Below are 144179 nucleotides of genomic sequence, written 5' to 3' on the forward strand. Positions count from 1 at the left end.
AGTCATCTCTCCAGCCCTGTATTACACACACACACACACACACACACATATGTGTGTGTGTGTGTATAATTTTATTTTTATTTATTTGAGAGAGGAAGATAGAGAATAGGCACACCAGGGCATGCATATAGATCTACATGAAAACTTCTAATCAACTGCAATTTATATCTTCATAAAGATGCTGGGACTGGAGAGATGGCTCAGCAGTTAAAGGCCCTTGCTTGCAAAGTCTAGCAGCCTGTGTTCAATTCCCCAGCACCCACATAAAGCCAGATGCATAAAGTGGTGCATGAATCTGGAATTCATTTGTGGTGACAAAAAGCCCTTGTGTGTGTGGTCTCTCTCTCCCTCTATTTTCCCTTCTCTGCTCGCAAATAGATAAGTAAAAAAAAAATTGTTTTGTTTTGTTCGAGGCAGTGTCTCAGTCTAGCCCAGGCTGACCTGTAATTCACTATGTAGTCTCAGGGGGACCTCGAACTCTCACAGTGATCCTCCTACCTCTGCCTCCCGAGTGCTGGGATTAAAGGCTTGCATCACCATATCCAGCTCAAATAAAAATATTTTAAAAGGTGTTAAATTCTACAAAACTGTTATCAGATCAAAGCATTTCTATTTGTAGTTATAACACTTCTCATGTTTCTTTACTATTAATTTATCTTCTGTTGAAGTAATTGGTCATCTCAATAGCCATTAATCCTTATGCTTCTGTGTTTGGTATCATTAAAAAAAAGAAAAAAGAATTAGGCCCAGTGTGGTGGTGCACACCTTTAATCCCAGTAGTTGGGAGGCAGATTTAGGAAGATCACCATGAGTTCAAGGACACTTTGAAACTACAGAGTGAATTCTAGGTCAGCCTGAGCTAGAGTGAGACCCTACCTTAAAAAGCAATAATAAAAAAATAAAATAATGAGTAATGATTTAAGTTAAATCCACGCATCTAATGTAAACAATTCAAGCTCTTAAAAAGCTTATGCTTGGTGCACTAGCTGAGAAGAAAATGAAATGAAGCTACTTTTAGGGCTGGAGGGATGGTTTAGCGGTTAAGGAGTTTGCCTGCAAAGCCAAAGGACCCAGGTCTGATTCCCCAGGACCCACGTTAGCCAGATGCACAAGGGGGCGCAGGCATCTAGAGTTCGTTAGCAGTGGTTGGAAGCCCTGGTGCACCCATTCTCATTCTCACTCTCTCTCTCTCCCCCTCTTTCTCTGTCAAATAAATAAATAAAACTAAAATATTAAAAAAAACTAATTTTGGATGCCGGTCGTGGTGGCACACGCCTTTAATCCCAGCACTTGGGAGGCAGAGGTAGGAGGATCACAGTTCGAGGCAACCCTGAGGCTACGTAGTGAGTTCCAGGTCAGCCTGAGCTACAGTGAGACCCTACCTAAAAAAAAAAAAAAAAAAAAAACAACCTAATTTTGTTACTACAAATAAAAGCCACCGAAAACTGATGTATAAAATAGTGAAAGCCAGTTTTATGGAGGCTGCTGAAACTATTCCAAAGTAGTAATATAAACAGCATGCATTAAAGCAACTCAAATATTGATGTGTATATTTATCATCTGGAGAAGTATTAAAATGTGACTTTCAATTCAGTGGTTACACCATGAGTTCCATGCATTTCTAACAAGCTGCTAGTAGTGTGCGTACAGGTAGGTTATCCAGGGCCTCCAATTTCCGTAGCAAGGAAGGACCTAGAGTGTTTACTCTGAGTAACATACAAAATGTTTTAATTTGGTCTCTCTCAAATCAAATAAATAATATAAATAATAAATAATATAATATAAATACTTTATAATCCTTGAAATCTCTACTGAACATTTACAGTGGCATCAACATCATGAGGGAACTTGTTGTAAACTAAGATGGGGTAGCAGACATCACACCTGCAATGCCAGCATTACAAAGGTCAAGGCAGGAGTATCACAAGTTCCAAGCCAGCCTGGGCTACACAATGAAACCCTATGTTCAAAAGTAAATACATAAACCCAAACCAAGAATGCAAACCCTTTGGCAACACTCCAGGATTACTGAAAAAGATGCTATTCTATACATTTTGCTCAGAGTTTGGGGACAAATCTGTGAATCTCCTTGCATTTAAGACACTCAATAGCATAAAGTGGTTGTACTGCTAAAACAGTAAATACCAGTAATAATGTAATACAAAAAAAAAGTCACTCGAGGTGACACCTAACAACAGAGGATTTCCTAGAAAAGATAAGCCGTGTTTCACAGGGAATTATCCATCTGAAGATGGTGGTATGTGCAGTTAGTCCTCCCCATCCACAAATTCAGTAGAGCCATAAGATTCAGAAAAAGAGCAAGTCTGTACTGAACAAGTACAAACCTTTTCCTGTCATTCAATACCACCTATTTACATGGCATTTACATTGAATTATGTAATAGAAGTAATAGGGATGATTTAAAATAGTCTATGTGCTGATGTGAGTTGGTTACATTCACTCACCATCTGAAATAAAGAAGTTGGTCTAAGCCAGCCAACTCTAAGGTCTCAAAGACTAGGCAAGCACTCTACCACTGAACACTGCCAGTCCACTTCAAAACGTTTTTAACATTGCGTGCAATGCCTTATTCCCTTGTTTAACTGTCCAGCTGGATCACTAAAGTACAGAATGTACCGAGATCTGTCCTATCTCTGGAGTAAGGTAAATTGCCAGGTGTTCAACACCATGCCCATCAGATCGCATCTTATCTCCTCCTCTCAATCCTGCGTCACACATGCCTGTTGGCAGCAATTAGCAGCGAAAACAAGACTGAAACACTCTGGATGGATTCGGTACCACTTCACTCTACGTACCGCGGTTTTCTTGTAGCTAGTCTTGCTATGGCACTCCAGCAAACCCTTGTTTTGGAGCTTGGAGGTAAGCATTAGGCTTTGGGGAAGTTTGTCTCTCCGGGCTTCCGTAGGCGTTCCGTCCCCGGCCCCGCCCCTAGCAACGCTCTAGCTTGTGTTAACAACCGGCGTGGCATGCTCACGCCGCTCTGGTCCGCGGGTGGGCTGCGCCCGCGTAATGCCCTCTGCGTCGCCGCTGCCCAGGTCACCGTCACACCCTCGGGGCCTTTCGGCTACTCGAGCGGCTCTCGGGCTGCGCTCTGGGCACCCTGTAAGAGCCCAAGAGCCCCATGGCCGCCGCAGCCACGGCCACCGCCGACGCCCCGGGAGCGGGCGGCGGGAGCAAGCCCTGCAGTCCCAGCCATATCCCGGTGATCGGGGTGGTGACCCAGGACGAGGAGATGCAGGTAAGGCACGGCGTCTGTACTTGGGGAGGCGGGAGAGGGGCCGATGCTGCCGGGGCCGGGGCGAGGCTTCGGGGAGCGGGAGGGAAGTGAGGAGCTGTGTGGAGACCTGGGAGGTTCGGCGAGCAGAGCGGGGCCTCGGGGATCTGCGCTGCTGCGGGGCCCGGCTGAGGCTGCGGTCTGTCTGGGGACGCCCGCTGCGTGGGGCTCCAGGGACGTCCACCAAAGGGAATGCTTGGCTCTTCTTTGCGGTGAAGTTTGATTTCATAGATCATTTTATTTGCGCAGGGATTTTTATCTGTAGACACCTGTTGTATAGGAATGTTCTCGGCATAGACGTAAATTCTTCCAGGTATAAAGCCTTACACTCCAAGCTGGGCGTGGTGGCACACGCCTTTTAATCCCAGCATTTGGGAGCTTGGGTAGGAGATCGCTGTGAGTTCAAGGCCACCCTGAGACTACATAGTGAATTCCAGGTCAGCCTGGGCTAGAGTGAGACCCTACCTCGAAAAACAAAAATAAATAAATAAATTAAATAAAACTTTACACTCCAAGGGACTAACATTCTGTTGAAATTAGAAAGTGGTGGTGATAGGTCGGAGGGAATTGGGAGAGAAAACTGATTTTATTTTGCAATTTATAATTGATTTGGGGTTTGCTTCCATTATGGGTGCAAAACTAAGTCTTTCAAAGCTGGTTTGAGAAATTGCATATGGAAACCCTCCATGGATTTCCATTCGTTTTAAGTGGAATCCTTTCCTGCCCCACGCTAATGGTGCAGGGACACTCTGGGAATTTCTGTTGAGGCTTTGCAAATCTCAAATTGCGTCAGGAACTTTGGCTCCTGCGTTCATATCCCAGAGCCACTGGGAGTTCCTGAGGAGTGGCCTGTTGACTGGAGACCTCTTCTGTTGGGGATAGGGCTGAATTCTCCAAGGACAGCCACACATTTATGCAGTAGCCAGCTGAGCAACAACACTTTAGCAGGACTTGTAGATGTCAGAGGAATTTTTAATTGGTTTTGTGCAGGTATTCCAATCCAGGTGGGGGGAACTTTACAACCACAGCTAGTCACTCCCAAGAACATAAGGAAGTTCAGCTCTACTGCTGTACTCTTAGGCACAGGGCAAAACTGAGAAGCAGGTAAGTTTGGTGACTAAATAACTTCCTTTCTTCTTTTATTGGCCCAAAGATTATAGGAGGCAGGCAGACAGATTTAAGAGAGAGAGATTAAAGGTGTGTGCCACCATGCCCAATAGTTTTTCTGTTTGTTTTGTTTTGTTTTTTGAATATTTTTAAATGCATGCTTTAGTTATACCTTGAGTAACATTCCATTTTCCGAACTTTCCATAAAAATAACTTGTAAAAGGTAAAACTTACTTTAAATACTAAGCCACCACACATCATATTTGCTAGATGTTAGCTCTTTCTGACCTTAAAATGGAATTATTTAAAATACAGATTATAATTTTCAAGTGAATAGTAAATAGGGAAAACAATAGTTTTGGAATCTGGAATTTTGAATTGTATTTTTGTCTGAATTTGTATTCTGCTCCATGTTGTGATTTTCATAGAATGATATTCTACCTGAACATGCTAACTTCTATTTTTCTCTGCAAGAATTTTGATTATGCTTGCGATAATTATTCAAAAGTCTTCTAAGAAGACTTACCATGTTTTCAGGTATCACATATTATAAGGGCCCCATAAATCGTTACTTTTGTGGTTATTACTGATAGCTGTAATCACGAGATTTTCTTTTCTTTTCTTTTTTTTGAGGTAGGGTCTTATTCTGTGCCAGGCTGACCTAAAATTCACTATGTAGTCATAGGGTGGCCTCAAACTCATGGCGATCCTCTACCTCAGCCTCCCAAGTGCTGGGATTAAAGGTGTGCGCCAGCATGCCTGGCTACATTTTTATTATTATTAAATTCCAATGATACTTACAGGACAAGCCAAACCTTTTCTTGTGTGTAGTACTAGGGGAAGCCAAGTAGCCTGAGCTCTCAGATTGTTTTTGTAACATTAGTCCCAATTCTTATTGGCTCTGGCTGTCTATCAGAAGGTAGGGATGTTTAAGGAGAGCTCTTGTCCCCTAGGAGAGACAGCTTGACTGTGTGGAAATCATGACTTTCTAATTGGCTACCTTTTGTTTGGTTCGTATCTACATTAATGTTCCCCTCATTCTTTAAAGTATTTTTATTTATTTATTTATTTATTTGAGAGTGACAGACAGAGACAGAAAGAGGCAGATAGAGACAGAGAATGGGCACGCCAGGGCCTCTAGCCACTGCAAACAAACTCCAGACGCGTGCGCCCCCTTGTGCATCTGGCTAACGTGGGTCCTGAGGAATTGAGCCTTGAACCGGGGTCCTTAGGCTTCTCAGGCAAGCGCTTAACCGCTAAGCCAGCTCTCCAGCTCTCCAGCCCCCCCCTCATTCTTTAAAACATCACTAAGCCCTTTAGAGCAGAGCTTCTCAAACAACTTGTGTGAAGTACCTGAGGATCTTCTTACCATGCAGATTCTGATTCTGCAGGCCTAAGATGGACCTGTGAGCTCCACCTTTCTAATTGCAGGTTTCCAGCTGATGCTCTTGCTGCTGACTTGAGGAACTCAGTTCCCAAGCTGAGTAGCAATGCTTAAGGTATGTGCAATTCTCCAGAACTTTGTAACTAATTCCTAAAAAGCTTGGAGAAAATAGTTTCAAATTGCACAACACAACAAAACAGCTCGAAACTTCCCTTCACTAGACCAGATAAACAGTGAAGAGTAAGAGGAACCAAATGGGGCCTTAAAAGAACTACTTGCTCTCTCCTCTCTCATCACACTGCTTGGATCAATCTTGGATTAGTCAGTCTCAAGGCAACCCTTGGGTTCATATCACCTCTTCTCTGACCAGTTTGTTTTCTTTAGACACCACTTCACACTGTCATCCTCTTTCCTCCCTCAGAGCTCCATGCTCTGTTCCCTTTTAGCATTCCATTATTTACCACATCTAATAAAATTGCCTTGATGATTATGTAACCTTCTCTAGGCTTATTGTATAAAATCACCCTGTACTAGGTTAATGTTCCCCAAACCTAACTGAAAAAACTGGTTATAGCTGGTCCATATTGTAGACTTGATCAGTCATAATAACTGGTATGGGAGTCTGGGGCTCTTCCTCAATTGATTTGTAGCACCATAATCATAGAACGTCTGTGCTAACCATTAAGTGCTCTGTTCTACTTCTCCACCTCATTTTCAGATATTTCCAGTGCATGATCTGTACTTTATCTCCAATATATGCTCTGTCTAGTGTCACCACTTTAAAGGCACTGAAATCTCTCTATCACATCTTCCAAGGCTCAGGGTTCATTGTAGAACAGGTGGCAGAAAGAATGTAAGAGCCAAAGGAAGGGTAGGACTCCTTACAACCTGCTCCTCCAGACACAAAAAGGCCTGAATAGGGCTGGAGAGATGGCTTAGTGGTTAAGCGCTTGCCTGTGAAGCAAAGCCTAAGGACCCCAGTTCAAGGCTCGATTCCCTAGGACCCATGTTAGCCAGATGTACAAGGAGGTGCATGCATCTGGAGTTCCTTTGCAGTGGCTGGAAGCCCTGGCGCATCCATTCTCTCTCTGTCTCTCTATCTGCCTCTTACTCTCTTTCTCTGTCACCCTCAAATAAATAAAAATGAACAAAAAATTTTAAAAAATGGCCTGAATATGTATGACCTCACAGTGCCTAACACTACCTACAGAAGACCATCATAATAGGAGAAAAAGATCATGACATCAAAATAAAAGAGAGATTGATTGAGAGGGGGAGGTGACATGATAGAGAGTGGAGTTTCAAAGTGGAGGGAGGGAGGGAGCGATTTACTATGGGTATTGTCTACAACTGTGGAAGCTATCAATAAAAAAATAAATACAAAAAAGAAATATTATTGTTGTGTTTTTTAAAGATTTTAAAGAATTTATTTATTTGAGAGCAGATGATAGAGCGAATAGGCACACCAGGGCCTCTAGCCACTGCAAACGAACCCCAGACTCATGTGCCCCCTGTGCATCTGGCTTACTAGGGTACTGGGGAATCCAACCTGGATCCTTAGTCTTCACAGACCAACACCTTAACCACTAAGCCATCTCTCCAGCCCATGTTGTTTGTTTTTGTTTTTTTCTTTTTCTTCGTGTTGTTCTTTTTACCTGCAGAATTTCTCAGTGTAGTACTAAGCACATAGGAGGTGATATGAAACACTTTGGATGAGTGCCTGCTCTTCTCTTTTGAATTTCCCTGAGTCTTTTTTTTTTTTTTTTTTTTTTTTGGTTTTTCGAGGTAGGTTCTCACTCTGGTCTAGGCTGACCTAGAATTCACTATGGAGTCTCAGAGTGGCTTTGAACTCACGGTGATCCTCCTACCTCTGCCTCCCTAGTGCTGGGATTAAAGGTGTGCACCACCACGCCCGGTGACCCTGAGTCTTAATCTACCTTCAGATCCAGCCTTTCCTCTAGCAGGAAGGACTTCACATTTATTTTTGCACTCACAGATGTGCCTTTGAATGGATATAGTTCTAGGTCTGAACACACAACTTCTAACCAAATTGTAGCTTGTTTTAGGTTGTCATTGTTTCATTTGTAATAATGTGTTTTCTCCCACTATATGTGTTTCTTAAGAATAGAAAATAGACCTTGCAGTGCCTGACACTACCTACACAAGACTATCATAATAGGAGGAAAAGATCATGACATCAAAAATAAAAGAGAGGGCTGGAGAGATGGCTTAGCAGTTAAGGCATTTGCCTGGAAAGCCAAAGGACCCCAGTTTGATTCCCCAGGGCCCATGTAAGCCAGATGTACAAGAGGGTGTATGTGTCTGGAGTTCATTTGCAGTGGCTGGAGGCTATGGCATGCCCATTATCTCTTCCTCTCTCTCTCTGTGAAACTTTCTTTTTTTTTTTTTTCTCAATTTTTATTAACATTTTCCATGATTATAAAAAAAAATCCCATGGTAATATCCTCCCTCCCTCCCCCACTTTCCCCTGTGAAATTCCATTCTCCATTATATTCCCTCCCTATCTCAATCAGTCTCTCTTTTAATTTGATGTCATGATCTTTTCCTCCTCTTATGGTCTTGTGTAGGTAGTGTCAGGCACTATGAGGTCATGGATATCTAGGCCATTTTATGTCTGGAGGGAGCATGTTGTAAGGAGTCCTACCCTTCCTTTGGTTCTTATTTTCTTTCCGCCACCTCTTCTGCATTAGACCCTGAGCCTTGGAAGGTGTAATTGAGATGTTACTCAGTACTCCAGTCACTTCTTTCCAGCACTATGATACCTTCTGAGTCATCCCAAGGTCACTACCATCTGGAAAGAGAAGATTCTCTATCCAAAGTGAGAGTAGCATTAATATAAGGGTATAAATATTAAGAGAAGTACTTACTGGGCAGTTTGATATGCATAGTATATACATTTTTCCAGTCATCAGCAGATGTTACACCCCTAGGGCTCATGACTATCCCTGTTTTAAGTTTTCAGTGTCAGGGATGTGTTCCCCTCCATGAAGCAGGCCTCCATTTCCAATTGGAGGGCAGTTGGTTTCCACCATGACAGACCTGCCACTATTGCACCCGTTAGCTCATTTGGCCTGGCTGGCCAATTATAAGGCTTGCAGTGTCTACTGTTGAGTATCTTCACTGGTGGTATCTCTTTCTCCCATTGAACTGTGTGCAGAATGGCTTCTTCCAGCTTTCTGTCAGCTGGTCTATATGGAGGAGGTTATCAGCTTAGCTCTAGCAGGATTTCTCAGTGGCCTTGCAGCCCAAGTATGTGGAGTCTTCAGCAATAGGGTCTTACCATCTATTCCTGGTGGGAAAGCAAGGGCCTTGTCAATGGCCTATTATGTTTTGGGGGCATCAGGGACCTCTTTGGCCAACAACTCACTGGAGGTATCCCATCCCTTGTGCCATTTTCTTTCTCTCAAATAAATTAAAAAATAATAATAAAAGAGAGACTGATTGAGAAGGGGAGGGAATATGATGGAGAGTGGGAAGGGAATTACCATGGTTTATTGTCTATAATTATGGAAATTGTCAATAAAAAATTTAAAAACTGCATAAAACATACAGAATCACACAAAGAAATCATAGGAAATAGGGGACTGGAGAGATGGCTCAGCAGTTAAGGCACTTGCCTGCAGAGCATAATGACCTAGGGTTTTTTTTTTCTCAGTACCCACATAAAGCTAGATGCACAAAGTGGCGCCTGCATTTGAAGTTCATTTGCAGCAATTGGAAGCCCTGACACACCCATTCTCTCTTTCTTTCTGCCTGTCTCTCTTCTCTCTGTTTCTGTCTGCTTGCAAATACACAAATACAATAAAATAATTTCTTTTTTGGTTTTTTGAGGTAGGGTTTCACTCTAGCTCAGGCTGACCTGGAATTCACTATGCAGTCTCAGGGTGGCCTTGAACTCTCAGCAATCCACCTACATCTGCTTTCTGAGCCCTGGGATTAAAGGCATGTGCCACCACACCTGGCTTAAAATATTTTTAAAAGAATAGGAAGTAGGGGGCTGGAGAGATTATTTAGTGGTTAAGCACTTGCCTCTGAAGCCTAAGGACCCTGGTTCAAGGCTCAATTCCCCAGGACCCACGTAAGCACAAGGTGTCGCATACATCTGGAGTTCGTTTGCAATGCTAGAGGCCCATTCTCTCCCTATCTGCCTCTTTCTCTCTCTGTCTATTGCTCTCAAATAAGTAAATAAAAATAAACAAAAAAATTCTCAAAGAATAGGAAATAGGCAGGGGATTATCGTATATTTATATTTATGAAAGTTGTTAAAAAAAAGAATGGGCAATTCATCTTAATAGTTTCATGTTCTTCCCAGAATTCCTTTATCCTGAATTTACAATAGAAATTTAAGTCCTAGTTTATAAACTCTTCCATGTTCCAAAATTCCTGTCTTGTTCTGTCCTGTCTTGTCTTCAAGCTTTGCCAAGTTCCCCAGCCCCTGGGACTTTGCTATATCTACTGCTTGGACATTTTTCCCTTGATTACCACAGGTTATTCCCTCACCTCTTATGAGACTTTGCTGATATGCTGCCATCTGAGTCCTTCACTAACTACTTGATGTGAAATTTTACTCTTTCAGTATCTTAGCACTTTGTACCCATTTAGTTTACCCGAGACCATTGTCACTATACTATACAACTTATTGACTTTTTTTTTTTTTATTTCCCCAGAGCATACAGATCTAAACAGTAGGTTTTGTGGGTTTCACTGCCATATCAGTACCAAGAACAATGCCTAGTATAATGTAGGCACTTTAAGTTCATGATTTAGAAACCTTTGCCCAGGTTTCATTTGGAATCTAGATGTTCATGCCCCTGCTACCATAACAAGGAAATGAATCCAGCACATCACTGCTAGAAAACTTACCCATAGCTCCAATACAAGCTCTTCCCCAGCATTGACTGTCTCATGAAATGGCAAGACCATTCATAAAATTGCTCAACCAATAAGGCGCTTGCCTGCAAAGCCTAAGGACCCAGATTTGATTCCCCAGTACCCACATAAGCCAGATCAGGATGGCACATGTGTCTGGAGTTCGTTTGCAGTGTCTAGAGGCCCTGATGCGTCCATTGTCTCTCTTTGCCTCCCCCCTTTCTGTCAAATAAATAAATAATTTTTGAATTGCTCAACCAAGAAAGTCACCTTTGCCTTTCTTCTGTTTCCCCCTGCATCCAATCACTTATTCCATTCTGTTGATTCAACCTCCTTGATGTTTAACTCTAGTCACTAGTCTGTATCAGTTGCTGAAGTTACAGATAGATGGCTTTCCTACCTTGAGAGAAAGTGTGTGTGCATGTGTGTGTGTGTGTGTGTGTTGGTGGTGGTAGTAGTTTCCATGGGGATCCCCAAGGATTAAGCAGAGGCTAGGCATCCAACTGGATTGAACTGGGAAGCAGAGTTACATATTTTATGTTGGCTATTTCTGTTTGTCTTTCTCTGACTGATACTGGGTTGAAATCAAAAGTTACAAAAAATGGAGAAGCTGGCAGTCAATGACTGTCTTGATTTTTCTGAGTCAATTACTGAGAAGGTGTGGCTTGCTGTTTTAGGTTGCTACAAAGTTCTTAGGTTCAGACTGAGTTCCCTTGTCATGTATAGTCTGGCCAATGTTTGTTAATATATTTAGTCTCTGGAATCATTCCTGATCATCCTGACATCTTTAGAATAACATACAAGGCTTTTGATAGTTGCCTATGAGAAGGGCAATGTGCTCATCATACCTAGCACACTTCCTGAAGCGGAAATTGCTAATAAATACTTATGGAAGACTAAGGAAGGTAGGTGAACAGGAAAAAAAAAAAAACTTTGAAAATGAACCATTCAGCTAAGACACAGAACAACATGCAGTGATGGTGCAGGACAAATCCAGTGGGGATCTTTGCTACTCTCTGCTTCTTATAAAAAGCTATGCCTGCCCACTTGAAGAGAAATAATACATATAGCTATTATTTAAAAAAAAAAAAAACCTGCAGCAGCTTTTCATTCAAATGTCATTATCTAACCCTCAAAGCAAATATTTAAGATAATCAAAACATTAACACACGTACTACCTATAAATATATCTCCGTCTATAAAGTCTAAGAACACAGAAGAAAAAGAAAATAAAACTGGGTAGGTGTATATGGCATTGTCCAAATGTTCAGAAGCAAAATGCTTGTTGCAGTCCGGTTCGCATTGCTGGTAGAAATCACCTAACCAAGAGCAGCTTCTGGGAAAAAGAGTTTTATTTTGGCTTACAGGCTCGAGGGGAAGCTTCACGATGGCAGGGGAAAACAATGGCATGAGCAGAAGGTGGACATCACCCCCTGGCCAACATAGGATGGACCACAGCAACAGGAGAGTGTGCCAAACACTAGCAAGGGAAAACTGGCTATAAAGCCCATAAGCCTGCCCCCAACAATACACTCCCTCCAGGAGGCATTACTTCCCAAATATCCATCAGCTGGGAACCTAGCATTCAGAACACCTAAGTTTATGGGGGACACCTGAATCAAACCACCACATTCCTCCCCTGGCCCCCGTAAGCTGATATCCATACATGATATAAAATACAATGCATTCAGTCTGACTTTAAAAGTCCCCATAGTTTTTATCAATTCCAATGATGTTCATACATCCCCAGAGTTCAAGATCTTTTAACTGAACCATAGTACCAAAAAATAACCTCAAAAAACCCATAATGGCACAGAATAAATATTCACACTGCACTAGATGGCATTGGGCATAGCATAAAAACATTCAACCAATACAAGATTTAAAACAACCAGGGCAAATATCAAACTCTGTAGCTTCAAGTCCAGCAACTCCAGCCAGTGACAAATCTTCAAGTCCGATAATTCTAACCAGCAACAAGTCTCTGGCATTCCAATTCCGCCCCTCCAGCTAGGCTACTCACAGTCCTGGGAAACTTCATCGGGGCCGGCAGCACCTTGGCAGCCATCTCATGGTCCCGGCATCTCCACTGGGTCTCCATTGCAAGCCACGGTTCATCCTCATGGCCCCATGGGATCTCTATGCAGGCAACCAGCAAACCTGCTTCACACTGCCCATGGCCATTTCCAAAACACAAGACCGTGTTGCAAACTCAATGACCCTCTTTCCAGCATTTTTATACTCCACGATAACAGGCAGGGTGCCAATTTGTTAATCCAGGGGGGATTAAAGTAGACTTTGCAGAACAGGACTTCTTGAGCACTCAGGCCCCTTCAAAAGAGTCTACATTCTTCTTGTTGCCCCAGTGCAGGTCAGCTAGCCCAGTCTCATAGGTTGTAATCTCTCAGTTGCAGCTGAACGGGCAACAGTTCACCCAAAGATTTTTCTTTCTGTGCCATATCCCTCTACTCACGCCAGTTCATTTCTACACAAAGCAACCCTGCACAACTTCTTTTCAGGACATGAGCATAAGAGCAAGCTTCTCACACAAACTGCTAGCCCGGTTCAAGCAAAGCTCTTTCTCACTCTCATAAGCCAAACCTCACAGTCCATAGTTCTTATTGCATTCAGGTCTTGCAGCTCAGACCAGAATAGTCCATCAAGCTGTACTTACAGCACTACAAGGCATCTCTTAGGCCAAGGTTTCAAATCCTCCCATAGTCCTCTTGAAAATCAGCTCCAAAAGGCCAAAGCCACACAGCCAGGTGTCTAGCAGCAATCCCATTCCTTGGTACCACTTTACTGTTGCAGTCAGGTTTGCATTGCTGTTAGAAATCACCCAACCAAGAGCAGCTTCTGGGAAAAAGAGATTTATTTTGGCTTACAGGCTCAAGGGGAAGCTCTGCGATGGCAGGGGAAAACGATGGCACGAGCAGAGGGTGGACATCACCCCCTGGCCAACAGAAGATGGACCATAGCAACAGGAGGGTGTGTCAAACACTGGCATGGGGAAACTGGCTATAAAGCCCATAAGCCCACCCCCAACAATACACTTCCTCCAGGAGGCATTAATTCCCAAATATCCATCAGCTGGGGAGCTAGCATTCAGAACACCTAAGTTTATGGGGGACAACTGAATCAAACCACCACAATGCTGTTTACCAAACTTTTTGCTAATGGCAAATTTATAATTTTGTTCTTTTTTTCTTAATTTTTATTTATTTGACAGAGAAAGAGAGGGAGAGACAAAGGGAGAATAGGTATGCCAGGGCCTCCAGCCACTGCAAACAAACTCCAGACATGTGCACCCCCTTGTGCATCTGGCTAATGTGGGTCCTAGGGAATCAAACCTGGGTCCCTTGGCTTTGCAGGCAAACTGCATTAACCACTAAGCCATCCCTCCAGCCCTGTTCTTTTGGTGTTTCTTCTTTTTAAATGTGCATTTCTTTAATTTTTTTTTTTTTTTTTTTTTTTTTTTTTTTTTGCTTTTTTGAGGTAGGGTCTCAGTCTAGCCCAGGCTGACCTGGAATTCACTATGGTGTCTCAGGGTGGCCTTGAACTCACAGCGATCCTCCTACCTCTGCCTTCCAAGTGCTGGGATTAAAGGCGTGCGCCACCACGCCCGGCGCATTTCTTTAATTTTAAAAAATATACACAGGAGGAATCATGTGTTTTACATAGGAACACACACATTAACAAAGCATTTCTTATAGTTTTCCAAAATTCTATTATATCAGTCCAAAATTTATAAATTAAATATATCAGAACTTTTTAAGTTAAAATGAAGTTCCTGAAACTACTGGGTATGCTAGACTTTTTCCAAATTCAAATGAACAGAGTGTGAGTATGATTTAGTAAATACAGTTTACTGTTAGCTTCACTGCCTGTAATTCTAGAAGATGCAACTTTATTGTGACTTGCAAACAGGATGCATCTCTTAAAAAACTGATAGAAAACTTCCATACATATAGCTCTATCTGATAGATAACAGTGCAACACTATTCATAATTATAGAAATACTACAGAACCCAAGAGCATGGGGTCTTTTGGTTTTTCAAGGTAGGATCGCACTCTAGCCCAGGCTGACCTGGAATTCACTCTATAGTCTCAGGCTGGCCTCAAACGCACAGTGATACTTCTACCTCAGCCTCCCAAGTGCTGGTAGTTAAGGCATGCACCACTACATCTGGCTGAATTTATAATCTGACAGTAACATTTAATAGTTGGCAACTGAAATACTAAGTGAAAATATATATTTTTTGTTGTTGTTTATCAAAGGCAGGGTTTCACTGTAGCCCAGGCTGACCTAGAACTCCTGGCAATCCTCTACTATGTCAGCCTCCCCAGTGTTGGGATTTAAGGTGTGTGTCACAGCACCTGACTCAATGAATGTAAATGCTTAGCAAACCATTTTTATTACTATTTTAAGATCGTTTTTAGTAAATAACCTCATTCAGATACTGTGCTGATTTGATTCGGGTGTCCCCTATAAACTTAGGTGTTCTGAATGCTAGGTTACCAGCTGATGGAGATTTGAGAATTAACACCTCTTGGAGGTAGTGTATTGTTGGGGGTAAGCTAATGGGTATTATAGCTAGTTTCCCCTTGACAGTGTTTGGCATACTGTCCTGTTCCTGTTGTCCACTGTCTGTACTAAGTTTGGCATCAATAGTTGTCAGGCACTGCAAGGCAGTCCACCTTATAGGGAGTGATGTCCAGCCCTCTGCTCATGCCATCAATTTCCCCTGCCATCATGGAGCTTCCCCTCAAGTCTATAAGCCAAAATAAATCCTTTTATCCACAAAGGCTTCTCTTGGTCAGATAATTTCTGCCAGCAATGCAAACCTGGCTTCAAGAGTAATGTTGGTGCCAAGGAGTGGTGACAATCTCTGCTAGACACCTGACTGTGTGGCTTTGGCTCTTTGGAGCTGATTTTCAAAAGGAATGTGAAAGGATTTGAAACCTTGGCTTAAGAGATGCCTTACAGTTTGATGGACTATTCTGGTCAGAGTTGAAAGACCTGAATGTAGTACGAACTATGGACTGTGAGGTTTGGCTTATGAGGGTGAGAAAGAGCTTTGTCTGAACTGGGCTAGAAGCAGTTTGTTTGTGAGGCTTACTGTTAGGGCCATATCCTGAAAATTTGTGCAGGGTTGCATTGTGTAGAAATGGACTGCTATGAGCAGAGGGATAGGGCACAGAAAGAAATCTTTAGGCTGAAACTGCTGCCCATTCAGCTGCAATTGAAAAATTATCTTTGAGATTGGGCCAGCTGACCTGCATTGGGGCAACAGGAAGAATGCAGACTCTTTTGAAGGGGCTTGAATGCTCAAGGGGTGTCCTGTTCTTCAAAGTCTACTTTATTTCCCCCTGGATTAACAAATTGGCACTCTACCTGGTATTACGGAGTATAAAAAATGCAGGAAAGAGAGGGTCATTGAGTTTGCATGCAGTCTTGTGTTTTGGAAATGGCCATGGGCAAGTTGAAGCAGGTTTGCTGGATGCCTGCATAGAGACCCAATGGAGCTGTAAGGATGAACCATGGGTTGCAGTGGAGACTCAGTGGAGAGGCTGGGACCTCGAGATGACTGCAAAGGAAAGCTGCCAGCCCCAGATGAAGTTTTCCAGGACTGTGAGTAGCCTACCTGGAGGTGTGGAATTGGAACTCCAGAGAACTGTTGCTGATTAGAATTATCTGACTTGGAGACTTGTTGGACTTGGAGCTTGATGTTTGCCCTGGTTGTTTTAAATCTTGTATTGGTTGAATATTTCTGTGCTATACCCAGTGCCCTCTTTTGCAATGTGAATGTTTATTCTGTGCCATAATGTTTTTTTTTTTTAATTTTTATTAACATTTTCCATGATTATAAAATATATCCCATGGTAATTCCCTCCCTCCCCACCCCCACACTTTCCCGTTTGAAATTCCATTCTCAATCATATTACCTCCCCATTACAATCATTGTAATTACATATATACAATATCAACCTATTAAGTATCCTCCTCCCTTCCTTTCTCCACCCTTTATGTCTCCTTTTCAACTTACTGGCCTCTGCTACTAAGTATTTTCATTCTCACGCAGAAGCCCAGTCATCTGTAGCTAGGATCCCCATATGAGAGAGAACATGTGGCGCTTGGCTTTCTGGGCCTGGATTACCTGACTTAGTGTAATACTTTCCAGGTCCATCCATTTTTCTGCAAATTTCATAACTTCATTTTTCTTTACCGCTGAGTAGAACTCCATTGTATAAATGTACCACATCTTCATTATCCACTCATCTGTTGAGGGACATCTAGGCTGGTTCCATTTCCCAGCTATTATAAATTGAGCAGCAATAAACATGGTTGAGCATGTACTTCTAAGGAAATGAGATGAGTCCTTTGGATATATGCCTAGGAGTGCTATAGCTGGGTCATATGGTAGATCAATCTCTAGCTGTTTTAGGAACCTCCACACTGTTTTCCACAATGGCTGGACCAGATTGCATTCCCACCAGCAGTGCAGAAGGGTTCCTTTTTTTCCACATCCCCGCCAACATTTATGATCATTTGTTTTCATGATGGTGGCCAATCTGACAGGAGTGAGATGGAATCTCAATGTAGTTTTAATCTGTATTTCCCTGATGACTAGTGACGTAGAACATTTTTTTAGGTGCTTATATGCCATTCGTATTTCTTCCTTTGAGAACTCTCTATTTAGCTCCTTAGCCCATTTTTTGATTGGCTTGTTTGATTCCTTATTAGTTAACTTTTTGAGTTCTTTGTATATCCTAGATATTAATCCTCTATCAGATATATAGCTGGCGAAGATTTTTTCCCATTCTGTAGGTTGCCTCTTTGCTTTTTTCACTGTGTCCTTTGCGGTGCAAAATCTTTGTAATTTCATTAGGTCCCAGTGGTTAATCTGTGGTTTTATTGCCTGAGCAATTGGGGTTGTATTCAGAAAGTCTTTGCCAAGACCAATATGTTGAAGGGTTTCCCCTACTTTTTCCTCTAGCAGTTTCAAAGTTTCCGGTCTGATGTTAAGGTCTTTAATCCATTTGGACTTAATTCTTGTGCATGGCGAGAGAGAAGAATCTATTTTCATCCTTCTGCAGATATTTATCCAGTTTTCAAAACACCATTTGCTGAAGAGGCTGTCTCTTCTCCAATGAGTATTTTTGGCATTTTTATCGAATATCAGGTGGCTATAGCTACTTGGGCTTACATCTGGGTCCTCTATTCTGTTCAACTGATCTACATGTCTGTTTTTGTGCCAGTACCATGCTGTTTTTGTTACTATGGCTCTGTAGTATAGGTTAAAATCAGGTATGGTGATACCACCATCCTCTTTTTTGTTGCTCAGTATTATTTTAGATATTCGAGGTTTTTTGTGATTCCAAATGAATTTTTGGATTGTTTTTTCTATTTCCATGAAGAAAGCCTTTGGAATTTTGATAGGGATTGCATTAAATGTGTAGATTGCTTTTGGTAAGATTGCCATTTTCACGATATTGATTCTTCCAATCCAGGAACAAGGGATGTTTCTCCACTTTCTAGTGTCTTCTGCAATTTCTCGCTTGAGTGTTTTAAAGTTCTCATTGTATAGATTCTTTACTTCCTTGGTTAGGTTTATTCCAAGGTATTTTATTTTTTTTGATGCAATTGTGAATGGGAGTGATTCTCTGATTTCATCCTCTGTGTGTTTGTTGTTAGCATATATGAAGGCTACTGATTTCTGTGTATTTATTTTGTATCCTGCTACATTGCTGTAGGTTTTGATCAGCTCTAACAGCTTGCTAGTAGAGTCTTTGGGGTCCTTTATGTATAGAATCATGTCATCTGCAAATAATGATAACTTGATTTCTTCCTTTCCAATTTGTATCCCTTTTATGTGTGTCTCTTGCCTTATTGCTATGGCTAAGACTTCCAAAACTATATTAAATAGAAGTGGAGACAGGGACACCCTTGTCTTGTTCCTGATTTTAGTGGAAAAGCTTCCAGTTTTTCCCCATTTAGTAATATGTTGGCTGTAGGCTTGTCATAAATAGCCTTTATTATATTGAGATATGTTCCTTCTATTCCCAGTCTCTGTAGGACTTTTATCATGAAGGGATGTTGGATTTTGTCAAATGCTTTCTCTGCATCTAATGAGATGATCATGTGATTTTTGTCCTTCAACCCATTTATGTAATGTATTACATTTATAGATTTGCGTATGTTGAACCATCCCTGCATCTCTGGGATAAAGCCTACTTGGTCCGGGTGAATGATCTTTTTGATATACTCTTGTATTCTGTTTGCCAATATTTTGTTGAGAATTTTTGCATCTATGTTCATGAGGGAGATTGGTCTGTAATTTTCTTTTTTTGTTCTATCTTTGCCTGGTTTTGGTATCAGGGTGATGCTGGCCTCATAGAAGGAGTTTGGTAGAATTCCTTCTTTTTCTATTTCCTGGAAAAGCTTGAGAAGCAATGGTGTTAGCTCTTCCTTAAAAGTCTGGTAAAATTCAGCAGTGAATCCATCCGGGCCTGGGCTTTTTTTAGTTGGGAGATTATTGATAACTGCTCGGATCTCCATGTTTGTTATAGGTCTATTTAAGTGATTAATCTCATTTTGATTTAATTTAGGTAGGTCATATAGATCAAGGAAATCATCCATTTCTTTCAGATTTTCATACTTTGTGGAGTATATGCTTTTATAGTATGTCCCTATGATTTTTTGAATTTCTCTGGAATCTGTTGTGATGTTACCTTGTTCATCTCTGATTTTATTAATTTGTGTCTCTTCTCTCTTTCTTTTGGTCAGATTTGCTAAGGGTTTATCAATCTTGTTTATCCTTTCAAAGAACCAACTCTTTGTTTCATTAATTCTTTGGATTGTTCTTTTTGTTTCTATTTCATTAATTTCTGCCCTAATCTTTATTATTTCTTCCCGTCTACTACTTTTTGGTTTGCCTTGTTCTTCTTTTTCCAAGGCTTTAAGGCGAAGCATTAGGTCGTTTACTTGCGACCTTTCTAATTTCTTAATATAGGCACTTAAGGCTATAAATTTACCTCTTAGAACTGCCTTCATTGTGTCCCAGAGATTTTGGTATGTTGTGTTCTCATTATCATTTGACTCTATAAATTTTTTGATTTCCTTTTTGATTTCTTCATTGACCCACTCATCATTTAGTAGTGTATTGTTTAGTTTCCATGATTTTGTGTATGCTCTATAGCCTTTCTTGCTACTGATTTGTAGTTTAATTCCATTGTGGTCAGATAGAATGCAAGGAATTATTACAATTTTCTTGGATTTGTTAAGATTTGCTTTGTGTCCTAATAGATGGTCTATTTTAGAGAATGTTCCATGTGCTGCTGAAAAGAATGTATATTCTGCAGCCTTTGGATGAAATGTCCTGTATATATCTGTTAGGTCCATTCCTTCTATGACCTCATTTAGTCCAGATGCCTCTCTGTTTATTCTTTCCCTGGATGACCTGTCAATTGATGAGAGTGGGGTGTTAAAGTCACCCACCACCACTGTGTTTGGTGTTATCTGTGACCTTAGTTCTAATAGTGTTTGTTTGACGAATTTGGGAGCCCCCATGTTAGGTGCATATATGTTTAGGATTGTAATGTCCTCCTGTTGGAGTGTGCCCTTAATCAATATAAAGTGACCTTCCTTATCTTTCTTGACTAACGTCGGACTAAAGTCTACCCTGTCTGATATTAGGATAGCAACCCCTGCTTGTTTTCTAGGCCCATTTGCTTGAAACACTGTCTTCCAACCTTTCACCCTAAGATAATGTCTATCCTTTGTAGAAAGGTGAGTTTCTTGGAGACAACAAATTGTAGGATCCTGCTTTTTAACCCAGTCTGCAAATCTATGTCTTTTCGTTGGGGCATTGAGACTGTTGATATTAAGAGATATTATTGAAAGGTGTGTATTTATGTTTGCCATTTGTGTGTGTGTGTGTGTGTGTGTGTTACTTGTTCTACCTGTGCTCTCTTCTGTTAACTGGTATTTGAGTCTAGCTGGTTTTTTCTAGGTTCCTTATATGTGTGCTTTTCCTTTTGTTCAGCATGGAGGATTCTATCAAGTATTTTCTGTAGAGCTGGTTTTGTCTTCAAATACTCCTTTAACCTGCTTTTGTCATGGAATGTCTTTATTTCTCCATCTATTTGAATGGATAACTTTGCAGGATAAAGTAACCTTGGTTGACAGTTGTTATCTTTCAGAACTTGGAATATATCACTCCAAGCCCTTCTGGCTTTAAAAGTTTGTGTTGAATAATCTGCTGTAATCCTGATGGGCTTGCTTTTGTAGGTAACTTGATTTTTCTCTCTAACTGCTTTCAATATTTTTTCTTTGGTTTGTGTGTTTGGAAGTTTGAGTATAATGTGGCGAGGAGAGGTTCTTTCTGGGTTTTGTCTGGCTGGGGTTCTAAAGGCTTCCTGTATCTGTATTGGCACCTCTTTCCCAATTTGGGGGAAAATTTCCTCTTTGATTTTGTTGAAGATGCCTACTATGCCTCTGGAGTGGAGTTCTTCTCCTTCTACTATGCCCTGAATTCTTATATTGGATCTTTTCATAGTGTCCCGAATATCTTGAAATTCCCACTCATACTTTTCTATAAGTTTGTCTTTCTCTTTGTTGGACTGCATTAGGTCTGCCACCTGATCTTCTAGCTTAGATATTCTGTCCTCTCCCTCATCCATTCTACTGGTGAGATTTTCTACAGAGTTTTTTATTTCATTAACTGTGTTCTTCATTGCTAGTAATTCTGACTGGTTTTTCTTTATTATTTCTATTTCCCTATTTATGTCTTGTTTTGCCTTCTTTATTTCATTAAATTGGTGTCCTGCCTCTTCTTTGATTCCTTTGATTTCCTCTTTGATTTCCTCTTTGATTTCTTCTTTGATTGTTTTCATGTGTTCTTTGACCTCTTTGAACATATTTATAATTATTCTTTTGAACTCTTTCTCAGGCATTTCCTCTAACTCTTTCTCACTGGAGGACATTTCTGATGCATTAATACTTTTAGGTGGATTTATATCGTCTTGCTTTTTAGTGTTTCTTGTGTTATAATGTATATATTTTTGCATCTTGGATTAAGTTAATGCTTGGATTTTCTAGCTAGCTGTGTATTCTTAGCTGTATCAATTGATTTGATGTAATATATTTTCAGGGTAGGACCTTAAGGTATTAAGTGTGGCTCTTAAGACTCTCAGAGTATCTACAAAGATGTTCTTAGGGGTTGAGTTTCCCTGCTATAGGAGTATTCAAGCAGGCTGAGTGGAATAAAATACTGGTAGATTCTAAAATTTAACTAAACACTGTACACATTCAATCAAAAACAGCCCCGAGTATGTATGCAAGAGTAGTTAGTATAATGACCAGATCCTCTATCAACAAAGAGGTTTAGATTTCTGGTCTGTTGAGGTATCCAAGTCAGCTTGTGACCAAGTGAGTCCCTTCCCTGGTGCAATCCCAGTTACCTTGGGTGATTTTGGTCTCAGTCAAGTTGCTGCCTGGGTCGTCGGGCTGCTGTTCTGATTTCTGGAGCTGGGCACTTGCTTTTCCTATGGGGCAAACCGAGCCGCTGCTGCTGCCTCTGCTGCTGTTGTAGCTGCCACCACCGGAGCCACCACCGCTGCTGAAGCTGCCGCTGCCGTGTCCACCGCTGCTGCTCACCCCGAAGCCGCTGCTGCGGGATCTGCTGCTGCTGCCGCTCCTGGGTCCGCTGCTGCTGGGGCCGCTGGTACCGGTGCTGGAGCCGCTGAAGTTGCTGCCGAACTCTGCTCCTGCTTGGGTCCTGCTGTCGGCCCAAGTTGGCGTGGCCGGTCCCGGGCCGCTGCTGTGTTCGCTGGAGCTGGGTTCAGGCGGTGGGGGAGGGGAGGGAGCCGCGGCTGCTCTGGTTGTATCGCTGTTCCACGTGTGCTTCTACCTCGGGGTCTGCTCCTCTCTCTGTTGCTCACTGCCGCTCTCCCCTCACGTTTCCCGAGTTGCGGAGAGCGCGGTGTGAGGGGAAAATCCTGCACCTGGCTTGTCCTGCGGCTCCAGCCGAGAGTCCGGCGGCTTTCTGCCGCGCCGCGGTTGTGGCGGTTGGCCACGCTGCCCCGGAGCCGCTGTTCCCGCCTGTGCAGGCTCTGGATGCTCTATAACTCTTCTACTTCTCCGCTGCCCCCTCAATTTCCTATACACCTCACTTTTTAGTAAAAGTGTGTATTTTGCTGAGTTTTTTTGGTCTTTTTCCCCCCTAAGCTGCTTTGGCGTGGTACCTACGCTGCCATCTTAACCGGAAGTCCCTATAATGGGTTTTTTGAGGGTTTTTTTTTTTTTTTTTTTTTTTGGTATTATGGCTAGTTAAAAGATCTCAGACTAGGGGCTGGAGAGATGGCTTAGCAGTTAAGCACTTGTCAGGGAAGCCTAAGGACCCCGGTTCGAGGCTTGATTCCCCATGACCCATGTTAGCCAGATGCACAAGGGGGTGCATGCATCTGGACTTCAATTTCTGTGGCTGGAGGCCCTGTGTGCCCATTCTCTCTCTCTCTCTCTGTTGCTCTCAAATAAATAAATAAAAAATAAAACAAAAATTTTTTTAAAGATCTCAGACTATTGGAATGTTTAAACATTATTAGGATTTATAAAAATTATGGGCTCTTTTAAAGTTGAACTGAATGCATTACATTTCATATCATGATGGTTATCAGGTTATGGGGGTTGGGGGTGGAATGTGGTGGTTTGATACAGATGTCCCCTATAAGCTTACGTGTTCTGAATGCTAGGATCCTAGCTGATGGATATTTGAGAATTAATGCCTCTTAGAAGTAGTGTATTATTCGGGGGTCAGCTTATGGGTATTATAACCAGTTTCCGCTTGCCAGTGTTTAGCACACTGTCCTGTTCCTGTTGTCCACCTTATGTTTTCCAGGGGGTGATGTTTACCCTCTGCTCATGCCATCATTTCCCCCTGCCGTCATGGTATTCCCCTCTTGTCTATAAGCCAAAATAAGCCCCTTTTTCCCCCAAAAGCTGTTCTTGGTCTGGTGATTTCTGCCAGCAATGCAAACCTGACTGCAACACAAATACTTATTCTGCAGACACATAATACTTAATTAAAAATTATTTCTGAGTGACTGGAAAGATTGCTTAGTGGTTAAGGCATTTGCCTGCAAAACCAAATGACCTGAGTTTGAGTCCCTAGTAGCCACGTAAAGCCACATGCACAAAGTGGTGCATGCATCTGGAGTCTATTTGCAGCAGCTGGAGACCCTGGTGTGCCCATTCTCCCTGTCTGTCCTCTCTGCTTGCAAATAAATAATAAAGGCTAATAATGAAAATTGTTTCTGAAAGAAATGTTTGGTGATGTGAATATATGTTTTTTTTTTTGTTTGTTTTTTGTTTTGTTTTGGTTTTTCGAGGTAGGGTCTCACTCTAGCCCAGGCTGACCTGAAATTCCCTCAGTAGTCTCAGAGTGGCCTTGAACTCACAGCAATCCTACCTTTGCCTCCCAAGTGCTGGGATTAAAGGCGTGTACCACCACACCCAGCTATGATTATGAGTTTTTGAAAAATTCAGTTATTTTTGTTTCCAAAGGAAAATATCATTAAAAGAAGGCTCTTGATATTAGTTATTAATTCCTATGCCATAGAATACTAAGAGTTGTATATTTTTAGGGTGCCTTCAAGTCTATGGACCTTAACCATATCATCAAACTCCTTGAAGAGACTGATAAGGTAAGTAACCTTTGAAAGGAAGTGACTCTGCTGCCTCTCTTGCAGACTCTACTTCCCTGAATGACAAAATGTATTCCCCAAAATGCAAGTCTTCCTTCTTCCTTTTGTTGAGAACTTTTCAAACAGTATATATTTCATAATGAAGGAATTTAAATTTAGTTTGACTCTTTAATCAGGTTGGGAGATGGGCAGTTCCATGGTGGCTATAATCAAAAGGATCCGTAAAAGTAGAGAAAGCTCATTTGTTCAGTGTGAAGTGCTTGTTACCAACTAAGGCTGGAGAGGGAGGTAGTAGGAAAAGAGCAGAACACACATCACTATATATGGTTTTCTTTTTCAGTTGGCATGTTAGTCTTGAAATTACATTTCTATATAGGGGTTTGTTTTTATTGTTACCTTTATCATATGCTGTATGTACTGAGTAAAGCAAGCATTTAGTTAACCCAATACAAAACAAACCAAGTCAGAATGACAAATTTGACTCTCAACACAGCACTCTTTAGCTGTATATTTTATATAAATTACTTAAATTATTTCAGCTTGTGTTTCCTACTCTGGAAAAGAAGGATAATAATGCTCTGGTAATAGAATATTTTTGAAGATTAACAAAATGATACATATAGTACTTCTATGAAACATGCACTTATATGCAGTACTTCTGTGATACATAGTACAGAAAAATGTTTAACATACTTCAACTGATATTAATACTATTCTGGAAACAATTACTGCTCTTATATTAACCTGATTTTGTTTTATAACATCATAATAGAACTTAAATGGTAGTTTATTTGTACCATCACTATTTCAGGAACTTTTTATAATGCTTATTTTATAGTAATTTAAGAATTACTTAGTAGTTTTAATAGGCCTACTTTCCTTAAACATTGAAGAAATTTTAAGAAATCCTAACAAATAATAGCACAAATGAACTAAAATAGACCATTTGTTTTAGGATGATTTAGGAGAAAAACAACTTAAACTTGTCAAGAAACTGGTACAGTGTTATCAAAATGGATTTGTATCCTTTGCATATATTTACATAATGTATTTGTATATTCATCTAATTTATCTTGAAACTTTAGAAAATGATCTAATTTCCTATTGCTGCTATAACAAATAATTATGAACTTAGTGACTTAAAACAATTTAAATTTATTATATAATAGTTTGAGAGCTCAGACGCCCAAAGGATTGGGTCCTTCAGAAGATTCTAGGGGAGAATCTATTTCCTTGGCTTTCCTACCCACTAGAGGGTTCCTGTATAACTTGGCGCATGAATTTCTTTCCCACAGTGGCATCACTCTCACCTCTGCCTTTCATAGCATCTTTACCCCCTGTCTCTGACTTTCTCCTGCTTCCTGCTTTCTGCTTTCCTCTCTGAGATCCCAGTGAATACAACAGACCCTATCTAGTGTAATTTTTCCATGTAAGATCCTTAATTACATTTGAAAAGTTCCTCTATTATTTTAGATAGCATGCTTATAGGTCCCTGAGATTCAAACATGAATATCTTTTTAGAGGCTTTTAGAACTATTTTTTTGTGGATAGTATCAGTTATTATAAATTCAGAAAGATATGAATATAGTTAGGATGGCCAAATCAAAGTTTACATGGGTAGTTGTACCTTGACAAGCTTCTTACATTTTCCTTCCTTATAAAATAGGGATGTTCCCACCTCATGAGGGTGTTATGATCAGATGAGATAATTCCATGTAGTGTGTAATAATCTGAGCATTATATAAAACATGGTCTAAACTGAATATATCACCTATATTAGAATAGGTGAAAATAAGTGTACCTCAAACCTCAGGAGTCCAGGATTCAATCAAGAACTATATAAGTCAAAGCTTTGGCTGGGGAGATGGCTCAACAGTACATGCTTGCAAAGCCTGCTGGCCTGGCTTCAATTCCCAATACCCACATAAAGCCATATGCACAAAATGGCGTATGCATCACAAGTAGCTAGAAGTCGTGGCACACCTATCCTCTCTCTCTCTTTCTCTTTTTCTCTCTCTCTCTCCCCCCTTGCAAATAAATGAATAAATAAGTAAATAAAATAATTGTTTCTTTTGGTTGGGGTTTCAAGGTAGGGTCTCGCTCTAGCCCAGGGTGACCTGGAATTCACTATGTAGTCTCAGGGTGGCCTTGAACTCACAGCGATCCTCCTACCTCTGCCTCCTGAGTGCTGGGATTAAAGGTGTGTGCCACCGCGCCTGGCCATAATAAAACTTTTGTAAACACAAACAACCATCAGCAAAAACTAGTTCTTGCTGGGCATTGTTAGTGCCATCACGCCTAGCCATAATAAAACTTTTATAAACACAAACAACCATCAGCAAAAACTAGTTCTTGCTGGGCATTGTTGGTGCATGCCTTTAATCCCAGCACTCAGGAGGCTGAAGTAGGAGGATCACTGTGAGTTCAAGGCCACCCTGAGACTACATAGTGAATTCCAGGTCAGCCTGGTGCAAGACCCTACCTTGAAAAACAAAACAAAAAGAAAAAAAAAGAAAAAAGTTTTATTATGTAGTTATTAGATTGTTACAAATGTTATTAAATGTCACCTCTCAAACCACATGTGGTGTCTCATTCCTGTAATACCAGAACTCAGGAGATGGAGGCCGAAGGATCAGGAGTTCAAGGCCAGCCTCTCTATATAACAAGTTCAAGGATGGCTTGGGCTGCATGAAACCCTAATTCAAAAAGAAGACATCAGCTTATTGTGGTGGCACACGCCTTTAATCCCAGCACTCTGGAGGCAGAGGTAGGAGGATTGCTGTGAGTTCAAGGCCAGTCTGAGACTACGTAGTGAATTCCAGATCAGCTGGAACTAGAGTGAGACCCTGCCTCGAAACCAAAAAATAAAAAATAAAAGGAGGAGGAGAAGGTGTAAGAGGAGATAGAAATAGAAATCAGGAGCTGTAGAGATGGGTTAGTCATCAAAGTTAAGGGTACTTGCTTGCAAAGCCTTCCAGACCAGGTTCAGTTCCCTCATGTCTAGGTAACCACCAATGCACAAAGTAGAGCATGCATCTGGAATTTGTTTGCATTGGCAAGAGGACCTGATGTTCCCATTCTCTCTCTCTCTCTCTCTCTCTCTCTCTCTCTCTCTCTCTGTCTGCTTAAAAATAAATGAAAATATTTTTAAAAAAGAAATCCACTCTCACTTTCTATACTTATCTTTTCATAGACTGATAACATATAATTCAAAATAAATGGTGGCCCACAGACCCTACTTTGAGTAGAACTGACATTGCTGATAGTTGTCTGACTTTGTCTAAAGATGTAGCTCTAATACTGGCTTGTCTCAGTTCAAATGTCTTGCCACTTCCATGAAGATAAATGTAGTATATAATTTATCTAGATCTTTTCTCTTTTCTTTTTTTCTTAAAGAGGCAGAGAAAGAGAGAGAATGGGCAGGCCAGGGCCTTCAGCCACTGCAAACAAACTCCAAATACATTTGCCACCTTGTGCATCTGGTTTATGTAGGTCGCGGGGAATCAAACCTGGGTCCTTTGGCTTTACAGGCAAGCTCCTTAATTGCTAATCCATCTCTCCAGCCCTAGACCTTTCCATTCTTTAAAAAAATTTTTTTTTATTGACAACTTCCAAAATTGTAAACAATATTCCATGGTAATTCCCTCCCTACCCCTACTTTCCCCTTCGAAACTCCACTTTCCATCATATCCCCTCCCCTTCTCAATCAATCTCTCTTTTATTTTGATGTCATGATCTTTTCCTATGATTATGATGGTCTTGTGTAGGTAATGTCGGGCACTGTGAGGTCATGGATATCCAGGCCATTTTGGGTCTGGAGGAGCATGTTGTAAGGAGTCCCTCTTCCTCAATGGACCCTGAGCCTGGGAAGATATGATAGAGATATTTCAGTGCTGAGCACTCCTCTGTCACTTCTCAGCACCATGGTGCCCAAGGTCATCCCAAGGTCACTGTCATCTGAAAAAAGAAGCTTCTCTAACCAAAAGTGAGAGTAGCATTAATATAAAGGTATGAACATTAAGAGAAGTGCTTACTGAGCAGTTTGGTGAGCATAATATATACATTTAGCCAGATACTAGCAGACATTACTCCTCTAGGACTGATGACAACCCCTGTTGGAGGTTTACAGTATCAGGGATGTATTCCCTCCCATGGAGTGGGCCTCCAGTCAAATTAGAGGGCAGTTGGTTTTCCCCATAACAGATGTGCCACTATTGTACTAGTTAGCTCATTTGGCCTGGCTGGCCAAATAAAAGGCTTGCAGTGTCCACTGTTGAGTATCTTCATTGGTGATTTCTTTTTCTCCCATTGAACTGCATGCAGTGCGGCTTTTTCCAGCTTACTGTCAGCTCAGCTCCAGCAGGATGTCTCAGTGACCTTGCAGCTCAAGTATGTGGAGTCTTCAGCAATAGGGTCTTACCATCTATTCCTGGTGGAAAACCAAGGGCCTCAGCAATGGCCTGTAATTTTGGGGGGGCATCAGGGACTCCCTGACCAACAACTCACTGGAAGGTATCCTCCTAGATCTTTTCATGGCCTTGTTTTATATGGCTCTGTTGAACCAGACTGAGTGTATGTAGAGGTTAGAGGACACCCTCATATCTTCTTACATCTTACAACTTCTTTTTAAATAAAGTTTATTATTTATTTATTTATTTTGGTTTTTCCAGGTAGAGTCTCACTCTAGCCCAGACTGACCTGGAATTTGCTATGTAGTCTCAGAGTGTCCTTGAGCTCACAGTGATCCTCCTACCTCTGCCTCCCAAGTGCTGGGATTAAAGGAGAGCACCACCTCACCCAGCTAATAAAGTTTATTTTTAATTTTTTTATTTAAGAGCGAGAGAGTCAAAGGCAGATAGAGAGAGAGAGAGTGAATGGGTTCACCAAGGCCTCCAATCACTGCAAATATACGCCACCTTGTGTATCTGGCTTATGTGGGTCCTGGGGAATTGAACCCAGGTCCTTTGGCTTTGCAGGCAAGTGCTTTAACTGCTAAGCCATATCTCCAGCCCTCTTTTTTTTTCTTTTAAAATATTTTATCTATTTATTTATTTGAGAGAGAAATAAGCAGAGAGAGAGAGAGAAAGTTAGGTGCTCTAGGGCCTCCTGCTGATTCAGACAAACTCCATATGCATGTGCCACTTTCTATATCTGGCTTTATGTGGGAACTGGAGATTTTTAACCCAGGCTGTCAGGATTTGTAAGCAAGCACCTTTAACTGCTGAGCCATCTTTCCTGCCCTCAATTTTTTTTTATTAGGTAGAGACTTTGTATGGACACATCTTCAGGGTAGGAGCTTAAGGTCTTAAGTGTGGCTCTTACAACTCTCAGAGTAATTGCAAAAGTGACCATAGGTTATGGGTTTGCCGGCTATGGGAGTATTCTAGTAGGCTAGGTAGAACAAAATACAGGCACATTCTAAAATGTAACTCAACAATATACACATTCAATGAAAGCCAGCACAGAGTATTTATGCAAGAGTAGGTATTAAAACAAATAGATCCTCTAACAAAGTCAAAGTCCCTAAAGACATGTGTTGCACCTTTAATCCTGTTAACTGGGAGGCTGAGATTTCTGGTCTGTAAAGGGTTCTAAGGTCAGCTTGTGAACAAGTGAGACCCTACCCCAGTGAACGACAGAAGAGGAGACAAAGCACGGGAAGCAACACATGACAACCCCAAATATAGCTTATTTAAGAATGGCAAATCCAGCCATCCATGAGATTTAATTTATAATTTATCCTGACATGGAAGGTGCAATAAGCACTTCTGATGCAAACATATATACCAGGCTTTTTTAGCAGGTACTACTGACCTGGTGTAAGCCTAGTTACCTTTTGGGGTGGCTTGGTCTCAGCTATGCTGTGCACCTCTTGGGTCCCTCTTTGCTGGGCTGTGGGCTCAGGTAGGCTGGCTGAGTCAGAGGGCCGCTGCTCTGATAGCCTGTGCTGTGTAGATAAGGACTCCAGTACACTGGTTGCAGGGGGAGGGGAGGGTGTAGCTGTTGGTTGAAGTTGTTCTCCTGGTCCTCCCAATCCTGCTGTCCTTCCCTTCAGGTTTCTTGAGTTTGCAAGGAGGCTGATGTGAGTGGAAAATCCTCTCATCTGGCTTTTCCTGCGGCTCAGGCAGAGCCTGGCAACTGCCTCTGCTGCTAGAGCCACTTCTGCCTGTTTCTGTGGTCTCTAGACACTCTGGATCTCTCATATTTCTCTGCTGTGGTTGATAATTTTTTATATTTTTTATATACCTTCACTTTTTAGTAAAAGAGTGTTTTTCTTGTTTGTTTGTTTTTTGCTTTTTTTTTTTTTTTTTTTTTTTTGCCCCTAAGCTGCTTTCCTATGCCACCATCTTAGCCAGAAGCTCCATGCGTGGACACATCATATGTTAGCAACATCATTTTCCTCCTCCTTGTCCACTCTCCACAGAGGGCCCCCCTTAATGGGATTACTGGTATTAACCATGGAGTTGTGGGTTATGATATGTGAGAGCAGCAATCATTGTGGGGGGGGGTGCAATGTCTCTGTATATTCTCTCCCATCCTATGGCTCTTAAATTCTTTCCACCCCCTCTTCCTCAAAATTTCCTGAGCCTTAGTAAATGTTCTTAAAAGAAAAACTTTCTAAACATTTAATTATTAGAGATGGGGAACAGGAGACAGAGAGAATGGGCATGTCAGGGGCTCTAGCCACTGCAAATGAACTTCAGACACATGTACCACTATGGGTATCTGGCTTATGTGGGAGAATTGAACCTGGGTCCTTTGGCATGCACCTTAACCACTAAGTCATCTCTCCAGCTCATTGGTGGGTGTTCTTTAAGTCTGCATTAGTGTTGAGCTCTCAGCAGCTTCTGGATTTATGCTTTGCTGCATTTTGAGTATTCTCAGTGTCTGTCTCCGTCACCCTGGCCCAGGTTTCCAGGCTCACTATGGGAGCAGCACACTTGTTCATCTTGCCAGTTCCTTTGTGGTTTCATCTAGGCCTTAGCTGCCGCCGTACCAAGGGTGGTTCATCTCCTGTCAGGGAGTCAGCTATACTTGTCTTGTTGGTAGATTTTGGTTGTCCTTGATTCTCACTGCTTTCTGAAAAAGAAAAACCAATTATCCTACAGAGAATGAGATCAGGATAGGTTAAAGGGCATATAAGCATTGTTAATTTAGAGAGATTTTGGTGAGTGTAACCTCACACTTGGACAACAGTTAGTGGGAACTTCTCATTGGACTCCATAATCTTGGTCTCCATAGGATCCTGACTTGATTCCCAGTTCCAGTTATGGGTTCCTTTCCACTGAGCACATCTCATAGCCACTCAGGGAGCCACTGGTTACCCACCTAGGCTGTATGCCACTATTGCACAGGTGTGTACATCTCTTTCCACCTTCTTTTGAGATAGTCTCTTTTACTATTGCTCTTTCCAGATTCTGCTGGCCTGCTGGGATTACAGATACATGGACATGCCAGGGCCTCTAGCCACTGCAAACTAACTCCAGATGCATGTACCACCTTGTGCATCTGGCTTGCATGGGTAGGCAAGTGCCTTAACCATTAAGCCATCTTTTCAGCCCATTAGTTACATTTTAAAATATTTTTATTTATTTGCAAGGGAAGAGTGGGGGAGAGAGAGAAAGAATACGAATGAGAGAGGAAATGGGCGTTCCAGGGCCTTTTGTCTCTGTGAACAAACTCCAGATGCATGTGCTACTTTGTGCATCTTGCTTTACGTGGGTTCTGGGGAACTGAACCTGAGTGGTCAGGCTCTACTAGCAAGCACCTTTACCTGCTGAGCAATCTCTCCAGCCACATATATGTGTGTGTGTGTGTGTGTGTGTGTGTAATATATGTTATATATTCTATAATATAAATATTATATATAAATTTATATTGAATTATATATATATATATTATAATATATATATATTAGTTTATTTATTTGAGAGCAACAGAGAAACAGGCAGAGAGAGAGAGAGAGAATGGGTGCACCAGGGCCTCCAGCCACTGTAAAACGAACTCCAGATGCATGTGCCCCCTTGTGCATCTGTGGGTCCTGGAGAATTGAGCCTTGAACCAAGGTCCCTAGGCTTCACAGGCAAGCGTTTAACCACTAAGCCATCTCTCTAACCCTCCAGCCCTATATTTTTGAATATGTGTTATATTATTTGGCAATCTAATTCTAAAGTTGTGACAAAAGAAAAAAAGATGAGCAAGAGTGTACTGAGACAAAAATGAAATCTAAACATGTAGTTACCAACTGTCCTCTTTAGACTTCAAAATAAGAATAAACTAGTATCTATGGGGGTTTGGTAAGAGTGCTTGCCAGCTATGCATGAAGACCTAAGAGGACCTGAGACCACCCAAGTTTGATTCCCCCAGCACCCACATAAGAAGTTAGGTGCTTGCTCTGCAATGCTATAATGGTTGGGGGAGGGGGCTGTTGCAGTCAGGTTCACATTGCTGGTAGAAATCACCCAACCAAGAGCAGCTTGTTGGAAAAAGAGATTTATTTTGGCTTATCGGCTTGAGGGGAAGCTCCATGATGGCAGGGGAAAATTTTGGCATGAGCAGAGAGTGGACAACACCCACTGGCCAACATAAGGTGTACAATAGCGACAGGAGAGTGTGCCAAACACTGGCATGGGGAAACTGGCTATAATACCCATAAGGCTGCCCCTAGCAATACACTGCCTCCAGGAGGCTTTGATTTCCAATTGCCATCAGTTGGTGCACCTGAAATCCAGAGCACCTAAGTTTATGGGGGACGCCTGAATCAAACCACTACAGGGCCAGAGACTGTACAATCTCTGGGGCTTGATCACTTCAAAAAAAAAAAAAAGCAATAAGCTCTAGATTGAGGGAAAGACTCCATCTCAAGGTAGTACACTGATTAGTGACAGAGGAGGGCACTGTCCTCCATGTATGCACTAAGTATACTCATCTCTACACAAACATCTATACATGACCACCACACATGCACACACCCCAAAATATAGTATCATATTTAACAAAATTAATGCTATTCTATAAACATCCTGAAGAAAAGTGCTATAAGGAACATGTTAATAAATAATTAATGCTAATCTTATTTCTTAACTAAGAATACTAAAGCCCTTACGGGATTTGGCACAGATATTTAAAATTCTAAATCTGTGTGCAGGAAAAATCAAAGATCAGCACCAATTTTTAGAACCTGCTTTGGGCATCCTAAAATTGTGTGGGTAAGTTGTTTTTCTTTATTTTATATTGCTGTGTAGTATATTATGCTTCATTTTTAATTACAAAAATATTAAGCAGTATGGTATAGCAATGAATCAGAGCTCAAAAATGTTGATCACCTGATTGCAGCAATTGATGATTCAAATTTTATTATCATTTGAGATTGATAGCCAGAAAAGATGAAATTGTGCATATATGTAAAATGTTTTCTTGGAATTAGCTGCTATCATGTGAGTTGTAAATATCAGATGAAACTAAGGAACATTATAATTTTTAGAGACCCCTTGCGTAAGCTTAGGAATAATATTTTATTTGGGTCTGGATTTCTTTTTCCTATTCCTTCTTTAGGAAATTTGTTTCTCAAAGATACATTAGGTTCTGTCTGATTTGCCATTTTGAATAAAGAATACAGTATCACTCTGTTTGGTACATATTTGTAAACATAAACAGGGGCAAAAATTAGTATGCCTGTACAGTACTTTGTACAACCATTTTTTTGAAAGTTGAACAGCTCTCTCAATTTATTGTCAGTGAAATGGGTTTATAAGCATCTGAGGGTGTGGGGAAGGACCCTAAGAGGATTGGATGTACCAAGTTCATTTCTGATGTCTAATTAGAATATGGGAACATTCATTCTAACACCTAGGCAATGGCAGGGGAGGGCCAGATAATCTAGGGCCTCAGGGGGATGGGCTATGTGAAGGCTGATAAGGAGTTTCCTAGGCAAATGGCCAAAGGTTACAGAACTATGGGCCGAGCCTAAGTTCTGGTGTGCAGGGCTTGGAGAGGGAGTGGCCTTCTGTAGCCTGGGGGTACTTTGCCATGCCTGGAAGTTTAGGCCCCTTTCCTGAAGGCTCCAGCTTGTACCTGGCAGTGCCCGACAGAAATGAACATATATAATGCATTTGCTGCCACATAGTGGCTAATCTAGATATATGTTAAATTAACCACTTTTAGTTAGTAAACTGTGCTAAACTTCTTAAAGTGAAAATAAACCTTTATGATAATTTTGTCTTCTAAATGTGTCTACCAAATTAGCTTACCTGGAATTCACTATGTAGTCTCAGGGTGGCCTCGAACTCTGCGATCCTCCTACCTCTGTGGCTCCAAATTAGCTTTGTAAATTTATTTATTTATTTATTTATTTGCATGCAGAGAGAACAGGGAGGGAAGGAGAGGGAGAGAATGGGCATGTCAGGGCCTCTAGCCACTGCATGCACCACTTTGTGCATCTGGCTTTATGTGGATATTGGAAATCAAACTGGTCGTTAGGCAGTGCAGGCAAGCACTTCAACCACTGAGCCATCTCTCTAAGCCCAAATTAGCTTCTTAAGTAGCACCATTTCTTTCAATATGTAAGTAATACTATTAATAGGACTATGTATATGTACATGGTGATAACATAGCAAGAATTTAACAGCAATAAAATGTTCCATTTAATTCTTTGATATTTTAATAAAGTAACAAAATCTAATGTATTGAATGCCAATGCCCTGCCTTACTTTTTTTTCTTTATTTTTTTTAATTTTTATTAGCATTTTTCCATGATTATAAAAAAATATCCCATGGTAATTCCCTCCCTCCTCCCCCAACACTTTCCCCTTTGAAATTCCATTCTCCTTCATACCTGCCTTACTTTTAAATCGGGATCATGGGAAATAACTGAATGATGGCTCTGATGCTTTCAGGGAACTAAGTATAGTTCTTTAGATTTATAGGAGACTGTGTATGTGCACTCCTCTCAAATGTCAAGGCTTTTACAGGTTCTAGAGTACTGGGTTCACTATCGTTCTTCCATAGAGCTTTGCCCAGAGTTGGCTCTCTGTGAAAGCCAGAGTCAATATTTCCCTACACAGTATGACAAATCAAGTGAACTGTGTTTCCTCTTCCCTGCATTGTGTAGTTACTCACATATTAATTTTTCTGCATTCTAAATTTCTGTTTATATCTTGCATTTATCTGACCTTATCTTCACTTGATTCACTTGGCAAGAGATTTTTGAGAAACAACAACACTGAAAATAAATTAAGGTCTTCTGTTTTTGCCTCCAGTATGTTCTTCTTATTACATCAGAGGAATATGCTTATTTTATTCATAACCTTTTGGGCTGAAAACCCTTCGGATTATTTGTTTTGTTGGAGTTACCTTTAGTAGAAATAAAAAAATTGAGTAAAATTTTTAGATTTACAAATTTTTAGCCATCTACCAGTCATCTACCAATTAGATGATAACAGATAATTTGCATTATAATTATTATTGGTTTTTTGAGGGTTTTTTTTTTTTTTTAGGTAAAATCTCACTCTAGCCCAGGCTGGCCTCAAACTCACAGCAATCCTTCTACCTATGCCTCCTGAGTGCTGGGCTTAAAGGCATGTACCACCTTGCCTGGTCCTGATAATTAATTTTTTTCAAACAATTCTTTTAAAAAATGGGGTAATGGGGAGAGGGCTTGGAAGGAAATAGCACAAGCATGAAGACCTGAACCAAATCCATAGCACCCACATTAGAAACCAGGTAATTTTTGTGCCTATAGCTCCAGTCCCAAGGAGGCCAGAAATGGAAATCCCTGGGACTCACTGATCAGCCAGTCTGACCAAAAATAGCATCTCCAGGTTCAGTGAGAGACTCCATCTGAAGGGAACAAAGATGAAGGGTGATAGTGGCTTCACGATATGTGCACACACTATATACATACCATACACCAAAAAAATAAATAAATGTAAAATAACCTCTGTGGAATTTGTAAAATTGTTATTTCCATAGCTTGCCCTTGATAGACCTTTAAAATCAAGTTGACCTACGTATTTCATGTCCACATATGAGGGTTCTTAATGCCACTCTTCAACCATTTGGTTAATTTTTATTGAAAGACATGAATTAAAAGCCCCATTTATATGATATGTTATACCTCAAATGACACAGGAAGTACAAAATTTGAATTTATGAAATGCTAAAATGCTATATATCTTGCTCATAAGAAATAACTTTGGTGTTGGAGAGATGGCTCAGCAGTTAAGGTGCTTGTCTGCAAAGCCTAATGACCAGAGTTCAATTCCCCAGTGCCCACATAAAGCCAGATGCACAAAGTGGTGCATGCATCTGGAGTATGTTCACAGCAGCTGGAGGCCCTGGTATGCCCATTGCTTCTGTCCCTTGTTTTTCTCTCTCTGCTTGCAAATAAATAAAGAAAAATATTTTAAAAAATAACTTTTATCTTCCCTTTGAAGCTTAGACTTCAGCTCACAGTTCATGACCTTGTTCTTTCATGACTTGTAAATAAACATTCTCAGGTAACTTTAGTTCTAGTAATTGTGAAATGCAATCCCAATATAATTGACATTTGTTAATTTGAATTCCTTATTGTCCCCAAAGTATTCTGTCCTTTTGTGGATAGATCCTAATCCAGTTACTAAGGAAGGGACAATGACCTTGGAAAGAATAGACTATTATCTGTTAACTCAAGTATCAAAAACTTCAGGAAAGGCCTATAAAGTAATTTTTAAGTTATAGGTAATCAAATAAACTGTGATAGAATTATAGTTGTAATTTATCAGAGAGAGTCATAGTAATTTTATTAACTGTGATACCATATTACTTTCTTAGCTCATGCCTTTTACACCCATCATTATTCCTACAAACCTGTTTTGTTTTCTTTCTGGTTCATTAGTTAAAGGGGTTCTTTTTGCTTGGTTTGTTTTCATAAGAATTCTCCATGGCTAAAGAATAGAATAGTACCCTCATTATATTCTTTAGGGAATTATAAAACTCTCCATTTTATAAATTATGCTTCAAATCAAAGATTTCATTTAAAAATTACTTTGATAAAGGGGAGAGAAAGGAAGGGAGGAGGGTACTTAATAGGTTGGTATTGTATATATGTAAGTAGAATGATTGAGATGGGGAGGTAATATGATGGAGAATGGAATTTCAAAGGGGAAAGTGTGGGGAGTGGGGAGAGCATTACCATGGGATATTTTTTATAATCATGCAAAATGTTAATAAAAATTGTGAAAAGATAAAAAATAAAATAAAATTAAATTAAAAAAATTACTTTGACATTTTTCATTCTTATTGAAGGTTGCCATTTTTGAAAAAGAAAGTATCAGATGAAATAACATATGCTGAAGATACTGCTAATTCCATTGCACTTCTGGGTAAGTTAAGGTTTCCTTAGGTGGAGGTGTATCATGACAGGCCCAATTGAAAAAAAGGAAATGTCTACTGTCACTGTATCATTAGTATTTATTTGACTTGATAATTTGTTTTCTTTTTTTATTAATTAGAAAGTATATGTCTCCTTTCAGTAATCACAAAAAAAGTTCAAGTTTAAACGGGGTGTGGTGGTGCGTGTGCCTTTAATCCCAGCACTTGGGAGGCAGAGGTAGGAGGATCGCCGTGAGTTCAAGGCCACCCTGAGAATACAGAGTGAATTCCAGGTCAGCCTGGTGTAGAGTGAGACCCTACCTCAAAAAAACAAAAACAAATAAATTAATTAATTAAAGGTTCAAGTTTGACCTCTTAACAATGAGTTGCTAAAATTATTGAGCACCTCTTTGTTCATTTTGTGTTCTAAACTTATAAATAAATCATCAAACAATGGAACACTAAGAACCTTAACATAATACACATGAAAATACACAAAGATAATGAACACTGTGGGCTGGCTAGACGGCTCAGCTGTTAAAGGCACTTGCTTGCAAAGCCTGATGGCCTGTGTTCAGTTCCCCAGTACCCACATAAGGGCAGTTGCACAAAGTAGTGCATGCATTTGGAGTTTGCAATGGCTAGAAGCCCTGGTGCAGCTTCTTTTTTCCTCTCTCTCCTCTCTTTCTCTCTGCTTGCAAATGAATTAGTAACAATATTTTTATTAAAAAATAGCGAAAATGTCACACAAGAGAAAGCATCTAGTTATTACTTGATTTTCTAGACAAAGAAATTGATTTCCTAAGAAGAGATCATGTGAAACACTAACTCTTTGAGTCAGCCCCTAGAGCATGACTTGTGTCCAGTACAAATCCTAATTAAATCTATAGTTATTAGTGCAAGGCTTTATTTACAAAGACTTGATTAACCCAATGAACTTAAAATATTTGCTGAAGTTATGTTTCCAGGGCTATTCTGTACACAGAAAGATTTTAGAAAGTAAAAAGCAATGTATTTTTTCTGGAATTCACTCTGTAGCTCCAAGTTGGCCTCCATTTCATAGCAATTCTCCTCTCTCAGCCTCTGGGGAGCTGGCATTAAAAGGCCAGTCTTTATTTGCTTTAGTATGGCATTTTATTTGTAATTCCTTTTTGTTGTTGTTGTTATGAGAAGGGGTCAGGGATAAAGAGAGAGAAGAAGAGGATTGGCACTCCAGGGCCTCCGGCCACTGTAGCCAAACTCCAGACGCATGCACTACCTTGTGCTGTGCAGCCTTGTTCACTGTGTCACCTTATGCATCTGGCCTATGTGGGACCTGGAGAGTCAAACATGGGTCCTTAGGCTAACAAATGCTAAGCCATCTCTTCAGCCCCATTTTTTAAATTTTGTTTTTCATGGTAGAGTCTTGCTATAGCCCAGGCTGACCTGAAGTTTACTGGATAGTCTCAGGTGATCTTGAATTCAAGGTGATCCTCCTATTTCTGCCTCCCTAGTACTAGAATTAAAGGCATATGCTACCACACCTGGCTTGTAATTCTTTTTGTTGTAGTTCTTATTGTTTTGTGTGTTTGTTTGCTTTTATTTTTCAAGGTAGGGTCTCACCTTAGCCCAGGCTGACCTAGAATTCACTATGTATTCTTAGGCTGGCCTTGAACTCAGGCAGTCCTTCTACCACTGCCTCCCAAGTGCTGGGATTAAAGGTATGCACCACCATGCCTGGCTCTGGCTTGTAATTCTTGTATTATACTTTTATGGCTAAGTTTAGTAGTTTTCACCTGTAGATGCTTTGGGAAGAACGACCTAAATTTCAGCTACAGGGAGTAAATGAGTTTCATGGAGATCAGGTTAAACATGAGGAGTTAAAGAAGAACTTAAGCAGGTACAGAAATAATGGGAGATTTTAATTGACACCAATGGATATTTTTTCCTAGTGGATATTTTACATGGGAAGCCTTCCTAAAAGGGGACATGGTAATATTAACTGATGAAAAGTAGAGGTTTTGATGGTAACATTATTTTTAAAATATCTTTTATTTATTTGCAAGCAGAGAGAGAGAAATGGGGTGTCAGGACCTCTTGCCACTGCAAATGAACTCCAAATGTATGTACCACTTTGTGGATATTGAGGAATTGAACCTGGGCTGTCAGGCTTTGCAAGAGTTTTTTAAAATTTTTTTGTTCATTTTTAAACATTCCTGCTGGGTGTGGTGGCACATGCCTTTAATCCCAGCATTCTTTTTTTTAAAATATTTAATTTATTTATTTGAAAGCGACAGAGACAGAGAGAAAGACAGATAGAGGGAGAGAGAGAGACAATGGGCGCGCCAGGGCTTCCAGCCTCTGCAAACGAACTCCAGACACGTGCGCCCCCTTGTGCATCTGGCTAACGTGGGACCTGGGGAACCGAGCCTCGAACTGGGGTCCTTAGGCTTCACAGGCGAGCGCTTAACCGCTAAGCCATCTCTCCAGCCCTTTGTTCATTTTTATTTACTTATTTGAGAGCAACAGACAGAGAGAGAAAGAGAGAGAATGGGCACGCCTCCAGCCACTGCAAACGAACTCCAGATGCATGCGCCTCCTTGTGCATCTGGCTAACATGGATCCTGGGGAATTAAGCCTTGATCCAGGGTCCTTAAGTCTTCAAAGGCAAGTGCTTAACTGCTAAGCCATCTCTCCAGCCCTTTTATTATTATTATTAATTTAATTTTTTTAAGGTAGAGTCTCACTCTAGCACAGGCTGACCAGGAATTCACTATGTAACCTCAGGGTGGTCTCAAACTCACAGTGATCCTCCTACCTGTGCCTTCCAAGTGATGGGATTAAAAGCATGTGCCACCATGCCCAACTGCAAGCAAGTGTTTTTAAATGTAGAGCCATCTTTCCAGTCCCCAGTAACATTAGTTTTTAAATGTCTCTGTTACTCTGTTATTCTAAAGTGTTGCCTCCAACAGTTTAGGCCTTTGTGTGATAATGCATGAGCATTAGGTATTCTTTGCTTAGTGACAGTCTTGCAGGCAGAGCACATTATCACACACTGAGGTCAAATGAACTCTTTGCTCACCATGAGTTTTCTGCACTAGTTATTTACTGTAGTTACAGTTCTGCTGTTCCCTCACCATTTTTACATTGCTGGAAACATGTGCTAAAAACTAAAGTAATTGCACACAGTGTGAAGGGTTGACTGGAAGTTCTTCATGACCATCACCAATAACTCCCAGTTTATGACATAGAGTGTTTCGGACTCAGAAGAGTTCTGAAAGTTAATAAGGACAGAAATTGATATTTTGTCCCAAGATGATAAAATAGGAAGCTGTGAGAAATTATCTAAATTTATGACAACTAAAAGAATAAAGAAATAAATGAAAAACCAGGGCTGGAGAGATGGCTTAGCGGTTAAGCACTTGCCTGTGAAGCCTAAGGACCCCAGTTCGAGGCTCGGTTCCCCAGGTCCCACGTTAGCCAGATGCACAAGGGGGCGCACGCGTCTGGAGTTCGTTTGCAGAGGCTGGAAGCCCTGGCGTGCCCATTCTCTTTCTCTTCCTCTATCTGTCTTTCTCTCTGTGTCTGTTGCTCTCAAATAAATAAATAAATAAATAAAAATTTAAAAAAAAAAAAGAAAAACCCTAGAAGTTCTCAGAGACCTTATGCTTGGCTGGTTTTGTTGGAAAAGCTTAGCTGTTCCTATTGCTTTCCTAACCTAAATAGTGATTTTTTTTTTTTTTAACTCTGAAAGAAGGGCCAAACATGAAATATAAGGGAATAATCTTGAGTATTTTAAAGTGCTATCTTTTGTTAACAGATTGTACTTAAGCAAGGATGAGGTTTTTGTTTGGGCCCCTCCTTCTGCCCCTTTGCTTTATTGCCCTCTGACCACATCTAGAGATGGGCATTACCCAGGCCCATACTGAAAGGGATCCTTTATTCTTTCATGTTCTGGGAATCCAACCAGGTCTGGTTTAATCCTAAAATGGATTCTCCTGACTTCAGTCTTCCATAAGCACCCAGACAGTATGAATATTGCAGAGTCCCACAGATTATATTCAGAATCCTTTAAGGAACATTGTTAATGGACTTCAAAGGAGTAAATGCAATCTGTTTTGACTTACTAAATCCGCAAAGCTAATTCAGAAGTAGTATAGATATGACGGAAAAGGAGCTCTGCTTTAGTCTTCAACTCCACTTAGATAAGCTAAATATAAAATTACTACCTGTAGGGCAGACTGCTAAAAATCCTCTCTTCTGGTTTGCCAGCAAATTGAAGAGCAGAGCTTACCTGGAACTTCAAGGAAAGGGATATGTTATTAAAGACAACACATTGCTGACTTAAGTCAGGAAGAAAAGTACTAACCTACATCTTGACAAAATTGTAAAGAGCCCAGGTAGCATTTACTATATGCTAGGTACTGTTCTACACCCTTTAATCATGTTAACTCATTTAATCTTCACAATAATCTTTTAAATTTTTTTTAAAACTGTGTTCTTTTAATTTTTATTCATTTATTTGAGAGAGGCATGGAAGGGGAGAAAGAGAATGAGAATGGGTGCACCAGGTCCTCCAGCCACTGCACACAAACTCCAGACACATGCACCACCTTGTGCATCTGGCTTACATGGGATCTGGGGAATTGAACCTGGGACCTTTGGCTTTTCAGGAAAGCACCTTAACCACGAAGCCATCTCTCAAGCCCCACAATAATCTTAAAAGTAATAACTACTATACCTGTTTTATCCATGAAAAACTAAGACACAAGTTTACACAGATAGGAAGTAGTAGAGGCAGAATTTAATCTAAGACAATCTAGCTCCAGCATACATGTTACTAATCATCAGTCCATTCTTCCTATAAAGGGTAGACTGAGTTGATTGAGATACCAAATGTGAGGATAGATTCAAGGTGTTATGTGTATATGCATGTGTGCTTGCAGTTGTAGTTTTATACTACATCACACATGTTAGTCAACAATGGACCACATCTAAGGTGATGATTCCAGGACTGGGGAGATAGCTCAGTGGATAAAGTGCCTGCCATGCAAGCAGATATATCCTCAAATCCACTCAAAGCTGGCTGCATTGTAGGTTTTATAGTGTCAGTCATGCCTACTGGCGAGATGGAAAGCAGTGTCAAGAGAATCTGCATAAATTTTGGGGGTGGCGGGCAGCTAGCATGGTGAATGCGGCAGTTAACAGTGTGAGACCCGGCCTTCAACAAGGTGGATGATGAGGAACAACTGAAAGCTGACCTTACTCAATTCATATGACATTCCAATTATGTGAAAGTATACACATACAATTATGTACATTGCACAATAATTTTTAGTTAGAATAAGTGACTGAATTACTAGTTTATGTGTTTTATCATTTAGATGTAGTCTATTTTTAAGTTAACCTTAAGACAGCAACCTCCTACATCTCATGCTCATCATGTATCTTGATTGCCTCTCTTGTGTTTAATGTAACCCTGTGCTTGTGTAAGCACACTCTGTGATGTTCATACAATACAGTTGCCTAGCTATGAATTTCTCAGAGCACACTGCCATTATAAAGTGATGCATAACTATGAAAGTGTAAATATGTGTGTATAAATATGTGTTTGAATATCTAATGAGATTGTTTTAATAGTTATTGTAATATCAATATTATAAACTTAAATTTTCAAATAAACTTATAATAGTGCCATTATCTTGTATTCATTTATTCTTCTGACAGGTGAATTAATGAAAATACCAAGTTCTGAGTTAAGGATACAAGTTTGTAAGTGTATTGTTGACTTTTATCATGCAGAACCACTAAAGAAACATATCCCAGGTAAATATTTCAATAGCTTTCAGTAGTGTCTTCAAAAGTTCAGAGAAAGGAAACACAGTGGGCTCAAAAATTCAATACAGGCCTAGAGAGATGGCTCAGTGGTTAAGATAGTTACCTACAAAGCCTAATGACCTATGTCTAATTCCCCAGTACCCACATAAATCTAGATGCACAGGGTGGCACATGCATCTGGAGTTCATTTGCAGCATCTGGAGGCCCTGGCACACCCATATTCTCATTCTTTCTCTCTCCTTGCAAATAAATACATATTGGGCTGGAGAGATGGCTTAGCAGTTTAGGTGGTTGCCTGCAAAGCCAAGGGACCTCGGTTCAATTCCCCAGTACCCACGTAAGCCAGATGCACAAGGTGACACATACATTTGGAGTCTGTTTGCAGTGGCTGGAAGCCCTGATGTAACTATTCTGTCTCTCTCCCCCTCTTTCCCTCTCTCAGATAGATAAATAAAAATCAAATATAAAATAAGTAAATAAATATTTAAGAATAAAAATATGCAGTAAGTAACCTTGACTTCTTTAGTCATTTCTAAAAATTATACATGTATATTTTTCATTTTAGGGTTTATATCAGATTTTATCCAAATGCTAAACATTTATTGCCTAGTTTATAAAGTTATAGCCAAATTAGTTTATTGCTACTGAAATTACTTAATAATGTAAATAAAATTATCTTTTACACGTATTTTAAAATTAATCATAATACCTATCCACTCAATTAGTTGTTAAATTCTTCATACTGGTTAAGCATGGTGGTGCATGCCTTTAATCCCAGCACTCAGGAGACTGAAATAGGAGGATTGCTGTGAGTTTGAAACCAACCTGCAACTACAGAGTAAGATACAGATCGGTCTGGATTAAAGTGATACCTTACCTCAAAATAAATAAATAAAAAGCACCAAAAGCTCATACCAATGCTATTCTCCTTCATGCTAGGGCGAGTTTGGTATGTTACAGTTAATGAACCTTAAAACATTAGTAAAAAGATCCACATTGAAATAGATGTTATCAGCCATTAATCCTGTGAGGATACAACATTATTTTAGACATTTTAAATTTCACTTTTGTATAATTTATAATCTAGAAATGGAGAGACTATGTAGATTATATTTAATAATTATATGTTCTTTAAATATGTAGAAATAAGTCTGTGCTAGTTCAGATGTATTTGTGACTAGGGAAGAAAATAAGATCCCTGATATAGAGATATGAATAAGGAGATTATTAAATATAAACTTGGAAATATCAACTAGGTAGACAGGTACAAGTGTTTGATAAATAGTAGACATTGGATACTTAAAAGCAGCAGGGACCAGCAAAACAGGTTTGAAATTACTGAAGCAGTAATAAAAATTAAAGTGGTTGAACTTGCCAGGAATAGGCATGTAAACAGCAAGGACCAAGAAGGACATCCTAAAGTGCCCACATTAAGACTTGGAAAAACCAATTTAAAGAAATTGTCAGCAAAGGGAGGCTCAAATGTGAGGAGAAGGTTTTTCTGCCCTGTTGCTATCAAGATCCCACATGTGCTGCTGAAAGAAAGCCCAGGCTATTCCACCTCTGTCACACTGTCATCCACGCAGGCTGCAGGAGGCACAGGGAGATGCTGGGATATCACAGAAGTTATAAAAGGACAGAAATGAAGAGACTAGAACACTGAAGATAAGTACAGGATACTCTGGGCAAAGCTAAGAAATCAGACAGAGAGACTCTGTGAACATAAACAGTGTAGCCAGTGTGGAGAAGTTTCATCCAGACTTCAGGTTGTGTTCTAAACAACAGTCAGTCCCAAACTTGAACATATTGATACCTCAAATCAAAGACCCTTCTTGTATTTTAGTACTGCTGCATGTTCTAAGTGCCATAGGGAGCTCTTGCTGTAAATGTTTCCAGACAACATAAAGTGTAAATCTGAGGCCTGTATTACCTACTAATTTGTTTTGCCTCTTCCCCTAAGAAAATTCAAAGAAAATCTTTCATTAGAATTTCTAGTGCTAGTGATAATAAGAAAAAGAGCACTTAAGAGATTTAAGAATAGATTGGAGAGAAGAATATAACAGGTGGGAACTATGTGTCTGTGATATACATGTTTAAATGGAAATCTGCACTGGTAGAAATGAAAACCATGTACCTACCTTAAGAACAAGGTTTTAAATTTATTTTAGTGATTTGGTTTTATTTGTGTAATATTCTTTTTTCTTTACAGATTGTTTTTAATTTAAATTCTGGACTTTTTACTTCTCTTAAAATGTATTAGGCACTATATTTTTAGAAATCTTATTTTTTTTTAAATTTATTGACAACTTCCATAATTGCAGACAATAACCCATGGTAATTCCCTCCCCACTTTCCCCTTTGAAACTCCACTGTCCATCATATCCCCTCTCAACCAGTCTCTCTTTTAGTTTGATGTCATCATCGTTTTCTCCTGTTATGATGGTCTTGTGTAGGTAATGTCAGGCACTGTGGGATCATGGATACCCAGGCCATTTTGTGTCTGGAGGAACATGTTGTAAGGAGTCCTCCCCTTCCCTTAGCTCTTACATTCTTTCTGCCACCTCTTTCATAATGGACCCTGAGCCTTGGAAGATGTGATAGAGATAAGAAATCTTATTTTTGGAAAAAAAAAGTTCTTCATAGAGTAAGACCATGTGAAGTCTGTATGTGTGGAGACATGACCCTTGACCTTTCATCCTCCAATGTGTCCCTCAAAGCTACAACTGCTTACACATCAGAACAAATGAGTATCAGAAATATGGATGGAATTTCAAAGGGGAAAGTGTGTGGGGGGAGGGAGGGAATTACCATGGGATATTTTTTTATAATCATGGAAAATGTTAATAAAAATTTAAAAATAAAAAATAAAAATAAATATGGAGAAGTTATGCAAATGTAAGGAACTCAAAGGGCTGCCATCCCTTATGCTTTCATAAGCATGATAGGCCATATACTGGAGAGAAACCTTATATAAATAAGCCTTTATGACTACCAAGCATTCAGAGACACATGCTCATATACAATGGAGAAAGCCCTTATAAGGCATGTGGCAAGGCCTTTGACTATTCTACTTCCTCTGTAATATATGACAAGAATTAGTCTGGGGAGAAAGTCTATGAGTATAAGCAATGTGGGAAAGCCTGCAGTTATTCCAGTTCTCTTCAAATGCATTGAAGAACATTCTGAGAGAAACCTTAGGTTTGTGAGCTCAGTGGTAAAGCCATCACAGCGTGCAGTTACTTTTAAATAATGAAAGAACTCAGACTGGAGAGAACCAGTATGCAAGCAACATGGAAAAACCTTGACTATCAGGTTCCCTTTGTATATATAAAAGGGCTCATAGACTAGTTACATTCTTTCATATGTAAGCAGTGTAGGAAAGCCTATAGTTGTTCTACTTACTACTAAAGACATGTACAGACACACGGGACAGAAAGTCTATGTATGTAAACACTATGGGAAAGCTGTCCCTCAATCCAGTAACTTTCACAACCATAAAACCAACAGTGGGGGGCCCTGAATAACAAATGTTGGAAGTGTTCATTTCACATGACTTAACAGCACCCATTGGAAGGCCATATGACAGTACATGAAAAGCGTGTAGGGAGTACCTCTAGTCATCCTGGTTCAGTATACAGGTAGAATATACTATCGTGAGAAACCTTCAGTTAAAGAGAGAGACAGATGTCTTCATTTGGTCCACAATGCAAGAATACAGTCAACATCAAATCTGTGTATCTGAGGCTGGGAAGATGGCTCAGCAGCTAAAGGAGCTTGCATGCAAAGCCTACCAGCCCAATGTTCAATTTCCCAGTACCCATGTAAACTCAGATTACATAAAGTGACACAAGTTGTCTGGACTTCTTTGTAGCAGAAAGAGGCTCTGACATGCCCATACTCTATCTCTTTCTTTCCTGCCTCTCTGCTTACAAATAAATAATATCCTTTAAAAGAGAACTGTGAATCTGAAAAACACAAGAACATTGTCAGAATATCTATCCTGAAGGAAATGGTTTTTTAAATATATTTATTTATTTATTTAAGAAGAGAGAATGGGCATTTCCGGACCTTTAGCCATTGCACACGAACTCCAGACGTTTGTACCACCTTATACATCTGGTTTACATGGGTACTGGGGAATCAAACCTTGGTCCTTAAGATTTGCAGGCAGGTGCCATAACCACTAAGCCATCTCTCCAGCCCCTGAAGAGAATGTTTAAAAGTATAAGTGTTTTGGGTTTATCTGCAGCAAAACTCCCTAATGACTACCGAGCCATGTGCCAATGAATGATATGCTTGGTACAGAAAGGTGTCTCTGTCAAATGCTGCAGAAGCTCCTGCAGAAACAAGTGGCAAAAACAAGTCAATGTGTTATCTGCAAAGTTGTGGCTAACATCTGACAAATCTACTGACAAAGCAGTCAAAGATTCTTGGGGCTTACTGCCTTTAGGATGTGGAAATGAAGTTTGTAGGCAGACAAGCTAGATGCTCATACAGAGACTATGGGAAGCAAATGTTTCAAGCATGCAAAGATATAATTAAGAACACAAACTTAGAGTTAACCCAGCAAAATGAAGGTACCCCTTAAACAAAGGAAGACAATGGTACATGAGTTAAGATAGAGGAATGTTGGGGCACAGAAGAATGAGGACGTCCTTAATCAAGCCCTAGAAACTAGGGATCATAGATAGCACCCTCCCTGTCACACAGTTGCCTTCAAGTGAAGGGTGTGGCTTAACATCTGGGGTCAGAGCTGGAAAGGCCCTCATATAATAGTATAAAGATAAATCTCCAGAGACAAAAAAAAAAGTCAATGAGCCTACATGTTACCATAGCCTTCTTTAGAAATGTAAACTCTAGAAGAAACACATAGCAAATGTGAAGTACATTTTGGTGATGTACTATTACACAAAAATGTAATGGTTTGGGAAAATACTTTCCAACCTGAAAAAAAAGGTTACAGGGTTGGAGAGATGATTTAGTGGTTAAGCGCTCGCCTGTGAAGCGTAAAGACCCCTGTTCGAGGCTCCATTCCCCAGGACCCACGTTAGCCAGATGCACAAGGGGGTGCACGCGACTGGAGTTTGTTTGCAGCAGCTAGAGGCCCTGGTGTGCCCATTTTCTCTTTCTCTATCTGCCTTTTTCTCGCTCGCTCTCTGTCACTTTCAAATAAATAAATAAAAATTAACAAAAAGATTAAAAAAATGGTTACAGAGTTTAATGGACTGCAGTGAGATATAAAATTATCAATACAGTATACTATAAAATTGTCTACTACAGTTCAGTCAGAGCATTAGAGTTCAAATTATACACATACATTAAACATATCAGTAAGAAACATGTCAAAATATTGTTCTCTGTAAATGATAATGTAGCAGTTTTTATTCCCCTCTTTGTACTTTTCAAATTCATCTTTAAATTAATATATTGAGTAGCTAGTGCATACCATAGATAACCCATCCAGGAATAGACAGGGTTTTGTCTATAACAAATGATCAAATTCAGGAAGTAAAACATATTGGCAAATATCTCAGAACTAAAATAATCTAGTTAAGAGCTGGGGAGATAGTTCAGTTGGTAAAGTGATTGCCATGTAAGCAAGGAGCCCTGAGTTTTAAACCCCAGCACCCATATTATTAAAAATAAAAAGCTTCTCTTCACTAGGAGCAACTCTCCTACCTTCCCCCCTGCCCCCCAAAAATGCACACCGGCTCCAAGTTTGTCTCTGCTCATTCCTTGGTCAGGAGTGCCTCTCAGCTACTGAGTGGACCACTCTGCAGTGATGCTGAACCCACCAGAGACATGGACAAATAAGAGCTTCCACAGTATATCAGTCCCCAGTCCCCTGGCCTCACCTGTCACTAGCTGTAGCTTCCAGACCAGCACCATTTCAAGGGATATTGACACAGCAGCTAAGTTCATTGGAACTGGGGCTGCTACAGTCAGGGTTGATGACTTGGGCTGTGTTTTTGAGCCTCATCATAAGTTATGCCAGGAACCCTCTGAAACAACAGGTCTCCTACGCAACTCTCGGATTTGCCCTCTACAAGGCCATGGGGATGTTTTGCCTGATAATGGTCTATCTAGTCCTCTTCACTGTGTGAAGCAGCCATCTCCACCTCTCCCTCCCATAGCTTTCTTTCATGTCTTGTCTGCCTGATATGACCTTTTTCCTAGGGAAAGTAGTTGGCTTCGGGTTTGGCAAAGTGAAGACAAGTAAATACTAAAGTAATAAGAAAAAAAAAAAAATGCTGGGCATGGTGACATGCTGACTAGCCAGTCTAGGCTACTTGGCAAGACTCAGGCCAATGAGAGACCCTGTCTCAAAAAAGTTGGACATTGCATGAGGAACAATGCCCAAGGGTATTCTCTGGCCTCCACATGTGTGTGCTTGCACACAGACACACAAACATGAATCTGGTTGGTCTCAAAAGCCAGACTGTCAGAGAAATAAATATGTTACATTATTGGGAGAAAATGGCCCTCTCATCTCACTGTGGTATTTTATGTAACCTTATGAGTAGTGTACTTGAGTAGGCACCTGTGAAGTGTACCAAAAGAAGTAATGTTGCTCATAGGACCTAAGAAAGTCTTAGGTATTTTTTTCTTTTTTAATAATTTTAGTTATTTATTTGAAAGAGAAAGGTAAAGAGAGAGTATGGGTACACGAGACCTGTGACTCCTACACAGGAACTCCAAAAGCATGTGCAACTTTGTGTATCTAGTTTTAGGTGAGTTCTGGGTACTCAAACCCAGGGTCATCAGGGTAAGCAAGCACCTTTAACCACTTAGCCATCTTTTTAGCCTAGAAATTTTTGTAAGATACATCATCAAGCATCTCTAAAATATGACTACACTCACAGGCATTCAATCAGTACAGCATTATATCTTTCCTCTCATTTGTTGATGATGCCATTATTATCACTTAAGCACAGAAGTAATGCATCATACTGAATAGTCTACAGGAAGTTATATGTCCTGGAAAACAGGAAATATTGGGTATCTTTTATTTTTGAGGGGGGTGCTTGTTTTGTTTTTATTGTTAGCATATATGAAGGCTACTGATTTCTGTGTATTTATTTTGTATCCTGCTACATTGCTGTAGGTTTTGATCAGCTCTAACAGCTTGCTAGTAGAGTCTTTAGGGTCCTTTATGTATAGAATCATGTCATCTGCAAATAATGATAACTTGATTTCTTCCTTTCCAATTTGTATCCCTTTTATGTGTGTCTCTTGCCTTATTGCTATGGTTAAGACTTCCAAAACTATATTAAATAGAAGTGGGGACAGTGGACACCCTTGTCTTGTTCCTGATTTTAGTGGAAAAGCTTCCAGTTTTTCCCCATTTAGTAATATGTTGGCTGTAGGCTTGTCATAAATAGCCTTTATTATATTGAGATATGTTCCTTCTATTCCCAGTCTCTGTAGGACTTTTATCATGAAGGGATGTTGGATTTTGTCAAATGCTTTCGCTGCATCTAATGAGATGATCATGTGATTTTTGTCCTTCAACCCGTTTATGTAATGTATTACATTTATAGATTTGCGTATGTTGAACCATCCCTGCATCTCTGGGATAAAGCCTACTTGGTCCGGGTGAATGATCTTTTTGATATACTCTTGTATTCTGTTTGCCAATATTTTGTTGAGAATTTTTGCATCTATGTTCATGAGGGAGATTGGTCTGTAATTTTCTTTTTTTGTTCTATCTTTGCCTGGTTTTGGTATCAGGGTGATGCTGGCCTCATAGAAGGAGTTTGGTAGAATTCCTTCTTTTTCTATTTCCTGGAAAAGCTTAAGAAGCAATGGTGTCAGCTCTCCCTTAAAAGTCTGGTAAAATTCAGCAGTGAATCCATCCGGGCCTGGGCTTTTTTTAGTTGGGAGATTATTGATAACTGCTCGGATCTCCATGTTTGTTATAGGTCTATTTAAGTGATTAATCTCATTTTGATTTAATTTAGGTAGGTCATATAGATCAAGGAAATCATCCATTTCTTTCAGATTTTCATACTTTGTGGAGTATATGCTTTTATAGTATGTCCCTATGATTTTTTGAATTTCTCTGGAATCTGTTGTGATGTTACCTTGTTCATCTCTGATTTTATTAATTTGTGTCTCTTCTCTCTTTCTTTTGGTCAGATTTGCTAAGGGTTTATCAATCTTGTTTATCCTTTCAAAGAACCAACTCTTTGTTTCATTAATTCTTTGGATTGTTCTTTTTGTTTCTATTTCATTAATTTCTGCCCTAATCTTTATTATTTCTTCCTGTCTACTAATTTTTGGTTTGCCTTGTTCTTCTTTTTCCAAGGCTTTAAGGCAAAGCATTAGGTCATTTACTTGCGACCTTTCTAATTTCTTAATATAGGCACTTAAGGCTATAAATTTACCTCTTAGAACTGCCTTCATTGTGTCCCAGAGATTTTGGTGTGTTGTGTTCTCATTATCATTTGACTCTATAAATTTTTTGATTTCCTTTTTGATTTCTTCATTGACCCACTCATCATTTAGCATTGTATTGTTTAGTTTCCATGATTTTGTGTATGCTCTATAGCCTTTCTTGCTACTGATTTGTAGTTTAATTCCATTGTGGTCAGATAGAATGCAAGGAATTATTTCAATTTTCCTGAATTTGTTAAGATTTGCTTTGTGTCCTAATATATGGTCTATCTTAGAGAATGTTCCATGTGCTGCTGAAAAGAATGTATATTCTGTAGCCTTTGGATGAAATGTCCTGTATATATCTGTTAGGTCCATTCCTTCTATGACCTCATTTAGTCCAGATGCCTCTCTGTTTATTCTTTCCCTGGATGACCTGTCAATTGATGAGAGTGGGGTGTTAAAGTCACCCACCACCACTGTGTTTGGTGTTATCTGTGACCTTAGTTCTAATAGTGTTTGTTTGACGAATTTGGGAGCCCCCATGTTAGGTGCATATATGTTTAGGATTGTAATGTCCTCCTGTTGGAGTGTGCCCTTAATCAATATAAAGTGACCTTCCTTATCTTTCTTGACTAACGTCGGACTAAAGTCTACCCTGTCTGATATTAGGATAGCAACCCCTGCTTGTTTTCTAGGCCCATTTGCTTGAAACACCATCTTCCAACCTTTCACCCTAAGATAATGTCTATCCTTTGTAGAAAGGTGAGTTTCTTGGAAACAACAAATTGTAGGATCCTGCTTTTTAACCCAGTCTGCAAATCTATGTCTTTTCGTTGGGGCATTGAGACCATTGATATTAAGAGATATTACTGAAAGGTGTGTATTTACGTTTGCCATTTTTGTGTGTGTGTGTGTGTTACTGGTTCTACCTGTGCTCTCTTCTGTTAACTGGTATTTGAGTATAGCTTGTTTTTTCTAGGTTCCTTAAATGTGTGCTTTTCCTTTTGTTCAGCATGGAGGATTCTATCAAGTATTTTCTGTAGAGCTGGTTTTGTCTTCAAATACTCCTTTAACCTGCTTTTGTCATGGAATGTCTTTATTTCTCCATCTATTTGAATGGATAACTTTGCAGGATAAAGTAACCTTGGTTGACAGTTGTTATCTTTCAGAACTTGGAATATATCACTCCAAGCCCTTCTGGCTTTAAAAGTTTGTGTTGAATAATCTGCTGTAATCCTGATGGGCTTGCTTTTGTAGGTAACTTGATTTTTCTCTCTAACTGCTTTCAATATTTTTTCTTTGGTTTGTGTGTTTGGAAGTTTGAGTATAATGTGGCGAGGAGAGGTTCTTTCTGGGTTTTGTCTGGCTGGGGTTCTAAAGGCTTCCTGTAACTGTATTGGCTCCTCTTTCCCAATTTGGGGGAAATTTTCCTCTGTGATTTTGTTGAAGATGCCTACTATGCCTCTGGAGTGGAGTTCTTCTCCTTCTACTATGCCCTGAATTCTTATATTGGATCTTTTCATAGTGTCCCGAATATCTTGAAATTCCCACTCATACTTTTCTATAAGTTTGTCTTTCTCTTTGTTGGACTGCATTAGGTCTGCCACCTGGTCTTCTAGCTTAGATATTCTGTCCTCTCCCTCATCCATCCTACTGGTGAGATTTTCTACAGAGTTTTTTATTTCATTAACTGTGTTCTTCATCGCTAGTAATTCTGACTGGTTTTTCTTTATTATTTCTATTTCCCTATTTATGTCTTTTATTGCCTTCTTTATTTCATTAAATTTGTGTCCTGCCTCTTCTTTGATTCCTTTGATTTCCTCTTTGATTTCCTCTTTGATTGTTTTCATGTGTTCTTTGACCTCTTTGAACATATTTATAATTATTCTTTTGAACTCTTTCTCAGGCATTTCCTCTAACTCTTTCTCACTGGAGGACTTTTCTGATGCATTAATACTTTTAGGTGGATTTATATCGTCTTGCTTTTTAGTGTTTCTTGTGTTATAATGTATATATTTTTGCATCTTGGATTAAGTTAATGCTTGGATTTTCTAGCTAGCTGTGTATTCTTAGGTGTATCAATTGATTTGATGTAATATATTTTCAGGGTAGGACCTTAAGGTATTAGGTGTGGCTCTTAAGACTCTCAGAGTATCTACAAAGATGTTCTTAGGGGTTGAGTTTCCCTGCTATAGGAGTATTCAAGCAGGCTGAGTGGAATAAAATACAGGTAGATTCTAAAATTTCACTAAACACTGTACACATTCAATCAAAAACAGCCCCGAGTATGTATGCAAGAGTAGTTATTATAATGACCAGATCCTCTATCAACAAAGAGGTTTAGATTTCTGGTCTGTTGAGGGATCCAAGTCAGCTTGTGACCAAGTGAGACCCTTCCCTGGTGTAATCCCAGTTACCTTGGGTGATTTTGGTCTCAGTCAAGTTGCTGCCTGGGTCGTCGGGCTGCTGTTCTGATTTCTGGAGCTGGGCACTTGCTTTTCCTACGGGGCAAACCGAGCCGCTGCTGCTGCCTCTGCTGCTGCCATAGCTGCCACCACCGGAGCCACCACCGCTGCTGAAGCTGCCGCTGCCGTGTCCACCGCCGCTGCTCCCCCCGAAGCCGCTGCTGCGGGATCTGCCGCCGCTGCCACTCCTGGGTCCGCTGCTGCTGGGGCCGCTGGTACCGGTGCTGGAGCCGCTGAAGTTGCTGCCGATCTCTGCTCCTGCTTGGGTCCCGCTGTCAGCCCAAGTTGGCGTGGCCGGGTCCCAGGCCGCTGCTGTGTTCGCTGGAGCTGGGTTCAGGCGGTGGGGGAGGGGAGGGAGCCGTGGCTGTTCTGGTTGTCTCGCTGCTCCACGTTTCTTCTACCTCGCGGTCTTCTCCTCCGCTGCTCACTGCTGCTCTCCCCTCACGTTTCCCGAGTTGCGGAGAGCGCGGTGTGAGGGGAAAATCCCGCACCTGGCTTGTCCTGCGGCTCCAGCCGAAAGTCTTGCGGCTTTCTGCTGCGCCGCGGCTGCGGCGGTTGGCCGAGCTGCCGGAGCCGCTTTTCCCGCCTGTGCAGGCTCTGGATGCTCTATAACTCTTCTACTTCTCCACTGCCGCCTCAATTTCCTATACACCTCACTTTTTAGTAAAAGTGTGTATTTTGCTGAGTTTTTTTGGTCTTTTTCCCCCCTAGGCAGCTTTGGCGTGGTACCTATGCCGCCATCTTAACCGGAAGTCTCTCTTGTTTTGTTTTTAGAATTAGGGTGCATTTATAAAATCATTGGTCTTATTTGAAATGCAGCATTGCCAGGAGTGGTGGTGCACACCTTTAATCCCAACACTTAGGAAGCAGGGGTAGGAGGATCGCTGTGAGTTTGAAGCCAACCTGAGTTAAAGTGAGGCTCAACCTCAAAAAAATAAAATAAAATAAAATAAAATGCAGCATAAAAGCATTCCAGGTCAAAATTGTCTTGTTTTAGATTAAGTGCTATTGGAACACAACTATGTCCTCTTGTTTTTGCATTGTTTATGGCTATTTTGCTATAATATCCTGCTGTAGCATGTAGAGCTAAATAGTTGAGAAAGACATCTTACAACCGGCATAGTTTAAGCATATATTGCCTTGGCCCTTAACAAAAAAGTTTGCCCATCCCTATCTGAAATTTTTAAATGTCTGTTTAATTTTTTATATTGTTTCTGTTACAAAATGATAAATTATTCATCTGTCTTAATGATCATTATGTGAAATAACCACCCGTGTCACTAACCGTGTTAGGTTACCAGCAAGCTAGTCCATCATACAAGGTTAAAATGGTTGAGACCGGAGGATTGGCACAAATAATGGTCCAGTCAGTACTCATGCTTGAAAATCAACTTGTTGAGAAACTTTGGGTTCTTAAAGTTCTGCAGCATCTCTCCACATCTGGTTTGTATTGCATCACTGAATTTAAACACTTCATTGTCCACCATTTTCGTTTCTAGCAGTGTTTGGACTGTGCAGTATAATTTTTAAAAATTGTTTTCAGAGGTGAATTGCACTTGGATGGTGAAAGCACAAGCGGCCAGCAGCATCTGTGCTCACCTCAATGACCCCGATCCCTCAGGACAGCTTCTGTTTCGCTCTTCAGAAATACTTTGGAATTTATTAGAAAAATCTTCAAAGGAGGAAGTCATACAACAGCTTAGTAACTTGGAATGTTTGCTGTAAGTACATGTGGTTATATAGGAATGTCTGTTGACCTCTAACTAATAGCCAGTGATATATAACCAGCATCTTTGAATCTGTATTCATTTCGGTTTTTGATTCATGTAATGGCGGTGTTTCAGGACATTTTTGTGCCATTGTACAAATGAATCTTGATAATAAGAAGCCTTACCTCCCTCCACCACACACTTTTTGAGGAAAAGTCACATAGCTCAAACTGTCCTCAAACATTCAATGTGTCTGACCTAGGATGACCTGGAGCCTTTACCTCTCAAGTGCAGGGATTATAGGTGTGCATCACCATACCCAGCAGAAGCACTTCTGTGTAGAAGAGTCTTAAAGCAATTTACTGTGGTTAAGTTATGCATTTGTATGTATATAAAGTTCAACATTTAGAACTATTTCATTAAGTTGACTGTTCAGTAAATCTCTTGCTTGTTTACTATTCCAGATACTACAATAAAAATTAGCAATAAATATTTTATGCACATATTTTGAGAAATACAACTGATACAAAATGTATGTAGCATATCATTTAGCAACTTGATTTTATGACTAAATATCTTAGAAGATTTTTTCCTATGTTCCTGGTTTTTTTTTTTTTTTTTTTTTTTTGGTTTTTTGAGGTAGGGTCTCACTCTGGTCCAGGCTGACCTGGAATTAACTCTGTCAGCTCAGGGTAGCCTTGAACTCATGGCAATCCTCCTACTTCTGCCTCCCAAGAGCTGGGATTAAGGTGTGCACCACCACACCTGGCTTATGTTCCTGTTTTTTATTTCATATGTCTAATTACTGTGTATTGTTCTGGAATAAATGTGTCATATCTTATTTTTTAAAAAGCATTAGTGATAAAATTTAGAAAACATTTTAAGTTGCTTATGCATTCATTAGATAAATGCTTGTTCTGTGCTAGGGCTAGCACTAGATGTTAAATATTTTCTTCTATATATATCTTCTAAAAATTACTAATACAATGTAGATAACACTTCACCTTTTAAAAATAAGCAACCCTTCAACTTACTTATTCATTTACTTGTCACAAATTGTCAGCTTTGTGCTAGGGTCAGTACTAGATCATAAAATATAACTCAAAACAATATAGACATGGCCTCTACCTTCATGGACTTTATATTGTGGTTACATAAAATGACAAATTCAATTGGCAATTGGAAGAAAGCATAGTAGCTATAATGAAATTGTCATGCTATGTGTTCATCAAAAGAAGATGAATCAGCATGTTTTTATGTGAAAGTGACCCAAAACCCAACCTGACTAATATATTTCAGGGCTTGTGTAAGTACAAAACCAAAGATAAACGAGTTTCATGAACATATTTACTGAAGTGTCAGAAACTATCAGGATTTAGTCCTATTTGTTTTGTTTTTGTATAATTTTTTATTTAGTTATTAGAGAGAGAGAGAATGGACATGCCAGGGCCTCTAGCCAACTGCAAATGTGCCACCATGTGCATCTGGCTTATGTGGGTTCTGGGGAGTCAAACCTGAGTCTTTAGGCTCTGCAAGTAAGTGTCTTAACTGTTAAGCCATCTCCAGTCCTGTTTTGGTTTTTTGTTTTTCTGGTTTTTGGGGTTTTTATTGTTTGTTTTTTTGTTTTTGTTTTAAGGCAGAGTCTTACTGTAGCCCAAGCTGACCTGGAATTCACTCTATAGCCCCAGGCTGGCCTCAATCTCATAGTGATCCTCCTCCCTCAGCCTCTGTACCTGGATTAGAATGAGATCCTACCTGGAAAAAAAAAAAAAAGTAGAAAGGGTGAATGCCTAAATAAACAGTAGGGATACTGTTATAAAAAGTGCAAGTGGGCTCCAAGAAGCAAAAGAACTACTGTCTAGTATGGAGGGAACCTGACCCAGACTTGAGTTAGTATATGCTTTCTTATGCACTTTGATCTCATGTCTGAGTGGCAAGCAGGATTAGGCTCACTGAAAAGTTTTGCATGCAGAGAACATCCTAGGCAGGGGAAACAAGTGAAAACCAGATTCAGCAAACTCAAGAAACTGAAAGAATTTTGGTATGGTTAGAGCAAAAAGAACAGGGTAGAAGGGTAAGAGATGAAGCCAACTGTGTGAAAGAGGACCATAATATAAAAGCCTTGGTAAGCCTTGGGAGGGAGGGAGGCCCTTATCCTAAGATAAAGGGGAGCTTTACGTATATTTTCAAAGCCTATTAATGGCTTTTACATGACATGATTAAATCTTTTAAAGCAATTATTTTGACATCAGTTTGTAGATTGGGTTAGTGGAGTGTTATCTGGTACATAATAGTAAATCGACTGGGGAGTGTAGAAAAGATTAGAAATACTTTGATAAATAGTTTAAAATAAAAGTAAAATTTTGTTGATAGAGATTTAAGTTTTATTTTCGTACAAGTATAGCTGAACCAGGTGTGATGGTGCATGCCTATAATCCCAGCACTCAGGAGGCACAGGTAGGAGAATCACTGTGAGTTCAAGGCTACTCTGAGACTATGTAGTGAATTCCAGGTCAGCCTGAGCTAGAGTGAGACCATACCTTGAAAAAAAGAAAAAGAAGTATATCTGATTTCAGACAAGTACAACAGCATATCATACAGTGGTGGCTTGTAAATGACAATAATTTTTTTCTTACTGTTTTGGAGACTAGAAGTCAGATCAGGGTGCAAGCATGGCCAAGTTCTGGTGTGTATGCTCTTCCAGATAGCGGACTCTGACTTCTTATCTCATTACAGAGAAGGAAACGGGCAATTGCTCTCTGGGGTACCTCTTATAAGGACACTAATCCCACTGTGAGGGCTCTACCTCCATGACCTGATTGCTCCAGATGTCCACCCTCCTAATACTTTCATATAAGGGTATACAGTTTCAATATAGGATTTTTTTTTTTTTTTTTTTTGGTTTTTCGAGGTAGGGTCTCACTCTAGTCCAGGCAGACCTGAAATTCACTATGTAGTCTCAGGGTGGCCTTGAACTCACAGCGATTCTCCTACCTCTGCCTCCTGAGTGCTGGGATTAAAGACATGCACCACCACACCTGGTTTTCAACATAGGAATTTTTTCCTTCAAAATTTTTTTAATTATTAACAACTTCCATGATTATAAAAAAATTATCCCATTGTAATGCCCTCCTTCCCCCCACTTTCCCCTTTGAAACTCCATTTTCCATCATATCTCCTCCCCTCTCAATCAGTCTCTCTTATTTTAATGTCATGATCTTTCTCTCCTATTATGATGGTCCTGTGTAGGTAGTGTCAGGCACTATGAAGTCATGGATATCCAGGCCATTTTGTGTCTGGGGGGAACATGTTGTAGGGAGTCCTACCCTTCCTTTGGCTCTTACATTCTTTCCATCACTACTTCTGCAATAGACCCAGAGCCTTGGAAGATGTGATAGAGATATTGCAGTACTGAGCACACTGAGCACTCTGGTCACTTCTTTCCAGCACCATGATGCCTTCTTAGTCATCCCAACATCACTGCCATCTGAAAAGAGAAGATTCTCTACCAAAAGTGAGAGTAGCATTTATATAAGAGTATGAACATTAAGAGTAGTGCTTACTGGGCAGTTTGATAATCATAGTATATACATTTAGCCAGACAGCAGCAGATGTTACAACCCTAAGGCTTATGACTACCCCTGTTTTAAGTTTTCAGTATCAGGGATGTATTCCCTCCCATGGAGCGAGCCTCCAGTCCAATTAGAGGGCAGTTGGTTTCTACTATGACAGATGTGCCACTATTGCACCCATTGGCTCATTTGGCCTGGCTGGCCAAATATAAGGCTTCAGTGTCCACTGTTGAGTATCTTCATTGGTGATTTCTCTCTCTCCCATTGAACTGTGTGCAGAATGGCTTCTTCCAGCTTTCTGTCAGCTGGTCTATATGGAAAAGGATATCAGCTCAGCTCCAGTAGGATTTCTCAGTGGCCTTGCAGCCCAAGTATGTGAAGTCTTCAGCAATAGGGTCTTACCATCTATTCCTGGTGGGAAACCAAGGGCCTCGGCAATGGCCTATAATGTTTTGGGGACATCAGGGACCTCTCTGGCCAACAACTCACTGGAAGCTATCCTATCCCTGGCACTGAAAATTTTCTAGCAACAATCTGTGGCTCCTGAGTGTTCCATTGTCCAAAAAAGTATGTTTCCATATCAACATAGGAATTTTTGAGGAACACCATTTGTCCAATGAAAATATAATGCTTGGGCTAGAGAGATGGCTCAGTTGTTAGGAGCACTTGCTTGTAGGACCTGCTGGCGCAGGTTCAGTTCCCAAGTGCTCATATTAAGCCAGAGTGTCATGTGTCTGGAGTTCCTTTGCAGTGGTGAGATGCCCTGGCAGTCATGCTCTCTGTCTCTCAAGTAAATAAATAAACATTTTAAAATATCATTTTTAAAATACGGTTTTATTTTCCAGAGCCTTGAAGGAAGTATTTAAAAATCTATTTATGAGAGGCTTTAGTCATTATGATCGCCAGCTTAGAAATGATATATTGGTGATCACTACAATTATAGCTCAGAACCCTGGAGCACCAATGATCGTAAGTACAAGCAATTTGCATTTATTTTAATTGTGGAAGTGGTGGGAGAATACCCAAGCTATGTTTTAGTATTTTTGTATTTTCTTGTTACATGGTAATATCACGATACTCACCATTATCATTTGACTCTGTTTATTTTTTTAAGTCTTTTATTTATTTAATTTATGAGAGAGAATGGGCACACCAGGGCCTTCAGCTGCTGCAAATGAACACCAGATACATGTGCCACTTTGTGCATCTGACTTATATGGATCCTGGGGAGTTAAACCTGTATCCTTTGGTCTTACAGGCAAGCACCTTAACTGCCAACCCTCTAGCACCTCTTCTTATTCTTTGTATTCTTTTGGAAACTGGGTATTTTCTTCATATTTTATAATTTATACAGTGGCTTATTTATGTATGGGATTTTACCCTTCATTCTGTAGTGGCCACGGTTGCCTCTGTCCTCCCATTGTTTGGTACATTTCAACCACAGGTTTGCTCAGAATTTTAGTATCCATACAAGGTACATAATAGAGCCTAATTAACAAGCTAAAAACCATTTTAAAGTATTTTATTTTTATTTATTTATTTATTTGACAGACAAAGAGGGAGAGAGAGAACAAGTACACCAGGGCCTCTAGCCACTGCAAACTCCAGATATGTGTACCCTCTTATACATGTGGCTAACGTGGGTCCTGGGGAATCAAACCAAGACCCTTTGGCTTTGCAGGCAAACGCCTTAAGCACTATGCCATCCCTCCAGCCCTAAAAGCCATTTTTAAAAGGGGTTGAAGTGTGAATTCACATAGTGAATTGTTTTTTAGTCCTCTTCAAAAGCCCTTTCTTCCATTGCCTGGTTGCTCTGAGCTATAAGATCGATACTTTTATGTTTTATTTGAAGTTTACAACTGTTTTATTAGAACTACTCAGCCATATCAGAAGCTGAGCATGCCACGTTTTGTAATGTAAAAGACAAATCACTGAATGATTAAAATCCTAAAATAGAGATATTTGGCAACAATAATCACACACCAGCCATATTACTTTCTAAATTGTACTTAAGGGACAATTATGAATGCCCCAATCTCCTGTCAGTGTATATCAAATGGCCTACAAAGAGTTATGGAATTCATACTGTGCCAGGGGAAAGCAGTCCTCTATAGGTAAGTCAGCAACATGTAGGTCCACCTTTATGGTTTTCTGGCAGAGCCTGGTAAATGTTCCTTGTTATCATTGCAGACATTCATGTGATTTCATAAGTATAAATTTAAAAATAACATTTTCACATTATTAAAACACAGACCATATGGATCCTAAAGAGAAATAATGCTGTGAACTCAAAAGCCTAGTGTTTATCCCTTTCCTTAAGGTACAAAGTCCAGTCAGGTTGTCTGTCAGGAATGAATTCTGTCATGCTGAAGTGTTTGCAGCTCAGATCATTCCCTGTAGCTTTTCATATTAAGTAGAACTATCTTATTATATCTTGACCTTATTTTTGTTGTTATTTTGAGGCAGGTTTCACTTTAGCCCACCAACCTGGCCTTAAAGTCATTAAAATTATCTTATTTACCTCAGCCTCCTGAATGCTGGGATTTCAGAATGTGAGCCACCATGTCTGACTTTTTTTTTTTTTCCCGCTTTATTTAACCATTTGAGAGAGAGAAAGAGGCAGATAGAAAGAGAATGGGCTAATCAGGGCCCCCAGCCACTGCAGGTGAACTCCAGACGCATGTGCCACCTTACATGGGTCCTGGGCTTCACAGGCAAGCAACTTAACCACTAATCCATCTCTCTTACCCACTGTTTTTTGATATAATGAGAATGGATGAGGTAAAGATGGGATTGTAAAGAAAAACTATTAAAATCATTGACTTCTCCTCCTTATTTTATTATTAAAAGGTACAGATAATAAGTTATAGAAGTAATGTGTAGGCTCATGTTTGGGGTTCTTATTAAACTTTAAATTAAATATCTTCTAAAATTTTCACAGGATAATATAAATTACTTTTTAGACACTTCAGAAACAAGTTGAAAATTAAGTAAATTACAGGGCTGTGTTACCAAAGGAATGTATAGTTCCTGGGCTCAAGGAATGATGAATAGTTTTACCTTTTGGAGCATTTCATTTAAATATTTAGAGCTGAGATTTGTCAGAAATGTCTAGGTGAGCCAGGTGTGGTGGCACATGCCTTTAATCCCAGAGATTAAAGGGAAGCAAAGGTAAGTTCCTGGGCAATTGTGAGACCCTATCTTGAAAAGCCACAAAAAAAGAAATGTCTAGGTGTTTCTTTATAATGTTTATATTGTGATGATTTTGTAGAAATGAAACTTTTACTTAAACATGTAATCCAGATAACTTAGCTCAGTAAAATACAAAATTTGGCCTGGGGAGATGGTTTAGCTGTTAAGGCACATGCCTGCGAAGCCTAAAGACCCAGGTTGGATTCTCCAGGTCCCCATGTAAGCCAGATGTACATGGTGGCACGTGCTTCTGGAGTTCTTTTGCAGTGGCTAGAGGCCCTGATGCGCCCATTCTCATTCTCCCCCCACCCCGCTCTGTTGTAAATAAATAAATAAATAAATAAATAAATAAATAAAAATCTTTTAAAAAAATACAAAATGTATGTGGCTGGAAAAAAATAATTACAGGGCTGGAGATGTAACTCAGTTGGTAGAATGTTTGACTGGCATGCACTATGCTGTGGGTTCAGTCCCCAGCACTGTATGAACCATTGGGAAACATGCCTATAATTTCAGCATGCCAGGAGGTTGAAGCAGGAGAGTCAGAAGTACAAGGTCATCCTCAGCTACATAGCAGGTTCAAAGCCAGCCTGGGCTACATGAGATCTTATTTAAAAAAATGGGACTGGAGAGATAGCTTAGTGGTTAAGGTGCTTGCTTGTGATGCCTAAGGACCCAGGTTTGATTCCCCAGTACCCATGTAAGCCAGATGTACATAGTGGCACATGTATCTGCAGTTCATTTATGATGGCTGGAGGCCCTGGCATACCCATTCTCTTTCTCTTGATCTCTCTCTCTCAAATAAAAAAAATTTACAAGCCTATCTAGCTATGTACTTTTATTTTCTTAATGAATGTAACTGAATTATAGAAGGGATATGTGATAAAAACAAACAATAGGTAAATGTGGACATTTGTAATTTCCTTTCTAACTAATTCATCTTTCTACTTGTTTATGCATTTATTTTAGGAATGTGGCTTTACCAGAGATTTGATCCTATTTGCAACTTTTAATGAAGGTAAAAATCATAACACTCAAAAATTTTTAAGTGTCTTGGTGAATCCTGTATATCATTTTAGCTTTAATTTTACTTTCTTTCCCCCTCACAGTTAAAAGTCAAAATCCTTTGGTAAAAGGTCTTAAGCTTTCTAATTCTTACGAAGATTTTGAGTTGAAGAAGTTGTTATTCAATATAATTGTGATCTTAAGTAAAGATTTACCAACTGTACAGGTAAAGAATAATCAAAGTGGAAAATTAAATAATCTCATTTTGTACTATAATATTTTTAAAGTGTTTACTGTTTTTTAAATTTATTTTTATTTATTAGAGGCAGAGAGCGTGTGAGAAAGAATGAGAGAGAATAGGTGCACCAGGGCCTCTGGCCACTGCAAACAAACTGCAAACACATGTGCCACCATGTGCATCTGGTTTACGTGGGACCTGGAGAATTAAACCTAGGTCCTTAGGCCTTGCAGGCAAGCACCTTAACCACTAAGCTATCTCTTCAGCCCTGTAATATAATATTTTTAAAGTCATGATTGCAAAGTCTTTCAACAAACCCATATCTGTACCATAGAAAGTAGCAGACTATAAGCTTATAGTTCAGCTTCTAAAAATGTCTTTTGGGGCTGGAGAAATGGCTCAGCAGTTAAGACACTTGTCGGTAAAAATGTCTTTTGCTTATCTGCTTATGAACCATGAACTACCTAAGTTTAAAACACATAAGTCAAAGAAGAGTAGACACTACTAATATAATCCTATTTCTTCTTTTTTTTTTTTTTAAGTTTTTATTTATTTATTTGAGAGCGACAGACACAGAGAGAAAGACAGATAGAGGGAGAGAGAGAGAATGGGCATGCCAGGGCTTCCAGCCTCTGCAAACGAACTCCAGACGCGTGCGCCCCCTTTGTGCATCTGGCTAACGTGGGACCTGGGGAACCGAGCCTCGAACCGGGGTCTTTAGGCTTCACAGGCAAGCGCTTAACCGCTAAGCCATCTCTCCAGCCCTAATCCTATTTCTTAACTATGGGTACCTAAAACAAAAGCAGTTCACACAAGTTCATCATATATAGCCTATTTTTTTAGATGCTCAGAATTGAACCCACAGCCTTGAACATGCTAGATGAGCATTGCACCCCAGCCAACAGCGCTCACAACCAGCCTCTTAGTCTCCTCTGATCATAAAGATAAGGTGTGATTTAAAGATGAAGGGAATTGCCAACGTCTGTGGTACCAATTTCAAGCCCTTATGTACCTGCTTTTGTCCTCACAGATCTACTAGAACTCATCTTGATACTTTATTTCCTATATAACCACATGATAAAATTTGAAGAACACTGGAATTTCACTTCTGACTTGTCACCTACTATGTGGCAAAATCTCCTACACTTCCTGAGGTTCATTTTCTCTCTTGTAACGTAAAGAGGTCTCTTCTGTCCTCACAGGATTGAAATGAAACCTCTGTAAACTATAGTGTTAGCAAAAGGATATTACCAACAAGTCCATCAGCTTAGTTAGTCACTGCGCTTAGTGAAACTTCCTTTTCGTCTAAAACTCTACGATGTTCTATTTCTTTTCATGAAAATGTGAAGTTTTATTCTCTCAGGCTCATTACTAATAAACTAAAAGGTAGGATGCATGGTGGTTAGGCCTATAGTCAGTCAGTATTCCAGTGCTGCCACTTTCTAGGACCATGATCTTGAGCAGGTTTTTTAGTTTCTCTAAAACCCAGATATACTTAAATATATGAAACTGCTATCAGGATTTAAATGAGCTCAGCAAAACTAGGTAATGTCAGTAATGTCATATTGAAGAATATGTATATTACAAATGCTCAGAATAAGGCCGGGCATGGCAGCGCATGCCTTTAATCCCAGCACCTGGGAGGCAGAAGTAGGAGGATTGCTGTGAATTCCAGGTCAAACCGGGCTAGAGCAAGACCCTACCTTGAAAACCCCTCCCAAAAATATAAAAATAAAAAATGCTCAGAAAGCCAGGCATGGTGGCACACGCCTTTAGTCCCGACACTCAGGAGGCAGAGGTAGGAGGATCTCCAAGAGCTCAAGGATTAGTGAATTCCAGGTCAGCCTGAACTAGAGTAAGACTCTACCTTGAAAAACAAAAATGCTCAGAATAAGACAAGTCACTTTTAAGTTATAATTTTATCATTTGTATCAAGACATATAACATATAAAACTTAGGTATTTTTGAAGTGCCAAATAGAAAAGTTATTCCATGAAATATAATATATGATTAAAGGATATGATTCTATGTTAAAATAATAAATATAAACGTGATGAAATTTATTCTATAGTTTATAAACCAAAAGTTATGAAGTACTTTGTCGGCAATGGAATTTATTTCATACCACATATGTTAGTCCCATAGTAATGTTGATAATGAATATGTACCCTATCACTTATAATCCAGAATGTTTCAAAAATATTATCCACAGGCTGGAGAGATGGCTTAGCAGTGTAGGCACTTGCCTGCAATGCCAAAGGACCTCAGTTTGATTCCCCAGGACCCATGTAAGCCAGATGCACAAGGTGGTGCATGCTTCTGGAGTTTGTTTTCAGTGGCTGAAGGCCCTGGTGCACCCATTCCCCCCTTGCCATCTGTCTCTTTCTCTCTCATTCTCTCAAATAAATAAATAATTAATTAAAATCTACACTTAATCTTCACAACAATGCTACAATTAATACTTATTCTTACTTTCTCTACTCCAAATATTGCTCTCTTTTCATATAAACCATTGACTGACACACTACTGAGCTAGTTAGAAATTTTTCTAAGCCAGGTGTGGTGGTACATGCCTTTAATCCCAACACTTGGGAGGCAGAGGTAGAAGGAACACTGTGAGTTCAAGGCCACCCTGAGAATACAGAGTGAATCCTAGGTCAGCCTGGGCAAGAGTTAGACTCTACCTCAAAAAACCAAAAAAAAAAAACCTCTAAATTCATAATTATAATTGGGAAAAATATAGAATGATGCCAAATTAATAGAAACTTAGTTTATTATGACATAGCATTATAGACTCTTGTGAACTATAAATATGCATCAATCGAGAATGGCTGTATTAACTAATAGTGACTTTACATTAGCTGTGTATTTTATTTTTATTGAAATTCTGATTCAGTAAAATTTTAAAACCTTAGCTGGGCATGGTGGCACATGCCTTCAATCCCAGCACTTGGGAGGCAGAGGTTGAAGGATCACTGTGAGTTCACGGCCAGCGTGGGACTACAGAGTAAATGCCATGTCAGCCTGGGTTAGAGTGAGACCCTACTGCAGAAAAAAACAATTTTTTAAAATTTTTTAAAATTTTTTAAATTTTTTATTAGCATTTTCCATGATTATAAAAAAATATCCCATGGTAATTCCCTCCCTCCCCCCCCACACTTTCCCCTTTGAAATTCCATTCTCCATCATATAACAAAACTTTTAACCTTAAGATATGTGATTAAGCGTGGCCTGTTACCGACGTTCATTTGATAAAATGCACAAGTTGTATTCTACATATTTAAATATTTGTTGCAGGAGGCCAGTAAGGTAAAAAGGAGACATAAAGGGTAGAGAAAGGAAGGGAGGAGGATACTTAATAGGTTGATATTGTATATATGTAATTACAATGATTGTAATGGGGAGGTAATATGATGGAGAATGGAATTTCAAAGGGGAAAGTATGGAGGTGGGGAGGGAGGGAATTACCATGGGATATATTTTATAATCATGGAAAATGTTAATAAAAATTAAAATATATATATATTTGTTGCAGTCATTACTTAAAATCCAATTTGTGTTTTTTGCACACAGCAGATTCTACAAATGTTTCTTTGGAGCTGAAAGTCAATGTAGAATAGCATACAGGTCTGTTCTGATCCCCAGGACTACTAATAAAAGAATACAAAGAAAAGAAGATGGCTTAGTGGTTAAGGTGCTTGCCTGCAAAGCCTAAGAACCCAGGTTTAATTCCCAGAGCCCATGTAAACCAGATTCATATGGTGACATATGCATGTGAAGTGCATTTGCAGTTGGCAAGAGGCCCTGGCACACCCATTCTCATTCTCTCTCGTAAATAGATAAATAAAAATAAAATATTTTTTAAAAAAAGGAAAGAAGGGAGTTAGAAAGGAAATGCTACCTATTTATTGGCACCAACATTTCTTAATGGTTTTATTGTATGCAGAAGCTAGTAAATATGTAAATAGCACAAACAAAACTTAACATATATTTTCTATTCTTGTTAGCTAAAGCGTTCATGCCTAGAATAGGGGATCATAACCAACTGTTCTTGTTGTTTAGGTGGATTTTTTGTTTTCTTTTATTTTTCCTTTTTTGTCTTTGTAAGTTTTGGATGATATGGGTTGGAAAGGGATATTTAAAAATATTAATAAAATACTTTAAAAGTATTAATACCAAATTTGAAGTCTTCACTTTTGGTAAATTAAATAGGTATTTTAATTATGCTTTTAACAAAGTATCTTTTGCTCTTTCTTATAGCTGTTAATTGATGGCAAAGTTATTTTGGCTTTGCTTTCCTATGTAAAAAAGCCTGAGAAACTCAAAATCGTTGAATGGTCTGCAGCCCATTATGAAGAATTACAGCTACACGCCATTGCCACACTCTCATCCGTGGCTCCTCTGTTGATCGAGGAGTACATGTCATGTCAGGGAAATAATCGTGTCCTTGCTTTTATGGAATGGTGTGAGATTGAGGGTAAGTGACAATTCAGGATTCCTGTGAAATGTGAATCTTTGTAATGCAACTGAACTCTCAAATTGTACAAATTAAAAATTAAAAAGTTAGTGAAGAGAAATAAAAATCTAGATTTGGGACCTTAGAGATGGCCCATGCACAAACATGAGGACCAGAGGGATCCTGAGACTCCAGACCCCACAGAAAACAGTTTGGCATGGCCACATGTGCCTGTAACCCTAGTCTGGAAAGGAGCAGAGACCCAAGAATCTTCAGAGCTTCTCCAGCTCTGCAGTTAGTGGAATCAGTAAAAAGGGATTCTGGCTTAAAATAAGGACAGGTGGAAAAACAATGAATGAACCAGGACAACCTATGTCCCACTCCAGCCATCACAGATGAGCATCCCTTGCTGCCCAAGGGGTACATTTGAATGCATCACATTACACACACACACACACACACACACCCCTAGATGAGTCTTCCTGTTAGTTTATTTATATCTTTTAAAAAGCCCTGGGATTTCAAAATTAGATGTAAACAATAGTTAATAAACGTCTTCTAAAACCATGTAATCTGATTTACATTCTTTTATTATAAAGTCTACATAAAAACTATATTCAGGAAGGAAATAAATCTGGACAGTATTTTATTTTTTGTTTTTATTTTTTTAATTTTTATTAGCATTTTCCATGATTATAAAAAAAAATTCCGTGGTAATTCCCTCCCCCCCACACACACTTTCTCCTTTGAAATTCCATTCTAAAAATATGGAACGCTTCACGAATCTGCCTGTCATCCTTGCGCAGGAGCCATGCTAATCTCTGTATCGTTCCAATCTTAGTATATGTGCTGCCGAAGCGAGCACCTGGACAGTATTTTAATATATTCATGCAACAAATGCTTCTTGAATGTCTGCAAGGTTCCAGATATTATTTCAGTTGCTGAAAAGTGTTTTTGTGTTTAAAATTAATAAAAATCCTTGTATAACTTTATAGAGCTTAAAATCTAGATCTCTAACTAGAAGTAATGACTCCATATGTAGTCTGCCAAAGAAAGAAAATAAATATATGCTTAAAAATTTATTCGGAATAATACTATTTGTTTTCTGATAATAATTTTCCTTTGGAAATATTTTTGTGAAATGGGATCTTATTATGTATTTTGGGCTTCCCTCTAATTCACGGTTCTCATGCCTCTACCTCCTGAGTGCTGGATTATAGGTATTCACCACCACACTTGGCTAAAGTAATTTTTAGGATGCTTTTACACTAGATTAAGACCAGCCATGCCTAGTAGTGCATACTTAGTCCCAGCTACTTAGGAGGATGAGTACCTTTTGAGCTCATGAATTTAAGGACAGTCCCAGCAACATAATGAGAACCTATCTCTAAAATAGGGGAGGGAGTTAAGATTTTTAGCCCTTTTTATTCTAATATATTGAGTTTATTAAACTTAATCTTGTTAAATTACTAAAACAATTATGACTATCCTTTATCATTTATGTTTACAGAAGACTAAAAACAGAAGGAAAAACACTGTCCAATAAAAGGAAGACAAATAGCTAACAGTTAGTGAGTGCCTACTGTATGCTTGGCCTTGAACTCTGCAAGTATTATTATTTAGTCCTACCAATAAAGTAGGAGGTGGATATACAAGATTTGTAGAGCCTAGTAAAATTAACTACATTAAAATAACAAGAAAAATAATTATGTTAGAGATATTAAAGCAAGAGGCTGGGAAAATGGCTCAGTGGATAAAGCACTTTTGACCCATGTCAAAGCCTAGTTGGGCATGATACCCCACTTTTAATCCCAGAGCTCAGGAAGCAGAGATAGGAGAACCCTGGTGCAAGCTGGCTAGCTAGACTAGCCAAGTTAGTGAGCTCTGAGCTCAGGTGAGAGAATCTGTTTCCGTAAATATAGTGGAAAGCAATGAGGAAGACACCTGACATCAAACTCTGACCTCTACATTCTTACACACACACCTCCCATTCCTACAAGCATATACATCATACACATGTTAAAAAAATTTTAAACTAGAATTAAAGAACTCTTTGTATATCAACAGAAAGAAAATTAAGGCAACAGACATACAAAAGGTAGGAATTTCCAAGTGACACAGAAAATTTCAAATTTTCTAAAAACAACTTAAAATGTCAAACCCAAGTTGTAATAAGGAAATGGAGATTAAGACAAAATTAAATGACCATTTCCCACTTAACAGGCTTGGCAAAAAATAAATTTCATCTTACACATTGTATCTAGTTGGTGACTTTCAGAAGCTTCAAGGAGCATGCCTGAGTGAGGTGGTGTCATTTGGAGAAAGTCTCAGTGGGAAGAGGAAGACATAAACCAGAAAGTTCACTGAGGCAGTACTGAAGAATGGATAAACTGTGTAATTCCTTATAAAATGAATGCTGAAGGAAATTTTAAAAATGATGTAGCTGGCTGTGGTGGTGCATGCCTTTAATTCCAGCACCCTGGAGGGAAGGCAGTTCCACGACAGGCTGTAATAAAGGGAGACCCTACCTTGAAACCCAGAAGAAGACAAAAAAATAGAAAAATAGAAAAAAAATCTAGATCTACTTATGGACAATGGATAATTTTTTTAATTCTTTATTAATTTATTTGAGAGATAGAGAGAATTGGTGTGCAAGGGCCTCTAGCCACTGGAAATGAACTCCAGATACATGTGCCACTGCATTTGGTTTATATGGGAACTGGGGAATCAAACCTGGATCTTTAGGCTTCACAGGCAAGCACCATAACACTTAAGCCCAACAATGGATAATTTTTTTTAATATTTTATTTATTTGAGAGATCAAGGGAAAGAGAAAGAACGGGTGTGCCATGTCCTCTAGCCACTGAAGACAAACTTCAGATGTATGTGCCACCTTATGCACCTGGTTTTACATGGGTATTAGGGAATCAAACCTGGCTCCTTTGGCTTTGCAGGGAAGTGCCTTAACCACTAAGCCATCTCTGCAGCCTGACAATGAATAATTTTAAATCTATAACATTTGCTAACAGAAGAATCCTGCAAAAGAAAGAAAATGATGCATTTGAGTAAATTTTTGTTTGGCTTGTGTATGTGTGTATGTGTGTATGCGTGTATATATTCAGGCATATACTTGCATAGTGCACATATGGAGGACAGAGGACAACCTCAGTTGTCAGTCTTGCCTTCCTCGTTTTGAGGCAAGGCCCATAGTTCACCACACTGTGTTCGCCAGGCTAGCTGACTCGTGAGCTTCTCCTGGCTCCACCACCGTTCTCACTGTAATCATGCTGGATTGCAGACCTAATGCCACAACATCCACCTTTACATAGGTTCTGGGGATCTGAACTCAGGTATTTACACTTGCACAGCAAACTGCTAAACTGTCTCCCCAGGCTCATGAGTAAATTCTAAAACAGTTATTTCCATTGTAAGGATATAGAGAGGAGTGACAAGGGATCGTTTTTTATTTCTGAAAGAAAAGCAAAACAAACATAACAAAATTTTAACATGTTTAAATTTGTAGATATGTAAAATACATAATCTGTTATTTTACTTATTTTAGGGTTCTTATAATAAATTATTAATTTTTCTCCACAGATCCCTTCTTTAGTCATGGTAACAGTTTTCATGGTACCGGTGGCCGTGGCAACAAGTTTGCCCAGATGCGTTATACTTTAAGACTCGTGAGAGCCATGGTTTATCTTGAAGATGAGACTGTAAACAAGGATCTTTGTGAAAAGGGAATAATTAAGCAACTAATAGGTAAAATATAGCATGGCACTTTATGTTAAAAATTGAATTTTGTAATACTAGAAGGTTCTTTTGTTTTTAATGTTTTTATTTTGCCTTAAAACTTCTTAAATTTATTTTATTCTTTTTAAGAATTGGTCTCACTCTAGCCCATTCTGACTTGGAACTCACTCTGTAGCCCCAGGCTGGCCTTGAACCCTGCCTCCCAAATGTTGGGATTAAAGAGATGCACTACCACGCCAGGCAAATGTATTTATTTATTGGAAATTTTATATATTTATATACTATGTTTTGGTTGTATTCGCCTCCCATTACCCTCTAGTATTCTCCTCCCATTTCTGCTTAACTCCTCCTTTCCAACTACTTACCTACTTTCATGGGATTTTTTTTTTTTCTGTGACCCACTGATTTTAATTTAGAGATGATTTAAAGTATGCAGAAATATATATTTAGATTATATGCAAATACTGTGCCATTTTATACAGGAGACCTCAACACAACGGGATTTTGGCATCAAAGGTATATGTGGAACTAGTCACACAAACATACCAATAGACATCTGCAACTATTTACTTTAGCACTTTAGTTATGACAAATGCCTCATACAGATCACTTCATAATAGTGTGAGTAATGGTATAGTTTGGCTGTGCCTGTGGTAAAGCATTATGCCTTAGTTGGGTCACTTTTGAAAGAAGCAGTTCACCTCATGGTGTCCTGCTAGTGAAAGAGAAACAGAAAGGCTCTAAGCTTGCAATCCTCCTTGTCCACCTGACCTCAGTACATGAAGTTTATGCCAGCTGCCATTAACTCCACAGGCTGGGGACCCACCCTTTACAAATGTGCCTTTGAAAGGCATTCAAGATTTAAACCAAAACACTACTAGATGTCAACTAATTATAAGCATGCTCAAAAACCCTTCTACTCCTTAAAGTACCTTCTCATCAGTCTTCAGGGAAGAAAGATGGTGCCCTCCAATTATAATGCTCATGAGGAAAATATAAATGAATTGAAAAGGGAGCTAAGTAAAAACATTGATCTTGCCAGATTTGCTGAAGATGATCAAACTTTTTCCACTTTATTTTTTAATTTTATGTATGTTTTATTTTTATTATATTTATTAGTTTTGTACTCAGCGAATACAGTCAAGTTGGTACCACTGTTAGCCTCCTCCCTATCCTACTCCGTCCCCCTGGCCCCTCCTTGTTGAGGTATATGGGTCATGCATTGTGGAGTTAGCCCTCAGTTATGGGTAGGAGGAAATGTCTCTGGGTATCATGACCCAACGTGTGGCTCTGACATTCTTTTGACACCTCATCCACAAAATTTCCTTGAGCCATGTTGGGTTCATTTTAGGTCTGCTTCAGTGATGAGGTCTTGGGAGCCTCTGTGTCTCTGGATATCTGATTTGGTAGGAGTTGATTGTTCTCGGTGTGTTGATCTCCTTCACCCTTGTGCTGGTACCAGGTTCACCAAGAGTACAGCACCCTTGCTTCTTTCTCTAATTATTCTTAGTTTCAGCTGGGGTCCTTTTGAGGTATGATGGGGTGGTTCTCTCCTTAGGATCTGCATCTATCTGGAAAAGAGAAGCAGATTCTCCTATGGAAAGTAAAGTTAGCACCAGATTAATGGGATAACCTTTATTTTTTTAATGAGAATTTAATAGGTGTAGGATCCTCCTATAGCCCACAATTGGTGGGAGCTTGATAATGGAGAATGGGCTCATGTTTGGAAATGGTTCTGACTTGGTTCCCAGCTCCAGCTATGGGTTCCATTCCACTGAGCAGATCATTTAGCCAAATCAAGAGCAATTGGTTTCCCACCATGCTATGTGCCACTGTTGCACTTGTGTGAGCATCACAACAGGTTATTTGCTGTTAAGTAGGTTAGACCATGAGTTGCTTGGACAGATACTGTTCATGTTTCCCCAGTCTCCCATGTAGCACCTTCTGGCACTAGATGTGCTGACTTTCTGGGGACTGACTCTCTTCCAGCTTCCAGCCATGTCACTCCATGTTACATGTCAACTGCATATGATGTCTTCAGCAGTAGGGTCTTAACACTTACCTTTGGTAGGTCATCCAGTACTCTGACAGAAATTTGTCATTCTTTTAGGAAACCTTAGAGGTCTCTCTGATCAACAGCTCATTGTGGATGATAGCCACCTGCTGGTACTGGGAATTACAGGTCAGTGCCCACGAAGAGAAGGAAGAAAAAGATAAGTAATATAAAAGAGTTAGAGAAAAGAGAGAGAGAGAGAGAGAGAGAGAGAGAGAGAGAGAGAGGGAGAGAGAGAAGCTGTAGAAGATTAAGGTCAGTCTTCATTGTACCCTCCTCTCAAGCCTTGTGATTCAGGTGTTCCCTCTAAGAGCCTGGTGAAGGTTCCACCATTTGGTCTGCCTTTTAGGATGTAGAATTTTGTGGTACCATTGCTGTTTAGGTCTTGATTTGTGCCCCGCTCCCTCTTTTGCCCTCCCCTCACTTCCCACCCACTCTATTGTCCAGTCCTCGAGATGCTTGCTGGGTATGTCATCATGGGTAGATTCAGGTTAGGTAGATGAGTGACACTATGTGGTGATTATCTTTCTGTGATTGGGTTAGTTCACTGAGAATGATCTGATCAAGTTCAACCATTTTTCTTCATATTTCATTGTTTCATTTTTTTCTTACTGCTGTGTAGAATTCCATTGTGTAGATATACCACATTTTAGTTATCCATTCTTCTAGTGATGGACATGCAGGTTGATTCCAGCTCTTAGCTATTACAAGTTGAGCCACTATAAACATGGCTAAGCAAATCTCTCTGGACTGAGGCTTGAAGATTTTAGGGTAAATGCCCAGTAAGGGTATAACTGGGTCTGTTGGTAAATCTATAGTCAGCTTTTTTAGGAGTCTCCATATTGCTTTCCAAAGTGGTTGTACCATCTTACATTCCCACCTACAGTCGATGAGGGTTCCTATTTCTCCACATCCTCACCAGCATTTATTTTCATTTGATTTTTTGATGTTTGCTATCCTTACTGGGCTAAGGTGGAATCTCATAGTTGTTTTGATTTGCATTTCCCTGATGATTAGGGATGATGAACATTTTCTTAAGTGTGTGTTTGCCATTTGTATTTCTTCCTCTGTGAACTGCCTGTCCAGCTCTTTGCCTCATTTTGTGAGTGGGTTGTTTGACTTTTTATTGTGTAGGTTTTTGAGTTCTTTGTAGATTCTAGAGATTAGGCCTCTGTCAGTTGGATATTCAGCAAATATTTTCTCCCATTCTGTGAATAATCTATTGGCTCTACTTATTGTATGTTTCTCTGTGAAGAAACTCCCCAGTTTCATGTGATCCCATTGGTTGAGTGATTATTTAAGATCCTATGCTACTGGGGTTTTGTTCAGGAAGTCTTTTTCCATTCCTATATCATGAAACTTCCTCCTATATTTTTTTCTAGTAGTAGCCAAGTTTCCAGTCTTATGTTGAGGTCTTTGATACATTTGGACTTGAGTGTTATACATGGTGAGATGTGTGGATCAAGTTTCAATTCCTTGTATATGGTTATCCAGTTTGTCCAGCAGATGCTCCCAAACTGTATTGTTAAGGCCTTTGTCAAATATCAAGGAGCTGTAGATGCTTGACCCAAAGTCCAGGTCCTCAATTCTATCTATTCCATTGGTCTATATGCCTGCTTTTATGCCAATATCATGCTGCTTTTATCACTATGGCTTTGTAATATAGCTTTAGATCAGGTATGGTGATGCCTCCAGAGGTATTTTTTATGCTGAGGATATGCTTGGATATTCGAGGCCTTCTCCCTTTCCATATGAATTTTGAGATCATTTTTTCTATTTCTGTGAAGAACAATGTTGGGATTTTAATTGGAATTGCATTAAATCTGTATATTGCCTTTGGTAGGATTGCCATTTCACAATGTTAATTCTGCCTATCCAGGAGCATGGGAGGTCTTTCCATTTTCTCAAGTCTTCTTCAATTTCTTTTTTGAGTGTTTTTATGTGTTCATTGTATAGATCTTTCACTTCCTTGTTTAACATTATTCCAAGGTATTTTATTTTTTTGTTGCTATTGAAAATGGGACCATGTCCCTTATTTCTTTCTCTGTATCTTTGTCATTTGCATATAGAACGTCTACTGATTTTTGTGCATTGATTTTGTATTCTGCTACTTTGCTAAAGGAGTTAATCATCTTCAAGAGTTTTAGGATGGAGTCTCTCATGTATAGAATCATGTCCTGAGTGAATAGAGCTAACTTAACTTCTTCCTTTCCAAGTTGTATCCCTTTTATTTCTTCCTCCTGTCTTATTGCTTGAGCTAGGACTTCCAGTACTATATTGAAGAGCAGAGGGGAGAGTGGACACCCAGTCTTGTTCTTGATTTCAATGGGAATTCCTCCAGTCACTCCCCATTAAGTACTATTTGGGCTTTAGGAGCTTTGTATATAACCTTTATTGTGCTAAGATATAAACTGATCATGCCAATTCTCTCCAATGTTTTGATCATGAAGTGATGTTGTATCTTGTCAAAGGCCTTTTCTGCATCTATCAAAATGATCATGTGGTTTTTGTGTTTAACCTTGTTTATATGGTGTATTATATTGACAGATTTCCATATGTTGAACCACCCCCGCATTCCTGGGATGAGTCCTACTTAATCAAAGTGGATAATGCTTTTGATGTGTTGTTGGATTTGGTTTGCAAGGATTTTGTTCAAGATCTGCTGGGCTCCCCCCGGTGGGTAGTGCTGAGGGAGGATAGTACTGAGGGAGGACCAGGCCCGCTGATTCCTCCCAAGGGTTTGAGGAGGAGGATGAGTGTCAACAGCAAAGAACACACCACCAAGCCAGGAGTCTTGTCAAAGCAGGAACTTACTTTATTGTTACAGGCAGTTACTTATATAATGTTGGAAACGAGGATGGAGATTTTAGAATGGGGGGAGAGGTAAGGGCCAATAGTAAACTGTGACTTTTGAGATGATTGGTTCCAAGCACGTGCGCGCGCACATGCGGGAATTCTAACTCCTACGCAGAAATAGCAGGCCAGAGGCCCTTAGGTGTCATGCTGAGTCATAGCTGGCCAGAGGCAGATCGCCAAACTTTATCTAGGCTCAGGAAGTTCCACTAGGCCTCACACCCGGGACTCTCAAGGCCCAGCATCAACCCCATTTGTTTTTGTAAGAGCATTAGTCACCATGGCCCTGTCTTAGTTGTCCCCATCTGAGGATCTTACCCGTCACTGGGTACCATGTGTTTAGCTCACTGAGAACCCACTCCATGGCCTGTCTGAAGTTGTCTTAGTCAGTCTGAGATCTTACCTGTCATTAGTCACATGGAGGGCAGAGGAGGTGGCAGTGGGTCATCTGAGAAACTTAATTCCTGAGTTGCCAGCCTGTGGTAATATATCTCAACCTGATGGAGTTTTGTTACCTCTAGTCACTGGTGAATGAATTGTGTAATTTTGTTAATTACACAAGGCCTGACAGTGAGGATAAGGAGGAGGAGAAGGAGGGGCCCAAGTAGAGGGAGGAGGTAGGGTAAGAAGCCATGTAAGCCTGTCCACAGTGGGTTGTCTTGAAGGTCCCACCATCTCTTCTCCAGGTCCTCTTGAAGTCTTTTGATCTTGTCTTGAACAATTCCTGATCTATTGGCATAGAAACAGCATTTTTCCTGTTTAAAAAAGAAAAAAAGCATATGCCTCCCTTTTCGGCCATTAATAGGTCTAGTCCTCTCCTGTTTTGTAGGCCATCCGCCTCTGTTAACTTTAGGGGAAGGCAGGGCCCAAATACAAGTTCCAGAAGGAGACACTGGGAAAAGCTTGATGGGGATGGGGAAGGTGTCTGAGCAAAATTTTTTTGAGGGGGGGTTAGTATGGGCATCATTGGTGACTACTGCAAGTGGCCGGGGAGTCCCAGATCAGGGGCAAAGCCAGAAATCCTCCACAAGGGAGGGAGCCATTTGGTTTAGCAGGGTGAAGACCATTTTTAATATGGATTTAGTTGGGAGGGGGTCAAGGACCCCAATTTTTAGAAAGGGCAATAGGGTGACAATTAAGCTCTGGTTAGTGGGCCAAAACAAGCTGTTCTGTCCATCTGACCCAGAGAGAACTGTAGGTAATGGATGAAGACCAGTGTTTTTGAAAAGGGGATAATAGTTTATCTTCTTTAGAAAAATTTATTTAGAGTAAATAATGCCTTTTTTAGTTGGTCATGTGGGGATAAGGATTCCCCCTTTTGTTTTTGTAATTGAGACTTGAGAGTTTGATTATCCTATCTTTAAAATTTTAGTTGTACTATAGTAGCATAAGCCTTATATATGAGGTATAGAAAGTAGACACATCTCATATTTTAAGTATCTAATACTTACAGATATTTCACATTTTAAAATATTTTTATTTATTTATTTATTTGAGAGCGACAGACAGAGAGAGAAAGACAGGTAGAGGGAGAGAGAGAGAATGGGCGCGCCAGGGCTTCCAGCCACTGCAACTGAACTCCAGACGCATGCGCCCCCTTGTGCATCTGGCTAACGTGGGACCTGGGGAACCGAGCCTCGAACCGGGGTCCTTAGGCTTCACAGGCAAGCGCTTAACCGCTAAGCCATCTCTCCAGCCCACATTTTAAATATTTAATATTTATAAATATAGGCAGAACCTGTTACCAGTTTTGAAAGCAGTACCAATTGATTTGCAGAATAATTCATTTAACCTAGAAATTCTTAACACCTGTGTTTGAAAACATTCTTGATTAGTTTAGATACCTGTGTTGGTACAAATTACCCAGGGAACATTGGAAACAGAACAATAGAGCTTAATAAAAATTTCAAAACAAAACAGCTAGCTAAATTTTAATATAACCCTTGATAAATCTTTTTGAAAGAAAAAATATTATTTGATAACCCATGATTTTGGCTTAAACTTGTTAGCTATTGATTTTATGTACCACAGAAACTTTTATTAACATAAAACAATTTTATGTATTACCCATGACTTAAATTTGATAAAGCTTAAGCAAGCTGTCCCAACATATCCCAGGAAGATGAAGGTTATCATTACTGAAATTAAATCACTTAAACCTAAGTGATTAAACCTAGTTATGACCATTTAATAGAATTAGCATAAATAATGCAGAAGCTATCTTTAAAGTCACAATGTTTTTAGGTATGGGTACTTCACCTTTGGAAATTAATCACTTCTATGTGAGCCTTTATCTTAAGAATAGTTAAGGGCTGGAGAGATGGCTTAGCGGTTAAGCGCTTGCCTGTGAAGCCTAAGGACCCCGGTTCGAGGCTCGGTTCCCCAGGTCCCACGTTAGCCAGATGCACAAGGGGGCGCACGTGTCTGGAGTTCGTTTGTAGAGGCTGGAAGCCCTGGCGTGCCCATTCTCTCTCTCTCCCTCTATCTGTCTTTCTCTCTGTGTCTGTCGCTCTCAAATAAATAAATAAATAAAATTATAAAAAAAAAAAAGAATAGTTAAAACCTTGATGAAAAGAGGAACCTAATTTAGTTTACTGAGAGTCTTAAAGCCAGTTTTATAACCCTTAAATCATAACAAATTAGCATCAGTGGCCTGTTAATGAGTGAGGACTTATCATAAGACTCGGTTTCTCTATTGATTACAACCTTGGCATCAGGTAAACATTAGATTTAATCCAATTAAATGTTTCAGTGAAGGGGCTCTTACCCTGATACACACATTAGATAAGCCTGATGTTTGTCTTATGTAAGGAGTTTGTAACCTGATCAAACACCTTGACTCAGTTGACCTATTTAACATTTTGTCTAGTGAGAAACTTTATCTAACAGATGTGACGTTAGGTGTTCAAAAGAGAAGAACTAAAGAGAACCACAGTTATACGCTGTACTCCTTTTTCTTTGTCAGAGATAATTGGCCATTTTGTCTCTAATCAGAGTCTGGGGGACACATGGCTTAAACTTGCATGGGGTCTCAGATAAAGGGGGTTTCATCCATTTTTTTTTCAGAGTCCAGCTTTCCATGAATTTAAGTAGCATATGTTGGAAAGCAAGAACAAAATGAAATTACAGAGCAGAGAGATAAGTATCCTGACATTCTTTATCTTATTCTGAAGTTGTTTTTGCATAACAAATTTACCCATTTGCAAAACACAAGGTGATAGACTCTTGTCTATGTTTAACCTGGTTAAGCCTCCAATTACATCTGTACTTAAGACTTTGTGACCCACCTAGCATAGGCATCACCTGTGTCTAATATAAGATGAACTTAGATTAAGACCATGTCCCTATATAAAACTTTTAAGAGTATCCTTGAGAGTCTGTAAACAGTTGAAAAATCTCTGTAACTTTAGGCGTGGTGTTTAGGTTTACCCTGAAAATTCTTTCCTATATACGCACATCTTTATTCACCTACTTTAACATTTTCATCTAAGTACCACTCAAAAAGCATTTTTAACAAGTATTCTATGTCCCAACATGGAAAAATTTCTTCCCAGTTCCTTCAATCAATTCATCTTATCCCATTATTAACCACCTTTCTTATAAGGCTATTATGAAAAACTACACCCAATTAATTAATCCTGTTACTCACTAACAAGTGAATAGTCTAAAGACAATTTTATGTCATTAGTACCAATAAAACATTAAACTAAGGCAAATATTGTTGCTATCTTGAGGCAGGCTGGCCTAGAAGTCAGGTCAGTTGCCTCCTCCATTTAAGTACATTACAATTTTTTTTAATACCTGATATATTACCACTTTAGAGAGAATTCTGTTATTTTTTTTTAATTTTAATTTATTTATTTGAGAGCGACAGACACAGAGAGAAAGACAGATAGAGGGAGAGAGAGAATGGGCATGCCATGGCTTCCAGCCTCTGCAAACGAACTCCAGATGCGTGCGCCCCCTTGTGCATCTGGCTAACGTGGGACCTGGGGAACCGAGCCTCGAACCGGGGTCCTTAGGCTTCACAGGCAAGCGCTTAACCGCTAAACCATCTCTCCAGCCCGAATTCTGTTATTTTTAATAATCCTCTATGAAAGTTGAAGTTGACCTAGAACATAAATTCAGTAATTATATTCATGATATCATGTAACAAAGTTGACACTTTTTTTTTACGTAAAACTTTGGGTTTTTATAGGCTGCAGTTAAATGTGACCTTCTTTCATTTTTCTTTCTTGCCACTTTTTGGTGCTGTTGTGGCTGGGTGGGGCTTGTATCACTTTAGATCAGCCTTGCTTTACTCCTGGCACTCACCAGGGGTCCGATCTAGTACACATGGAGGTAATGGCCAAGAAGACTGCCAGGAGGCCAAGGATTCTGACTACCTGGAGGGGAAGGGGGGGTGGTCCTCAAGGACTACCAGGAGGCCTCTGAAGAAGGCAGCCCACTGGGAGGCCACTGAAGGAGTGGGCATGCTGGGGGCCACTGGGAGAGGAGGGAGAAACATGGCACCTGCATGGGCAGTGAGTCTGTTGTCTGTCTGCCACCTGACTGTGACCCAAGCTGCTTTAGAGTGCTTGCAAAGCTGGCTTGTAGTTTTGCTGCTTCTAGGGAGTGAGGGGAAATTTTCTTCCTGACCTTTTTATTTCCTAGCCAGATAAGCTCTGTGGGTCCACATGGATGCCCAGAAATCTAGAAATGAGCTGGACGACTTCTTCCCAAAAGGAGCCTGCCTCCCTCTGGGAGAGCGAATTCCCTTAACTTTCAGAAGAGCTCTTATTCCATGAATCTGAGATATATATATATTTATATTTTGGTGGGAGGCAATGTTACCCATGATAGAGAAAGATTAGAAATGCCAAGACCAAAGGGCAACATTCTCAAGGGCTGATTAGTACACGGGGGATTCCCCAAAGCTCTGGGCATGAGCCTGTCCACAAGTTTAAGTGGCTGGCAACCTGCCCTACAGGCTTTTAAGAGGTCAATGTGGTACCTTTTTTTGTTTTGTTTTGTTTTGGGTTGTGTGTGTGTGTGTGTGTGTGTGTGTGTGTGTGTGTCAGAGGGTTTTGCCAACACCCAATGGGCTGTCGGGGTCCAGGCAGAAGACAGCTGGCCTTCAGTCAATAACGAAGAGTGGCCTCGGCCAAGAGACATCAGTTGCCAGTTTGTCATGTTTGGTCCCGCGTGATGGCATGAACTGAAAATAAAGGAGGAGAAAGAGAAACCTGCCAGGCCTCCAAGACATGGAGGCAAGGCCGCATGGGCCAATGTCTCCCAGTCCCTCTGGGAAAGCACTAACCCACCCTGTCCATTTCATCAGTGCCCCCTGCAAGAATTGTGGCTGAGGCTTCAGCAGTGGGCTTGGTGTCTCATTGGGGTGTAAGTGCCAGCACCTGTAAAGTAGGGGTCAAGGAAGGGAGGAAATACTTCACCCAGGGGAGAGGCTCTTCTATCAGGTTCCTCCAGGTCACAATATAAGGGATTTGATCAGGGTTTCCACTCGTAGGGCGAAAAACTTTTTTTTTCAACCTCAATTTTAGTATTTAGATGAAAGGTCCCCCTGGTGGCCATTCTACAGTGAAGGTAGGCCATTCAGAGGAGCAAAGTGTAATCCATCTATCTTTTTTAATATTTACCCTGTTGTTATGGGCAACTGTTTTGACATCCTTCCAGTGCATGAGGCAGAGTCCTAAAGGGGAGGAAGGAATCTATCCCATGTTATTGACTCGGGGAGGAACATCAGTAGGATTAGGGCAATGACAAGACACACAGGTATTACATAGACACACAGGGCCCAAAAAAACAGATATGCACTACAGATTCAGATCCGTGGTGGCCAGAAGAGTTTGAGTCCTCAGGGACAGCTCAATAATGCAAACACGGTACAGATGGGAGCAGATCTCCCCAGAAAGTTTGCTCTGACTTCTAGAATGGAACTCTCACTCAAATGAGGGGGCAATATGTCTCAAGTTTACTCCCACTCAGTGTACCCACCAGGTGTGCCCACACGGTGTGTCCACCAGGGACGTGTGACTCGTTCAGAAATACAGAAACCAAAATGAAGTTATGAAGTTTGCAGAAAAATGGATGGACTGGAAAGGACCATACTAAGTGAGGTAACCCAGGCCCAGAAAGCCAAGCGCCACATGTTCTCCCTCATATGTGGATCCTAGCTACAGATGATTGGGCTTCTGCATGAGAATGAAAATACTTAGTAGCAGAGGCCAATAAGTTAAAAAGGAGACATAAAGGGAAGAGAAAGGAAGGGAGGAGGGTACTGAATAGGTTGGTATTGTATATATGTAAGTACAATGATTGAGATGGGGAGGTAATATGATGGAGAATGGAATGTCAAAGGGGAAAGTGTGGGGGTGAGGGAGGGTATTACCATGGAATATTTTTTTATGATCATGGAAAATGCTAATAAAAATTAAAAAAAAAAGAAATACAGAAACCATGGATGGAGCTTGTTGGCAAACCGAAAGTGAAGGGAAAGAGAAAGGGAACACAGAGAGATGTTGACAAACAAGCACGGGTTATAGAAGCAAAGTTTAGCACTTTAAATATGAAGACTGCCTCATAATTTATGAGGTTACACTCACCCGTACACCAACTGACCTCCTGAATAAGAATGCCTCTCACAGGGCACTAGTCGGCCTGGTTCCCATCACCCCATGTTGGGCAGCAGATGCCAGGCTCCTCCCACCCCAGTGGGTAGTGCTGAGGGAGGACCAGGCCCACTGGTTCCTCCCAAGGGGTTAAAGAGGAGGATGAGTGTCAATGGCAAGGAACACACCACCAAGCTGGGAGTCTCGTCAAAGCAGGAACTCACTTTATTGTTACAGGCAGTTACTTATATAACGTTGGAAACGAGGGTGGAGATTTTAGGATGGAGGGAGAGGTAAGGGCCAATAGTAAACCACAACTTTTTTTTCCTCTCTCACCTTTTAATTATTTTTTTTTATTTTTTTATTTTTTTATTTAACTTTTATTAACATTTTCCATGATTATAAAAAAAATCCCATGGTAATACCCTCCCTCCCCCCCGCCACTTTCCCCTTTGACATTCCATTCTCCATCATATTACCTCCTCATCTCAATCATTGTACTTACATATATACAATACCAACCTATTAAGTACCCTCCTCCCTTCCTTTCTCTTCCCTTTCTATCTCCTTTTTAACTTACTGGCCTCTGCTACTAAGTAAGTATTCTCCTTCTCACGCAGAAGCCCAATCATCTGAAGCTATGATCCACATATGAGGGAGAACATGTGGCGCTTGGCTTTCTGAGCCTGGGTTACCTCACTTAGTATAATCCTTTCCAGATCCATCCATTTTTCTGCAAATTTCATAACTTCATTTTTCTTTACCACTGAGTAGAACTCCATTGTATAAATGTGCCACATCTTCATTATCCACTCATCAGTTGAGGGACATCTAGGCTGGTTCCATTTCCCAGCTATTATAAATTGAGCAGCAATAAACATGGTTGAGCAAGTACTTCTAAGGAAATGAGATGAGTCCTTAGGATATATGCCTAGGAGTGTGATAGCTGGGTCATATGTTAGATCAATCTTCAGCTGTTTTAGGAACCTCCACACTAATTTCCACAATGGCTGGACCAGATTGCATTCCCACCAGCAGTGTAGAAGGGTTCCTCTTTTTCCACATCCCCGCCAACAGTTATGATCATTTGTTTTCATGATGGTGGCCAATCTGACAGGAGTGAGATGGAATCTCAATGTAGTTTTAATCTGCATTTCCTTGATGACTAGTGACATAGAACATTTTTTTTAGATGCTTATATGCCATATGTATTTCTTCCTTTGAGAGTGCTCTATTTAGCTCCAAAGCCCAGGTTTTGATTGGCTTGTTTGATTTCTTATTATTTAACTTTTTGAGTTCTTTGTATATCCTAGATATTAATCCTCTATCAGATATATAGCTGGCGAAGATTTTTTTCCCATTCTGTAGGTTGCCTCTTTGCTTTTTTCACTGTGACCTATGCAGTGCAAAATCTTTGTAATTTCATGAGGTCCCAGTGATTAATCTATGGTTTTATTGCCTGAGCAATTGGGGTTGTATTCAGAAAGTCTTTGCCAAGACCAATATGTTGAAGGGTTTCCCCTACTTTTGCCTCTAGCAGTTTCAGAGTTTCAGGTCTGATGTTAAGGTCTTTAATCCATTTGGACTTAATTCTTGTGCATGGTGAGAGAGAAGAATCTATTTTCATCCTTCTGCAGATATATATCCAGTTTTCCCAACACCATTTGCTAAAGAGGCTGTCTTTTCTCCAATGAGTATTTTTGGCATTTTTATCGAGTATCAGGTGGCTATAGCTACCTGGGCTTACATCTGGGTCCTCTATTCTGTTCCACTGATCTACATGTCTGTTTTTATGCCAGTACCACACTGTTTTTGTTACTATGGCTCTGTAGTATAGGTTAAAATCAGGTATGGTGATACCACCAGCCTTATTTTTGTTGCTCAGTATTATTTTAGATATTCGAGGTTTTTTGTGATTCCAAATGAATTTTTGGATTGTTTTTTCTATTTCCATGAAGAATGCCTTTGGAATTTTGATAGGGATTGCATTAAATGTGTAGATTGCTTTTGGTAAGATTGCTATTTTCACAATATTGATTCTTCCCACCCAGGAACAAGGGATGTTTCTCCACTTTCTAGTGTCTTCTGCAATTTCTCACATGAGTGTTTTAAAGTTCTCATTGTATAGATTCTTTACTTCCTTGGTTAGGTTTATTCCAAGGTACTTTATTTTTTTTGATGCAATTGTGAATGGGAGTGATTCTCTGATTTCATCCTCTGTGTGTTTGTTGTTAGCATATATGAAGGCTACTGATTTCTGTGTATTTATTTTGTATCCTGCTACATTGCTATAGGTTTTTATCAGCTCTAACAGTTTGCTAGTAGAGTCTTTAGGGTCCTTTATGTATAGAATCATGTCATCTGCAAACAATGGTGCCTTGATCTCTTCCTTTCCAATTTGTATCCCTTTTATGTGTGTCTCTTGCCATATTGCTATGGCTAAGACTTCCAAAACTATGTTAAATAAAAGTGGGGACAGTGGACACCCTTGTCTTGTTCCTGATTTTAGTGAAAAAGCTTCCAGTTTTTCCCCATTTAGTAATCTGTTGGCTGTAGGCTTGTCATAAATAGCCTTTATTATATTGAGATATGTTCCTTCTATTCCCAGTCTCTGTAGGACTTTTATCATGAAGGGATGTTAGATTCTGTCAAATGCTTTCTCTGTGTCTAATGAGATGATCATGTGATTTTTGTCCTTCAACCTATTTATATAATGTATTATATTTATAGACTTGCGTATATTGAACCATTCCTGCATCTCTGGGATAAAGCCTACTTAGTCAGGGTGAATGATCTTTCTGGTATACTCTTGTATTCTGTTTGCCAATATTTTGTTGAGAATTTTTGCATCTATGTTCATGAGGGAGATTGGTCTGTAATTTTCTTTTTTTGTTCTATCTTTGCCTGGTTTTGGTATCACAGTGATGCTGTCCTTATAGGAGTTTTAAACCACGACTTTTGAGATGACTGGTTCCAACCGCGTGTGTGGGAATTCCAACTCCTACGCAGAAGTAACAGGCCAGAGGCCCTTAGGTGTCTTGCTGAGTCATAGCTGGCCAGAAGCAGATCGGCAAACTTTAGCTAGACTCAGGAAGTTCCACTAGGCCTCACGCCCAGGCCTTTCAAGGCCGAACAAGGATCTTTGCATTGAAGTTCATCAGGGAAATAGGCCAGTAGTTTTCTTTTCTTGTGGCATCACTGCCTGGTTTTGGAATTAGGGTGATACTAGCTTCATAGAAGGAGTTGGGGAGCTTTCCTTGTTCTCCAATTGTGTGGCATGCTTTGAGTTCTTCCATGAAGGTTTGATAGAACTCAGCTGAGAAGCCATCTGGTTCTGGACTCTTCTTTTTGGGGAGGTTTTTCTTTTTTATTACTTTTTTAATCTTGATGAGTGTGATAGGTTTGTTCAGGAGATTAACCTGCTCTGAGTTTAGCTTTGGTAGATGTTATGTTTCTAGGAATTTATCCATTTCTTCCATATTATCCAGTTTTGTGGAGTAGAAGTTTTTGAAATAATGATGATTCTCCCAATCCTGATGATTCTCCCAAGTTCATGTATGTCTGTTGTGATCTATCCTTTTTATTTTTTAATTTTGTTAATTTGAAGCATCCCTTTTTTTTTTGTTTTTTTGCTTGATCAAATTGTCCAGCAGTTTGTCAATCTTGTTTATTTTTTCAAACAACCAGCTCTTTGTTTTGTCAATTTTCTTAATTGTTTTCTTAGTTTCCAATTCATTAATTTCTGCTCTTATCTTAATTATTTCTTTTCGTCTGGAGCTTTTAGGGTTGGATTTTTCTTGCCTTTCCAGTGCCTTTAGGTGGATGGTTAGGTTATTGATTTGGGATCTATCTTTGTTATGAAGGCATTTAGTGCTATGAATTTTCCCCTGACACCACATTCATTGTGTCCCATAAGTTTTGGTACAATGTGTTCTCATCATCATTTATTTCTAGAAATCTCGCAACTTCATTTTTATTTTGTTCACTGCCCACTTATTGTTTTTAAAGTGTGCTGTTCAGTTTCCAGAAGCCTATGGGTTCTTGGTGGGTCTTTTGTTGTTAATTTCTAGCAATATAGCATTGTGATCTGATGTAATGCAGGGAATTATGTCAATCTTCCTAAATATATTGAGGCAGGCTTTGTGACCCCCAATATATGATCTATTTTAGAGAATTTTCCATGGGCTGCTGAGAAGAATGTGTAGTCTGTGGGTTTCAGATGGAATGATCTGTAGATGTCCATTAGGTGTAAGTGATCTATGGTTTTGTTGTGCTCTCTTACTTCTCTGTTGAGTTACTGTTTGGATGATCTGTCTGTTGCTGATATTGGTGTATTGAAGTCCCCAACTATAATGGTGTTGGTGGCTATTTCTGTTTCATTGTCAATTATGTTTTGTTTTATGAACTGTGGTGCCCCTGTGTTTGGTGCATAAAGGTTTATGATTGTGATATCCTCTTGATAGATCATTCCCTTGATTAGTAGGAAGTGGCCTTCTTTGTCTTTTTTTATTATTTTTGGTTTGAAGTCTATTTTATCTAATACTAATATAGCTATGTCTGCTTGTTTCTTACTCCCATTTTCTTGGAATATTGTTTTCCACCCTTTCTCCCTGAGGCAGTGTCTGGCTTTAGTGGTGAGGTGGGTTTCTTGAAGACAACAGATTGAGGGGTCTAATTTTCTGATCTATCCTGTTAGCTTATATGTCTTGATGGGTTAATTAAGGCCATTAATATTTAGGGTAATGACTGAGGTTTGATTTGATCCCTGCCATATTGTGTTGGTATATATGGTTTGGTGTTTTCATGAACTTTGAAGTTTTTTGTGCCTTCTCTGAGTTTGGTTATTGTGATCTGCTTTTTGTAGGCATTTAAGGTTGACTATTTGGTTCTTCTGTATGTAGAATTTCCTGAAATAGACTCTGTAGATTTGGCTTTGTGTTCATATAATTGTAAGGCTGAGTTTTGTCATGGAAAGTTTTTCTCTCACCATCTATTATGAGGGATACTTTTGCTGGGTAGAGTAGTTTGGATTGGAAGCCATAGGATCTTAGACTTTGCAATGTTTCCATTCCAGGCCCTTCTGGCTTTCAGGGTTTCCATGGAGAAGTCTGAAGTAATTCTGATGGGGTTACCTTTAAAACTGATGTGCTGTTTTTCCCTACCCACTTTTAGGATTTTCTCTTTGGTATCAATGTTTAGAGAGTCTTAAGGACAATATATTCTTGGAGAGTTTCTCCTTTAGTCCAATCTGTTTAGAGTTCTGTTAGCTTCTTGTATCTTGATGGGCATTTTTTTTTTTTTTTTGAGAGAGTGGGAATGTTTTCTTCGACTATTTTGTTAAATAAGTTCTCCATGCCTTTGGTCTGAATTTCTTCCCCTTTGGGTGTTCCCATGATCCAGATGTTAGGACATTTAAGGGTATCCCACAATTCCCTCATGTTCTGTTCACAGAAATTTTTGTACTTATTGAAACTTTTGAACTCTCAAACTGCTCCTTCTGTCTTGTCTTCCAGATCGGAGTTTCTATCCTCCACATGGCTGACTATTCTCAAGAGCTTCTAAAGAGTTTTGGGCTTGTTCAACTAGGTTTGGATTTTCTACTACTTTTCTAAGTACAGTTTCCATCCCTCTGCCAAGCTCCCTTTTCACATCATTTTCTGATTTTCTTGAAGTCATCCTTGTACTTCTTTATGTCTTCATTTAGTATCACCAGCTGATTTTTTAGTTTTTTTTTTTTCACTCTCCTTCATATCTCTTAAGTGTCTTTGAACTCTTTCCATTTTCTTATCTATTAGGTCTAGTCTTGTGATGGCAGCATCCACACGATTATCAGTCCTTTGTTGCTTTTCTGCAAGTTCTATCAGTAGCCTGGTCAGGGTTGCATTGCTCATAGCTTCATTTTAGTGTTCTGATCCTAATGTCTCTTCTGTGTTTTGATTAGAGACATTCATTGTAGCACTGGGTGATCTTATTGGATTTACTTGCATTTGATTTTTCACATTATTTCTTTTGTGCTGTGGTCTGCCCATCACAGTGTATGGGCAGGGAGAGTAGGACTGGTTTCAATGGGCAGGGGAAGTGGTAACTCTTGGGGAGCTGACCTGAGCAAGCAGGTGGGTAAGCCGATGGGCACAGTGGTCCTGAGCTAACACATGGGTGGGCGGATCACCCTGAGCTCGCATGCCACAGGATGCCAAAGCAGCCTAAGCTCATGCATGGGGACGCTGAAGCAACCTGTGCTCTCACACAGGGATGCTGAAGCACCCTGAGCCCTCTCACAGGACACCAGTGGTGGACAGATGGGTGGGTGGCCAGTGCAGCAGAAGGGGGTATGGCCTGAGCTGGTGCAGGTGGACAGGCAAAGTGAGCCTGTGCTCGCGTGGGCAGGTGGAATGGGGCTGAGCTCGTGCATGGGTTGGCAGGTGACCAGCAGGAGCAGTAAGTGGGAAAATGGGCAGAGCAGGCTAAGCTTTCACATTGGATGGGCATTGTGCATGTGGCGGGCAGATGGATGGGATTGAGCCTGAGCACAAGAGGGTCATGAGGCGGAGCTTGCCCAAGGTCACGCATGGGCAGGGGTAGCAGGCCAATTGTCCCTGCTCAGTGAGACGAGTGGAACTATGCTAGTCTTGGTCCCCTTTCCTACAGTAAGTGCAGGAGTATCCTGAGGCTGGGACTATGGCTACGGCGGCTGCTTAGGGGCATTGGGGGACTGGTGGGCTACCCATGAGTGAAGGAATCAGCAATTCCCTTTTTCTTCCCCTCTGCACCCTCCCAGTAGTGACATATTAGAGATTGCTTTCCCCTGAAAGACCCAGTGAACCCATAATGCCTTGCCTTCCTTTCCTGGGGAAGTGCAGCGCAGTTAGGTGGTCACCATCTTGACCAGAATTTCTCTTAATTTTTATTTTTTTAATATATTTTATTTATTTATTTATTTGAGAGAGAAAAGGAGGTAGAGAGAGAATGGACATGCCAGGGCCTCCAGCCACTGCAAAGGAACTCTAGATTCATGTACTCCCTTGTGCATCTGGCTTACATGGGTCTTGAAGATTTGAATCAGGATCCTTTGGCTTTTCAGGCAAACACCTTAATGGCTAAACCATCTCTCTAGCCTTAATTTTTATCTTTTATTGACAACTTCTATACTAATAGACAATAAACCGTGATATTTCCCTCCCCTCCCCCGCTTTCCCCTTCACAACTCTGCTCTCCATCATATCCCCTCCCTCTCTCCATTAGTCTCTCCTTTAATTTGATGTCATCATCTTTTTCTCTATTATGAGGGTATTGTGTAGGTATTGCTTGGCACTGTGAGGTCATGGATATCGAGGCCAGTTTCTGTCTGGACAGTTGTATGTAAGGAGTGGTACCCTTCCTTTGCCTCTTACATTCTTTCCACCACCTCTTCCGCAAGGACCCTGAGCCTTGGAGGGTGTTATGGAGATGTTTCGGGGTGGACAGTCCTCCATCTCTTCTTCTCAGCACTGTGTTGCCTTTTGGGTCATTCCAGTGGTCATCACCATCTGAAAAGAGAAGCTTGTCTAACCAAACTTGAGGCTTCCAGTGTCTACTGTTTTTTACCACTGATGACTTGGGTCTCCCATATGGCTGGCTGCATGTAGTGCAGCTTTTTCCAGCTTTCATTTGGCTGGTCTACAGAGAGAAGGTTTTCAGCTCAGCATCAGCTTGATTTCTCAGTGACTTTGCCACTCAGGCATGTGAAGTCTTCAGTAATAGGGTCTTACTATCTGTTTCTCAAGGGAAGTCAAGGGCCTTGGCAATAACCTGTAATGTTTTGAAGACAACAGGGACCTCCCTGGCCAACAGCTCACTGGAAGGTATCCCATCCCTGGCACTGAAAATTTTCTAGTAACAATCTGTGGCTTCTGGATGTGCCATTATTCATAAAAGTAGGTTTTTATATGCCTTATTCAGAATATCTTAAATTTTGATTAACCTCCCCCCCCCCCCACTCTTCTTTTACACAATCTCTTCCCCTGGCCTTACTTAGGCCTTTTCCTTCCCTATAATCTGTTCTACTTACATATATACAATACCATCCCCTGAAGTCCTCTCTCCTCCCTCCATATAGCCTGTTTCTAGGCTACTGGCCTCTGCTACTGATGTTTTTGTTTTTTAATATGAGAAAGAGAATTGGCACACCAGGGTATTCTAGCCACTGCAGTAGAACTCCAGACACATGTGTCCCATCATGCATATGGATTACATGGAGTCTGGGGAGTTGAACCTAGGTCCTTAGTCTTCACAAGCAAGTGCCTTAATCCCTAAGCCATCTCTCCAGCCCTAAAGTTAGATTTTAACCATACTCATTATATTCATTCCACTTTACAAAATTTAATGTAAAGATCCTAGCTTAGCTAGAAATCCAGTCTTTCATGTATTTAGGAAGAAGTCTTTGTCCTACCTGGGCTGAGGGAATGTTAGGGAAAAGACAAAACAAATGGCATGAGTTCTCTTCTTAGCATATTTTCCTTTTAATTGGAAAGAAGCTAATCTTTTCCACATGAGTTCTTGGATACAGGGATCTTGTCTGTTTTATCTTTTTTTTTTTTTTGTTTTTTGTTTTTTGTTTTTTGTTTTTTTGTTTTTCGAGGTATGATCTCACTCTAGCCCAGACTGACCTAGAATTCACTCTCTATTCTCAGGGTGGCCTTGAACTCACGGCAGGCAATCCTCCTACCTCAGCCTCCCAAATGCTGGGATTAAAGGTTTAGGCCACCATGCCTGGCTTTTTGTTTTGTTTTGTTTTGTTTTTCAAGGTAAGGTCTCGCTCTAGCTCAGGCTGACCTGGAATTCACTCTGGAGTCTCAGAGTGGCCTTGAACTCACAATGACTCTCCTACCTATGCCTCCAGAGTTCTGGGATTAAAGGTGTACACCACTATGCTGATCTTTTCTTTCTTTTTTTTTTTTTTTTTTTTTTGGTTTTTTGAGGTAGGGTCTCACTCTGGCTCAGGCTGACCTGGAATTCACTATGTAGTCTCAGGGTGGCCTCGAACTCTCAGCAATCCTCCTACCTCTGCCTCCCGAGTGCTGGGATTAAAGGCATGCGCCACCATGCCCGGCCTGATCTTTTCTGTTTTAACATGACAGAGCTTTATAGTAGTAACATGCTCAAAAATATAGAAAGTGCATTGTAAACATGATTTCTGTGTAAATAGGGTTTCTGTTTACACAGTGAGATAACATGTAGATCTGAACCTTGGGAACTTTGCCCTGATAAGAGCTATGTTTGCCATAGAAAAATAGCAAATTTGACCTTATACCCTTATTTAGGTACCTATTGTGCATGTTATATATAAAGTTAGCCACAAAAGCTAAGAGGTAAGAGTATTTTCCAAGTTTGGGCAGTGTTAACAGTAGCCTATGTGGGTAAGGATAATTTCAAAAGGTAAAATAGATTGTTCTTTTAAGCTAAGAGATACCATGAGCAGATACATGGTGCTGAAATCTTCATGATGGTATGTTCAGAGATAGCTTCAAAAGAGCCAAAGTGTTAGGCAGACAAATGTGATGAAGTAAGTTAGTTGCATAGTCAAGAACCAGCCAAAATTTTGAGTGTTGAACAGTAGTTTGAACTTCATCCTTCATGGGGAGGTGTTAGGAGGATTTTTTTTTGGGGGGGGGTGTTGTTTTTTGGTTTTGGTTTTCCTAGGTTGGGTGTCACTCTAGCTCAGTCTGACCTGGAGTTAGTCTCAGGGTGGCCTTGACCTTGAACTCATGGTGATCCTCCTACCGCTGCCTCTTGAGTGCTGGGATCAAAGGTGTGTGCCACCACACCCCACGTAGGAGTTTTGATCAGTGAGGCTATGTTGTGCAATGTTTCTTTTTTAGAAAGAAGAATCTCTTAAGTAGAGTGATGAGACAATTGAGGCTGGGAGTTAAAGGCTGCCTAAAAATAAAGACAGTAATTCAGCATCAATATCTATGTGATACAGAGATCACAAGGAAAGGCATGGGCCTAATAAGGACTGTAAATTCTGTCCAGGATAAGAAAGGAAGATGAGATAATGTAGAAAAGAGAAGAATTGTAGCTATCTGTTACAGGATTTCTTGTAGATGCTTCTGGTAAAGGAACACAGCCCCTCTGTCAATGCCATGTCCTTGTACTGTCCATCCAACAGGTTCAGCTCTGTCCCCACAGATCACCCACCTAAACAGGACCAAGAATAGTTCTTCAGGCCCACTGTGGAGATGAGCTGTGACGTATTTGGAGTTACAGCTCCTATCTTCCTGCTAAAGACAGTGTCCCCTTTAATAAAGCATGACTGCATGACCTGTGTTCAATACTTAGAGCCTGAAGGAAATTCCTGGGGGATTTTGGTGGGAGTTTTTTTGTTTATTTTTTGAGATAAAGTCTCACCGTAATCCAGGTTGACTTGGAATTAACTATGTAGTCTCAGGCTGGCCTGTCTGGCTTTACGTGAGGGGCTGGGGAATTGTACCTAGATCATCAGACTTTGCAAGCAAGTGCCTTTAACTGCTGAGCCATCTCCCCAGGCCCCTGAAGAACTTTTAAAAAGATTTCCTGGGCCGGAGAGATGGCTTAGCTGCTAAGGCACTTGCCTGTAAAGCCTAAGGACCCATGTTCGATTCCTCAGATTCCATGTAAGCCAGGCACACAAGGTGACACAAGTGTGTAAGGTCGCACATGCACACAAGGTGGCACATATGTCTGAAGTTCAATTATAGTGGCTGGAGGCCCTGGCATACCAATTCTCTACCTCTCACATTCTCTTGCTCTTGCTGTCTCTCGTATTAAAAAAAAAAAAAAAAAAAAAGAATTCCTAGGAAGGGAAGGAATTATCATGGTTCATTGTCTATAATTATAGATGTTGTCAATAAAAAAGTTATAAAAAAAAAAAAGATTTCAGGGCTGGAGAGATGGCTTAGGGGTTAAGGTATTTACCTGCAAAGCCAAAGGACCCTGGTTCAATTCCCCAGGACCCACATAAGCCAGATGCATAAGGTAGCACATGCATCTAGAGTTCGTTCACAAGATGCTGGAGGCCCTGGCGTGCCCATTCTCTCTCTCTCTCTGTGTCTCTGTGTCTCTCTCTTGAGTAAAACTTTAAAAAATAAAAAATAAAATAAGTAAATTTAAAGAAAAAATTTCCCTCTGGTAACTAATCAAAAAACACAGTGTCTAATGATTTTACCTTCATTTTCCATACCAGGAATCTTTAAAAATATGATAAGCAAGTCTAATGAAAAGGAAGAAGCCATTGTTTTAGAAATCCAATCTGATATATTGCTTATCTTATCGGGTCTTTGTGAACATCATATTGAAAGGAAGGTATGTAATGCCCATACATGAAAAATTTGCCCACATCTCCCAATCACGTAACATATAAATTCTTTTAAGTATTTAGAAAATTTTTTCATTTTTTAGCCTTGTGAAGTTTGATATATTTTATAATTAGAGTCTTAATTAAAGACAGAAAAATGCTCCATTCCTTTTTCTTGCTCAATAATATTCTATTATATGAATATATCAAAATCAAAATCTTCTTGTCCATTACCTTGTTAATAGGCAATTGAATTGCTTCCATATGGACCAATATGATTAAAGCTTCAGGAAACACTCTTGAAACTAGTCTTTTTGGCCAACCTAATGCTTTCATTTCTCCTGAGTAAATGCCTAGGGATAGAACTGCTAGACATAAAGTAGGTTTATCTTTGTTGTTAAAAGCTTTCCCTAGTGGTTTATATTATTGTAAATATTCATATCTAAAACTAATCATTAGAGGGTGGAGAGATGGCTTAGCACCAGCAGTGCTATGTGTATGTGTGTGGTGGTGGTGGTGTTTGTCCTGAGATAGGATCTCACTCTAGCTCAGGCTGACCTGAAACTCACTCTGTAGTCTCAGGCTGCCTTTAACTCACAGAAATCCCCCTACCTACCTTAGCCTCCCCAGTGCTGAGATCAAAAGCCTACATTACCACACCTGGCTTAAATTTAACTGCTAAGCCATCTCTCCAGCCCTGCAATTGTTAATTGTATTAAAAATACTACCTTCTAAACTGGGCGTGGTGGCACATGCCTTTAATCCCAGCACTGGGGAGGCAGATGTAGGAGGATCACTGTGAGTTGATGCCACCCTGAGACTACATAGTGAATTCCAGGTCAGCCTGGGATAGAGTGAGACCCTACTTCAAAAATAAATAAATAAATAAAGATAAAAATAGCAGCTTCTGAGCTGGGAGATTGTTTAGTGGTTAAAGTCACTTGCTTGCAAAGCCAGACAGCCTGGGTGTAATTCCAAAGTACTCATGTAAAACCAGTTGCACAAAGGGGAGATCATTTGCAGTGGCAAGAAGTCCTGGTGCACCCATTCTCTCTTTCACTCAATCTCTGCAAACTCCAGATGCATATGGCACTTTGTCATCTAGCTTTACATGGTTACTAGGGAATCAAACTCAGGTCGTAAGGCTCTGCAGGCAAGTGCCTTAGCTTCTGAGCCATCTCCAGCCCCAAAATAATTTTTTAAAAGAATACTAGCTTCATAACAAGTGTTGCTAATAGTATTTTTCTGGTTAAAAAAATGTGATTATATATTTCAGGAAACAATTTTAAACAAATTTCTTTAACAGGAAATTTTTGGAACTGAAGGAGTAGATCTAGTTCTTCATGTAATGAGAACAGACCCCAAGAAGATACAGAGTGGCCTTGGCTATAGTGTACTTCTTTTCAGTACATTAGACAGCATTTGGTGAGTATTACTGTGACCAAGTTAAATAACACCCAGCATAAAAAAATTAAATTTATAGCTAGATACACCTCTTTTGTTCTCTTCAAAACTATACCAGAGTGCTGAAGAAATTGCTAAACAGTTAAAGGCACTTGCTTGCAGAGCTTGATGGCCTGCGTTTGATTCTCCAATACCCACATAAAGCCAGATGCACAAAGTGGTACATGTGTCTGGAGTTTGTTTGCAGTGGCAGGAGTCTCTGGTGCATCTACTGTGATTCTCATTCCTCATTCATTCATTCTCTCTCTCTCTCTCTCTGTCTTTCTCTGCTTGCAAATAAATAAATAAAAATTAAAGAAAATACATTAAACAGAAAACTTTGTGCCTTTTCTTTTAGATTGCCCCAAACTGACACCTTAAGAAGTAATGGAAAAAGAAAATAAAAAAGAAGTAATTGTGTTCATCACTCAAGTAGAAAACATTCATATCTAAACCCCATGTTTTTGTGATCCAAGCCCATTCTATTTTGGAGCCATCTGAGAAAAGAATACATATTCCCTTTAGTAACAAAGTATTATTATTTACTTTAGCTCTTTTGTCTACACTCTTTGCTCTGTACTATTGATTATTTGTCTAGCCTTCTGTATTACTGAGCTGTTTTAATAATTACATCTTTTTAATAAGTCTAGATATTTGGTACAGTAATTCTTTTTCATTCTCCATCAAGATTCTTAGTTTTTGAAGCCAGGCATGGTGGTGCAAGCTTGTAATTCCAGCACTCAGGAAGCAGAGGTAGGAGGATCACCATTAGTTTGAGGCCACCCTGAGACTATATAGTGCATTTCAGGTTAGCCTGAGCTAAAAATAAGGTTCTTAGTTTTTGTTGACCATGCTGTCAAAGTTCTCCAAAGAAGCAAAATCAATATGACTTATATAGAGGAACATATTTATTATAAGAAATTAGGGGCTGGAGAGATGGTTCAGCAATTAGAGGCACTTGCTTGCAAAGTCTGACTGCCTGGGTTCAATTCCCTAGTACCCACATAAAGCCAGATGCACAAAGTAGTGCATGCATCTGGAGTTTGTTTGCAGTGATAGGAGGCCCTGGCATGCACATTCTGCTCATTCTTCTCTCCGCCTCACTCTTTCTCTGAAGTAAATAAATATTCTATTATTTTTAATATTTTTATTTATTTGCAAGCAGAGAGAGTGAATGGGCACACCATAGAGCCTCTTGGCACTGCAAGTGAATGCTAGACACATGTGCCACTTTGTGCACCTGGCTTTACATGGGCACTGGGGAATCGATCCCAGGTCATCAAGCTTTGCAAGGAATTGCTGAGCCATCTCTTTAGCACTATTTTTTTATATTTATCTTATTTATTTGAGGGGGGAAGATAGAGAATGGGGACACTAGGGCCTTCAGCTGCTGCAAATGAACTCCAGATGCATGCATGACCTTGTGCATCTGGGCAGTTGAACCTGGGTCCTTTGGCTTTGCAAGCAAGCACCTTAACTGCTAAACCATCCCTCCAGCTTTGTGAATGTTGAAAAATCCCAAGCTAGGAAAAAGTAAGTCAGCAAGCTAGACACCGAGGAAAACTGATAGTGTAATTCCAGTCTGTGACCAAAGGCTTGAAGACCAGGAGAACCAACATACTAAGTCCCTTCTGAAAGCTGGTACACTTGAGCTTTATGAAGAGCCAGATAGGGCTGCAGAGATGGCTTAGCAGTTAAAGCACTAGTCAGCAAAATCGAAGAATCTGTGTTTGTTTTCCCAGTATCCATGAAAAGCCAGATGCACAGGTGGCACATGTGTCTGAAGTTCATTTGTTACAGTGGCTAGAGGCCCTGGCATGCCCATCTCCTCCTCTCTCCTCTTTCTCTCTCTCTCTCTCTCTCTCTCTCTCTTTCTCCCTCTCTCCTTCCCTCCCTCCTTCCCTCTCTCTCTCTCTCTCTCTCTCTCGCTCTCGCTCTTTCTCTCTCTCACAAATAAATATTTAAAAAAGAAGAAGGCCAGGTGTGGTGGTTTGATTCAGGTGTCCCCCATAAACTTAGGTGTTCTGAATGCTAGGTTCTCCGCTGATAGATATTTGGGAATTAATGCCTCCTAGAGGGAGTGTATTGTTGGGGGCGGGCTTATGGGCTTTATAGCCAGTTTCCCTGTGCCAATGTTTGGCACAGCCTCCTGTTGCTGTGGTCCACCTTATGTTGGCCAGGGGGTGATGTCCACCCTCTGCTCATGCCATCGTTTTCCCCTGCCATCGTTGTGCTTCCCCTCGAGCCTGTAAGCCAAAATAAATCTCTTTTTCCAAGAAGCTGCTCTTGGTTGGGTGATTTCTACCAGCAATGCGAACCTGACTGCAACAGTAAAGTGTTACCGAGGAGTGGGGTTGCTGCTAGACACCTGACTGTGGCTTGGGCCTTTTGGAGCTGGTTTTCAAGAGGAATGTGGGAGGAGTTGAAACCTTGGCCTAAGAGATGCCTTGCAGTGCTGTAAGTACAGCTTGATGGACTATTTTTGTCAGAGCTGAAAGACCTGAAGGCAGTAAGAACTATGGACTGTGAGGTTTGGCTTATGAGGGTGAGAAAGAGCTTTGCTTGGACTGGGCTAGCAGTTTGTGTGAGAAGCTTGCTCTTGTGCCCATGTCCTAAGAAGTTGTGCAGGGTTGCTTTGCGTAGAAATGAACTGGTGTGAGCAGAGGGATATGGCATAGAAAGAAAAATCTTTGGGTGAACTGTTGCCCGTTCAGCTGCAACTGAGAGATTACAACCTTTGAGATTGGGCTAGCTGACCTGCACTGGGGCAACAAGAAGAATGTAGACTCTTTTGAAGGGGCCTGAGTGCTCAAGGAGTCCTGTTCTTCAAAGTCTACTTTAATCCCCCCTGGATTAACAAATTGGCACCCTACCTGGTATTGTGGAGTATAAGAAATGCTGGAAAGAGGGTCATTGAGTTTGCAACACGGTCTTGTGTTTTGGAAATGGCCATGGGTAGTATGAAGCAGGTTTGCTGGTTGTCTGCATAGAGACCACATGGGGCCATGAAGATGAAATGTGGCTTGCAGTGGAGACCCAGTGGAGATGACGGGACCATGAGATGGCTGCCGAGGAGCTGCCAGCCCCGATGAAATTTTCCAGGACTGTGAGTAGCCTAGCTGGAGGGGCGGAATTGGAATGCCAGAGACTTGTTGCTGGTTAGAATTATCGGACTTGGAGATTTGTCACTGGCTAGAGTTGCTGGACTTGAAGCTACAGTTTGATATTTGCCCTGGTTGTTTTAAATCTTGTATTGGTTGAATGTTTCTTTGCTATGCCCAGTGCCATCTATTGCCGTGTGAGTATTTATTCTGTGCCATTATGGGTTTTTTGAGGTTATTTTTTGGTATTATGGCTCAGTTAAAAGATCTTGAGGGCTGGAGAGATGGCTTAGTGGTTAAGCGCTTGCCTGTGAAGCCTAAGGACCCCGGTTCGAGGCTCAGTTCCCCAGGTCCCACGTTAGCCAGATGCACAAGGGGGTGCACGCGTCTGGAGTTCGCTTGCAGAGGATGGAAGCCCTGGCGCGCCCATTCTCTCTCTCTCCCTCTATCTGTCTTTCTCTCTGTGTCTGTCGCTCTCAAATAAATAAATTAAAAAATTAAAAAAAAAAAAGATCTTGAACTATGGGGATGTTTGAACATCATTGAGATTGATAAAAACTATGGGACTTTTAAGGTCAGATGCATTGTATTTTGCATCATGTATGGATATCAGTTTATGGGGGCCAGGGACGGAATGTGGTGGTTTGATTCAGGTGTCCCCCATAAACTTAGGTGTTCTGAATTCTAGGTTCCCAGCTGATGGATATTTGGGAATTAATGCCTCCTGTAGGGGGTGTATTGTCAGGGGTGGGCTTATGGGCTTTATAGCCAATTTTCCCTTGCCAGTGTTTGGCACACCCTCCTGTTGCTGTGGTCCACCTTATGTTGGCCAGGGGGTGATGTCCACCCTCTGCTCATGCCATCGTTTTCCCCTGCCACACCAGGTATTAAAGCTGAGTCAGAAAGCTTGCAGTCTGGAGAAGAGCTCCCATGTAGTCAGCTTCTTGGTTCTATTCAGATCTTTAATTGATTGGGTAAGGTCCGCCAACATCAGGCTGGCCATCCACTTTTTTCAGTCTCCACTAAACTGTGTATATCATCCAGGAATACCCTCAGGACTAAATGACTTCATTGTCACACCAGAGGTGATGAGACCTAGGATGATAAAACCAGTATCTTGAACTTTCGAGCACAAGACTCCTCCTACCCATTTCCTTCCCAGAGACACCATCATGAAACAAACAGTATTGCCTTTACAGTGACACTATATTGAAGGAGAGGACAGAAAAGCTTGCCTTAGCTGGCTGCAAGGAACAGGGATTAGTCCATGTGACTATTGACCACCATCACCACTACTATAGGCAATAGCTTAATCAGCTCATATTCCCACTACAGAAAATAATAGAAGTCCCTCCCTCCATGTTGTCTGCATAGATTTAAGGAACAGATAGATAATCTCATCTGCAAAGATGAATGTAGTCAAGAATTGTCAGATGGGCTGGAGAGATGGCTTAGTGGTTAAGGTACTTGCCTTGGAAGAATAAGGACCCAGGTTCGATTTCCCAGTACCCACATAAGCCAGCATGCATCTGTACTTTGTTTGCAGTGGTTGGAGAGACCCTGGCAGACCCAGTTCTCTCTCTTTCTCTCCCTCTATGTATGTATGTATGTATGTATGTATGTATGTATGTGTATCTATCTATATATATGTATATACACACACACACACACATATACGTATGTATGTATATTTCAAGTAAAACAAATCATTTTTTAAAATTGCCAAATATGTCACGTACATCAGTACCCTGAATGAAAGACAATAATATAAACCTTGGGGAAATAGTTATTAGAGCAGTTAGAGCCCTTTAAGAATCATTAACATCAGGAAAGCAAAGGAGAATGTTGAATTTGCTCAAAGAGACAGTTATAGAAGCGAATTAATTAGAACTAGTTAAAAATAACTGGAATTGGGGATGGAGAGATGGCTTACCAATTAAGACACTTGCCTGAGAAGCCTAAAGACCCAGGTTGGATTCCCTAGTACCCACGTAAGCCAGATGCACAAGATGGCATATGCATCTGTAGTTAATTTGCAGTGGCTGGAGACCCTGGCACACCTATTCTGTCTGTCTCTGCCTCTTTATCTCCCCCTCCCTCCCTCCCTCCCTCCCTCTCTCTCTCTCTCTCTCTCTCTCTCTCTCTCTCTCTCTCTCTCTCTCTGTCTCTTACTCTCACTCTCTGTCTCTCTCAAATAAATAAATAAATAAATAAAATATTTTCTAAAAAGTATCTGAAATTGCCAGGCATGGTGGTGCATGCCTTTAATCTCAGCACTCAGGAGGTTGAGGTAGAAGGATCACTGTGAATTCAAGGCCAGCTTGGGACTACAGAGTGAGTTCCAGGTCAGCCTGAGCTATAGTGAGACCCTACCTCAAAAACAAAACAAACAAACAAACAAAATATATATGTATATATCTGAAATTAAACTATACTGGCCAACCTTCTTAAAAGTTCTGTTTTTTTTTTAATTTAATTTATTTATTTGCATGTGTGTGCATGTACCAGAGTCTCTTGCTGCTGCAGAAGACTGCCTGACTTATGGATGGCTAGGGAATTGAACACTTGGCCAACAGGCTCTGTAAGAAAGTTCCTTTAACTGCTGAACCACTTCTCCAGCCCAGTAGGTTCTGTGTTTTTAAGTAATGTTTTGAAGAATGAAGAAAAATATTGCTTGTATCTGATTTTGTAGAAAGAAAGCTGTACAATTTGAATTAACAACAAATGTGTATGAAATGACCCTTTCTTTTAATTGAAGGTGCTGCATTTTGGGATGTTATCCTTCAGAGGACTACTTTCTTGAGAAGGAGGGCATTTTTCTCCTTTTGGATATATTGGCAGTAAGTTTACAGTTCTAACACAAAAGATAAATATGTCTTTACTAAACTTTTCCAAAATACCACAGAACAATGTTGTATGAATACATATATACATATATACAGTAAATTCCCACATTATGTGCAAAGGTATAATTTCAAACAAATCCTTCATGGAGAGTCATAAAACACTAGCATATTAAAGATTCTGAAAATTCCTCCAGTAAAGATACTTGTTTTCTTAAATCAGTATGCATAAATTCATGTAAGTGGAGATTCTGGGCTTTTTCTTCATACTCCATCAACCTGAAAAGAAGTAATTTGTGAGGAACTAGACTGTATCAACCACTAGTCATCTAATTAATAATTTCTGTCTTTTCTCCTAATATTAAAAGTTATATCAAAAGTTGTGGTCTCATTAAATAAAGACAAACTTTTGTTTAAAGGACTATATGTAGTTTGGAGATAATATGAATACATGCTATGTCTGGGGACCATGGTTTTGCAAGGATGAGCAAAAGTGAGTATACAAGGCCTTGTAGTAAAGCCAGTCACCATCTAGCAGCTATGAAGAACATAGACCTCAATTCTGTTCTCAATTCTAAGTGAGTAGAGTCAAGATGATATGAGAGGGGCTGGAGAGATGGCTTAGCGGTTAAGCGCTTGCCTGTGAAGCCTAAGGACCCCGGTTCGAGGCTCGGTTCCCCAGGTCCCACGTTAGCCAGATGCACAAGGGGGCTCACGCGTCTGGAGTTCGTTTGCAGAGGCTGGAAGCCCTGGCGCGCCCATTCTCCCTCTCTCCCTTTATCTGTCTTTTTCTCTCTGTGTCTGTCGCTCTCAAATAAATAAATAAAAAATTTTAAAAAAAAGATGATATGAGAGGAAAATATCAACTTTTATAGATGTTCATACAGCGTTCTAGCCATCTGCATATGATTGCCACCATTCTTGATTTTATTGATAGAAAAATAAACATACTTTGATTTAAAGAACATACCAGAATGGTCTACATCCCTTCATGTCCTTGAAACAAAATTTGAAAATAGTTCAGTTTATGGTGTCTTCATTTGTTAACAGGGGTAACAGCAATACACACCTCATCTTTGTATTGAAAAGAGTCAGTGAATTACATTGTGCGTACACCATATATCTCTACATGAGTGTTGCAGTTACCTCTTTGTTGCTGGGATAAACACCTGACCAGAAGCAGCTTATGTGAGAGAAGGGTTTATTTCATCTTACAGATTCCAGGGAAAGCATCATCATTTCAGAAGAAGCTGGCTCACTTTAGCATCCACAGCAGAGAGAGGAGAGAGAGAGAGAAGCCAAAAGCAACAAGCATTAACAGAGAGAGCTCAAACTGGTTCTTAACATACCTACTAAGGCTGGACTAAAGATCCATCTCCAGTGGCACTGCAGCAGGGATCTGCCTGCTGGGGACTTGTAGCAGACAGCTTCAGGTTCTCTGAGATGAAGTTCCAAACCAGGCACAGTTATGGAGGAAGGGACTTACTGAAGCTTACAGATCCAGGGGAAGTTTCATAATGGCAGAAGAAGCTGACCTATTTTCATAGGACCAAACAGACAGAAACACAAGCCTAAAAGCCAAAAGCCACACAGCACACAGCACACTTCAGGAACTCCAGCTAGGCACACTTTGTATATCTTTAGTTTGAAATCTCAATCCCACCACCACACCTTAAGATCCGCCCAATAACACTGCCTCCAGCTAGGTGGCTGCAGATGCAAACTGCAAACTAATAAAACACTGAATATATTAGAGGCCATCTATCAAACTACCACAGGACTTAAGTAGGAAGATTGCCTGAATCTATGTGGCCATACATTCAAACTACCACAATGAGTGTGCATGAATATGTATTTATAAACACACACTGAGTAAAATCATGCCTGACATGCATTATTGCAATGTTAATGTTATCATATCATCATTAGATTGATCCAATGAACTTAATGATGTTGTCATACCAACCTTTGATATATTCACCTCTTTCTCCTGAAAGTGAAGTACCAGAATGAAAGTAAATAAAATAAATGTGTAAGCTTCACTTTGCTGAGAGTTCCATTTAAAACAATCTGATAAAGTATGTCTTCAAAATACAATAACATGGCTAACAACAGTTAAATATTACTAGGAGCTTATTATGGACCACACAGTTCCATATATCTTACAAAATCCTTTGCACATAATACTATCTTTCGTAAAAGGAAATGGATGACATTTATAATTTAAACAACAAAGTATCTTAAATTTTTATTTGCTATAAATTAAATAGGTTTGTTGATAAGTTTCTTGAATTCTTAAATACTTTTATTGATATTGATGATTAGAGTATAAAATTACATCCCAGTTTAAAATTTTTTATATTTGACTGTCACAGTTAACAATCAATTATTCTCTTTTTAAATTTTTTAAAATTATTTTAAAAATGTATTTAGTAGAGAGAGAATGGGCACTGCTAGTGTACTCTAGACACATGCACCACCTTCTACATCTGGCTTATGTGTGTCCTGGAGAATAAAACCTGTGTCCTTTGGGTTTGCAAGCAAGCACCTTAACCACTAAGCCATCTGTCCAGCTATTCCTTTGATAACAAAGAAATTGAAGCTGACATAAGTATTTTCAAGCCTGAATAAAACATTATGTTGGAAAGATCATTAATTACAGTGAGGCATGTTGCTGCTGACCCTGCTCCACTTAAATTAATATCTTCTTTTTCTTACAAACTTCCCTTTTCTAGTTCAAACAAATTAATACATTTTGGCCATGATGTATGTTTATGACTTCTTCCGAATAATTGAATCTTTATTTTTGTCCATTTAAATTTCTTTTTTTTTTAATTTTATTTATTTATTTGAGAGCGACAGACACAGAGAGAAAGACAGAGGGAGAGAGAGAGAATGGGCGCGCCAGGGCTTCCAGCCTCTGCAAACAAACTCCAGACGTGTGAGCCCCCTTGTGCATCTGGCTAACGTGGGACCTGGGGAACCGAGCCTCGAACTGGGGTCCTTAGGCTTCACAGGCAAGCGCTTAACCACTACGCCATCTCTCCAGCCCAAATTTTTAATATTTGAGAATGTTTGTTACAATGAGTATTTTATTAGGAAACTGTCACAGACTCTAAGACAGTACAAGTCTCTCTTCTTTTTTAAGCAAATGAATCACTCTTAATATTTATTACAATGTTTTTCTTTTTCTGTCTCCATACTGAAGCTGAACCAAAAAAAATTCCGTAATCTTATTCTTGGAATAATGGTTGAATTTTGTGATAACCCCAAAACTTCTGCTCATGTCAATGCTTGGCGAGGGAAGAAAGATCAAACAGCTGCTAGCCTTTTAATTAAGTTGTGGAGAAATGAAGAAAAAGAACTAGGAGTAAAACGTGATAAGAATGGGAAGATTATTGGTAAGTGTATTTAAAATTATTGATAAATGCATTTTTTTTAAGATTTCTAAAGAGCATTAGAAAAGTATCCCAGTTTTCCCTCTTGTCTTCTAAAGTTCTTTATATGAGGGTTGGAAAAACTTACTATCATAAATTGTAAATAATTAGAAGAAAAGTAAGCAAGTAAGTGGGTCCTGGAGAATTCAACCTAGGTCCTTTTGCTTTGTAGGCAAGCACCTTAACCTCCAAGCCATGCCTTGAGCCCTGAAAACAATTTTTTTTTTTTTTTTTTTTTTTTCCCCAGCGTAGGGTCTCACTCTAATCCAGGCTGACCTGAAATTCACTATGCAGTCTCAGGCTGGCCTCAAACTCACAATCCTCTTACCTCCACCTCCCAAGTGCTAGAATTAAAGTGTGTGCCACCACACCCAGCTGAAAACAATTTTTCAGTATTGTGTATATTAATGTTTCTGCAATTTTTATTTTTATTTATTTATTTACTTATTTTTGGGTTTTCAAGGTAGGGTTTCACTCTAGCCCAGGCTGACCTGGAATTCACTATGTAGTCTCAGGGTGGTCTTGAATTCATGGTTATCCTCCTACTTCTGCCTGGGATCTGGGATTATAGGTGTGTACCACCACGCTTGGCCTAAAATTTTTATTTTCTTCCAAACAATTTTATTTATTTATTTGAGAGAGAGAGAGAGCAAGAATGGGTGTGCCAGGGCCTTCAGTTGCTGCAAATGAACTTTATATGCATGTGCCACTTTGTGCATCTGGCTTACATAGGCCCTAGGGAATGGAACCTGGGTCATTTGGTTTTGCAGGCAGGTGCCTTAAACACTAGTCCATCTCTCCAGCCCTACAGTTTTTATTTTTAAAAAATAAATGTTTTCTAATAAAAATAAATGTTCATAAATTTTAATTACCATATTTTAATGAAGTTGGCAGTATCAAAATTGCTATTTATTTGGATAGTCTCTAATATGATGTAATATTTTCTAAACTTTTAAAACTCTCATTGTGATTTTGTCAAAGCTGTTAGTTATTATCACATGAAAATACTTACACACCTGATGATTTATCTTTCTAGTCCCTTTACTATTTGAGCTATTTCTCTCCTTTTTCTCTTTTTGTGCTATTTGAGTTTTGACCCAAATCATCATGAAATAGGTTTTATATTTATAGCACAAACCATAGAAACAAAATTACATCATTATTAATCTGACATATTGTCTTTAGATCTTTAAATTTGTAAATTATTTGCATAGAAGTAAAGTTTTACCCCTAAAATGTAAATATGGAGCTAAAGAGATGGCTTTGTGGGTTAGAGCACTCTCAGTGCAAGCATGAGTGCTTGAGAGGGTCTGAGACTGTCTGAGTTTGATTTTCCAGCAACCCATAAGCAGCTGGGCATGACTACACACATCTATATCCCCAGTTTGGTGAGGGGTAGAGGCCAGAGAATCACTGAGGCTTGCTGATCAAACTGGCAGCTCCAGGTTAACTGAGAAACTCTGTTTCAAGGAAACACTTGGATGAGTGACAGAAAACACTCAGCATTCTCCTCTGGCCTCCACATAGGGTATGGGGCACATACAGCTGCCCACGCATGTGTATACACCACACCACACATGTGAACACACCACACATAACACAACACACATATTATATACACACATGCATGCAGAAAAGTAAATCTGTAAAAAGGTTTCTAATTTTACATAAACAAGAAAAATGGATATTGATTTTAAGTTTGCTACAGAGTGGTGAGAAAACTACTAATTATACTTTCAAAATAGTAGCCATGGGCTGGCAGCATAGCAAGTAGCTCAGTGGTAGGTGCTTGCTAACATGCCCAAGTTCTGGGTTAGAGCCCCAGCAGTGTAGATAAAATAATTACTTTCATGTTTCCATAATATTTTCAGTTTTGATATAGTCTATGCATCAACTAAATCTCAAAATTGAACATTTACTATGGTTTTATTTGTCCCTTCTATATGTTCATGATACCCAATGATTAGATACAAAGAAACCATTATTTACTAGTTTTCAAGAAGAACAAAAAATTATGCCACTTCCTGCTAACTGCCCGTCGATTGCAGTTATGGATGTTGCTGAGAATATCAGAGCAAAAATTTATGCTGTGTTGGGAAAACTAGGTAAGAAGCTACTCTTCAAAATCAAAAGAGCGTGTCTGTTTTGCTGAATGTCATTGTACTTGATTTTGCTCCAGAGTTCATTTTACAAATGTGAATAAAGGTCCTTTATGCAGATAAATGCATGTTGCCTTGTTATCCCAGTGCCCATGGTACAAACTTAGTGACCAAGTAAGTTAGAATCTCTGCATGTAGGGCCCTTCACAGCAATATTTTTTAAGTTTCCCAGGAGCGTCCAGTGTGTGTGGTCAGTATAAAGGCAGCTAATTTGCATGTTTGGGCTTAATCAGATTCTGAAGCATGTGAGTTTTTAGTCTTTGCTTTCTGGTAAAAGAAAAATCTTCTCACATTCATACTCTTAAGCTTCTCAGAGTCAAATAAATCTCTGCCTGGCCACAGCCCAGAAAGAATAAGTTCTCTGCTAATGACTGGATAAGGACAACCTGGCAGAGGGTTTTGTTATACGACAAAGAACTTTGTTGTAAATCAAGATAAAATGGAAAGTAAATGTTTGCATTTGTTTTTATAATAAAAGGTGCTTCATCGGGCTGGAGAGATGGCTTAGCAGTTAAGGCGCTTGCCTGAGAAGCCTAAGGACCATGTTTGACTCTCCAGGTCCCACGTAAGCCAGATTTAAGTGCACAAGGTTGCACATGCACACCAGGTGGCTCATGCATCTGGAGTTTGATTATAGTAGCTGGAGGTCCATCAATTCTCTCTCACTCTCACATTTAAAGAAAAAAAAAAAGATGCTTCATGAAATCGCTTGCTTTATAATTCTCTCTTGATAAACTTTGTTAGATTTTGAAAATTTGCCTGGCCTATCAGCTCAAGATTTTGTCACTCTTTGTGTCATACATCGCTACCTTGATTTTAAAGTAAGTACCATTTTAATCATTTAAAATCTATTATGATGAATTGGGAAATAAATGCATAGCTGTAAACAATTGTTCACATAGTTTTTACTTTTATTTTCCATTTTGCTTCTGGATACTACTAGAGAAACTTACCATTCTTTGGGTATTTTTCATGAGATAACATTTCATCAAGCTATTAGCTTATAGGTATTACAGACATAGAGCCATTTAGAGCCTAACAGAATGTGCCACTGTGTATCTGGCTTTACATGGGTACTGAGGAATCAGACCTGTGGTCATTAGGCAGGTAAGCACCTTAACTGCTGAACCATCTCTCCATCTCTACTAACAACATTTTTTAAAATATATTTTTAGCTAGGCATGATGGCTAATTAATATTATTTATATATGTATTGGACAGAGGGAGAGAGAGGCAATTAGAGAGAATAGGTGTACCAGGGCCTCTAGTCACTGCAAACAAACTCCAGACACATGCACCACCATGTGCATCTGGTTTACATAGATCCCTGGGAATCTAACTGGGTCCTTTGGCTTTGTAGGCAAGCTCCTTAACCACTAAGCCATCTCCCCAGCCCTTTAACAACATTTTTAAAATAGACTTTCTTCTGTTTGGAGAGCATTGGCGATAGGGTTAAATGAGTTATTGCTTTCTAAAATAAATTAATACTTCCCTAAGTACTCTTCATCATTGCTTTTATCTTTTCTGCTTTTTTATTTTGTTTTGTTTTTTTGTGGTTGGGTCTCACTGTAGCCCAGGCTGACCTACAATTCACTCTGTAGTTCCAGGCTGGCCTTGAACTCACAGTGATCCTCCTACCTCTGCCCTCTGAGTGCTGAGATTAAACATATATGTCACCAATCTGCTTTGTATCATTTCTTTGTATCATTTATCATTGTTTCAAGTGTCAGCTCACAGAGATTAGGCTCTTTCCTTTATATTGTGTGTGTATGTATGTATGTGTGTATATATATATGTGTGTGTGTATATGTGTGTGGGGGGAAGGTTGTTTTGTTTTTGTTTTTTTTAGGTAGAGTCTCACTGGAGCCCAGACTGACCTGGAATTCACTCTGTAGTCTCAGGGTGGTCTTGAACTCAAAATAATCCTCCTTCCTCTGCCTACCAAGTACTGGGATTAAAGGCTTGCGCCATCATGCCCGGCTTCCACTTTTTTCCAATTGACAAGTTTTACATACATTTTGTTTTTCTTTTCTTTTCTTTTTTTTGTTTCAAGGTAGAGTCTCACTCTAGCCTAGCTGATCTGGCACTCACTCTGTAGTCCCAGGGTGGCCTCAAACTCAAAGTGATTGTCCTACTTCTGCCTCCCAAGTGCTGGGATTAAAGGCGTATGCCACCATGCCTAGTCATTGTTTATATTTTATCAGTAAATAAGTGTTTTGGAATTTTAGGAACATCTTTTGAAGTAAACACTTTCTTCCTACTAATATTAATTCTATGTAAATTGAATGTTGTATGTATTTGAATGCTATAAATGAATATGTCCCTATATTTAAATGAAAACAAAACCAAATTTTATCCCTATCCTAGCTACCATAAATATCTTATCAGTTTTAAATATATTCAGCACATTGTTTCTCAACATGAGATGGAGCTTTGGTATGATGAAACAGTAGAGTTAAAGGCTTGTAATTCAATTATACACCTTAGCTAGAAGGTGATGAGCCCTGTTTCTCAGAGTGACTATGCTCTTTACTCTCCTATGTGTTCTGTTTGACCTAGCCTTTAGTGTACAGCTTTAGGGAAGAAAGTAGCAGTGCTTCAGAGACTTGAGAATGAACAGCAGGTCTTGAACCTGTGAAAAGGCAGCAACTATAAACTAGCAGGCAGTGAGATGACAGAATTAGGCAGAGCCTCACCCACTCACACCACACTGGAAAACATTTGCCTTAAACCATTCCCAGTGCATTTAATTTATCCCAAAGTAGTAAATTATTAATAGCTTAAGCGTTTATGGGAATGACCACCACATAAAAGACTACCTAAAATTGTATCACTTATTTTTGTTAATTTAACTTTGTTAAACTTTGCTACAACAGACTGGAGAAATATGGAATGAAGTATATGAAGAAATAAAATTGGAAAAGTTAAGACCAGTCTCTTCAGATAAAAAAACTTTGGAATCTATTACAGTGGCATCAGAAAATATTGGAAAGATGGTTGCTTCTCTGCAGAGCGAGATGATTGAAAGCCAAGCACGCCAAGATGTGCAAAATGAACAAAAAGTATATGCAAAAGTAAGCCAAGAATATATGCTACTGAGCCATTGAGGCAAAGATGTTAATTTCAATGTATAAACCATTTATTTTAATTTATGTGTGTGTAGGATATGTATAAATATTTGTATTTGTGGGTTGGAGAGGTGGCTTAGCGGCTAAGCACTTGCCTGTGAAGCCCACGGACCCCAGTTCAAGGCTTGATTCCACAGGACCCACATTAGCCAGATGCACAAGGGGGCGCACGCATCTGGAGTTCATTTGCAGTGGCTGGAAGCCCTGGCGCGCCTGTTCTCTCTCTCGCTCCCTCCCTCTCTCTCTATGTCACTCTCAAATAAATAAATAAATAAACAAAAATATTTGTTTCTGTGTATGCACACATATGTATGTGGGTGTATGTGCACATGTATGTGTGTGTATGTGGAGGCCAGAAGTTGACATCATGTCTTCCTCAAGGCAGAGTCACTCACTTGAACCTAGAGGTCACACATTTGGTTAGTATAGCTAGCCAACTTGCCCCAGGGACCTCAGTTTTTGCCTTTCAGACTGGAATTACAGGCAGGTCACCACACTCATCCAGAATTTACATAGGTGCTGGGGGTCTGTATTCTGGTCCTCATGTTGCAAGGTAAGTGCTTTCTCCAGTGAGCCATCTCTCCACATCTCTCAATGTACTAACTAGATATAGTTATCCATAAGATATATTTGTCTTAGTTGTGACTATTTCAATGTTGAGTTATTTTATTTTCTTCAGGGTCTTTGTACAGTTTTAAAATAAACCACAGAATTTAACAAACCATGGAGTTTCAGATCTTACCACTATTTTCAGTGCTGCTTTCTGGCATTCTCATCTGATTTCATCAGTTAAGGCTTAAAAGATAAAATGATACCAGAAACAATTCCATGTTTTAAAATGCCCAACAGGATTCCAAGAATTGTGACCTATTTGATTATAAACAGTTAACAAAGTCTAACTGACAGCTTATCTGTAACTGTGCGTATAACTTCATAAAGAGATGAAGTTGTGTCCAATCCCTCAATCTGTGACAGGCTCTTACTGTTTTGCCATCCGTAGGCTTCTCTGTCAGTAAGCTTCTTCCTCACCCTGATGCTGAAACACTTACTTAGCATTCATTCTGTAAATCCGGAGGCAAACTGCTGTTTCATTTTATCTAATCAGTAAGGTCCTCTGCAAAGCTGCAGTCATTTTCCTAAAACTTTACATGGATAGGAAGCTAAAATATGATGTTTTTAGCAAGTGACCATTTAAATAAACTTATCCACAGGCACAAAGGTGATGTAAATGCTCCATTCCTGTTTTATGATCCTTTATGACTACAATTAAGTATGTAAAGCTCCTTAAGATGATTTCCAATGTATTGTCTATTACCTGCTCTTTTCAAAGAGACTATTAAATTTTTGTATCTACAGCCCACTAAAAACTTGTGACCATTCATCTGTGAATTCCACCCCATTTTACATAGTCAGTTGCTTATAAATTTTGCTTTCCAAGAGTTTTTATGGCATGCTCCCACTTGGCCCATTTATTTGCCCTGATGAGGAGAAAAGGTGAAACTTAGGCTTCTTTACCATCATTAGTTCCTTTGACTGTCAGAATGTTTACTCTATCCACTGTCATTGACTAGTTCTGATAGGTGTGACCCTGCTTTTCTTTTCTTTTTTTTTTTTTTTTGGTTTTTCAAAGTAGGGTTTCACTCTAGCCCAGGCTCACCAGGAATTCACTATGCAGTGTCAGGGTAGCCTCAAACTCACAGCAATCCTCCTACCTCTACTTCCCAAGTGCTGGGATTAAAGGTGTGTGCCACCACACCCAGCCAATATTTTAATTAACCCTAAGATTCTTGCATTATAGGTAATAGTATAATATATATCAACCAAGGGCATATGTCCTCTTGAGTATATGCTTACGGGGTAATCTATTTTAAACAATGCAGCTTGTCCATAGTTACCTCTCTAAATGCTTTACCAGACCAAAATCAGTACTCTCACAAGATGGCTTATCTTGTTGCAGTCCTTAATTCACAGTAGTTTTGATTAAACTAATTATTAGTGGCAAGCAGAAATCTCTTATTTTCTTCTGTGAATTTGCTGTTAAATCTGTATTTAGATCCCTGGGATTATAATGTTTTTACAAATGGTAATCACATAAAATAGGCAGTTTTGTATTACCATTGAGGGAATACAGATCAAATGAATTTTTTTTTTATTTTAAGACTTGCTTTTTATATTAAGTCCTATGAATACTTTAATTCATTTGTTAGTTAGCCTCAGTACTTCCCTTAGTAAAGGGTGGGTGCTTTCTTCAAAATGGGGGCTTCTGAACCCACTGGTGTTCTTTTATAGAGACTAAAACTTCATTTTCTTTCTCATTTCAGATACAAGCCACACATAGACAAAGAGAGCTGGATAATAAATCATGGGAAAATTTCTTGGCTAGAACATCAAATGCTAAAACACTAAAGGTAAGATTTTTAGAGGATTAACACTATATTCAACGAAGAACCAACTCCTAAGGACACAGAGTTTACTCAAGAATGAGAATGCTCATCATTCTTTTCCTGGTGGCCTTCCTGTAGAATGCTGAAACCATTAGATCCTCACCTGAAACTTAGGTTGACAACTAACTGTACATGTCACAGATGAGGAGAGGCTACTGTTCATTTGGTTTAGCAAAGAGGAGCTAAGAGTATCCTGGGCCACATAGACAAAGATGGTGGTAAGAGTAAGCTGCAGTGGACTTGAGAGATGGCTTAGTGATTAAGGCATTTGCCTACAAGGCCTGAGGACCCCTGTTCTGTTCTCCAGATCCCACAGTAGCCAGATGCATAAAGGTGAGGCAAGTGCAACATCGCACATGCCCACTAGGGCATGCATTTGGAGTTTGATTGCAGTGACTGAGACCTTGGTGGGCCAATTCTCTCTCTCTCTCTCTCTCTCTCATTTGCTCTATCAAAAAAAAAAAAAAAAAAAAAAAAAAAAACTTTCTTTTTTAGGTAGGATCTCAATCTGGTCCAGGCTGACCTGGAATTCTGGGATTAAAGGCATGCACCACCATGGCCAGCTCTATCAAAAAAATTTTTTTTTTAATTGACCCTGCTTTTTATCCTGAACTTTCTTTATCAATGATTTCTTTTGTTTAAGAAGCAGAGTAAGGGACAGACAAAAACAACTGTGTTACTGATAGAATAGAGCTCTAAGTGAGATTAAAACTTCAACCCCAATTCCTTAACCAGTTTAAAAAGAATTGAAAAATGTAGGCAAAAGGATAAAATTGTACCAGCACAAGGGTGAAAGATCGACACAGAGATCAACTCCTACCAAACCAACTATCCAAAGACACAGAGGCTCCCAAGACCTCATCACTGAAGCAGACCTAAAATGAACCCAACATGGCTCAGGGAAATTTGCAGAAAAGGGGCGGGAAGAATGTCAGAGCCACATGTTGGGTCATGATACACATTTCTTCCTACCCATAACTGATGCCTAACCCCACAATGCATGACCCATATACCCCAACAAGAAGGGTCCCTGTGGAGGGGGGAGGACAGGGAGGAGGCTAATAATGGTATCAACTTGACTGTATTCACTGAGTACAAAACTAATAGAAAGAAAGGAAGGAAGGAAAGGAGGGAGGGAGAAAGGGAAAGGGAAGGAAGGAGGGATACAGTAAGAGGAAAGGGGTAAAGCTACCAAGCTGAGTAGCTGGAAGGTATTTCCAGGCTTAGAAAGAGCCCAACAACCTGGGAAGAGGTGGAAATGCAGGTTTGGAGAAAGCCTGTGAAAGCTTTTTGAGGTCAAGGACCAGAAAGTGGCTCTGGTGGCTGTTTTCTAGCCCAGAAAGGGCAGCTTGGCATTCATGTTCTTGGGCCTCTGTCCCTTACTCTGAAAAGCTTACCTATGAAAAGCTACCTTGTTCCTCTTGTATATCATGACACTCTCCCCAAAGGGCTTTCCCTCAGAAATACATTGTAGCTCAGGTGGGCAGTTGAGATATTTATACTTTGGAAACCAGGTGCTAAGCTGCTTTAGCTGGAGGCTGAAACCAATCTAAAGAGTTTATAATGCTGATTGTTCACATGAAATTTGTGACAATCACCAAAATTGCATGACTCCTCACATTTTCCAGTAATACTTTGTACATGCTTCCATATGATGACTTAGTTCTTCCTGTAGGTAAGAAGTTGGTAAATGGTATTGGTCCATTAAAACAGAAGAACCGCCAGGCGTGGTGGCGCACGCCTTTAATCCCAGCACTCAGGAGGCAGAGGTAGGAGAATGGCTGTGAGTTCAAGGCCACCCTGAGACTACATAGTGAACCCCAGGTCAGCCTGAGCTACAGTGAAACCCTACCTCGAAAAAAAACCAGAAGAACCATACTGACAGCAAAACCCAAGTTAAAATACACTTGGATTGAGTCCCAGGTCAGCCTGAGCTAAAGTGAGACTCTACCTCTAAATAAATAAATAAATAAATAAATAGATGATGCTCACTCAATGAATCAGGGTTGAATGTCCTCATCATTCCCTGTGTTTTAAGAAATAATGATCTTCCCTATAGATCCTTTGTTACATCACATTTTACCTATTTATAGTACCTCACATATATTTTTTATTGATTATTCATTTGCAAGCAGAGAGAGACAGACACAGAGAGACAGAGAATGGGCACACTACAGCCTCTTGCCACTAAAAGCAAACTCCAGACAAATGTGCCACTTTGTGTATCATGCTTTGTGTGAGTACTGGGGAAGCAAACCCAGGCCATCAGGGTTTTGCAAGCAAGTGCCTTTAACCATTGAGCCATCTCTCCAGCCCAGTTCCTCAAATATTTAACTTGAATATAATTGCAACAAGTTATATAGCTTATATTATTCAGAATGTTTGTAAGGTCTAACCATACTGAATTAGCTTTCCATTTATTTAACATATTTTGAGATATACATAGTGTGACATAAATTGAATAGCTTATTAAATTCTGTGCTAAAAACTAACTCTGATTTCCTTGGACTTGCTTTACTACTTGGTCGTATATGAACATCTGGAAATCACTAGAATATTATTAGGACTAATATCTTCTTCCAAGGATTCAACTTATATGAATAACTGTCTTAGGCTAAATGAGCAGGTACAGCCTAAAAATAGCTAAAGAATAAACCAAACAAAATTCAGTGTACTTTGCACCTTTAGTGTAAGTATCATAATGCATGCTTTACTAGCAATTTATGTTCTTGTCTTTCTAATTTGAAACTTTTCAGAAAGCAAAAAGGCTTCAGGAAAAGTCTATAGAATCTTCTAAATACACTGAGCCACCAAAAAATGCAACATTTCACCCAACAGTTATTAAGGGTCTTAACACAACGGTAAGAGTATTTTTTCCACATCTTCTTAATGGATGTAAATTTGGGGCTGTCAGGATGCTCCTTCTATGGGTTTTTAACCTCTCTTGCTTTTCTTTGTGCTGTTCAAATTTCATATCATTAAGACTTGCTTGTCTCCAAGAAACACTCCCTCCCAGCCCCAGGCTAGGGTAGGACCAGCCCTCCAGGCTTCCTGTGGGAGCTGCTGCCAGAAGCAGCCCCTGTTACTTGTGTCTCCCCTGCCGAGTGTGGAGGGCCTCCTTTGTCTTGGCAAGTGGACCCATGCCATGTGCCATTGTTTCTGATGACCCCTGCTGGACACAATTTGTCCTTGGTCACAAAGCTGAGTACACTAGAAGTACAAGCCCACTTTCCTGGCTCCTAGCCCGTATTTTGTGCCCCTTGTGCCCACTGCCTCCTGCATATTGATATTTAAGCTTTGAGTCTTTCCCATAGTAAACCATAGGATGGGTAAGATTTTCTATTGTGGAAAAATTTCACAGATACATTCATGGGTATTTGTCTTTTGCTTTTTTAGGTGCCCTCTGGTCGAGTGGTCACTGTGGAAAGCACTCCTGCTCGCTTATTGGGAGGACCTCTGGCTGATACAGACATTCCTCTTAAAAAGCTGCCTATTCGGGGAGGAGCCTTGCAGAGAGTGAAAGCAATTAAAACTGTTAGTGAACCTAAAAAGAGTATTCCAACATAAGGTGCTCTAGAGACTTTTGAAACATATTCTGCTGATAATTTTGGCTAAATACATCTTTATATATAAATGTAAATATTTTAGTAAAACACTAGAAAAATTAAGTTAAGACAATATAGTTTATTTTGATTGAAAACATCAATGTATGGCACCAGAAAAGCTGTCATCAATTTCTTTAGAAACACTGTTGTTCCCTTAACTACAATTGTAAACTTAGTTTTTCAAAGACTCTCAGTTACACATAAACTACTCCAAATAGTTTGCCTTAAAAAGAAAATTCTATGCCCTCTATCTGCCACATATAGGAGTAATTTAGGCTGCAAGCATTGTTATATCTAAGGACTGAACCTGTGTTAGTAGGATCTTCTCTTTCCAACAGCTCCATCTCAGTCTGTAAGGTTCCCAGGAGACAAGAGTGTATGCCTTTGTCTCAACAGTTCCTACAACTGCCCCTGTGAACCCTTGACTGGCCCCACACCTGCTCCTAAGCACGTCACCATGACATTGACCATGTCTGGGTACTACCAACTCTTGAAGCCAGAAGCAGGCCACTTTCATGCAAACCACACAGATGGCATTGGAATCAAGGTACTGCCTCAGAAGGACATATGAATACTAGGCAGCAACAAATAGATGCTCATCAGAGTAAAGTACATCTGCTGTCAAAGGCAAATGCCAGTCATGAACTAAACAGTGAAAAGAAAAATAAATACAGATACAGATGATTTTACTCAATACAAAACAAAATTCTAATGCTACTTTTTCTAATGAAGAAGTGTGTATATATAGGATGTGAAGAGAAACAGGAAAACATTGAGTTTTTGACACCAGACCAATGGATTCACTTGCCTACTGTGTGGTGGCTAGGAATGTGTTAAGCACATGTGTTTGAAATCTGTCTACTGCATATAAATGTCTGTGTTAAGCAATATTACTGCTCTCCATCAGTCTAAATTTCCCAGACGCTAGGCAATAACTGGTCCAGTTTCACCTTCTCTACTCATGATGAGTACATGGCAGCAGAAAGGTCCACAGACATCACAGATGATCTTAATATCAGTCAGTCCAATATATGTACTATATAGAAAGCATTCAATCAAATAATACCAATGAGGTTTTTATACCTTCATATAATATATATAGTTCAGAATTCATATAATACATATATATGTAATCACTACTAGTCAATAAATACATCTGAACTGCTTACCTTGTGTCTATATTTACTGTTATCTGTGGGCCATTCTTCTTTGAGGTGTACAGCATATCTTCCATGAGTCAGTCAGGACAAAATTTCAAACTTTCAAAGTGAAGTAAAAAAGTCAAGAATAAAAGTGATACACCTCCAGACATAAAATGGCCTGGATATCAATGACCTCATAGTGCCTGACACTACCTACACAAGACCATCATAAGAGGAGGAAAAGATCATGACATCAAAATAAAAGAGAGACTGATTGAGATGGGGGGGGTGGGATATGATGGAGAATGGAATTTCAAAGGGGAAAGTTGGGGGAGGGAAGGTATTACCATGGGATATTTTTTATAATCATGGAAAATGTTAATAAAAATTGAGAAAAAAAAGTGATGCAGTTTAATGATTACAAAGAAAGTAGCTTGAATAAAACTGCATATGACCCAGGAATGGTGACACACTCCTGTAATCGAGCATTTGGAATCCAGAGGCAGAGGCAGGAGGATCTTGAGTTTAAGGTCAGCATTGCTACAAAGCAAGACTGTCAGAAAAAGAAAGAAGGAAGAGAGAAAAGGTAGGAGGGAGGAAAAGAAAAAGGCCAGGCATTGAACACATTTGTAATCCCAGCACCTGGGAGGTGTAAGCAGGAAGATTAGGAGTTCAAAGACATCTTCCTTTGCAACATACCAAGCTCAAAGCCAGCCTGAGCTACATAAGATGAGAGGAGTGAATGAGGTTGAATCTCAAGATAATCAAAACCAGAGTTGGAAAAACTTATAATCCAAAGAAGCCTAAGAAGATAACTCAATGTAGTGTGATATCCTGGGTGGATTTCAGGGAGAGGGATAGGAAAAAAATAGTGAAATCTGAATAAAATAGGACACTTGGTTAATAATGTATCCTCTTATGAAGAAAAATAGGAGCAACATTAAATATTTTGCAACTCTTTCCTTCTTAGCCTTAAGCTGTTGGAAATTCATTGGTTAAGCTAAATGAACTCAGAATAAGCTGATTTAGTTTTTACTACAGTACAATACCAAGAATTGCTGACTTTTAAACTAGTTATTATTTTTAAATCTCTTGCCCAGTCTAGTCAGATTATGTGGCACAGAGTGAAAGAGAAGTTCAGGATCACTTCTGGGTATGATTTAACTTGCATTTTTGATGTCATAAAATTGCTTTTGAATTCATTGTATTATTTCGCTATGCCTTCCCCATTGTCCCACTGCAATGACAGATCTGAGTGTCAAGAATTCTGTCTTGATTGCTCACCAGAGTTCCTGCAAGCTCTGTGACTATTTGCTGAATTAATGAAGACCCAACAGAAATAATGAGTTTTTCTATATAGATGACATGATTTGTACCCATAATGGGGAGGAATTTTATCATATCTAATCATCAAAAAAGTTTAAGAGGGGCCTGGAGATATGGCTTAGTGATTAAGACACTTGCTTGTGAAGCCTTAGGACCAAGGTTCAATTCCCCACTGCCCACATAAGCCTGATGTACAAGGTAGCTCATGCATCTGGAGTTTGTTTACAGTGGCTAAAAGGCCCTGGCACACCTATTCATTCATCCTCCCTCCCTCCCTCCCTCCCTCTCTCTCTCTCTCTCTCTCTCTCTCTCTCTCTCTCTCTCTCTCTCTCTCTAAAATAAAAAAACTTTTTTTTTTTTTGTTTGTTTTTTTGTTTTTTCGAGGTAGGTTCTCACTCTGGCTCAGGCTGACCTGGAATTCACTATGTAGTCTCAGGGTGGCCTCAAACTCAAAGCTATCCTCCTACCTCTGCCTCCCAAGTGCTGGGATTAAACGCGTGCGCCACCACGCCCGGCTAAAATATTTTTTTAAGTGTAAGATAAGCCATGAGTTTAAGGCCACCCTGAGACTATGCAGTGAATTCCAGGTCAGCCTGGGCTAGAGAAAAACCATACCTCGAAAAACAAAACAAAAAAGGTTTAAGATGAATGTTCTAAAACTATTCTTATTTTTTGTTTGTTTCCAAGTTCTCACTTTTGTCTAGGCTAACCTGGAAATCACTCTGTAGTCTCAGGGTGGTCTTGAACTCACAGTAATCCTCCTACCTCTACTGCCTGAGTCTTTTTGGTAGGAGTTCATCTAGCCCAGGCTGACCTGGAACTCACTCTGTAGTTCCAGGCTGGCCTCAAACCCAGTAATCTTCCTACCTCTGCCTCCCAAGTGGTAGGATTAAAGGCATTTGCCACCATGTCTAGCAAAAATATTTATTTTTAATAATAAGAATCAAAAGCATGTAAATTAAATCAGGAGAATGAGGAAGCCACATGTAATCAACTTACCCTTAAAGCTTACCACTAACCACGAATTTTTTGTTTGTTTTTGTTTTTCAAGGTAGGGTTTCACTCTAGTCCAGGCTGACCTGGAATTCACTATGTAGTTTCAGGGTGACCTTGAACTCACGGTGATCCTCCTACCTCTGCCTCCCAAGTGCTGGAATTAAAGGCGAGCGCCACCACACCCGGCCTAACCACGAATTTTAGTGATTAAAGCTAAAATGCTTTTCATTGGTGCAATAAAACTACTATGAGTGATTAATAAACTTTGAACAAATTTTAGGCAGAAATTATATAATTTTGGTTTACTTCACTGAATTTTATTTTCTTGATCTGTTTTTTTATATTTATTTATTTATTTATTTATTTATTCATTCATTAGGTCGGTAAACCACCTTTTCTACTTTTTTGAGGATGTAATTAGTAAGAGTGAGTATTCCTTTGGGGGAAAATGTGTTTTCCCCAATTTTTTGAGGTAGGGTCTCACTCTAGCCCAAGCTGACCTGGAATTCACTATGTAGTCTCAAGGTGGCCTTGAGCTCACTGTGATCTTCCTGCCTCTGTCTCCCGAGTGCTGGGATTAAAGGCGTGTGATACCATGCCCAGCTTGAAAATATCTATTTTTATATAAACACATATAAGAAAAAGCATGGAAAGAATATGTAACAGAAGATTGATGGCATCATTTTTGGGAGATTTGATTATGAATGATCTTAATTCTTTATTTGTTTATTTATTTATTTATTTATTTTTGGTTTTTCAAGGTAGAGTCTCATTAGCCCAGGCTAACCAGAACTCACTATGTAGTCTCAAGGTAGCCTCAAACTCACAGGGATCCTCCTACCTCTGCCTCCCAAGTGCTGTGATTAAAGGCATGCACACCCAGCTGATTTTAATGCATTTTAATTTTTCTCATTCATGTTTTTAATTCTCTATATGTGAAGCTATATAATTTGTAGAGTTTTTTTATTGTCATCTTCCATAATTATAGATAATAAACCATGGTGTGGTGGTTTGATTCAGGTGACCCCCATAAACTTAGGTGTTCTCAATGATAGGTTCCCAGCTGATGGAGATTTGGAAATTAATGCCTCTTGGAGGGAGTGTATTGTTGGGGTTGGGCTTATGGGTATTACAGCCAGTTTTCCCTTGCCAGTGTTTGGCACACTCTCCTGTTGCTGTGGTCCACCTTATGTTGGCCAGGGGGAGATGCCCACCCTCTGCTCATGCCATCATTTTCCCCTGCCATCGTGGAGCTTCCCCGCTAGCCTGTAAGCCAAAATAAACCTCTTTTTTCCCCCACAAACTGCTCTTGGTTGGGTGATTTCTACCAGCAATGAAAACCTGACTGCAACACATGGTAATTCCCTCTCCCCACATTCCCCTTTGCAACTCCACTCTCCATTATATCCTCTCCCCCTCTCAATCAGTCACTCTTTTATTTTTTTTTTTTTAAGATTTATTTTTACTTTATTTATTTATTAGAGACAGAGAGAGAGAATGGGCATGCCAGGAAATCTAGCCACTGCAAATGAACTCCAGATGTATGCACTACCTTGTGCATCTGCCTTACATGGAACCTGGAGAATTAAACCTGGATCCTTAGGCTTTCCAGGCAGGTGCCTTAACTGCTAAGCCATCTCTCCAGCCCCTCTCTTTTATTTTGATGTCATCGTCTTTTCCTCCTATTATGATGGAATTGTGTAGGTAGTGTCAAGCACTGAAAGGTCATGGATATCCAGGCCATTTTGCGTCTGGAAGAGTGCATTGTAAGGAGTCCTACCCTTCTTTTGCCTCTTACATTCTTACCTCTTCCACAATGAGCCCTGAGCCTTAGAAGGTTTGAAAGAGATGTTTCATTGTTGAGCACTCCTCTGTTACTTCTCAGCACTATGGTGCTTTCTGAGTCATCCCAAGGTCACTGTCAGAGAAGCTTCTCTAACCCAAACCGAGAGTAGCATTAGTATATGGGTATGATCATTAAGAGAAGTGCTTACCAGGCAGTTTGGTGAACATAGTACATACATTTAGCCAGACAACAGCAGACAGTACAACCCTAGGGCTCATGACCTCCCGTGTTATGGGTTTTCAGTATCAGGCATGTATTACCCCCACCCCATGGAGTGGGCCTCCAGTCCAATTAGAAAATGGTTGGTTTCTCCCACAACAGACATGCCTCTATTGTACCTATTGGCCCCTTTGGCCTAGCTGGCCAAATTTAAGGCTTGAAGTGTCCACTATTATTTGTCTCCACTGGTGATTTCTTTCTCTGCCATGGAAGTCACTGAATTTTTAAAAAAATTTGTCATCTTGGTTATTTGTCAGGTTGTTTGTATAGGAAAATTAGTCCCACCTTGCAATCATTTTATTTCCTGATAGGGAATCTACCTTTAATGGACAAGGTGTTTTCAACCTAGAAATTAATTAAAGCTATAAATGCATATTATGTGCTACCTAGCTAATATGTTATTATTATGTGAAGCACCTGGTTACATGATATAATATTTGTAAAAGAATATCTTAACAATTATGAGGTTTTTTCCAGGCATGGTGGCGCACACATTTAATCCCAACACTCGGAGGCAGAAATAGGAGGATTGCTGTGAATTCAAGGCCACCCTGAGACCACATGGTGAATTTTAGGTCAGCCTGGGCTAGAGTGAGATCCTACCTCAAAAACAAAAAGAAAGAAAATTAAAGGTTTTTAACCTAGGATCTGTGTACCTTCCTGAAGTCTGTGTGTGTGTACAGAACCCATACTAAGCCTGGAGTACAGCTTTATTAGAATTTCACAGTGGCCCAAAACTCAGAGAATGCCCTTTCCTTTAATTCAAAGTTTATGCTAGATCAAATCATACAATTGATAGGCATATATTTGTGAAGAATTGAGTTTAGTTGTGCTTGCATCAGGTTTCATAATCAGGAATCAGGCATCATAAGAATACACTATGATGTTCTACACCATGCGACATCATGACTTCTCCAACATTTGACTTGATTTTTCCTGTAGGCATGTGGTTCATAAAGCCACTCTTAAGTCCTTCTTCACTTTGAAAAGTAGGAAACTCACCAAATTTACAAGTAGAATTTATCAAAGATAGACTTTATTTTATTTTTATTTATTTATGAGAGAGAGGCAGGTAGAGAGAGAAAGATGGACATGTCAGGGCTTTCAGCCACTGCAAATTCTCTCCAGACACATGCTACCTTGAGCATCTGGCCTTTGTGGTTCCTGGGGAATCGAACCAGGTCCTTTGGCTTTTTAGGCAAGCACCTTAACTGCTAAGCAATCTCTCCAGCCCAAGGATTTTTAGGCTTTTAATGGCAAACAATCAAAGGCATTAATCTAGACCATAAATGTGTATGGTTAATTTTGTCATCATTTCCCATCATTCCAAATTCATCTACTTTGTGTCATCCCTTTGTTTGGTATATTTCTTTAAAACTTAGTGTTCAGGGCTAGGGAGATGGCTCAGCACTTAAAGACACTTGCCTGCAAATTTGCCCTAACAACCTGGGTTTGATTCCCCAGTACCCACATAAAGCCAGATGTACAAGGTGGTGCATGCATCTGAAGTTTGTCAGGAGTCACTGGAGGCCCTGGTGTGCCCATACTTTCTCTCTCTCAAATAAATACATAAAATAAACCTTAAAAATCTCTGTGTTCATTTTGGAACAAGATATGAGAGGTAAGGAATATTAAAAATGACAGAGAAATACTAGACAAAAATTTGACTGCACTGTACTAAGTTAAAGTTTGTTACTGGCTTTTGTTTCTGGTTTTTCAAAATTGAGACAATAAAAATGCAGCTACAAAGCTTTTACTATTTAGTGCATAGAAAAATATTTTAATATATGAGATGGCTTAGTGATAAAAGAAGAAGAGAGGCCACACAGTACAATATAGTACATTACTTACAGGCTGCAGAATGAGTGAGAACAAAGTATGATACATATGCATGAAGATGCCATGGTGAAATCCATTACTTTATATGCTAACCTAAAACATTAAATATCACTTTTTGGTATAATACTTGCTTTTGTTTGGCACACTTTTTATTCCATTGGTTATATTATTCCATTGGTTAACTGTAAAAAAATAGTGTGCTAGCATTTTAAGGGCATTTTCTTTAAAACAAGGGCACTTAACAATAATACTTTCTAAATCAAAAATTGACAAATTACCTGAAAATACAGAAAAAAAAAATATCAGTAAAGCAATTACACATCAACAAAAATAAAACCAATAGTATTAAAAAATTAAAAATTATAATTTTAATTCATACATGAAATATTTGACCTCACAAACACTGACAGTCAAGCTTTTAGTTGGTGGCATCTAGCTTGAGGTATTTCTTTATTTTTCTTTCTAATGTGTTTTATAATATATAAGTCTGCAATAATAGATAAGGAAATTATATTTATTAATGCGATTTAAGATTCCATCCTTTTATACTTCCCAGTTGAAAACATTCACTTGAAAAGGCAAATACACAATAAGATAATTTTAATAACCTAACAATACATTATATTTAAAGATCATGTAGAGTCAAGTGCTCACATGATTTTTAAATAATATCAAATCAGTAAGGAAAAATACTGTCCTTGTAGGAAAAAGTTAAATATGACAAATTTACTAGATTATTTGACAAACTTGAAAAATCAGAAGGACTCAATACTGAATTTGCAGTAAAACCAAACTGCTACTTTCTAAAGTATTCATTTATGTTACCTCCAGTTAGTTTCTGTGGAAAATTATACTTGAAAGACATCACTTGTCTTCTGCCCATTCCATGAGATCTTGAAAGCAAGCAGTCTATATACATGTCCCAGAAATCTTGAGCTATGTTTAGGAAGACACTATAATGTCCAGGCCGCTGAGACTTTTGCAAGAACAGCATGAAATTCCAGAAAGCATCCACATTGTGCTCTATCTTAAGTTCCTTGAGATTTATCAGTGTCAAAGAGCACATGTTCCAACACTGGAGATCTATGTCTTCAGTGATCCCCGGGCTCACACTGGCAAGCACGCCCTTTTGAAATTCAAGATCCGCGTTGATCAGACTGGCCAGCATAATGCAGCCCAGTGGCAGGTGGAACCATTTTCTTGTGGCAGAATGCATCCTCTGTGTAGAAAAAAAAGAGGGAAAGTTCGTTAAACTGCAAAAACCTGTTCATTACTCAGAGGTCTATTTAAACTTAGAAAATTATAAGTACATGTTTATCATAAAGTTGAAGTTCTGTGTATTTGTTGGTTTTCTCCTAAATTGCTCTCTCACACCTACCCTTAAAAGGATAAATATTACGGCCGGGTGTGGTGGTGCACTCCTTTAATCCCAGCACTCAGGAGGCAGAGGTTGAAGGATTGCCATGAGTTCGAGGCCACCTTGAGACTACATAGTGAGTTCCACGTCAGCCTGAGCTACAGTGAGACCCTACCTCAAAAAAAAAAAGGATAAATATTACTATTTCAACTTCATAACCAGCCACCTGTCTTTGTGAGCCACTGAAAACCTGTGAAGATGTAAATAGGTTTATTTCATTACAAGTCTTCACAACTGGAAGGTTGTGATCACCTTCTCCCTGTGCAGATTAGAAAACTCGGTGATGTATTCAGCATATTCTCAGGTCTCCTTGTCTAAGACTCCTACTGTAACACATTTAACTAAGTAGGCCAAAATGCAGCTCATTCTACATGCAACTACGAGAAGTTTGGTTGTCTTGAAAAATAAATTGTTAGAAATTTGTTAACCCAAATGGTACTTGGCTATCTCAAGTACCTCTTTCATTTTTTCACTGAAAAATATCTAGTGGATTCAGGCTTTTCACTGAAAAGTGTCTAGTGGATTCGGGCTTTTCTTGGGTTTTTAAGGAGCAATTTTAGAGATGATCCAATTACAGTCAGCAAAATACTGAAGTGTTGTAACAAGTCTTTGCACAAGTTTCCCTGCTGGTCAGTAGTACGCAGGTGGAAGTCGAAAACTAAACTGACAATGCATTCTACAGAGCTTATTCCAGACCAGCGCTGGGAATGTTCCTAGACATGACCCATCTAGACTGCCAGCTGAAAAAGATGAGTTGAAGAGGGAAGACCCAGAACCTGGGACTCACCTCCTTTCCCTGCATCACCTTCCTCCTCTGCCTACCTTAAAAGGGTGAAAATTCAAGCAAGCTATGTAGGTGGTGTTACAGGGTCAAGAATTGTGCAGATGGCATGCAAACAGAGCTGACAGTGTAGCCAGTTTTTCCCGGAAGGGAGGGAGCAGACTTCTTCCTCTTCAGTTCAGGTTAGCTACCTAACAGATGCCCTGCGCAGGAGAGGGACCCGCGCCGGAACCCAGTACCTGTCGTTGGCGTCCCAGTGCAGCGTCCCAGGACCTCCAAGATCTTGAAACAGTTGGTCTCAGGGAGGCTCAGGATGTTCCCAGCCTGTGAAAGTGAGAGCAAAGTGGGGCCAGGGCTCCTGGACCAGCGGGGTGAGTTCCCCAGTCCTGTCAGCAGCTGCGCTGGGGGTTCAGGCGCCCCCGGAGCTGCCCTGGGGAACTGGGGGTTCAGGCTTTCTCGGAGCTGTGCTGGGGCGCTGGGAACTCAGGCTCCCCAGGAACCGCGCTGTCACTCAAGCTCCCTGGACGCTGAGCTGGGGCGCTGGGGGTTCAGGCTCCCTGCAGGCTCTGCTGCTGCCCTGGGCGGAGTCAGCCCAGTAGCCAGACCGCGCTCCTTTTCAAGGGACCGAGACCGGGGACCGCGTGGGTGGCCTCGCGCCCGAGGCTCCTCCCCACCTTGCCCACCGTCTGGGCGCAGACCCGCCGCCTGCAGCGTCACCCCTGCCCGCCTCTCGCCTGCTTCTCCCTTTGGTGAGATGACAGCAGCTGCCTTTCCTCTGGCGCTCACTTCCTATGAGCTGTTGTCCGTGTGGGCAGTAGTCGCTGTACATTTGGCTGTCCTCTCGCTACCCACCTAGAAGCCACGCCCTGTCATATCCAGAAAACTTAAGGCTGAAGACCTGTTACAACCCTTACCCTCTCTGAGGGATTCTAACTTCTAGCTAAGCACCATTTAAGTAAGTAACATCAACCCATCCAAGGACATACATACATACCATCGCCTGTACCAATATACACGCTGTTTAACTCTGGGAACAGTTTTCTCAGTTTCCAGCCTCGGAGCATTGCTAAGAGCGGCACCTTTAAGCCTGTCTCCCAGGCCCACACCCCAGTACGATAGTCGGATGGAAATGACTATCCAAATTTAAGGCTTCTCCTCCCTTTAGCTTTCCTTTCCTCGCAGGTTCTTGAGCTAGGGTGGTGAAACTGTGGGTGGTGAATGTCACACTGAGCAGCCTAATTCGCCACTCATTGACTACTCCCAAAGAAGTTTCCAGTACCTGATAATCACCCTATTCTGTTCTTTTCATCATAGTAGAGGAGTGAACGTGGTTAACCTCAATACCTTATACCTTACCCTCAGTATCGCTCTGTGCCCCTTCCACCACCAGAAAGAGCTCTTACACAAAACAGAACTGAGAAAAGGACAGGATCCATCGCTCACGTGTTGCACACACTAGCTTTTTTCTACTTTGGAGGTTCCAGGAGTCTCAGTCCACAACTAGTTTTGGACTGCTAAAGTTATCACACAATCCAAGCACCATATGACTGCGGCATTCACAGTGGCTGACACAAGACCTGCAGAATAGGAGGGGGAAATGATGACATCAACATAAAGATACTAGTTTGAAAGAAGGGATTCAGTAGAGACAGGATTCAATTCAGGAGAGAAAATGGGAGAATTGTGGGAGGGGAATATGATCATGGTAAATTGCCTATATGTGTGGAAGTTGTCAATAAAAAGTTTTTAAAGCTGGGAGTGATACTACACACCTTTAATCCCAGCACTTGGGAGGCAGAGGTAGGAGGATTGTGAGTTAGAGGGCAGCCTGAGACTACATAGTGAATTCCAGGTCAGCCTGGGCTACACAAGACCCTACCTTGAAAAACAAAAAACGAAACAAAAGTTTTTTTTTTTTAAATTTTTATTTATTTATTTATTTGAGAGAGACAGACACAGAGAGAAAGACAGATAGAGGGAGAGAGAGAGAATGGGCGCGCCAGGGCTTCCAGCCTCTGCAAATGAACTTCAGACGCGTGCACCCACTTGTGCATCTGGCTAACGTGGGACCTGGGGAACCGAGCCTCGAACCGGGGTCCTTAGGCTTCACAGGCAAGCGCTTAACCACTAAGCCATCTCTCCAGCCCATAAACAAAAGTTTTTTAAAAAATGATTTAGTACAGGGCTAGGGAGATGGCTTAGTGGTTAAGGCACTTGCCTGCAAAGCCAAAAGACCCAGATTCGACTTCCCAGGACCCACGTAAGCCAGATGCACAAGGGGGCACATGCATCTGGAGTTTGCTTGCAGTGCGTGGAGGCCCTGGTGCACCCATTCTTTCCCTCTCCCCCACCCCTCTCTAAAATAAATAAATAAAAATATTTTTTAAATTAAAAAAATGATTTCTTGCAGAATGCCTTCTGAAACTTGGACTTCCTCTCACCCTCCCATGGAATTATTCCTATTACTCACCAAACCTACTGTCCAATTTAACTTGGAGGAACACAGCCTATAGAAACCAACCCCTGGAATCCTTGAATTAATGTTGGCCATTCAATAGTTCCTCCTAAGATGAATTAGTGCTCATATCTCTTTTGAGTAACCATATAATTCCTATAAAGTCTTATTGTGAAAATAAGTATTATTTATGGTAAAACATTGTATTTTCACATAAATATTACAAATCCTTTATGGAAAAGCTGTAAAATAGGGGCTCTGGGGATGGCTTAGCAATTGAAGGTATTTGCAAAGCCAGCCACTCCAGTACTCACATTAAGCCACATGTGCAAAGCAGCACATGCACCTGGAGTCCATTTACAGTGGAAAGAGGCTCTGGAACACCAATTTCTTTTTCTTTCTCTCTCTGTTTTACACACACACACACACACACACACACACAAATAAAATATTCTTAAAATAAATGTACTTATGTGATAGCTTTAAAAGTGAATTTAAATAAAATAATAGAAATTGTAAAATATTTAGAACTGTTAAAAATATTGTTCTATTAAAAATAGAGCTGGGGATATAGCTCAGTGGTACAGTATTTGACTAGAACAGTAGTGAGCATAGGATATATATTAGGGTTCTCCAAAGAAACAGAACCAATAGGATAAATATATACATACATTATTTTTTGTAATAAGGTATAAACATACATACATGTATATACTTAAAGATGTAAGAAATTGGATCATGAGATTGTAGAGGCTGAGAAATCTTACAATCTACAAGCAGGAGGCTCAGAGAAGCTGGAGATACAGTTCCAAACTGAGTTGGAAGGCCTGATAAGTAGGAAAGGACTCATGACCCAGCTTATACCATCCTGAACAAAAAGCAAATTCTCCCTTCCTCTGCCTTTTTTCTCTCTTCAGACCCTCAATGGATTCGATGATTTCTGACCCAACAGATTGGGTGAAAGGGAGGTCAATTGGCTTTATTCAGTCTATCAGGTAAAATACTAACTTCAATCAAAATCAGGCTCACCAAATGAACCAGAAATGCTAAACCAAATATTTGGACAGCCCATGGTCAAGTTCACACATGTAATTAACTTTCACACGAAGCAGAAAAACTTACATATTGCTAAATATAATTAGTCTAGAACTATAAGGGACACTATCTTCAACAAGCACATAACTTTCTTTTTTTTTTTTTTTTGGTTTTTCTTTTCTATATATTTTATTTATTTATTTATTTGAGAGAGAGAAAGAGGCAGAGAGAGAGAAAGAGAAAATGGGCATACCAGGGCCTCCAGCCACTGCAAATGAACTCCAGATGTGTGCGCCCTCTTGTGGCTTACGTGGGCCCTGGGGAATCAAACCAGAGTTCTTAGGCTTCACAGGCAAACGCCTTAACCGCTAAAACATTTCCACAGCCCCAAGCACATAACTTTCAAAAAGCCTTTTCAATCCTGGGAATATATCTTGAGGAAACTTTTTAAAATGGGTATGAAGAATTATAGGCTATATTGGAATTTTCATAGTTGTGATTACCTTCTCATTGCTTGGACAAAACACTGCAACAGGCTTTGGGAAGGAAAAGGTAAATTTCAGCTTACAATTTCAAGGGGACGCTCATCATGGTGGAGGAAGCTGGCTTACCACGTTATGAGAAAGAGAGGGGGGCAAGGAAAGAGAATATCACAGCAGAGAGAAACACAGCAAACACCAACGAGCATGAGCTGACTTTGAACACAGGTAGGGTAGACTCAAGATCCACACCCTAGTGACACACCTCCTTTAGCATGACTTCACCTGCTGGAGACTAAGTAGAAAGCTTAATCAAAAATACCTGAGTGGGGCTGGAGAGATGGCTTAGCAGTTAAGTGCTTGCCTGTGAAGCCTAAGGACCCTGGTTCGAGGCTAAGTTCCCCAGGACCCACGTTAGCCAGATGCACAAGGGAGCGCACGTATCTGGAGTTCATTTGCAGTGGCTGGAAGCCCTGGCGCGCCCATTCTCTCTCTCTCCCTCTATCTCTTTCTCCCTGTGTCGCTCTCAAATAAATAAATGAACAAAAAATATTTTTAAAAAATACCTGAGTGGAGGCTGTCTATGGCCATACTATCCTGAACACACCTCATCTCCTCTGCTAAGCAGGGTCAGGCCTGGTAAGTACTTGGATGGGAGTATTAGGCTGGGTGCAAATTTCAATTGGCTTTGCCTTGGGCAACTGATTTAGCCTCCCAATTTTGGGGGGAGGGGAGGGTATTACCATGGGATATTTTTTATAATCATGGAAAATGTTTAATAAACTTGAGAAAAAAAGAAGGTTCTGCCCAAAAATAAATAAATAATACAACGTGCAAAAAAACAAAAACAAAAACCTGGAGAGATGGCTTAGCAAGGAACTTGCCTGCAAAGCCAAAGGACCCAGGTTCAATTCCCAGAACTGACATAAGCCAGATGCACAAGGTGATACATGCATCTAGAGTTTGTTTCCAGTGGCTAGAAGCCTTGGTGCACCCATTCTCTCTCTCTCTCTCTCTCTTTCTGCCTCTTTCTCTGTCTCTCAAATAAATAAATAAATGATAAAAACATACTCCTGTAGGAAAAATAATACCTGAGGTTATGGGGAACATTTATAGTATAGCAGTTTATGAAAGCAAAACCATGAAAACATGTAGAATAGCCATTAACAGGAAAATGAATTAACTGCAGAGTATTAAATAATATGAGATGTTATTTATTCATCAGAGAAATGAATAGGTAACATCTATACGAATAGATGAAAAATGGAAAATTACAAAAGACACCATTTTTATAAAGTTCAAGACAGGCAAAAATTCAATCATATATATTTTCCAAAAACAAGTAAAGTTACTTTGATAGTAACACAATTGAAGAAAGGGGTTAAGTGTGGACATATAAAAAAAAAAATGAAGCTGGGTGTGGTGGCGCACGCCTTTAATCCCAGCACTCAGGAGGCAGAGGTAGGAGGATCACCAAGAGTTTGAGGCCACCCTGAGACTACATAGTGAATTCCAGGCCAGCCTGAGCTAGAGTAAGACCCTACCTCGAAAAACCGAAAAAAAGAAAGAAGAAAAATGAAAGCTGGAAAGAACACATAACAAACTTCTATAAATAGTGCTTTTACTAGTATATTATGCTTCCAATTTGTATAAGCAATAAATTAATTTCTATTATCAGAAATGTACGTTCTGGAGAAATGGCTTGCTGAGTAACAGTGCTAGCCGTGCAAGTGTAAGGACCTGAGTTTGGTCCCTACCACGCATGTAAAAAGCTGAGCATAGACATTGCAGTAGTTTGTACTTATGGCCCCATCGACTTGAGTGTTGCATTAAAATTGAGTTTGCAGCTTCAGCCCCTAGTAGGCAGACTGGGAGGGGAGAGGGAGCAAATCTGAATTCCAGCCCAAGGGTATGCAGACAACTGAATTCTGGGTGGGTGTGATTACTGTTTTGTTGTTATTTGTTTGTTTGTTTTGGTGTTTTCTGGCTGTTGTTTCTTTCAGCTTGGATCTATGGAAGCCAGCAACATGAAGCTGGCTACTACAGACATGTATCACCTGCAACAAGCGGGACAGAGACAGGAGGTTCACTGGGGCTCCCTTGTCAGCCAATCTGACCAACAATTAGGAAGATGCAGGTTCAGTGAGAGATTCTGTCTCAGAAAATTAAGCAGAAGAGCAATAGAGGACACCCAATGTCTTCCTGTGCCCTCTGCATATGGGTTCATAGTGTACACCTACGCACCATTACACATGTGTGTGCCTGCACGTGCACATGTGCACATACACACTACATCTACACACAAAAATGTATAATATGGGGACTGGAAAGATGGTTCATTGGGTAAAGTGCTGTTGATACAAGTATGAGAACCTAAGTTAGGATTCCCAGCACTCACAAGTCAAATGCCAGGTATGGTGATAGGTACCTATAACACAGTGCAGGGGATACAGAGACAGGAGGATCCCCAGGGTTGTTGAGCTAGTTTGTCTAGCCAAATTTGCAAAGTCTGGGTTTATTGAGAGAACCACATTTGAGCTCTAGAACATCTGCACACTCATCTGCACACATGTGTAACACACATGAACATCAATATACACACACCACACATGCATACTCAAAAGCTAATGGAATTGTAAGACGATACTGAAAAGTGATATATTTCAAAGATAGGAAGAGAAAAAATGGTAACTTAATATGGAATATGGAAAGCTAAAGAAGTATTTTTGGCATACCTTTTTTGGGGAGGTGACAATGACAATACCACAGGAAGATGTTAGGGAGGAAGGTGAATTGAATGTGCTGCGTAAGTGTTGACTTTGAATCTTCTGGGGCATCTAAAACTTACCTAGAGTGCTGGAGAGGTGGCTCAGTGAGTGCAGTAGATAGCTTCGTTGCTGGGATTAACTCCAAACCAGACACAGTTTATGGGAGGAATGGCATTTTTTTCTTTTTGAAACTTACAGATACAGGAGAAGTTCCTTAATGGCAGAAGAAGCTGATCTCCTTTACACAGATCCATCAACAGAGAAAAGCAACCACCACCCACAACAAGCAAGCACACTACAGGAGCCCAGAAAAGCTCAGACTGCTTTTGGCATACCTTAGACTAGAATTCAGATCCACCCTCAGTAACATCTTAGGGCTGGACTCCAGGATCAGCACACAGTGACACCTCTTCCAGCCAGGCAGCTGTAAATCTAATAAGTTACAAGCTTTAATAAACTCCTGAAACTATTGAGGGACATCCATTCAAACTACCACATTCCCGGCCCCCAGTAGACTTATAACTATCTCACATTGTAAATTGTGTAATTTTTTTCATAGTCATTACTAACTTAAAATAGTTCCAAAGTCCCAAGTGTCATCTGAGATTTAAGACTGACCATGAGTACTGTAAAATCAAACCAACTTATATGCTTTCAACATATAAAGGCACACAGTAAACATTTCCAACTGACTAGACCAATGCAAACTCAATAACCATGAAGCAATAGAAAGTACAGAAGAATATAGCCACTAATGCTCAAATTTAGGGTCCATAAGCTGCAAAATTAATTGATGATGAAAAAAAAAGGAAGAACAATTAGCTTATATAAAGCTGTGAGAGAGTATAATGTCACAGAATGCAGAGCAGGGGGAATGGATGGAATTGAAGATCTAGTAGATTGATGTAGGATCACATTTTAGAATGGCTAGTATTGCAGTCTGGTTCACATTGCTGGTAGAAATCACCCAACCAAGAGTAGCTTCTGGGAAAAAGATTTATTTTGGCTTACAGGCTCCAGGGGAAGCTCCATGATGGCAGGGGAAAACAATGGCATGAGCAGGGGTGGACATCACCCCCTAGTCAACATAAGGTGGACAATAGCAACAGGAGAGTGTGCCAAACACTGGCAGGGAGAAACTGGCTTTAATACCCATAAGCCCACCCCCAACAATACACTCCCTCCAGGAGGCATTAATTCCCAAATATTCATCAGCTGGGAACCTATCATTCAGAACACCTAAGTTTATGGGGGACACCTGAATCAAACCACCACAGCTAGGAAAGAAAGTTCAGTGGGCTAAAATGAGTTTGATTCCCAGTCCCCATGTGAAAAAGCTAGGTATGACAGCATGCATGTGTAATTACTGTGCTAGTGAGGAGGAGACAAGTGGATCCCTGGAGTTAACTGGCTAGTCAGTCTAGCCTAATTGGTGAACTTCAGGCCAAAAGGTCTTGCCTCAAAAAAAGGTGGACAATATTCCTAAGGATAACATCTGGGCTTACCCTCTGGCCTCCACACACATGCAAGTATTCACACCCACACACATAACCACCTGTTCCCCCCCACACACACACATCAGAAAGAAAAGCAGGGATGTAAATATAGCTTAGTGATTAAGGTACTTGCCTGCAAAGCCTAAGGACCCAGGTTTGATTTCCCAGAACCCATGTAAGCCAGATGCACAAGACATGTGTCTGCTGTTCATTTAAGTGGCTGGAGGCCCTGGCATGACCATTTTCTCTCTTTCTCTTTCTCTTGCTCAAATAAATAAATAAAAATAAAATGTGTTTTGGGCTGGAGAGATGGGTTGGTGGTTAAGAGGTTGCCTGTGAAGCCTAAGGACCCCGGTTTGAGGCTCAATTCCCCAGGACCCATGTTAGCCGGATGCACAAGAAGGTGCACGCATCTGACGTTTGTTTGCAGTGGCTAGAGGCCCTGGCATGCCCATTCTCTCTCTCTCTCTCTCCCTCTGCCTTGTTCTCTCTCTCAAATAAATAAATAAAAATAAAATCGTTAAAAATAAATAAATAAAATATGTTTTAAAAATTGAGAAGAAAGAAAAGCAAAGAAATATAGAAGGAAAGAGAAAGGGAAAATGAGGAAGGGTGGACTAGGAGAACAGATATATATCATTTGACAAAAGGAAAATTCTATGGCACAACTCAAAAATCACACAACACTTTGTTAAATGGCCATGAAGGAAGGCTTTGTGTGGTGGTGTACACTTGTAGACCCTTTATTTGTAAGACTAAACAGGAGGATTAAGACCTTGTCTCATAAGAAAGTCATGATAAATTCCTGTATAAACTCAGATTTTACAGTTGGTTATTTATAAACCCAAATGTACTACCTAACATATCATATACACCTGATTTATCATTAAATAAATAAACTCCCCCCCCCCACAATTCCATTTGTTTTCAAGCCACTCATTGTTTTTATTAAAGTTATCTTTGGGGAGATGGATCAGTGGATAAAACACTTGTGAGGTCAGCATGTATACCTTCATTTTTAATTCCCAGAGCCTACATAAAAAGGCCAGAGGCTGTGGATGAGGTTATGGGGAGCACCTGTAACTTATAGTTAGGTCACAGTGAACCTATGGTTAGAAGGAGGATGGATATAGAATTTCCTCGAAGCTAGCCTGTGAACAAGAATGAAAGATCCTGCCTCAAACATGATGGAAGGCAAGGATTGATACCCAGAGTGTCTGACCTCCACATGCATACATTGGCATATATACACTGACACTCACTCACGTGAGCCATACATATGCTTCACTAGAAGTACTACATGCATCACCATCCTATCATAATCATCCCAGTCCCAATATATTCCCAGTGTTCTCAGGAGATCTCCAGACGTTATCTTCAAGTTACATCACAGAGTATTCTGACTCTCTCACTGTCTGTTCTCTGTTACTTTAGGCCTTGAACTCTGCTCCAAAATCCCTTTCACATACCTCAACTTTACAGCTATAATTAGGTGTCTATTTTTCACTACATCTCTTGATATCTATTTGTTGATTACTACATTTCTTTGTTTCTGTGAGAACATTTACAAAAATAATATATTTACTTCATGTTTTCAAGTGACTGTCATGAAATACAAAGGACACTCAAATTTTTAAAAATATGTTTTATTTATTTATTTGAGAGAGAAAAAGGGGAGTGGGGAGAGAATGGGCGTGTCAGGGCCTCCAGACACTGCAAATGAACTCCAGATGCATGCACCCCCTTGTGCATCTGGCTTTCGTGGACCCTGAAGAATCCAACCAGGATTCTTTAGCTTTGCAAGCAAACACTTTGACCACTAAACCATCTCTCCAGCCTGACATTCATACTTTTTGAGGTAGGGTCTCGCTCTAGCCCAGGCTGAATCTGGAATTCCTTCTCTAGTCTCAGGCTGGCCTGGAACTCACAGTGACCCCTAACTCTGCCTCTCTAGTGCTGGGATTAAAGACATGTGCCACCATGCCCAGCAAAACTATATTTTTGTTTTATTTATTTATTTACTTAAGAGCAACAGGCAGAAAGAGAAAGAGGCAGACAGAGAGAGAATGAGCTCTCCAAAGGCCTCCAGCCCCTACAAATGAATTCCAGATGCATGTGCCACCTTTTGCATCTGGCTTACATGGGTACTGGGGAATTGAACTTTGAACTGGGGTCCTTAGGCTTCTCAAGCAAGCACTTAACTGTTAAGCCATATCTCCAGCTCAACATTCAAATATTTTTAACTGCTTTCTACTTCTGTGCTACTCTTAGGAACGTTTCAGCTTCTGGGCAGCCATGTCCCTTGTTTCAGAACCCTACTGTTGCCTGTAAAGATTTTCTGATTTAACATTGTGGAAGTTACTAAAACAGCTAAAGATTGATCTTCCACATGACCCAGCTATAGCACTCCTAGGCATATATCCTAAGGACTCATCTCATTTCCTTAGAAGTACGTGCTCAACCATACTTATTGCTGCTCAATTTATAATAGCTGGGCAATGGAACCAGCCTAGATATCCCTCAACTGATGAGTGGATAATGAAGATGTGGCACATTTATACAATGGAGTTCTACTCAGCGGTAAAGAAAAATGAAGTTATGAAATTTGCAGAAAAATGGATGGATCTGGAAAGGATTATACTAAGTGAGGTAACCCAGGCTCAGAAAGCCAAGCGACACGTGTTCTCCCTCATATGTGGATCCTAGCTACAGATGATTGGGCTTCTGCGTGGGAAGGAAAATACTTAGTAGCAGAGGCCAGTAAGTTAAAAAGGAGATAGAAAGGGAAGAGAAAGGAAGGGAGGAGGGTACTTAATAGGTTGGTATTGTATATATGTAAGTACAATGATTGAGATGGGGAGGTAATATGATGGAGAATGGAATCTCAAAGGGGAAAGTGCAGTGGGGGGGAGGTATTACCATGGGATATTTTTTATGATTATGGAAAATCTTAATAAAAATTATGAAAATAAAAAATAAATAAATAAAAGATTTTTTGATTTAACATAGCCAACAACCTACTCATTTGCCCCTACGCTACTCACCCCCTGATCACTTGGCTGCAGTTTTGTCACACTTGTGTTTATCCTGCTTCTCCTGTACATAGCCCGCTTCCCTAGGAAACGCTGCCGTCATCACTCCCCACAGAATCCAGAAGAGCACTCCACACACAGCAGGGACATGTTGACTGAATAATCATGCTCAAGATCTACAAAAAGAATAACTTTTCAATTCATTGACTTTCTGACTCATTATAATGAAAAACATTAATTTAAAATATCTGCAACTCCAATTGCCTGTAGTAAACTTTGATTACAATGTATTTATCAAAGTGTGATTCAATGACCTGAGGGGTAAAGAGAGCAGGAAATGAAGCTGAAACAAGCAACTACCCTGCAGAGAAACAAACACTCCTTGCCCACTAATTGAAGAAAGCAAAGGCACTATTTGTTCAGGAACACAGGAAAGGATGGTGAACAAAATGTCTCTGAGATAGAGAAAAGGAAAAGTTATGGGGGAAAGTTTTTTTAAAGGTAAATAATTATAACCCGTTCCAAAAACGTTCATTAGTATAAAATATTTGTAATTATTTTAGGAAAGGAAGGAATTGGACAAGCAGTTTATGCCATTAATCCCAGCACTTGGGAGAGTGAGGCAGGAGGATTATTGTGAGTTTAAGGACAGCCTGAGCTACAGAATGAATTCTAGGTTAGTCTGGGCTAAAGTGAGACCCTGCCTCAAAAAAAAAAAAAAAAAAAAAAAGACTGGAGAGATGGCTTGGTGGTTAAGGCACTTTCCTGAGAAGCCTAAGGACCCATGTTCAATCTCTTTCCAGATCCCACACATAAGCCAGATGCACAAAGGTGAGGCAAGCTCAAGGTCACACATGTGTATTAGGCAGCATAAGCCTCTGGAATTTGATTGCAGTGGCTGAGGCCATGTCCTGCCAATTTGCTCTCTCTGTAAAAAAAAAAAAAAATTAATTAAAAAAAAAAAAAAAGAAAGAAAAGAGCTGGTGAGATGCCTTAGCAGTTAAGCACTAGCTTATGAAACTTAAGGACCCAGGTTCAATTCCCCAGTACCCACATAAACCACATGCACAAGGTGGTGCATGTGCCTGGAGTTCCTTTGTAATGGCTAAAGACCCTGGCATGTACATTCTCTCTACTCTATCTGCCTCTCTGTGTGTGTCTCATAAATAAATCATTTTTTTAAAGAAAGAAATATTGAAAGAGAGAAAAAAGAAAGGAAAGAAGGAAGGGAGGAAGGGAGGAAGGAAATAAAGAAAGAAGGAAGGAAAGAAAGAAGGAATCATTCTTGTCATAGAGTCAATTTATTCAGCTGGTAAAGAGAAATCCAGATTCGTTTTTATTTAATTATGAGAGAGAGGAGGAATGGTTACATGGAGCCTCCAACTGCTGCAAATCTACTCCAGACAAATGCGTCACCTTGTGTATCTGGCTTATATGGGTCCTGGGGAATTGAATCTGAGTCCTTTGGCTTTGCAAGCAAGCACCTTAACGGCTAAACAATCTCTCCAGGCCAAGAAATTCATATGTAAATCAGTGGCAAATAGCAATTCTTACAGGGTAAGATCAACCCTTGTAGGCTTACTGGAAGAGTTATTACTTCCTTTACATTTCAGAAGAAAAAAAGAATAAAAGAACTGGAAATTATCTTCCCCCTAAACATCTTGATTATAATAAAAAGTTATAAAGAGAGAGAAAAATAAAATTAATACACCCTCTACTCCTTCCCTATAATAAATTATAAATTAAGAAAGAAATGGCTGGGTGTGGTAGTGAGAGACCAAATATAACCATTTTAAGTAAAAAACAACTTAGATAGAGAACTAACCGGCTAATGCGCTGCCCTTTTGCTTCTGTAAATTTTGCTTGCTTAACTGCTGCCTTTCCCCCTAAAGTTTCTGAGGAATTTCCACTTCAAGGACATTGCAGAAACACTCCACTGCGGGGGGGGGGGGGGGGGGGGGGGGGCGCCGACCACCTGCTTAGATAAGAAACTGGGACAATGGAGATGACTTCATCTGCCTGGAGAGCCCTAGCTCCTGCCCCCAACTTTGCCCGCTGAAACCCAAGCCAATCAGAGCTATTTAAATCAACCAATCATGTATCTATCCCCTACTTCTTTGTTCGAATTCCTATATGAACCCCTTCCCCCAAAAGAAAGGGGCTCTCTCCCTCACTACCGCTGTGCCAGACTGTGGGGACAGAGCCCAGGCCTAGGCTTGCAATAAAGAAACCTGTTGCTTTTGCATTTGAGCGTCTCGGCTTCTGTGGTGGTTCTCTGGGTGACTGCTGGGTGAGCGGGGGACTTGGCTCCTGGTCAGGGGTCTTGGCACAACAGTAGCACACATCTTTAATCCCAGCACTTGAGAGGCAGAGGTAGGAGGATCGCCGTGAGTTCGAGGCCACCCTGAGATGACATAGTGAATTCCATGTCAGCCTGGGCTAGAGCGAAACCCTGCCTCGAAAAACCAAAAAAAGTAAAATAAAATAAAGAACAATGACAACAGTGTTTGTTTACTCAGAAGCAGGGTGTAATATTTTCCTATTTCAGGAAAACTCCATCCTAACCTCCATTTTCATATTTTCCCCAAAAAGAAATATCCTAACATTCTGATGAAAAATCCCAGATGACACAACAAAATTAAGGAAATACTTCAAACTAATGTGTCAAACCTAAGTTCATATTTTAAAAGGAACTTATCACAAAATTCTCTGAAGTCCTCCTATTCCAGTGTGGTAAGAATTTGAGGTACTTGATCCCTTCATACTTGTGATGGTTAGCCTTTGTTGTCACCTTGACTGATTTAGAGTCATCTAGGAAACAAACCTCTGGAAGTGTCTTTCATAGAGTTTCTAGACAGACCTTGTTGTAGTGTAAGACCCCCAGAACGAGGACCCCACGCTCTGCCCGGAAATGGCGACACCCCAAATCACTCATGAGAAACGGTCTTGATGCAAACTGCAAGAGGATTTTTATTTCAAGCGCGCTGGGGCCCACAGTCGTACACCTCACAGGGGTAGAGGACTGCAGAGCCCCAAATGCAGGAACGGGACAGTTTTTATAGGGTTCCTAACAAAGCCTGTGCATTAGACCAATCATTTTTTTAACATCAGGAGCCCGCGGGGTACGAGCCAGTCAGTTTGTGCCACTCCATACTTTCTAAGCCAATTAGTTTAATTTGTTTAAGCCCCTTGTGGACCAATCAGTCTCCTATGACCTTGGTGGTCAGCATTTGCGCAGGTCCTTGGGTGGGAGTAGCAGAGTGTGGTATCAGCCTCCTATGACCTTGGTGGTCTGAGGCAGGCTGTTACGGCTTATGGTGTGGGCTACTAAGGCTTACGGTGCAGGCTATTTACAGAAACCAAATAAGTGTTTCACTTTATTATTCATTTCCCATCCTTGAGGGCTATCTCATGCCCTTTTTACCTATTTTACCTATATTAGGAGTGGGCTCTGATATAATGAGAAGAGGGATTCTTTACTTGCTTCCAACAGAGAGTAAAGCCTGGAGTTTGAGGTATGCAGGGGCCCGCTTAAGCTCCCTTTGGAGCGTGACAGTATTTCTGGGCTTCTGAATTCTTGGGCCTTTCAGTAGAAAAGAAGCTAAAAGTTGAACTGACTCACTGAGTTAATGTAAAAGTTAATTGCTGAGGAGCTAAAGCTTATCTTTGTCAGCAGATGGAAAAAAATCCCAAAGAAGGAACAGTCTGGAAAGGACCCAAAGGGACAATAAGAAGGAAAGAGAGTTCAGGCTAAAACAAAGCAAAATGGAGTTCATTTTAGGGTGGCCTGACTACAGAAATGATCAATATGCAAATTGCCACATCCTTTTTGTTCACTTACCTCTCCCCTTGGCTATGAAAACTATAAAATGGAAATCTCAGCTCTGGCCAGAGATTCTTTGGAGACCTACCTCAAGCTTTTTGGCCCCTGGGTAACACACTCCTCTACTTTCACTCATACTGACATTGGGGTGATCTTTCCAGAGAATTTCTACAACTTATCTGAAGAGCACCAACATTCCATGGACTAGAGTTCCAGGCTGAATAAAAAGGGAAGGTGGGTGGCTCGCCATTATTCGTCTCTGCCTCATGCCCATGCTCTTCCTGCTACATGAATGGTATCCTCCAAAATGGCAACCCAAAATAAACTCCTTAAAGTGGCTTATGCCAGGCATTTTTTTTTCCCCCACAATGACAAAATTAGCTAATGCAATGCTGGTTTAGATAGATGGGAATCTTCAAAAGGCCTACTGAAAGAGCTTAGTATATCACTCCTGCATTGGCATGTATGTCCTGAGAAATCAAGAGGTAAACACATTGGCTCACCAACAACTTTGATAGTAAGGGACCAGTTTCTGTTGTATTGAGATTGGCCTGTTCTTCCAAATTTGTCAAGTAAAGTACACAGCAATGTTTCTAATGGCAAGAAGGTGGTGTATGAAGTGAAACCTGCCTTGGATTTATCTTTATTTTTTATTTATTCACTAACACGCAGAGAGAGACAGAGACAAATATACACAGTGAGAGAATGGGTGCACCGGGGCCTCTTGCCACTGTAAACAACCTCCAGATACATGTACCACTTGTGCATATGGCTTTACGTGGGTACTAGGGAATCAAACCGGGGTCCTTTGACTTTGCAGGTAAGCACCTTAACCGCTAAGCTCTTCTCCAGCCTTCCCCACCACCTTAGATTTTATCCATGGGAACCATCAAAAGAGAGATTAAGTGATCCTGTCAACAAGGGTGGGATTTAGGTAAACTGCCCAAATGCCTTTCAATGATAATAAAGGCAGAGATAGTTTAAATCTATCACTCAAATACCTATCTGTCTACCAGGTGACCAGAGGTGAGAGGCCCCAGTGGTAGGATTCTTTCAAGTACTCACAAAACTATCCATGATATGGTGAGCTTTAATATCTGTAATTCTAGGAACTCAAATCCAGTCCACCAAGTTCCTTCTTTTGCTTCAAATCTATATTGTGTTAAAGCGAAAATTAGTAAATTGGGCTGGGTGTGGTGGTGCATGCCCTTAATCCCAGCACTTGGGAGGCAGAGGTAGGAGGATCGCCATGAGTTCAAGGCCACCCTAAAACTACATAGTGAATTACAAGTTAGCCTGGGCTAGAGTAAAACCCTTCCTCAGAAAAAAAAAAAAAAAAAGTAAAATTAGTAAATTGGCATCTAAAATCAGAGTCAACTGAGAGGGTGGAAAGATGTAACTTTGAATTATTATTCTATAAGAATCTGTACTCTAAATTATGAATCTAGATAGTGTTTTGAGCCCCAAAAGTCTTGAGAATGGCAAATTATTTGAAAGTGAGCAGAAAACCTTGGAACTCAAATCTTCCACCATTGAAAAGATTTAAAGAGATTATGGGAGACACACTTTTATTAGATAATGGGAGTTTTTTGCTTAGGACCCATTCAATGTAAAAGTCATACAGAGATCACTTACAAATAAGCTTCTTACAAACTATTCTGAGATTTCCTACAGTTCTCTCTAAATATACATATTTCCTTTTGAAAGAATTTACATAATTTCATCTTAATTTTACAATATATGTTTCCAGTATCACAATTTTATTTTTTTGTTCTTATTTTTAACTTTTTTTTGACATTTCAAGATTTTAATACATTCCAAATGGTGGGGTCTGCTTCATTTTAGTTTCTTCACTGCCACACCAGGGGGCAGGGACTGTTTTAGCTTCTTGGCCTTCTCCTTGTCTGTGATGACCAAGATGCACATGTATCTGCTGCAGCACACCTTGAACTTTACATTGTCCTTGTTCTTCTTGATCTTAACAGACTTGGCATCCTTCCTCCTGGCGGAGAGCAGGAAGTCCTTGATTTCCTCAATTTCCAGAGGCATGGCGAAGCAGCACAGACAGGGTGGACCAGCACCCGAAGAGCACCCAGAAAGAAAGGAAAGCCCCCTACATTTTTTATTTATTTGTAAGCAGAGAGAGAGACTAGAGACAGATAGGTATGGAGAGATGGCTTAGTAGTTAAGGTGCTTGCCTGAGAAGCCTAAAGATTCAGGTTTG

At 40.0% G+C, this 144179-nt stretch overlaps 3 protein-coding genes, 1 non-coding gene and 1 pseudogene across 7 annotated transcripts; 2 read left to right on the forward strand and 3 right to left on the reverse strand.

Moving 5' to 3' along the window:
• The first annotated feature begins 3022 nt into the window (after window positions 1–3022).
• On the forward strand, window positions 3023–118469 carry Cfap69 (cilia and flagella associated protein 69). 4 transcript variants are annotated; one of them, XM_045159902.1, is made up of 23 exons: window positions 3023–3259; window positions 24321–24380; window positions 25336–25401; window positions 33480–33589; window positions 37665–37741; window positions 43437–43535; window positions 55685–55834; window positions 55935–56112; window positions 60518–60641; window positions 63834–63882; window positions 63974–64095; window positions 68368–68584; window positions 72161–72325; window positions 95031–95149; window positions 96448–96566; window positions 102444–102525; window positions 105737–105929; window positions 107933–108070; window positions 108869–108945; window positions 111001–111198; window positions 113574–113660; window positions 116453–116557; window positions 117093–118469. In XM_045159902.1, the coding sequence occupies exons 1-23, from the start codon at window positions 3143–3145 to the stop codon at window positions 117261–117263; spliced, it is 2823 nt and encodes a 940-aa protein (XP_045015837.1). In that variant the 5' UTR covers window positions 3023–3142; the 3' UTR covers window positions 117264–118469. The 4 variants fall into 4 exon arrangements, with proteins under 4 accessions (XP_045015837.1, XP_045015839.1, XP_045015838.1 ...); XM_045159904.1 differs by lacking the exon at window positions 55685–55834; XM_045159903.1 differs by lacking the exon at window positions 43437–43535.
• On the forward strand, window positions 49248–49651 carry LOC123463934 (annotated as a pseudogene).
• LOC123464187 lies at window positions 69325–69428 on the reverse strand. Its single transcript, XR_006639427.1, has one exon. It is a non-coding gene; the product is annotated as a U6 spliceosomal RNA (small nuclear RNA).
• A 6910-nt stretch (window positions 118470–125379) lies between the features above and the next one.
• Window positions 125380–127158, reverse strand: Fam237b (family with sequence similarity 237 member B). Its single transcript, XM_045161114.1, has 2 exons — window positions 127107–127158; window positions 125380–125888 (listed from the first exon to the last, which is right to left on the reverse strand). The coding sequence occupies exon 2, from the start codon at window positions 125883–125885 to the stop codon at window positions 125466–125468; it is 420 nt and encodes a 139-aa protein (XP_045017049.1). The 5' UTR covers window positions 125886–125888; window positions 127107–127158; the 3' UTR covers window positions 125380–125465.
• A 16633-nt stretch (window positions 127159–143791) lies between these two features.
• Window positions 143792–144004, reverse strand: LOC101600023 (60S ribosomal protein L38-like). The gene has a single exon (XM_045161124.1). The coding sequence runs from the start codon at window positions 144002–144004 to the stop codon at window positions 143792–143794; it is 213 nt and encodes a 70-aa protein (XP_045017059.1).
• Between the last annotated feature and the right edge of the window lie 175 nt (window positions 144005–144179).

Source organism: Jaculus jaculus, chromosome 10 (assembly GCF_020740685.1).
Source record: "Jaculus jaculus isolate mJacJac1 chromosome 10, mJacJac1.mat.Y.cur, whole genome shotgun sequence".
NCBI classification, from domain to species: Eukaryota; Metazoa; Chordata; class Mammalia; order Rodentia; family Dipodidae; genus Jaculus; species Jaculus jaculus.

What these genes read in the sequence shown, in the direction of transcription:
- Cfap69 (XM_045159902.1), top strand. Translation starts at nt 3,143, where the DNA reads ATGGCCGCCGCAGCCACGGCCACCGCCGACGCCCCGGGAGCGGGCGGC. An exon ending in GGCATCCTAAAATTGTGTGG is followed by an intron (nt 33,590 to 37,664) that starts GTAAGTTGTTTT and finishes TTCTTATTGAAG; the next exon opens with GTTGCCATTTTTGAAAAAGA. An exon ending in GGAATGGTGTGAGATTGAGG is followed by an intron (nt 68,585 to 72,160) that starts GTAAGTGACAAT and finishes TTTTCTCCACAG; the next exon opens with ATCCCTTCTTTAGTCATGGT.
- Fam237b (XM_045161114.1), bottom strand. Translation starts at nt 125,885, where the DNA reads ATGCATTCTGCCACAAGAAAATGGTTCCACCTGCCACTGGGCTGCATT.
- LOC101600023 (XM_045161124.1), bottom strand. Translation starts at nt 144,004, where the DNA reads ATGCCTCTGGAAATTGAGGAAATCAAGGACTTCCTGCTCTCCGCCAGG.